Below are 144,179 nucleotides of genomic sequence, written 5' to 3'. Positions count from 1 at the left end.
AAAACATTTTCCTTTTTGTAGAACAGGATATGTTTGTAGATGGGGGGTGTATAGTGAACAAAGTCTATTGTATTCTAAAATGCAAGGAATATCAGCGTTTATTTTACTTGCATCAAAGTTGATTAGAAATAGACCGTCAAGTGTACGCAAGCGTGATAATGCTACGTAGCTCATGCCTTCTTTAAAGACTGTGTTACCAATGTCTATCATTGCTTTGTCTAAGGTAAGACCTTGTGATTTATGAATGGTGACTGCGTATGCAAGAGTTAGAGAAAATTGTTCTCTGCGTACATACTTGTCTTTGAAGGGAAGGAATCAAGCTGTTGAGCGTCCTATTCTTTTAACTTCTGAAAGTTTGTCAAAGAGAATATTGACAAACTGAATTTTGTTGTCACGAGGGTATGTTTGAAAGCCAACAACTGTACCCAGTGCTCCATTAACTAGTCCTTGGTCTACGTCAAGATTACGTTTCAGCATTACTCTGCAGTTTAAGGATAATTTTAATATCTTTTCCAAGCCTGCTGTGTTTGAGATTGATTTTTCTAAACTGTTTAGTCTTGCTGTGGCTTGGTCACACATGGGTACTGTCATTCCATGTACATCTAGTTTGTCTGTGGCGCTAATTTCCATTATTGGTTGCATTTCTTTATTTAACATGATTTCATTGAATTTGAAACAGCTTGCAAGAGTTGGCATTAAGGCCATACAATTGACATTGTTGTGGGCTAATTGTTCCATAACATCTGTAGCACATGTATTATCACCATAAAGTGCATGAATGTGCCGGGTTTTCAATATTGCTTCTGCTTCTCTAGAAAGTATACCAACTCTGATACTTTTTAAGATGTTGGCATACGTGAGATCTGCAGATTGGCGCATGTTTTGTGTTAATTCTCTGTATTGGAAATGTTGCCAAAGGTTGACATTTCCAATGCTGCCAACAGTTTTACGACAGAGTTTGTGTCCTAATGTTTTAGAAATAGGCTCACCTTTTACAGGTGTCAATTGAAGAAGATCTCTGAAAACAATAATGTGTTTTCCTGCAAAGAGCTCTTCATAGTTTGTTTTGAGTACTTCCTGTAATCTGAGGTGAATCAAAGCCAACATTAGGTTGGACACCATGCTCACTTCATCTATTAGTAGCCTTTTCATTTGTTTTAATACTCTGCGTAGTTCCATTGCAGATTCTGCAGAAAGTTTGTAATAATCTAATTTGTTTTGGTGTTCTACTGGCAGGAGTAGTAATCGGTGTAAAGTGACACCACCTATGTTGTAGGCAGCTAAACCTGTGGGGGCAGTGACAATAGCTGACAGTTTGTTGTTTGTGAATTGTTGAAGGAACTTCCTGATGATTTTGATTAGGAATGTTTTGCCAGAACCAGCTTCACCACTGACATACAATAGTATAGGTTTGTGATTTTGACAGGTGCATTCTTTGTTTTCATGTTGTACACCATGTGCAATTTATTTTGTTACTTCTTGAAAAATACTATGTTGCTCATTGTTTAGCTTTGATTCTAGTATAGTTAAGTCTTCTTTATCTTCATACTGACACATGGTGTTTTGTACTTCTATCATAGCTAATTCTGCCTCATTTGTTATTAGTGGGTCTCCCAGTGGTTCTTGGCTTCCTGTGACAGATGGTTGACTACTGTCAGGAGTGTCCTTATCTAGTTGGGCCTGGAGTTCTTCTTCGTGTTGCTGTTCATTGTGCATCATTGTTTTGTACTGTGCAAAGATTACATCAGTTATACTGCTTTCATTTGCTTTGAAAGCGTCTTCATGTGAGGCATAGTTATCTGGTATTTCTTGTTCTTTTCTACATGGTTTAAAGAGTTGTAGCAGGGACATGTAATATACTTCTTTATGTTGAGAAGTCTTTAATGACAATTTGATATGATTAATTCAATTTGGTTTGGTGAGTTTTACTAAGCTGCCTTCACAGTTTGTCACTTTGTATTTACGGTTTTGTTCATCAGGTTTTATATTATTTTTGTATGTGTAGTTTTGGGCTATGTGGTATAGACTCATGGTTTCCAAAGTGGTACTCCTGTTTGGGTAGTATGTGTCCAATAAATTGTTTTTTAAAATGTCTTGGCTGTTGGGATCATGTTTGGCTATTGTTTCTATATCTTCGTATGATTTTAGAACTATTTTTATAGATTTAGCTGGACCAAGACTTAGCCATACTATATTTGCAGATTTACCATACAATGCAGTACCAGTTAATCGATCAGCTGCTTCATTAGATCCACATTCTCTATGGGACAGCATTTTTATGCCCAAGCTGTATAATTTCTGAGACACTGTTTTATCTGATGACAGGTCATTCCAGAGTTCTTGGAGCTCTGTCTTTTCTGATTTGGTTAAGTATGCTGTGACATATTGTGCAACTGCAGAAGAATTGTCTGCAATGTACTGCACGTCTATGATTGCATTCCATAAGTAGGCAATGATTGCATTGTAATCATTGATATATTTTTCTTCTTCTTTTCTTTTTATGCAATATGTATTTTTAGGTGACTTAGCTTTAACACTATGTCTAACTGAAGACATGAGGTTGTTCACTTGACCTGTATTTGTGACTGGTCTAGGGGAAACCAAATCGGCATTTGGTGTAGTATTTCCCTTTGTTTTTGTATTTGCGACAACAATATTTGCCACATTTGTGTCTTTGGAATTGTAAAATTTTTGCATGAAGATCACTATTTGTGGATTCTGATGGAATTTCACAAGTGACATATTTTTCAATAAACTGTAAAACAGTGGCATCACTGTCTTGACCAAATTTAGGAGCATCTTTAATCCATAAAAGCATGTGGATATGTGGTGCTCCTCTGGCTTGGTATTCTTTTCTCCAAAAGACGTGTTGCACTTCTCCAAGGGGAGGAACAGTTTTGTTACAAATAAAATGTAGCATAGCAATGAAGCGATGGTGAAAATATCGTGAAACATTAACAGGATCCTGTGAACAAAGTTCTCCAGGTGTTAGTATATCTATGTTTGTTTTGTTTTCGTTTGATATGCGTAGGAAAGCATGTAAATCTTCCCATGCATATTCTGCGCAACTTAATGTAACAAACCAAGGGGGTGTGACAAGGTTTCTGATCATACAACGTACATCTCCATGACGTCGAAACCAGTACTCTTTAGTACCACGCATATTTGCTAATAGATTTGTAAGATTTGCTTGTAAAACCTCATCTTTTTGTTGAACTTTTTGTAATAATTGTGTAGCTGTCATATTTTGAAAGTGTAATCCTGATTTTAATATGTGTGCAACTCCCTAACATAAAGTTGCCAGTTCACTTTCAAAGAGTAGGTGGAATATGTATTCCACATAAAATCTGGGATCTTCAGAATACATTCGTAATGAGCGATATTCTGATGCTGATATTTGAATAGGTCTATCATCGTATCATCCTCCTTTGCCAGTAGGAAAGAGTAGAGGAAAAGCACGTGCTTCTATGCTTTTTTCCCATATGCTGATTGGTGATCCTTTTGTTTGATGCATTTGATACGTTTCCAGTGCATCTTCTATGGTGTCATTAGAGTGCAATGGATGAATTGTATATTGGTCTAAAGTGTTTGATATTGCAGCAGGATCTAGGAGCTCAAATTGACCAGCTTCTTGTGTCTGTTCAATTATTTCACTTGTATCTTGCAAGTTTTATTCAATATTAACTTCTTTGTAATGTTCATAGTTCTCTTTAAGATATTGTAGGGCTTCTCTAACTTTATGTAAATATACCAGTTGTTGCCAAATTATTTTGTCTTTTGTAGGTACTCCATTCACCAAGATAATTAAAGATTGCTGCATTGGGCGTTGCACTCCGAGAGTGTGCACATTTTCTTTTAGATCTAATGGTAAATGCACTACTTTTCCAAGAATACCTTTCACTAATTCAGAGGGAGGTAATTTTGCAGTTTTTGGTTGAAGGTGTATTATAGCTTGAAATGGGTGCACTGTTTGAATTATGATGCTCTCATGTAAATTAAGTTGTTGAAGGGGTTTTGGTAGTGGATACAATTCCAAGTTATTTGTGATAGCACGTGAAGGAGTTTGGTTGTTGTCAAGTTTTGTAGTGCAGTAACTGCAAAGTATTATGGGGTCAGTTATTTCGGATTTGTTTTCTGCTATAAGGGAGAGAGCTAATTCAAACCATTTAGAATCTTCATTGTCTTCTATTCTGTATGATAGGTCTATAGTTTTTGTGCTACTTTTATATAAAGTTCTGTGGCAACATACACACACGTGGTTTGGTACTTCAGCTGAAGTACTTTCAAATTTTTTTATTTCTTTTTTGTATGTCTGTAGTGAAAGGTTGCCATGTGCAGAATTGTTACGAAGTTGGTTGACAGCTAATTCATCTTGTAAGTGGGTTTCACTTCCAAAATATTTTGTCTGGATATAGTTGATTTCTTCTAGGAGGTCTTTTGCTGTACCATGTAGAAGAATGTTATTTAAATTGGCTAGTACTAAATCAGGACTTTTAGCATAGTACAGTTTATAAACTAGATTTCTTATACTTGTTATCATGGAAGGGTATCATGGAAGGGTGTTTTGCAAGTAGGTCCTGTAATGCAGGCCAAGGAATGTCCTTGTAATCCTGTGTACTTGCGTATTGGACAAGCATCCATATTTTGCAGTAGTTTAATTTTGATTTTGTCTTTGCTTTTCACATATTGATTGAGGAATTGGCATAAAGACTTGAAAATTTTTTTGAGAATGTTACACATTGACGTGCATGGCCATTTGTACACTAGATGTTGTGATTCAGTTGAATGGAGGGGTAAATCTACGTTTTCAGGGCATATTTTTGTAAGGAGTTCTTCTTGTTCCATATGGTATTATTAACTTTTTCATAACCTCGACCACTGCTATGTATGGCAATTGTATTTGTTTGCTTTTGTTTGTACGCTTCTTCATTAAAGTATGGTTCTGTGCTTGTAGTGTGACTCCATTCACCTCCACAGATATTTAAGAAGTTATTTCTGTTGACATTTCGTTTATTGAGAAGTCTTTTTTGTAATTTAGTTATTAGTTTTGTTAGTCGTTTCAATCTGTTTAACACTAAAATAAATAACTTTGTTTTGAGAAGAAGTGCACTGTCTATCAACGCTTCTAAGATTACTTTCCTACGATAGGTTTGAAGTCTTGAACCTGGTTTCTCTCCTGTTTTCATAAGATTTTGAAGGACTTTGTGACGGAACATTTTGGCTAAAATACTTTTCTTGGTATGCTTACTTTGTACAATATCAAGATTTATAGAAGAAGTTTTATTTGTAGTGATAGTTGATTTTCTGTTAATTGTTTTTTGGGTTGTTTTACTTTTTGATAGAGGAGGGAAAGTTTGTGTACTAGAAACTTCTTCTATTTCGCTACATGACTGTATTAGCTGTTGTGTTTCAACTTTTTTTACAAATTCTGCTATAGATGGATGTTTATGTTGGAAACTTTTCTTTTCATTTGCTCTACTTCTGCGTCCCTTTCTACAGAGTTGCTTTTTGGTAGGCATTCTTTAGGGTCTGTTGAAAAAAATACAGAAGGTATGTGTTGGGGTGTTCTGCAATGCATGTGTGGTGTTTGCATGAGTGTTTGAGTAAGGTGATAAAGATGTATGTAATGGTGTGTGATTGTGCATTGGGAAGTACAACTAGTAGGGATAGCTATTCTTGAATTAATGTGTTACTAAACTGGGGTTCAGATGACAGAAAAAAGTAAGCTAGTGGTGTGGAGAAGTATAAATAGTATATCTAAAGCTATACAATTAAAACAGTTGTTTTTTCTACAACATCTAAATTCTAGCGACTGAGTTGGGTAATTTGTGTGTCGAAAAATAGGAATTTGTGGGCCATTCTGCCAGTAAATCACTGTTTAAGACGGGGGGATGTTTGGTCAGAATGGTGCAGAATCTCTATTTTTAGGCACAGAAATAACATGAATTAATCTTACAGTGTGAGTAATAATTAAAATATTATGGTAACATTCTACTAACTTTTTTTCTAAAATGAGCAGTTTGCTTCTTAGTTGTTCTTTGTAGTTCCAATTCGGCTGCTTCTTTTCAGGAGAATGGTCTTCACTGCAATTGTAAAAGAAAGAAATTAGTAATTTGGTTTGTATATAGCACTCTTTTTAATTTAGACATAGATTTTTTTAAATTGAAATGCTCAGCGCCTTCCTTAAAACCATTAAAACTATTTTATGACTTACTGTAGGAAAGAAAATATCTTCACTATGGCTTGTTAAATTCATAATGTACCACTGTATACCACTATTCCTGCAACTAAGCTTTTCGACGTAATAGTGAGTCCATGTCATAGCCTGCTTCTCCAGGTAATAGTGAGTGAATGTCATAGCCTGCTTGTCCTATAAATGTAAGTAATTATATAAACTAAAAAAAGTAAAACCAAATATGTGTTGGTACAAATATTATCCTTTGAGATTTGATCATAGAGTGTGCATGTAATTTTGTTTGATTATATGTAGTCTATATATTTTATTTGAAAAAGATTAGTTTAATATTATTTGCGTGTGTGTATGAAGAAATTAAACGGTATAAAGGTTTGTAAGTCACAGTTCATTTTAGGATAATGAAAATATGATTGTAGATTCATTTTACAGATTATACAAGGTAAACGTCGGTTAGAAAATGTGTTCATGTACTGTATAGAAAATATGCATACCTGTAGTTTGTGTTCATGCATATGGATATGGACGAAGCTGCAAGTAGAAATCTTGGAGATTTGTCTAGTATTTCTCGTAGATCGTGCTTGCCTATGGTATGAGACTTGTAATCCGAGAGATTCACCGTACATTTGCAGTGCTGATCTATGATGATGCAGTTACATGTAGAGGTCGTAAATTTGATTGGTGGATGGTCATGTGATTTCTTAGCTACATCCAATGAGGGAATGGCACAGAGAGTGAAGTGGAAATGGTAGAAGGGCTGTCCATGTTACTATACGTTCGCGGACATTGCGGTAGTTCCAGGACACCACGTATTGCTTCCAGGGAATTTGGGGTGGGGAGGCATGCAAATGAGATTGAATGTAGCAAGGGAATGGTCAGTAAAGTTTAGTGAGTGTGTTGTGCTAGGAGAGGTTTTCTCTGATATTCTTTTTGGTGAGAGAAGAACAGATAGCTATGGCTGAGTGTTTCAAAAAACAGATTGTGTGGATTTTGGGAGACTCATGGATACATTGGTTGAAGTTGCATGCAGAAAGCTGTGGAGTATCTATAGATCTTGATTCCCACATGTGGAAGTGCACTGGCATGCAGTGCATGGAATGGAGTGGCTGGACTTGCTACCTCTCTGTGCAACTTTGAAGATAGAGGAACATCCAGACATAATTGTAATTCATTGTGGAGGGAACAGTTTAGGACATGTGTCTGGAATTTCTTTGCAATTTGCAATGAAAGAAGGACTTCAGAAGATCATGGATATGTTTCCAAACTCCAAAGTAATTTTTTCACGGATTGCACAGAGACCAATGTGGCTTCGTTCTTTCTAATGTGGTCCACAAATGGAGAAAGCAAGGCGTAATGTCATGTTCTCTTTTCACAATGAAAATATTATGTTTCGTAGTACATACATTTTTCGCAGAGATGGAGTCCATCTTACTTATGCTGGCAATCAGATTTTTCTGAGAAATGTACAAAATGCATTGCGATCTTTTTTAGAAATGCAGCATCTATTTTGAAGTAGGTGTTAAGTATTTATAATTTTTGACATACAAACACCTCCCAAAGGCTCTTTTCAGAGGCACCACTTCCTCCCAGAGAAAAAAGCAATGGTTACAATAGGGCAGCACCCCATTTTTTTTTTATTTTCGTGAACTGTCCACGGACTTTCAAGAAATAGAAAGGGCCCTGCATTCTTTATCGTTACTTCTATTTTTTAACTGTGAAAGGCGGCTCTGAACAGAGCCTTATTTATTTTATTTTTTTTTGTTATTTTGTGTTTTTTTGGTTTTTTAAACACGACACACTAGGAGAAGAGGGGAAAGGAGGGTAAAGGGGGGGACACCAACCACAGGGATAAGAAAGGGCGAGCTGAGAGTGGAAGATGTAGAGTGGGTTTTATTTGGGTAGTGAGCAGGTCTTCTCGTGCTCTGAGACGATAGTCTCAAAAGCACTTCGAAGTCACTCCCCCTACAGAGTACTGTGTCACAGTACACACATACAACTGTGACCCTCAAAAGGTAAGGGTCATCAGAATTCTGTATGGCTTGTGAGGCAGCTTGAGGAAGATGCTGTCCCACAGAGGTGTTCCTTGTGGTGACAGGATCAGAAACGGAGGATGAAGTAGAGGCAATCAACCTACTACGCTCTTCGCAAGGTACAACCTTGCGAATGGCCCCAGTGTGGAATGAGTTCAGGTGTCGCTTCATGGTCGTAGTCTCAAAGCTATACGAACCATGCCTCCCGAGACTGAGTACCATTTTGCACTCGTTGCAGGTGACACGGTTCGCACGAGCCTTAGGACCATTCCCATGAACGGTAAGCAACCGCCACACCCAAGGAAGAAATTACAGTAGTTCTATTGTTATTATTGCTGTTTTCACAGAATAAGAGCCCAGATAACAGACAGATCCTCTAGCTGAGAAGGCATTATGCTCCTGTGGAACACAGGTAAGCGTTACAACACTGTTGAGAGGGGAAAACATTGATAAAGAAGCTGGGAAAGCTGTAAGAGTTACGGGAGCACATAAAACCTCTACCGGCAGACATTCTGCCGAGGCCCTGATAAAGCAAGACTATCAAAGGGTCCGAGGGCTTTAAGGAACCTTAGAAAACCGAGAGACATTAACAATAGAAGCTGGGAAAGCTGCATGTGTTTTGGGAGCCGAGTAAACCTAAACAGGCAGATATTAAGCCGAGGATATGGTAACGCAAGACTATCAGAAGTCCGAAGGGCTTTGGGGAGCCCAAGGAAATCAAGAGCCTTTAACATTAAGGGAAGGAGAAGCCACGCAGGTTATGGGAGCCCCTAAAACACAAATGGGCAGACACCCCACTGAGGCCATGCTAAAGCAAGCCTGTTGAAGGGCCAGAGGACTTTGGGGAGTCATGGAAACATACGCAACTGTGAGGAAAGATGTCTTGGACAGTTCCAATGTTCAAGACAAGGACACTGCTGAGCCCCAAGAAGAAATGGTAGAGTTATATTAGGCAAATTGACAAGGGGCGTCCTGGGAGTCCCTCTGCCAGACATTAGTCCTAGTTACGAGGGACTTACCCAGAGTCTTTAGCTCACTATCTTTCACAGAGAAGAAATATCCCAAACATATCAGTCTTTGTCCTGCCCTAGGGCAGTCCAGCACTGAAATGCTAGGCAATTCTCCTCTGAACAAGAGTACCAACAGCATCCCCAAACACATGTTTCGGTCTGGTTGGTCCTCATCAGTAGGGAGGAGCTGTGCCTCTCTAAGAATAGTGAGCAAGGGATCCACGTCTCGATTCCCCTAGTAAGTTAGGGTGAGACCCAAAGTTACTTAATTATTCAAATTGACAAGGGGGGTCCTGCGAGTCCCTCTGCCAGACATTAGTCCTGGTTACGAGGGACTTACCCAGAGTATTTAGTTCACTATCTTTCACAGAGAAGACATATCCCAAACACATCAGTCTTTGTCCTGCCCTGGGGCAGTGCAGCACTGACATGCTAGGCATTTCTCCTCTGAACAAGAGTACCAACAGCATCCCCAGACACGTGTTTCGGTCTGGTTGGACCTCATCAGTAGGGACGAGCTGTGCCTCTCTAAGAATAGTGAGCAAGGGGTCCACGTCTAATTCCCCTAGTAACTTAGGGTGAGAACCAAGAAAGATATAAGTACACACAAGTTAGACAATGGAAATCCCACCCAACAGTGAAAACGGCAGGTACCAGGCCCCTGACAGGGCTGAAATTAACTATGCAGGAAGGCTAAAGCATGAGGGGAACAGCCAGGCTATATAAATTACTGAATAATGCGCGAACAGAAGACAACCTTGCATACAAGGTCAACTGGGACAAGGATATAGGGGAACCAATCACCAAAGAAGAATGGGGCCAGATTTGGCTGAGCACAAACAAATCATCTAAATGCACGGCAATCAAGAAATCAGCGTTCAAATTATGCTATACGTGGTATATGTCCTCTAATCACATACACAAAATCAACGCATGGTACCCTTCGGATTGTTGGAGACCATGTGGGGGAAGGAGGGACCTGTACCACATGTGGCGGTCATGCCCAAAAGCAGTAGCATACTGGAAAGAAATTGTGGGGCATATAAAGGAGATAATAGGAACAGAACTGCCGATGACACCCAAAATAGTTCTACTAGGAGCAGTCTCTGAAGGCATATATGCAGCATCGGGGCACAAAGCTACCTTAATTACAAATCTTTTGACAGCAGCGAAAATTACACTTGCCCAGAGATGAAAATCTAAAGAGGGGCCGACTAGGACAGCATGGTGGTGCATCAATGTTTGGGGGGTCATGGTGATGGAAAAAATATATGCCTTAAAGACTGCTAAATACCTGATATTCCTAGCGATATGGGACCCATTCCACAAATTTGTAAAGGACAGAGAAGCCTACTTCCACAAACCACAAATCCTTAAAAACATCCATGTGCACTGACAGACAGAAGGAGCACAAATGTCTGCACTCGCAGAGTGGAGAGTCACTAGGTAAACTTGGAAAATGTCTAGGGCCTCATTATGACTTTGGAGGTAGCCATGCCGCTTTTAGCGAAATGGCTAATCCCATACCGTGTACCCGGTATGGGTTCCTTGAATGGGGAAATACCGGGCCATTCCGACCTTGGAGGGCCTGGTATTTCCCCATTCAGGGAACCCGGAGCCGGTACATCCCCATTCCCATTTAAGTCCCCATAGGGCTCAATGGGAATGGGTAGGGTGCTAACAACGGGCCCGTTAATGACATCCTTAGCGAGACCCACAAGCAGACCTCGTATTGAGGCAGTAGGGGGTAACGGCACCGGCAGTTCTACCGTCGCCGGTAATCCCCTACCACAAGGGTCGTAATGAGGCCCTTGGTCTAGTTAAACTGGGGAACTGAGGAGGGGGAAGGGACATTATAGGAGTACTCATGTTAAAACCTCTGTGGCATCCGCACTACCACCGACAAGGGACAAGTCAAGGACACTGTAAAAATGCTATGTTATGGTGAACACAGCTCATGATGTGTCGCCATTTGAAAACTGCAGAGCAGTAGTTTGGCAAGCACTATGAATACAATACCCAGACACATCAGACATCGGAGTGATTATGTCCTGCAAAATGCGTGAGGACGAAGACCCTGTTCAATAGATTCAGGAGATTCAAGAGATTTGGCACCTTGAAACTAGAGAGTCTTGGGATCTTGGGACAAATCTATAGCTATCTTCTATCACATCTTAGTACAGCGCCTGCCAAAGCCAGTACAAAAGAGTTTAAAACAATTGGTGGGGGTGGAGGCGAAGGGATGGCCAGAAATTCAGCTTACAATAGTACATCACTGCAGGCTATGGCAGGAGAAGGTCAATCAAAAGCCAGAGTAAAGAAAGGCAGATAAGGCCAAGCTAATGCAAAAGAAACTATCGAAATATGTGATAGAGGGGGCGGTCATAACCAGCCCCACCCCAGAGGCACCAGCACCACAGCAGCAGTGTTAACCACTGCAACAGTACCCATGGCCCATGTGAGGTGAGTACATGGGGTGGGGCAGGTTTAAAACAGGGTTTTGAGGAAACGGAGGGTTGCAAAATGGGCATGACTTCAGACCACAAATGCACCACAATCAAGGGGGGGTTTGGGGATATGGCCAACAGATGCAGCAGGGACCAGGAGTTTTCCAAGGGGGTATCCCAGGGCAGTGGCGGGAACCTCCTCAGCTTTGGACCTGTGGGCAGTTAGGACACATTTCAAGAGCGTGTCAATTCAGTGGGGCACAGCAAGATTGGGGAGACCATGGGCAGCAGAACTATCAAGGGGGACAAGATGGTTATTATGCTCAGGGTCAGCAGCAACAAGGACAGATACAAGGCACCTACCAACAGATGCCATGAGCACAAACACAAGCACACGCACCATCACATGCACAGGCACAAGCATCACAAATGGTAACACCAGTGCCACAATATTTTCAAGCACCACAATCAGAGGGAACACACAACAGCTAGCACAACTACAGGACAACAGCACACCAGAGCCCATGGACACAATGGTGAAGGTACCAGTTAGGAGACTAGGAGGAGTTACCATGGTGGGGAACAACCCCTTTACAGGGAACAGGTTATCCATGTACCCCCAAAAGAACAACTCACAGACAAACTTGATGTGTCCCATCCTGTCAGTCACACCCAATCCTGCAGAGGAAACTTGCACATAGAGGTGGCGATAGGTGACAAAACGGTTTCCTTTCTTGTTGTCACTGGGGCGACTAGGTCATGCATCGGTGAAGGGACATTTGCGTTGTCAGGCGATGCCATGAAGACTCAAGGATTCTCTGGGGCTCGAGAAGTGGTTCCTTTTACTGATAACATCTCACTATCTATAGGAGATAATGACTTATCACTACCTTTACTTTACTCTAGACAGGCACCTTTAACATATCGGAACATGACATCCTGAGCAGACTAAAAATGACAATTTCATTCACAGGCATAATATACTCAACATCAGGCATACGCATGATGACTGTAAGGCAAATTCTTCAGGCCTATGGTGGGTACGCAGTACAGAGGGGGTGCCAGTGGGCCCATAGATGTTTCAATATGGAACAGACATTGCCATTGCATGGATGGCAGGCATCCCAGGAAAGGTGTGGTGAGTACCAAACAAGCACCTGTTCAGGCCAGAGACACCATTGGATGAGCCAGAGGGGATCATAGTGTCCATCGAGATTGAGGCAGTGTTGGCAAGGGAAGGTTGGATTGCAGTTCATGCAACAGATTACACAGGGAGGCCGTGGAGAGCAATCATTGCTGTTGAAGAAGGATGCAGGCTGACCACAGTGACAGATAAGGAGCTTTTTGGGGAAGATACATTGGAAGTGGAAATGATGTTTGAAATAAGTGTAACATACTAGTTACAGGTCCATTACAGAGAGGTGACACAGAGAATGGCAATGGCGTTTGAGGTGCCATCCTCATTTTGGGAGGAGGACATGGCCAAGGTACCAGACAGTTTATGGACCATGAGTCCTTATGACATGGGGTGCATCAAGAGCATAGGGGAGTGAAGATCAAGTTGAAACCAGGAGCAATCTTGGTGATAGTAAAACAGCATCCCCTAACTAAATTAGCAAATGAGGGTATTTATGAAACAATCAGCACCCTTATTTAGAGAGGCATCCTGGCACCGTCAAATCTCCATGCAACACATCAGTGTACGCTGTGTGCTTGGCCAACAGTGGGTTGTGGCATTTCATCCAGGACCTAAGACCCCTTAACCACTTTATAGAAGCAGAATATCCAGTATCTACAAATCTAGTCACCATTTTGTGTGGCATTCCAGCGGAAGCCACCTGCTTCACCGTCATGGATTTAAATAATGCATTCTTTTCATTCCTACTGTACCCAGACTCACATGATCTGACCAGTTTTATGTACCAAAACTAGAAGTGGATACACACTCGTTTGCCACAGGGGTACTGCGAGTCACCTTGTATCTTCAACAGAGTTATCCAGATGGATCTAGGCAACATAGACACCCAAAGCACAGTTATTCAGTATGTGGATGACATTCTGATTTGCAGTGAGACGGAAGACAAGTGCACATGCTGACAATGTTAGATGTCAAGAGATACAAGGTAGACAAGGGAAAGCTGCAGTACTGTCAGGATGTTCTTTACATTGGACAGATGATATCTAAGGACAGCAGGCAATTTGCCCCAAAGAAAGCAGAGGCTATACATAACACAGTGCAGCCTGAAAAAGTGAGGGAAATGCAACAGTTCTTGGGGATGTGCAATTATTGCAGGGCATGTTTTTTTTTTTACTACAGCACATACATCAGGCCACTCTTGACTTCATTGAAGGAATCAAAGAAAGGAACACATTCACTGGATGGACAACAGAAAAGACTGAGGCTTTTGAGGAGTTGAAACAAGCCATATGCACAGCACCAGATTACAAAACGGGAAATCTTCCTGTTCTCACACACTGACGGCGTGATGATGAAAGCAGTACTGACTCAGAAAACATAAGCCAATCGCTTACTACAGTGGACAGCTAGACCCAGTGATGAGAGCAAATTGTCTGTGTGATCAATCATTGGCTGCTGCAGCAGCCTTTGATGTGGAAAAATCATCTGCAGTGACAATGGGTTGCACCAACATTCTTTACGTGGACCATACCCTGTTTGCGATACTGCACAAGCCAAAGAGCACACTGACAACACAGCGAGCATCAGGCTTCTAGGACATACTATCAAATATAGGACTGAGGATAATAAGATGCAGGAGAGTGAACCCAGCATTATTCTTAGCAGCTATCTACCAACTAGGAGACTACACACATCACTGCAGAAGGAACATATAGCTGTTCAATGAGACATGTAAGGTGGAGGAGAATTTACTGGAGGGGGAGATACGCTGTACATTGACAGTCAGAAGGAATGGAACTGCTGCAGTAAGAATGAAAGAAGAATGGACAAGTGGGGTGGTTGTGAGTGCATGATTACCACCCCTTTACTCAACACAAGCAGAAGAACCAGTGGCTCTCATATTAGCACTAGAACAGAGTGTAGACAATAGGGTGACAATCTATTCTGAGAGTGCTTATGTCACATCAACAGTACATTCAGAATTGGTAAGCTGGTTAAGAATGGGGTTCAGGAGCGCAGGTGGGGCCCCAGTGCAGCATGCACACCTGCTAGGCAAATTGATCGATGTGACAGGCTCACACAAAGGGGGAGGATGATATCACAAGTGGAAATGAGGCAGCAGACTACGAGACAAAGTGTGCAGCATAATTTGGGTAGCTATGGGAACTGAAAGAGAGACCAAGGGTCCCGGGAGGAGTGAGGAACATGGTGTTGAGGGAGGGGGTACAACAGCATACCATAAATTCAGATTATGGAGTTACAGGGAGTGGCACCGCGGCAGGAGAGGGAACTATGGGTCACAAGGGGATGTTCTATGGTGACAGAACAACACAGGGAAAGTGGTTATGCCGCTAGCCTTGCTCAAAATAGCACTGGCACAATTGCATTATCCAGCACACACAGGGAAGGAGGTCATTTCTGCACACATTGGAGAATTGTGGTTCTGCCCAAATTTGAATGCACATGTAGCCAACTTCATTAGTAACTGCTTGACTTGTCAGCAGTTCACAGCAGGACACACTCTGAGAGTTCTGAGAGGAGCCATCCCACGACCTGAAGGCCCATTCCTGCATCTCCACGAGGATTATATGGACATGATCCAGGCCTGTAAAGGGTGTGGCTACATGATAGTGGTTGTCTGCCAATTATCAAGGTGGATAGAGGCTGGGACCTGTTCACATGCTGAAGCACTCAGGGCAGCAACATTCCTTGTCCGGTAAGTTTATGTGTGCGGTCCTGCGGTCTGACAATGACCCTCACTTTGCCAGTGAACTCTTTCAGCACATCACAACCCTGCTAGGGATCAAACACAAATGTGCTTGTGCCTACCACCTACAAGCAAACAGGGTGTGTTAACTCCCCACTGGACTCCTGGGACTCCTGAAGCAGTGCTTTGCAAAAACTCAGCAGGGCACCAAGAAAAATGGGCTTCACGGTTTGCCTTTGGCATCGTTTGAACTGTGCAACAAGCCAGGGTCTGACCACCATTTAACAGCCCATGAGGTGGTGACAAGATGGCGCATGCATTTTCCCTTGGCTCCTCCCACTAGGGTATTAAAGGATTGTGAGAACAATGCGGATGTGTTATGATATGATAGTTTATTAATAATGTGCTTAATATCCAGAGGGTTCTAAACGCAGATCCGGGGATCGAACCTGTGGCACTCCATGTCGTCTTGCTTCCAAGACGAGCACGTTGTGCCTGAGCTATCCTCCGAGACAAAGAAATGTTTGAATATATGCATTCCTTGGTTTCTATTACTTCTTTTATCTCTGGCCAGATACAGAGTACCCAGGGAAGGCCTGAAGACAACAAACAACCAGACTCTGATGACACAGAACCAAGTAAAGAGAGCAAACATTTATTGATATTGATATTTTATTTCTATCGCGCTCGTACACTAGTGTTTCAGAGCGCGACAAGGCAAGGGAGGGGCACAGGGGAGAACAAAACAGCCATCTTACTAGGTCCAGTGACATTGAGAAGGCGCAAGTGCATGGGATAGGGGGACAGGAAAAGTGCATGGAAGGGGGGAGAAGTGGAACGTGCGAAGCAGAGGAGAAAAAGATAAATAACAATAAATAATAAAGGCAAAAAACAGTGGTAGTGCAGCCAGCAATTTGCAAGTGCTAGGTTTAAGGCAGCAGACATGGTAGGTCTGATAAGTACAGGAAGAAAAGTGGGGGATGTATGGGTACAGATACAGACCCCGGTGCAAGGGGTGGCCCGGAGGCAGTGCAGGAGGGTGGCAGGGTAAGCATGTACCTGGGCCCGGAGGACAGAGGGTGGCCAGGTGCACCGCACCAAGAGAGAACAGATCAGCAGGGGATAGGGGGAGCAAAGGCAGAAGAAAAGAGGAAGTGCTTGAGGTGCTTCCGGAACCAGAGATGGTTCTCCTCAAGTTTTAGAGTGGCAGGGAGGCTCTTCCAGAGGGAAGTCCCAGCCGAAGACAGAGATCTACCCCCAGCTCGTTTCTTTGAAAAACGACTGACCCTGAGGGAGCTGGAGGTAGAGGAGGGAAGAGCTCGAGAGGGGAAATATTTGTGGAGGGATAGCTGAAGGTATTTTGGACCCAGGCCCCAGAACGCCTTTTGGACAATGCAGAGGGTTTTTAATTTAATCCTTGCATCCGCTGGGAGCCAATGGAGATATTTCCGGGCTGGAGAGATACGATCCCAGACTTTGAGGCCAAGGTCAAGTCTTGCAGTCCTGTTATGGATTAGTTGCAGAGGGCGGAGAGTAGAGGCAGGTAGATTTAGAAAGAGGCTGTTACAATAGTTCAATCTAGAGACAACCAGAGCTTGGGATACCATGAGCTCCTGGGGGAAGGAGAGGAAAGGCAGAGTACCTCTGAGGAGGTGCAGTAGGAAATTTGACTTTTTAGAGACCTCAGAGATGTGGGCGGAGAAGGAAATGGTGGAGTCAAAGATGACCCTGAGGTTCTTAGCCTCACAGGTGGGGGTAGGAGGAGGGCCAAGGGAGGCCGGCCAGAGAGTGAGGGGAAAGAATGGTGAAGGTGTGCCAATGAGGAGGATCTCCGTCTTGCTGGCATTCAGACTAAGATCATTGGTGGCCCAACAATCTTGAATGGCAGTTAGGCAATCAGAAATGAGAGAGGGAGAGGAGGTGGCAGAGGGCAGCCTGAAAATGAGCTGAGTGTCGTCAGCGTAGCACTGGAAATTTGAGCATAAAGTGGCAATGCAGTGGGAAAGAGTTGCCAGGTATTGGTTGAAAAGCCAGGGCGAGAGGTTATACCCCTGGGGAACACCACAGATAGAGAGGAAGATAGATGAAAGGAAGGACCCAAGTTGGACCTGGGAGGGTCAATCTGAGAGGAAAGAGGTCATCAAGGCCAGAGCCTGATCACTATACCCAGGTTTTCATGGAGACGGTTGAGCTTGATGGTGTGATTGACCGTGTTGAAGGCAGAAGAGAGATCAATTAGGATGAGGACAGAGGGAATGTTAGTGTCAAGGTTGGAGAACAGATCTTCGGGGATGTTCAGGAGAGCAGTTTCCATGCTTCTGGCAGCTCTGAAGCCAGACTGGTGGTCATGGAGACAGCCAACAGAATTGAAATGATGGTTAAGCTGAGAGATGGCCAACCTTTCCAGGAGTTTGCCCAGAAAGGGAGTAATGGAATTTGGGTGATAGTTAGCTGGACAAGAAGGATCAGCTGTGGGTTTCTTGAGAAGAGGATGCACAAAGGAGTGCTTCAGAGGGGAGAGGTATGATCCCGAGGCAACGGAGTGGTTGCACAAATCAGCTAGGGCCAGAGCGAGGATGTCAATGTGGTCCTTGATGGTTTTAGAGGAACAGGGATGACCCCGTTTTGACGAGGATTTCATAGATCAGACTTGTCTAGCGACCTCGTCAGGGGAGAACAGAGGAAAGGACGAGTAGGATGGTGGGGGGGTGGCTAAAGGATGGTCAGCAAGCACAGATTGACAGGGGAGAGGAGTGGTGTGGGTGGAGAGGATGTCCTGGGTTTTTGAAATAAAGTTAGAGGCAAGGGCATTGCAAAGAGCCTGGGAGGCAACAGGAGGGGTAGAGACTGCAGCAGGGTTGGCCAGCTCCTTCAGATTTTAAAGAGATTGTTAGATGCCACAGATACACAAATGTGGACTCTCTTCTTGGTGAGGACAGAGAGTCGGTATTGCCTTTGTAGCAGGCGACAGGCTAGTTTGTCAGAGGATGAACAGGAAGTCCTCCATTTCCTCTCAGCCGCCCTACACTTACGTTTAAGTGTAGCTAGGTCAGAGTCATACCAGGAATTGCACTTGGCTTTGGACTTCAAACGGATCCTCATGACGGGGGAAAAAGCATCAAACATATCAGAAATTGAAGAGTAGAGCAGAGACAGGGCTGTGCCAGGATGTGAGACAGCCAAAGGTGGAGGGGGGAGAGAAAGTAGCGTCAAAACCCTAAACTGCACACGCTTCATGGGCCGTAAGTCTGAGAAGGTAGGTGGCAGTGTTGGGGTAGGCTTGGCTTGGGGGGAAGAGAGGGAGAGATGAGAGGAGAGGAGGGAGTGATCACTCCAGGAAAGAAGAGTGGTCAGAGGGATGGAGAGGAGGAGGTCAGTGGAGATCAAGACATCAAGTGTGTGCCCTGCAGAGTCAATCGGGCGAGAGGGGAGGATGGACAGGGAGAGGGAGTTGCAGAGGTCACGGAAGAGTAAAGAGGAGGGGCAAGGAGAGTCTAAATGTATATTGAGGTCACAGAGGAGGAGGAGGTGAGTGGTAGAGGCCAGGAGGGAGTAGGAGAGATCCGCCCACTAAGAGAGAAATGAGGTGATTTGACCAGGAGGCCGGTAGATGGTAACCACAGTAAGAGAATGGGTAGATGACTGAGAAAGCCTACATACAAGACATTCAAAAGAGGAGCAGATCTGAGTGGGAATGATAGAGGCAGGAATCCACTCAGGAAAGATCAGGGCTACCCACCTACCGGACCTAGAGGATCTGGGTGCTGAGAGGATCTTGTACCCATCAGGGAGGAGAGTGTCAAAGCTTGTAACAGAGCTGGCTGTGAACCATGTCTCAGTAAGACCAAGGACATCAAGGTCTAGTTCTTGAAGGAGGTGGCAGATGTCAGAGGAGTGTTTGACAGCAGAGTGAGAGTTGAGAGTGGCAATATGAAGAATGTGGGAGACCTAGTTCTTCTAAAAACAATATTCAGTGCTGGAATACACCTATATTCATGGGACCACATGTTGTGGAGGCCATGACAGATAGGGCTGTGAGACTTGAAGGGAAAACAGTGTGGAACCATATCCAGGACGACAAGCCGTACAAAACATTAGCCTCTTCTGGCAACAGAGCAACGGTAATCGAGAGGGCCAATGTTGAGGATCTTGATGAACTTCAACTGTGTGCAGATCTCACAGAGTTACGAAGGCCTGGCTATCCTATGCTCAGATGCTGCCAAGCAGCTGAAGTAGCAACTGAAATACTTGTGCACATTGACAGCTGAAATATTGTTTGTTTATTTTCTCTTTTTCTTCCACACATGCAGGTTGATACGAATTGTGTTAGAATTGCATAGGGAATTCTGCTGATGTTGCCTCCCATTGATAACCCTGAAACATTCTCTAATCAATGTGTACACTATATAAGGAGACCCAGACAATTCAGATGCCGATCCCCGAAAGTATGCTTTATTGTATTCATAGAGTATCTGGTCCTGGCATATCCCCGACTTGAACAAACTGCTTACCCCGTTCTGCCCACACTAAGAGATCCCTCAGTAAGAAATGTTTGGGATGAGCTCATTGCCATTAGTGACTACCCAGTTAGCTGAGCTTGAGGGTACGGACAAATATTAACACAATAACAGCTTCCTTGCGATTTTCAGGCATGCAACGTTATCATCACATCAGCTTCAAGGGTCAAGCCGCATAAGTGGTCATGTTAGAAACAATAAAATGTGTTTTCACTCTGGTGTGTTTGCTGATTCCCACTGGAGTTCTGGGCATTATAGTCTGGCAGCTCTACTTTGCTATGAGTCCTACCATTATATCCACTACTAACATTCCCCAACCCAGGCAGGAGGAACTACCATGTCAGGTGGAAGAGAAGACACTGCTGATAAGGTAAGGAATAGAAAAACACAGTGTTGACACAGACATGAAGGGAGTTGATTTGTATCTCAGACACAGCATGAGTAACAAACATGTGGTATAAATACATATCCAAAGATGGTAGGGACACAACCAGGGAGAGCTGTTATGTCTGCTCTTTAATCCCCTATCTCATGAGTGCTTTTAAAACATTAATTGCAACTGAAATACCCACACCAAAAGCGCAATGCTTCATGTACTGTGCAATGGTCCAAACTCAAGGCTGATTCCAAGGCAAGACAGCAACCTTAAGATGTATGTCAAAGAGGACCATCCCATATGTAGATAGTTACATCAAGACACTGGACATGATGGACAATTATTGGCAGCTCCATGAGGGATTGAAAACCATTAATGATGGGCCTGAGAAGGGAGAGACAAAGACTATCACACTGAAGGATTTCCCATGCCCATGGACAAAAGTAAAGGAGATAGGAGAAGAGCCTGGAAGCTGGGAGAGACCACAGATATTGGTCTATGGATGTGAATACACTAACATTGGCTGGGAAGATGGAGTGGTGGGAAGCAAGACACTGACCCTAGCTAAATTGGCAGTGAATAAGGTGCAATAAGAGATTGACAAGTGCTGGAAGGAATGGGACAGAAGTGCAAAGTTGCTAACATGGGTAGAAAACGAAGCCGGGCCAATGCCAATAATTCCCCTGAAGACACGAGTGCTCTGCTACCAGCACAATGGCGATGTGGAGGTTGGTGAGAATGTGGGATGCAAGACAATTGAGATTATCCTGGTAATCGGAGCAGGAACAGCAGTGCTGATGAATCACTGTTGGGCATGCAGGTATAAAGCATACGAGAAGCTGCCACCTGACTGGGGAGGAGTATGCTCACTAGTACACATCAACATGCCTTTATAGGTGGTACCAAGAAAGATGTGAAACTTGATGACTTTCCAAAGATGGAGAACAACAAATAGAAGAAGAGGGCACTAGAGATAGCACACCTGTCCAGAAAGAGAAAAATTACAAGCAAAAAGGATTGAGCAGAGAAAAAATAGGGAGGGAATTACTTCTCAGGCAAGTCAGAAACAGCATTGGACGAAGTACTTGCAGAGCACAGACTATTCAGTAGAACACAAATGTTTGTAATATCACTGATACTAGGAATACAGACGTACACCAATGCCAAATGGTCATAGATCACTCAATGGAAGCTGATGGTAACAATCAACTCAACAGTGAATGGGTTCAACACCATAAAAGAAGAACTCAGAGCACTAAGGTTGGTGGTACTCCAGAATAGATATGTTTAGGATCTCTTCACAAGAATGGAAGGAGGAGTTTGCCCAAAAATAGGGAGTTCATGTTGCACATTCTTACCTGCGAACGATGAAGATAATGGAACTCCTTCAGATGCAGTTGCACAAAGATGGCGGATGAAGCATGAGGAACTGGGCAGGACAAGAGCTAGCTGGCATGTTTATGGTCATGGTCATCTTGGCTCCCTGATGGACTGAAGTTGATAGCTGGAGCACTCATGCTGGGAGCAGCATCAGCATGTGGGATCAAGATATGCATTTTAAGGTGTAAGAAGACAGCAGAAGAAGCAGTGGGAGTGCAGATCCTGATGTATGTGAATGTAGGAGGAGTGACGGACAACATTGTGAGGGAGAGAGACAGACTAAGGGAGAGAATCACAATGTGTGACTTCTTTCTGACCGGAACAATCTAGCTGGACAATCCCCGGGACCCAAGGAAGTACGAAGGGAAATGGGTCTGGTGCAACCCAGAAGGAGTATTTTGTAAGATGTACTGGTCTTATGATGATCACACAGACTACTATGGGCACCTTGGAGGAGTAACGAAAATATGGCCGACCAGAGAGAAGAATTGAACATTCTGAGTGTGGTCGACAAGTCGACCAGAGGGGGAACTGAAGAGGGGTCATCCATTTCCAACCCGCTCCCCCTCCCCAAGGCACATGAGTCAGAACAAAAAAACGAATATACCATGGTCGCCCATACCAATTCGGACTGATTCCTAGTGCTCCCATGATAGACAAGTATGTTAAAAGGTAACCACTCAGTGAACCCTATAGCCCAGGAGCATTGCAAACATTGCCCAAGGTGGATGAAAAGCCACAGGACGCGACTAAAGACACTTGCATTGACAGCCTCAACTAAAGTGCCAAGACGCCATGCATGATGTTGTTAGAGACACCACGACACGGCATGTTTATGCTCATGGATGCCATCTTGGCTCCCTGATGGACTGAAGTTGATAGCTGGAGCACTCATGCTGGGAGCAGCATCAGCATGTGGGATCAAGATATGCATTTTAAGGTGTAAGAAGACAGCAGAAGAAGCAGTGGGAGTGCAGATCCTGATGGATGTGAATGTAGGAGGAGTGATGGACGACATTGTGAGGGAGAGAGACAGACTAAGGGAGAGAATCACAATGGGTGACTTCTTTCTGACAGGAACGATCTAGCTGGACAATCCCCGGGACCCAAGGAAGTACGAAGGGAAATGGGTCTGGTGCAACCCAGAAGGAGTATTTTGTAAGATGTACTGGTCTTATGATGATCACACAGACTACTATGGGCACCTTGGAGGAGTAACGAAAATATGGCAGACCAGAGAGAAGAATTGAACATTCTGAGTGTGGTCGACAAGTCGACCAGAGGGGGAACTGAAGAGGGGTCATCCATTTCCAACCCGCTCCCCCTCCCCAAGGCACATGAGTCAGAACAAAAAAACGAATATACCATGGTCGCCCATACCAATTCGGACTGATTCCTTGTGCTCCCATGATAGACAAGTATGTTAAAAGGTAACCACTCAGTGAACCCTATAGCCCAGGAGCATTGCAAACATTGCCCAAGGTGGATGAAAAGCCACAGGACGCGACTAAAGACACTTCCATTGACAGCCTCAACTAAAGTGCCAAGACGCCATGCATGATGTTGTTAGAGACACCACGACATGGCAGAGTTAGACATGAACCACACATGCCATCCGCTCATGGGGACACAATAACACACCCGGATACACGAAGAACACATGCGTACAGTTCTATAAATTAGAGGACAGTTAGACATACACATTGCCTTTGCCTTTCTTATTTTGTCATTAGCTTAAACACAGCAAAGCAGAAACCGCAAGAAGCAAGAGATCCTGAACAAACTTGCAGAAGTGTTTACATGCAATTAAACTTATGGAATTGAATTGCAGGAGCACCTATGGGACCCGACAGAGCCATGCACAACTAACAAATGGAGAATAAAGAATTGCACAATGTAGAAGCCTTGTTATAGTCTAAGGAAAAATACAAAATGCCACAGAGCCTCGGCAGAAGCTGAGCTGAACAAATTCCGGCTGCTCAGAGGTACAAACATGTGAGACAGAGCCTGCCATCAAGGCCACCAAGATACGAGTGACATTTCATTCCCTGACCTGCAGTAACACGGCACAGTGAATGCAAATAAATCTGAGTAATTCAGAGCTCCAGGAGCCATAAACCATGGTCTCTGAGCATGTGACCCGGCCGAGCCGATGATGAACCAAAACTAGCAACTGGGAAAGAGGAGTAAACTCACGCCTCCAGAAGCTGCAACAAAGTTGTTAGCCAAACATTGCTTGATATGGACAGACACTCTCATAGTCTTTGGTGGTGCACACACCTCAAAATGCAAACACATAGTTTTTCATATTACCCTGAAAAGGAACATCTCGAGCTGGGAAGCATTTAGGATCCCAGGCCTGGGGACGCCAGCTCTAGCCAATCACAGTCCAGGACCCTAGGAGTGGGAATCAACGGGTAAGAACCAATGATCGGACCGTCACACTGAAACACTGTTTAGAAACATCTACATTGGGAAGGACTATGCCTGACATCTGACATGGGAGAGCCAGTTAACTAACACACATGGGGTCCACTATAAGGGAACTATCACTCAACACCAAATCGCGAAGGGCCCAGGTTGTGATGCTTTTGTGATGTAAGTGTCCATCGAAACTGGCCTGCGAGTATGAGCTTACAGAGATGTCCCTGGATTTCTTTGTTGATGTACTGATCCCTGTTGGTTTTGGATGTAATAAACCACAGTTTGAACTTGCTATCTGTCTGGGCCTGTATTCCTTTAGTGAAGGGAAGGAGTTGAGCATTCCATGAGTTCTGGGTCCTCAAACTCCTAACAGCCCTCAAATCTATCTCAGAGGCTTTATCTCAACAAGACCATTGGTCAAATCATGAGATCACAAATGGGCAACCATTGTAATGCTCACAGAAACCTTGGTTAGAATGATTTGACATTTCAGGGTTGACAAAAACAAAAGGACATTTTTCAAATTCAAAATGCACATGCTCCTTAGGGAATACCGAGTTTTGCTGCAAAGGAGATCCAAGTAGATGGGGTTAATGAAGTAGAAATCAAAATAGGGTAATGTTGACACAGCCACACAGTGATTGTTGTGGCTCTGCAGAGCACACCTGTTTTACTAGGAAAAACATTACTTTGAAGGTGTTCACCTTCAATAGATTGTGTGAATCAGGTCTCTTGTACCCAATCTCGCAGCCCAAGCAAATTAAAATAATGTACCAATTATTTTCCTTTAAATGGCCCCTCTAATTTGATTGAAAAACATCCAACCCAGTGGATATTCATTTTCAGAATAGTCAAGTCCCAGACATCATTATCATTTCGGTGAAGAACAAGGTGACAGTCAGGGACTCTCACAGGACCTTTTAGAAGAAATCGGCCTCCAAATAATGAGTGGTTTTTCACATTGGAATTCTGATGCTCTGCGCCTCCCTGCAACCGAACATCACCTGCAGTCACTTGTGCAGTTCACTCAATTCAAGAGATGTATTCCCATATAATGAATATCTAAATGTTTGTGCCTGAGTTTCAACCAGGATGTGTGCTATGATCTTCCACCCCAAATGCCATGTCACTCTCTTCCAACACAGTAACACCAGCTGGGCTAAGAGTTTCTCCGCTCCTCGCTGCAGCTGAGTGTTGCACAAGTGCACCTGTACAGTTCCCTCATTTCAAGAGATGTCATCTCATGTTGTGACTTCATAAATGTCTGCACACAAGTGTCACCAAGTGGCACCTGTGCAGTTCATTCATTTCAAGGGGTATATGCTCACTGATAGTTATTTCCTGACTCCCTATTTCTCTGTAACTTCTCAGGAGTCAATTATCACATCGCTGTCTCTTCACACAATAGCACAAGCTGTGCTAAGGGATTCTCTGCTCCTCCCTTCACCTGGTTATCGCCATAGGGCATTTGTGCCATGTGTTCATTCACTTACTTCTAGAGTCTTTTTCTCATGACTGCCTGAGGCTCTGTCACTTTATCCTGCCAAGTGTCAATGTTATTTTCTCCAATCCAAGTAAGTTTCCACAAAGGAAAAATTCTAGGTGATAACCTCTCTACCAGACCCCGAAGCTGATACCAAGGTCACAGATACGCTCCCCCAACAGTGATGCCAATTCGTATGTAGCTTGTGAAAACCTGAATGGGTGGCACTGCACAATCAAAAAAATATCAAACAATATGTTATACACTTTTAATCTTGCGTGCGAGACCCTCTTACCATTGCCACCTATCCCAAAACTGCCTGCCAATCACCTGCTCTGTAACATTATAGAATGTCCAAAAACGAACTCCACAAAAATGTCCTGCCTCTGTGAAGGTTGACCAAGACTGCATTAATTTCAACGAAGTGGCTACTTATATAGCTAGCAGGCTCATACTTTTGGTTCCACACATTCATATGATGGATCTTGATTTGACTTTTCAAAGTGCCTTAAATTTGGGAGGTTTGAAGTTCGAATTTATAAATTTGCCCTGGCTTAATTATCAATTATGCATACCCCCGCCAATCTAGCATCATAGTCAGATGTCTGGCTTTGTTCTCTGAGATGGACTGAACACACCTGAACCTCAGATTATCACTGATGGCTAATATACTCAACTTTTACACAATGCAATGGGCCCTAGTCTTGTGACTGCTCAATTGCTGTGCACCTCCTATATTCACAGAGTCTGTAAATGATTGTAAGTCACACAACTGCAGTCTATCCCAACATGTTGTAATGCGTTATCAGCTGACAACACTTTACCTTGGCAGCCAGTGAAATTTAATAGGATTGAAAGGGGGTGGGTGGGCCAGAGCAGTACCACTTGCACTACAGTGGTTAGGAGAGTCTCCCAGGTTACGGTGGACCATGCGGTGGAAGAGTGCTGCTGCTCATGGTAAGGAGGATTCCGAACCGACTGAGCAGCGCTGCCTGCCAGCAAAGAGCAGCAGGTTGCAGCTGAGCCTGACACTGCGGCAGATTATACACCCGCTTTTGCTACTAACATCCCATTTGCTGCTGTACATTGTAAAGAAAAGGAAGTCCATGCCAATATGTCACTCCATTCAAGTGGTGGGTACATTACTGTTGCCTGTAATTCTGGGGAAACCGCCCTATGAAGTCCAATGGGACTCCATGGAATCGGGATTTACCATTATACCCTCCACTTGTAATCTGCTGGTAATTCCAGCAGTTGAAGTGGCGGGAACGGGAATTCCGTGTGCTGGTATCCCACCGGATTTACCAGCAGGATACCACCAAACGTATAATGAGGCCCAATCTTTTGAAGCACTGAGAGAACCTGGGACTCAGAGTAGGTGACTCGTGAAGAACTTCACACATAGTGATACTGCCAATCAAAAGAATTACGAGTTCACTTTTGCTGTTTTTTCTTTGCAGAACAATGAAAAGTGCACTAGCGAAGAGCCAACAAGCTCAGGTATTTGCACCAAAGCACTATGCTATTTTTTTTTTTTTTTTGAAAGCTACAGTTTTAACATATAGAGAAAACTTTTGTTTCAAATGGTCACTTCGAAGATTGAGAAAAAGCAAAACAACATCCCAAAGGTTCATCACAATTAGTGCAAGGTTCAAGGTTCAGAAATTTCTTTGAGGTGATTAGTTTTTGAATTAGCTAGAACTAGAGCTAGCACTATTCTTCATTCCTGAGTAGACTAAGGACAACAGAAGAAAGATACAAGGATAAGAAGCAGAATTCAAATGCAACATAAACAAGCTTTGTCTCAAACTGCCAACAGATCGGGTTCTGATCTATTAAAAGTCTAAGCACAAATGCTCTCAACAGATTCAGGTCAGAAAGTGACAAAGTCACACCAGAGGCCCTCGTGGGGCATGCCTAACTTGCAAGCACAGTTAGCATGGAGACTGAAGCAATATATTTAAGTAATTTACAATGGCACATACGTGTTTAACGTTATTGCCACTGGAAATTAGTCGCCACCAAGCATCCATATCTCCATCTAAAGGCGCAAATTGGCTCAGGTGCTTTGAGCGTAAATCGCAGGTGGCTAGACAATCAAGAATTAGATGTTTTAAGGTTTCAGTGGACCCTCGACAAAAACGGCATAAATTGTCCTTCAGCGAGGCATCCTTTCTTTGCCATAGAATTTCCTTTGTTCTCAAAATATTTAAACGAAATCTTAGGAATTGCTCGCGATAATGTCTCGAGTAGCAACGCAAAAGATAGGAAGATTGTACGTTTAATTTTTTGTGGTCAGGACTCAGCCATTTTGAAGAGGCCAATTTCTCGTGTGCTTCCAGGTTGATGGTCCATGCCCAGATATCAAATTTTCGTTTCGCATGTTGTGGTCGTTTGAACAGATCGTAATTGCCAATTTCCGCAACATCAGCCCAATGTTGGACTCGTGAACGCCAATGGTCTAGTAAGCAGGCCCTGGTGGAGTCGTCCACACCTGAGAAGATACAGTAGGCCGCTGGTTTGCTGTTTTCTTTCATCTTTCGCATCAGTGCAATTGATTTCCAGATCATATGGCTATAAAGAGAGTTTAAAGACAGTTCATGTCTTAAAGTGATAACAGGGACACACTTCGGAAGGTTTAATGCACGTTTCCAGAAGCAACCTTCAAGCTGGTTCCAGGTGTTTTCATTTATGTGCCAGCTAGCTTCTGCACCAAAGGTCAGAATCGGTACACCCTTTTGTAGGTAGAACATTATGATCGGAGATAGCGAAAATTTGCCGAAGTTTTTGTTTATTTTGGCCGCTTGAAGAGCCAGTCCTAGACATTTTACTTTCAGGGCGTCCACCCATGACTTTTCGCAGAGCGAATTATTGAACTGCACTCCAAGGTACCGTATTGAGTTGACTGATGACAAACGCTGGCCACCGACCGCCCAATTAAAGGCTTTATCTTTCTTGCTTCTCACATGGCCAATTGTCACAATTTTTGTTTTTTCAGTGTTTATTTGAAGCTCATTAGACGATAAGTAATCGTACAAACAATGAAGTAGTCGCTGCAGTCCAACTTGTGTTCGATCCAGCAGCACCAGGTCATCAGCATAGGCGATGTATCGTAGAGAAGTCCTATGTAATTTCGGAGGGAAGCAGTGGGCTTGATCTAAGTGGGGCTGTAGATCTGCTAAAAATAATTTAAACAGATCAGCTGCCAATGGGCACCCTTGCTTTACACCTCTTGTTGTTGTGATTTTATCGGATAGTTCCCCGGCCTTATTTAAACGTACTCGAATTGAAGTATTTGAATCTAGGGCCATGATAGGATTGAGTATACCAGCTGGACATTTCCATCTTAATAATTTTAGCCACAGCAGATTACGATTTATACCATCAAAGGCTTGCTTCATGTCAATGAAGGCCAGATGTAGCTTGGTATTTGCTTTTAAGGCTTCTAATTTCAGGATGGTTGATATTGAGATGTTTAAATCGACGCCAAGGCCCTTTGAGAAACCAGTTTGACGGTCATCTAAAATGCCAACCTCACAAGCCCAGGTTGCCAATTTTGATCTTAGATTTGATCCGAAGATTTTACCGATCGAATCAAGTAGGGCGATCGGGCGATAGTTTTCAGGAGAATCCCAACGCCCCTTTTTGTGGATGGGAACAACAATTGCAGTTAACCAAGACTCAGGCAATGATTTATGTTTGGTGATATTCTTGAACAGACATTCAATGAAAAGCGCCCATTGCTGCATGTTTTTTTTTAGCATTACGTTACTGATCAAATCTGGGCCAGCTGCACGCGAGTTCTTTAGTAATTTAATAGCGTGGGTTATGTCATCAAGCGACATTTCTGTGTTCCATGGCTCACCTTTGGACCTAGACTGTAGTTCAGGTTCAAAAGTTTGGCTGTTAAAAACTTTAGAGAAATGTTCGCACCAGACGTCAGCTGAAATGATGTTCTGTGTCGAATTCATGCTGTTTGCCTGGCCTATGTTTAAAATTTGCCATATATCGCGTGTGTTTTTTGTCAGCATATATTTCATCATTAATTCGGCGTGGTCTTGTTCTATTATCATACGATTGGAAGTAACCCAATTTCTAAACAGCGTACGTCTGTTTCTCACTTCCACTGACAATTTTTGATTTGATATGTTTCTGTTTTTTTTTTTTTAGACACCTCAAGTCTCTTCTTAGCTCTTGTTTTTTCTCATGCAAGAGCTTGCAGAATAGATGTTTATGACTTTTTTGTTGTATTTTCGAACCATTAGGATCGATTGTATGTATCGATAGAAGGGGTGTGTAATCTATCCCAATAGGCAATCTCATAAGCTTCTCAGTTAAGCAGCCAATCTGATTAAGACTAATCCGCAGCCGATTTCCGCTCCTGTTTGTTTCGACGGGCAAGTTGTATAAATCTGTAGGAATGGCAGTTGACAAGAGACATTCAAGGTTTAATAGTCTATGGTCGCTATTGGACATGTGATGGACATGCAGTGAGTTGATCTTTGGCTCAAACACTCTTGAAATCCAAAAATAATCGATGATACTATGTAGGTGCTCTCTATGCCAAGTTGGTTGTGCAGGATTATCACCTTTGACTGCACCATTAACCATTATACAATCACGTATTTTCATTGCCTTTGACCATTGTTGAGCTCTGACTCCAATCTGATCTTTGGGAATCAGATGGTAAGTCTGGTCCTTTGGAGCATATTTAAACCAGGTGCAATTTAAGTCTCCGCAGCAAATAATTGTTAAATTGCTGTGTTTTAAAATTGCGTTATCCATTAGAGAGCATACAGCATCTATGAGTACCTTCGAGCTGATATTAGCCGCATTCCAGTAGCAGTTTATGATTAGAAGCGATGTCCTTCTTAAGTCAGCATTGTCGCACTTTGCGTGCATAAGTGTACCTTGAACAAAAGGATTGGGATTAAATGCTTCTGGTGTGGACCAGTTTTGTGACAGGCGAACCATAGTTATAAGTCCTGCGCTTGGGCGCCCATGGGCATTTTTGATGGCTGGATTGATTAAGGTAGTAAAGCCATCTCTCAGGGGGGCCTCAGACAACCAAGTCTCCTGTAAACAGATGGCAAACACCTTTTCGAGAGGAAATTCAAAGTCATTAAATAAGTGGCAAAACCCTCAAGTGTTCCAAGAGAGAATTGAATGAGGAGCCTCCGCTGTTGTCAATCATGGCTAAACTTGAGCATGTACTCTCGGACGGCTCACATAGATCTTCTTTTGGGGCTTTATGTGGCCGTGGGTACCTACTGTAGTTAGATGTTTTCTGAAGTTTGCAACGTCTTCAACTTGTTTAGCGAGCAGTTGCTTGTCGGACTTCTTATCGGAATTATTTACGATGTCAGTCTCAGGTTCACTTGAAATTTCGAAGCCAAACATCAAGAGGTCGTCTGCAGCTTTCAATAGAGTATTACGAACTCCCCATGAAGCGATGTGCAACAGAACGGAATCAGAGCATTGCTCTGTTACATATTCAACTATTTGGATGTCCTCAGTGACAATCAGCCGGAGAGGAGGAATGTGTTTGAACAACCTTAGCACATTAGACCGGTTCAAATTTAACTCGTTGTCATCACCCAGAATGTTTTGTAATCTCAATTTATGATTACTTTTTGATGTTTGCCGGGAACTTTTCTCAGCATCCTTGAAATTAGCAGTGAGCTGCAGTTTGCGCTGATTTAGCGTTAGTTTTGGGTTGAGGCTAAGACTCGTTGGGGCAGAGTCGGCAGGCCCTCCTTCCGTCGCACACCGCCTAGAAGAAAGCTCAACATTTCGCCGATTGGATATAACACTCTTAGCCGGAAAAGACTTATGGCGTGGAGGCTGAGGCGAAGGCAAGCTTGCCTCGCCGCACAATTTAGACCTTTCGTCATCACCTGAGATCGAATAAGTTGACAAGTCACATAGGTCAATCGAAGGAGAATTAACTGATGCGGCAGAAGAACGGTCCTCCGAAATTATACGCCGCCGCTTCACTCCAAGTTTCAAGGAAGAGGGATGGCCAATGCGGTGTGTCTGTACATTTTCAGTGCAAGATTTCATGTTACGCTTAAATAGGCCTACTCTAGTTGGAGTGGATAAGTTCCTGATGAAGCTTTTGGAGGTTGAATGTATGCCTTGCTTTGGATTAGGGCATGATGTCATGTTTTTTCCCTTTCTCAAAGGGACTGTGGATTTTGCATTCTGCGTGCCAACATTCCTTTTTGGCACCACACCCAGATCACCTGTTTTGGCTGAACCTGAGAAAATGCCGAATGATGAAAATGGATTATTAAGTGGAGCTAATTGAACCGCTGGAGGCTTTGAGGAGTCTATGTCCTTTAAAGGGCCTGCGTCGATAACTACAGTTGACTCACTTTCTAGTAAAGGTTGACTTGCATCAAATGAAGGTTGTGGGGTTACCTTTGCCAAGTCATTTGTGCTTGAATTTCCTGTACGTGCACTGGATATAGAAGTATTTGCTGCGTCTTTTGAGTCAGAGTTCTGTGAGCTTACAGCCAAAGAAGGAGGCATCAAATGAATATTCTTGGCCAATGAACAAGTGTGCTTACACACATTAGCTTTACCGATTGTGGTAGGTGGTGATAGGTTAATGGCTATATCTGCAGTTGAATCCTTAAGATCTGTTGACCGGGTTTCATTCCTCTTTTGATTAGTTGAGATGACCTCGCTGATATGCGATTGCCAACGAACTCTCAAGCCTTCTTCAGCTTGCATTTGATCTTTTGAAAATGTGATGAAGTTATCAATTCTTTCAAGTTTTGACATTAGGTTCAATAGCATCGCTCCTTGATCGCGAATGGTTTCATTTATAGACTCATACAGTTTTACAAAAGGAATCATTGCTTGCGAGGAAGCAGCAAGCACGTTATTGTGAATTTGAATTGCAGCGGCAACTGATAGACTGGATTTTGAGCTTGGGGTTTTGCAGGGTTCATTGGCAAGGCTTGAGTCATGTGATAAGTCCTTGCTTGGAGTGTGGAGTGCAGGTAAAGACACAGGAGTCGTATTAGCACTCACTCTTTTTTTACTCAATTTCCCATCTAAACAGGTGCCCGCTTGTTGCGGTATATGAGATTTCTTTTGCTGACCCCTCTGAGGCGAAAACTGCGTCGACTGACGTGCCGGAACTGAGAGTGCACTAATGTCAGGCTCTGAGGGCTGACCACTCAGGTTCAGTGCTGGGATCCGCACTGTTAAACTGGAGGTGTCCTTCATCAGGGGAGCTTGCAGAGATGCATCGGAACTGTTGGTAGGAAAGGTTTTTGGAGGCACTTTAGGAGTGTGGCTTATATGAGGAGCATTGGGCCTCTCCGGACACTCATATTGAGATGAGCGGGCAGAGCCAGAGCTGGAAGTGAATGAGTCTGCACAGTTAGAGTTTATCGAAATAATTGTGTCACGACGTGGATCTGGCTGTGGCATCCAGTAAATTTTGGAGGCAGAAGCTTGTGAGAGCATTCTTGACTCTTCAGTTGAGTCGTCTTTTGCACGTGGACCTTCAAGGTGAAGAGCAGAATTCTGTGGACAGAGCGTGATGGAAGGTGACGCTTCAATATCTTCTGCATGTTTTGTCGGAAGGATAACTTCGTTCGATTTCACAGCTCGAGACGGGGCAAGAGAAGGAGCAGTAGATGGTTGTTCCTGGACTAAAGTATCTGCACACATGATTTCCGCATCCGTTAAGTCGAAAGGAAAAAGGGGGATGTCGCAAGAAACAATTTGCATAGAGGGGAGTGCATCATCCGGGCCTTCCTCCACAGGCGGGGCTGGATTTAAATTTGCGAGAGAGAGTTGCGGTATTAAGCGTAATGCCTTTTCTTGGATTACATCACTGTGCGTATTACTCAGTGGGGTATCGGTAGTTGAGGGAATTGAATCACCGAGGACAGAGTCATGGTTTGCTGCAAGATGTACTTGAGCGGTTATATTATGAGAAACAACAGGTGCAATTAGGTCAACAACTTGCTTGCTTACCTTTGCACAAGTCTTGATTTTGCCTGGCATGGCAGTCCAGGGGTTCAACATTCGTCGCTGTTGTAATGTATTGAGTCTTGTCTGAGGGCCACGAGCCGGAGAGGGTGCCGCTACCTTTGGGATGTCGACCATGTTCCAGCGGCGTACCAGCGAACCAGCAAACAGCCAACAGCCGCTGTAAAAATGCACTCGCCCTTCACTCACGAGGGCTTATTTACTGAGGGACATATTGTGGAAAGGTCCATGAGTGTGTGTGTGTGTGCATGTGGCGCAGATGATTAAAATGTGTCACACAATATGCAATTGTCATTCTAAAATGAGAATATTAGCAGGCCACTAATCTGTTTCACATAACATGGGCAGGTGAAAAGCAGAGGGTTCAGGGCGTCCTGAGTTTATGTACACAAGATATTCAGAAACACACATGTAAACATGCATAGTGCAATGCAAGCTTAAAAACAAATAGACCCGAAACTCAGGTAAAGCTGCTTGATCTGCGTATTGTGTCTAGTGTGATTTTCAAGACTCACACAACAGCGGCTATAATAAAGATTCATTACATTAATGATATTTTGCATTGCACCCTGCAGCCTTTCTCTTTTACAACCCGCAAGTGTTTTCATATCAGTAGATGCGCATCATGTCAAAGCTAAAAGGGCCTGATTCTCACTGGTTTTTATCAGAGCAAATGCAATGATGAATGTGAGCATCTCTGACTTTCCCCTGCTACTTTGCAACTGTTTCACAAACCCTGAAATTGGAAAGAATATAAATATTCCTGGAGCATCTCTGAGATGCCATTGAGCATGTTTTGGTGAATAGCAGTTGCATGTTACCATCTCATAGATGCTCCGGGTTTCTCCGTGTTTGCTCCAGTTTTAGGAATTGTGAATCAGTTATAAGCGAGCTGGCGTAAATCAGAGATGTTGACAGGCAGCTTCCCTTTCACTCCAATGCAAATATTTGAGTATCAGGTCAAAAGAGTTTTGGCTACAAAGGCAGAAACCCTGAAACACTTATAATTATCAGGGATTAACAGCATGTGCTACCTATGTACGTAAAAGTTGGACTCTCTGTGTGTAGTCCACCGCAATGGTATGCACATGAATCTGGATACCCACCCTGCAGGGGGAGCATAGTGTAGGGCAGGAATTAGCAATCATTGGCTCTCTGCATGTTATTGAATACAACTGCAATTTGCCCTAGTCAGCTTCGTGAATACTGAGGGATTAAAGGTGATAGAATCCAAAACATCCAGGGACATCACGTTTCAGACCCCTGAGGTAGGTAGGTAAGGCAGTCCAGTGATGCACAGTAAACTCTGATGCATATGTGCACCAGATTGTGAGAAATTGCTCACATTAACTCCGACTACTGGAACACCTATGACTCTTCGACTCTGAGTCCAACTATCCAGGCTGGACTATGGGAATGCCCTCGTAATCGGCACCCAAACAGAAAAATATGCAGACAACGCAGCTGATACAAAATAATGCAGTCCACACTATCAAGGGAAAATCCAGAAGAGACCATATCTCGCATTGTCGACGGGACCTTCATTGGCTGCCCATCATTCCCTGACTACAATTGAAACCAGCAACTCTTGTCCATCAATCTTTATATGGTAACCTTCCACCCTACATTAAAAATCGTGTGTCCTCCTATGAGCCCCCAAGGAGTTTGCGTTCCTCTACACTCGCCTTGATCAGAAATCCCAATTTCAAGCATGCATATATCTTTGGAAGACCATTCCCTGTTCAGGCTGCCAAAATCTGGAACTCCCTTCCACTAGACCAACGGCTACTATAAGAAGTTAAAAGATTTGGTTGACAACTGAAAACCTTACTGTTCTATTGAGACCCCTCGCTCCCCTTTGTTAGACTATAGGATGTGCCCTTTTCTATGTCCCTTTCATTACTGTTGCACCTTGTGTTTTAGTTATGGTGCCTCAATGCCCGTAGCCTTTCGGAGCCCTATAAATGAATACATAAATGTATGTACATAATGTGATTTTATTGTTATGTGTGTCTTTAGTGTTACCTTCTGCGTGTTGTGTAAAATGACTGTGAAGATGTACATAATGTTGTATATATCAGAAATTATGATATTGTTTAAATGTTTATTGGAAAGTTAATGAATTCAACTAAATCAATAAAAAATAAAATGTTTATTGGAAAGTTGATGAATTCAACTAAATCAATAAAAAATAAAAAAAATACATGAACATAAAAAAAAAATCAGGCTCCAAGCGACTCATTATTGATTAGGCAGTAAGGGGACACATATATGTTGTGTTTGTGTTGTTACAAGGAAAAATGTGCCATTTTATCAGTCTGATATTGTGTTAATCTAGTAACTCCATGAAAACATAGCAAGCGCATGAACTCAGAGTATGAGATACTGAAATGTGGGGTGTGTCTGGCCAAAATACATCACGCTGTTGTGGCAAAATATCTATATGTTATCATAGGCCTGCACTAGGCCCATTCTGTGTACCCATGTTTATCTTAACATGTAGTACCAACATATGTGTCAACCCATGCCTGGCAGATTTCGACTGGAAGCCCAGCAACCCAACGTCACACCTCAGTGCTGCACTTTCCTTTTCTATATTTTTTCTTTTCTTTTTTATTATTGTGTTTTAGTTCATTGAACGTTTCACAAATGTATTTCAAACACAGTTACATTTCATGAAATTACAAAATTACATAGAATTACAATTAAAATCATCAAAATAGGCATACAGCCATATAATAAGATAAAACAAGAATAAAAACTAATTAAAAGTTAAAATTGGACACACATTAAAACATAAGGCATATCATGCAACTCCACAGCAGACTTACATGGCAGATAGCTGAGTATTCAATACACACAAAAGGAAGATATCAAGGCGAATGATGGTCTTATTAATTGATGGTATACATAATGGCAAAGACATGATAGCAAAAGACAGGGTTCCAATAGCTCAGAACATCGATATCAGGTCTCCCACACCTCTATCAACATCAGTGCAGGGCTACTTATCCAGGTCTATTACCAGTTTAACCTCCTCCTCAAACATTCGCAAACATTCATTAACCACCTTCCAGATGTGGGTAATGGCAATGATCAGACTTTTATTAAACCCAGAAAGGCATCTTAGCTAAAAGCTTTAACTTTCAATATATTCCTGCTCAAACTCAAATTTAATAAAGTGTTTATCATAAGACGATCTTATCATCGGACAGCAGGTTAGTACATGTCTAGCAGTTTGGAGCATTGTATCAGCTAGGCAAAGTCTACATGTCCTTTCTTTGGCTGGAATACCCGTCCAGGTTCCTCTGACCCCTAAGACATTGACGATAAAGTCTAATGACTATGAACATTCTATCAGTCGCCTTAGAAGGTATCAATTTCAGATAATTTTGTGGCTATTAATATGACAAAGGCATTTTAGCAAACATGATCAAAGAGCTCATAGTTGATACCTTGTCGTCACTGGTCAACCAGTCCTACTTTTCTATTGAGTCCTTCAGAGATTTTAGCACAGCACCTTCATCATATTCCCATTTTGGAAAGCATCCAATTTTATCAAAGAATTGATTGTTTGTTTCGCCTGGAATTTAATCAAGGTGTCCATTTTGCCTCCTTCCATCCCTTCCCAGAGGATAAACATCAGAGTTTTTGGGTGTGCAAATTACATTTTAACATAGAACTTAGCTCTATTATGTTCAATATGAGCAAACAGGGAAATGAGCCCCAGTTCAAGGCAAACCGCCTGTACCGGCAAGCCCTAATATTCTTCTCCATATCAATCCTTCAATCACATCCGCCCAATCTGACCAATCTGAATATGAAGTCTCCAGAGCATACAGAAATATTGCAGCAAGATTCTGTTTATATAGATTGATAATTCTCAGCAGGGAATGGTTATGCTCTTTCCTACCAGCTGTACTGACAGTAAATTAGATTATTTTACTATAATATCTTGGAATACCCGGTGAATAGTGCCTAAATCATCTATTTACAAGAGACCTTGCTCATGCAAACGATTGATTTTGATGGTTACACAGCTTATCATAATCTGGCCAAAAGGGGAGACAAGGGCATAATTTATGGAGGTCTTGCTATCTATGTTTCTAATGCCTTTAATTACCATGAATATGTACTGGCGTCTCCAAATTTGAATGTATTAATGGTGGAAGTGTGTGTGAATAAGGATAACAGAATTATTTTGGTTAATATCTATGATCCCCCTCGTAATGATGCTACTGCTACCATCCAAGAAGATATTTATCAGTGTATATCTGACAAGTGCATCTCCCAGAGGGAGATGAATATTATATTGGGAGGTGATCTTAACACCAATGCCCTATTACCGAATATGGTTGACAAAACAAAAGCTGAAAAGGGGAACACCTTTGTTATGGATAGCGAATTACTTGTGGTGCATGGCTGTGACTATGATAAGTCTAAAACTATTAGAACATGGAATAATGGCCTGTATAACTCAACACTTGATTACATATGTGTGAATGATAATATGTTTGATCACTTAACTGGCTTTGAGAAATTGGAAAATACATTTAGTGATCATTCCTTGTTGAGTTGTACGGTTAGCTTGGACTTAAAAGTAATGGATGTTGATGCCATAGGGGAAATACATATTTCCTGTAAAGGCAACAGACTTGGCTGGTCTGACGATAATCTGGCCAACACGAAAGAAAATGGTGTAGTGGCCTACCGCTAGAACTACTGGCAACTCAATCTGCATATAAGAAAGTGAGTTGGCTGTCTGAACAGTTATATGATCTGATGCCTATTAGTGGGAAGGTGGGACCCCATAAGAATGCCCAAGGAAATATGAGAATGTATGATAAAGTCATAAGAGATTTGAAATGTGTGATGCGAAGTAAGCTGCATATTTGTGATCGTAGTGCCCTTAGTCCTATGTTGGCTCACAGGGATAAGCGGTGGATAAGAACTAGATACAAAAATGAGATCAGACGATATTTGGCTTCTGATGATAATATCAATTGGCAACGTATGGTGCGGCTCCTTATTGAAGGGGACTCTAGGAAATTCTGGGCCAGTTTTAAGTCTATTAGTAATGTTGGTAACCATGAGCTCATAATTCCTATTGATAACTGTACCTGGGTCAGATTCCTCTCTGATAAATTTAAAGGAGATACCAGTAAGATGGATATAAAAATATGACTATATGCAGGGAGGATATCATACGGGTTATTAAGAACTTAAAATACTCAAGTGCGCCAGGACCCGATGGGTTCTGCAATATTATAATTAAAGATAACCCAGAGATGTGGGCCGACATATTGACTATCATATTCCAGAAGGTGATAGATACGGGCACTATGCCTAACTCCTGGAAGATGTCTAATATTATACATGTCTTTAAGAATGGCCCACAGAATTTCCCAGAGAGCTAGTAAGATCTTCTGCACACTAATACTCGATGAAATAATAAATGGATTAACAGTGAAAACATATTAGATAAGGCAGAAACTGGCTTTTGGAAAGGCTGCTCTACAGAGAATAATATTTTTATTGTCAATTCTTTAATTAAGCAGGCCAATGGTGTAGATAAGCTACCGCTTTATATGTTATTTGTCGACTTCTCCTCCGTGTTTGACTCAGTTGAGCGATGGAAATTATGGTCTAAACTTGCATCATTTGGTATGTCTCAACACCTTTTGTACTTTTGTATGATGATCTACGACAATAGTAAAGCCAGAATTCGACTAAACAACATGGGTGTGATGTCTGAACCGGTTTCTATCGAAAAGGGTGTCAGACAGGGATGTGCACTAGTACCCACATTGTATAATTTGTTTATGGCCAACTTTGGTTAAATCTTTAAGGATAAAGTGAATGCCTTTGACAAAATTGGATCCTGCAAGATAGGGTGGATCAGCTATGCTGATGCTATTATCATATTTGATAACACTTACATTGGAATTTGTAATAGTGCCAGAGCAATCTGTAATACCTGGACAGTGACCTAAAAATCAATCTGTCCAATCTGTCAATCTGTCCAAAACCCAATTCATGGCGGTGGGTCGCAAATGTTGCAAAAGATCTGGTATCCCATGTACATTGGGGGTTATAAGGAAAGTTAACCACTATAAATATCTCGGCCACGAGGTAGGTGGTGATAGGAACAAAATTAATCCTTTGGTACAACAAACTAAAAGAACTAAAGTAGTGTCAACCCTAACGGCAGTAATGTCCTTCTCGAAGAAAACGGCGAATCATAGATATTAACCAAAATAATTCTGTTATCCTTATTCACACACACTTCCACCATTAATACATTCGGATTTGGAGACGCCAGTACATATTCATGGTAATTAAAGGCATTAGAAACATAGATAGCAAGACCTCCATAAATTATGCCTTTGTCTCCCCTTTTGGCCAGATTATGATAAGCTGTGTAACCATTAAAATCAATCCTTTGCATGAGCAAGGTCTCTTGTAAATAGATGATTTAGGCACTATTCAGCAAGTAGGTGCCGGTGCCATCGGGTATTCCAAGATATTATAGTAAAATAATCTCATGTATTGTAATGTACAGCTGGTAGGAAAGAGCATAACCATTCCCAGTGTGCATTCATTACATCATTTCCTACCTTGGGGCTTTTTCCCTGGCCACTATTTCCAGCAAAATGTTGTGTTCCCTTAGTTTTAGGCCAATCATCCACCTCCTCATAATCATCATTGAAATCCAGCAAGTAGCCACTTGTTTTTAATTCCGACTCATGGTCTCTTGCAAGGCAAACCACTGCTTCAGAAAAGCAGTGTACCCGACTAATCATACCCGTACATTGCTTGACAAACTTAAAATCCCCACTTTTTAAATTTCTGAATGAAAGTTGAGAATTGAGGATTTCAAGTAGTTTGCTTCTGTTGATGGGCTTTTTCTTTTTCGTTACAGAAGCGGAAATAGTAAACTGTCTCTTTGGAAGACAGTCATTCCGATTATCCGCTATGGCATGCTTTGTCTTTGATTTATTTAACAATCTTATTTGTGGGTACGGGCATCTTTATAGGCACCTGGGTTTCCAGTTATAAAACGCTACTATTAACACTGTTGTCCCCAGAGGTATCAGTGGTATCCAGAGAACTATCACTGGGACCATCCGATATCTCTTCAGATTCAGGTAGACCAGGGGAGTTCAAAACCTTACCTTTATCCTTATCATAGCCAATTAGCCAAGTAGTCAAATTTCCCTTTCCTAGGGCACTTTTTCTGCTTTGCTTGCTGCTCATTTTCTACCTTTTTTGGAGATAGGTTTCTTCCCAATGGGGTCAGCTTTCTCCTCATTTACCACCAGATCTTTAACCATGGGTTGTATAGGCTTCGTTGTTAATTTTTGCATCCTTCTCCTCTCTCTTTTAGAGTGGCGACATCCTTCCACACTTTCACAATCACTCCCCGCCATCATTTCCACCAAGGTTGATTCTAGGTTTTCATTTCTAACCCCTGCAGCGGCCGCAGCTACTGGCACATCTACTTTCTTTATAGTAGAGACACCAGAGTCTACAATAGCATTTGTCTTAGACATATCTTAAGTATGTCCACATTATTTCTCACTTGCGAGACAATAGAGTAGCACAGTGTTAGCAAGATTTTCAATGCAGTTTTTTGATGTATTATGGGTGTCCAATTCTTTAAACCTACAATCACTACTACACTTCACACATTCTTGGCCAGAGTTTGCAAGTACATTATCCTGTATATCACCATCCACCAAGTTAGACCCATCTGCCATGCCTTTAAGTCGACGGGAACAGGAAAGTCTGTCCATCGTCGAGGTATTTGGGCTATTAGATGTTGTGTCCACTACACATGGATCAGTGACAGCCATATTATCTGCTTCCTGTTCCTTCCCTTGAGCATTCTGTCAATCATGGTTAGTGATTTGTCCTTCTAGCTGTAGCACAGGTTTAGCAATGAGTTATTATTATCAAATTCAGCATAAGTGCACGCCACTTCACTAAGAAATAGGTTAGCATCTACTGGTTCAGTGTGAATCACCACAACGGCGGTTGGTTCACCAAAAAAGTCTGTGATCTTCTTTTCTTTTGATGTAGCAGTCTGTATACTTATTTAGACCATGGCCACTTCATTCAGACAGCATTTCCCTAACTCAGCACACATAACTACCTGCACCCAGACAGCGTAGCCAGTGGCAGGCGTTCAGGGGACTAAGGGACTAGTCTCCAGAGGGCAGTGTTAGGCAGACCATGCAATCTCACCAGACCAGGGCGTTTATAGTTAGAGGATAGCACAGTTAATAACTAAGTGCTGTTTAACAGCAGATCCTATGTAGTATTTGGCACAGATATAATGTAATATCAGGCCATATGTCTCATCACTCAAGCTGGCTCAAAGATAGCACTTATCCACAGTCACCAGCAGAGTAGAGAATCAGCAGAATTTTACCGGTGTCAAAAGTGTAAATGCACCTAGAAATAGCCTTGGAGAGCAAAAGCAGTCACACAGTTTTAAAAAAATGAATCTGTGCATACACAGTGGATGCAAGTGGAAGTAGCAGCAGTGAATGTAAATGTAGCGACGGAGTCCTCTCACTGCTTTACGTTCCGCAGGATCAAAGATGGAACCCGCAGAGGCTAAATCACTCACCTTTCTTTAACCCAGTTGCTCCCCAGTCTGCCGCAGAACTGAAGCTCCACAATCTGCCACAGCCACAGCTCAGTCAGCCCAAGTCAAGCCTGGGTCTGATGCTGTCTCCGGGGGCTCGGGATACATCGCATATTGCACTCAATCAACGTTAGACTCGTCAGCTCGTCTGCTAGCTGCGACCAGAGCCTGCCTCCACCTGCAGTGGATAGAGCGGATAGAGGAAAGAACCTAGTCCCCACATAATGTGTGTCAAGCCCCACTGACGATTCGAAAGGAGGAGATAAGGCATTTCCAACACCATTGACACAATTGACCTTTCCTTTTCTATATCATTACTTTATTTGGGATACAATTTACTGTTATGTTATTTTCCGTAGAAGCGATATGCTAGCTGACCCTTTATTACAACAGAGTAAAAAGCAACCGCAAAGGAGGTCCACCCTGCACCATTTCCCCTCCCTAGTCCTGCACTCTCACACATTTGCTTTATGCAGGTGTGATCATTGAGTCACGGTGAACGTCAGTGGACATGTATGTATGTCCACATTCATGTGTGTGTATGTACCCTTGAACATCCATGTGTGTGCATTGTTTTTCAGATTGCACTTCCACAATTGACTGCCACATAATGGCAATGTGCAGCACTTACCACACCTGAGCCATTGGTAGTATTTGCCACATTCTGAAACTACATCCTCAGCATTCTGTGTGCATTTGGACTCTGTTTTTTGGTTGTCCTCCACTTGCCTCACTGACCATTATGATGTCTTCTTACTGCCACCCTTCTCCTCACCCTCCCCATGTATCCTACAAGGCCAACCAGGTGTGCTCCCTGTCCACACTACTCTTTGACCTGAGCCAGAGGCCACTCCACACCCTTATCCGCTCACATGACCTGCCCTGCTGCAATTCCACATTTTACACAAATGTGCATTGTCAGGTCTACGCAACCTTGGCTGCTCCCCTACATATCCTTGCCTCTGGTAACACAGATCTAGCCATATGTCCCAATTTTCTCCACAGGACAGGTGTGGCACACTTGATGCCTCTTGTGCTGTACTGATTTGCGCATGTGTACCCCTGGCAGACTTTACCTGTGTTCCCCAATGAAGTCACGTGTTCTTCTTTGCTGTTTTGGTATATTCTATTCACCTGGATGTATTGCATTTTTTTTTCATTACTTGTTCTAATCCGGCACTGTGAGAGACTGCACTGTGTGTGTGTACATTGTGGGCGCATGCATGTTATACATTGGCCATTCTCCTGTCTTCTGTTCATCTGTTGTCCCTGTATGTGTGCCAGTGCACCATATGGTACCCGGACACTTACTGGGACTGTCTTGTCCAAGGTGTGTGGTCTGTTGGAGGGTGAGTCAAGAGATGGGCATTGTTGTCAAGTCCATTTACTGTGTTGTCCAAAAGGTCAGATTGGTGGTTGGTGCAGGGTCTGGGGATGTGGTTAGAGGAAATTATTTGCATGGATGTTGTGGACATGTGTCTCTTTCTGGTTTCCATGCCATGGTGGGTTGAGAATAATGTTTTTGTGATGATAAGAGGTGCAGTTAGCTTTCACAGGTGGCCTTTCTTTCCTAGTCGGACCTTCTTTGTCACCCAATTTTGTCCTTCCTCACCCCCAACATGTGCTATTTTTCCATCCATGTGCCTTACAGGATCTTAGACCATGCTAAATTTAGTTGCAGTCTTTCTGTCTCTGACTCTGTCTGCCTCTCTTGCCCACCTATCTCTGCCATCACCCACCATAATAGCCACTATCTCTCTCCTCATCTCCCCAACAACCTCCTTCTTAAAGCATGATTCCTCTACCTGCCCCCTCTCTCTCTCCACTATGCAGCTACATATTGATCACTCTGCGTCCTGCCTCTGCCATCCTTCACATCAGCTACCACACTTGTACATCCACTCCCCAGACCTTCACCTGACAGTGGGTGTGCAGGACTTGTATGCCTTCAATCGACCTGTGCCCACATCCTGGGGGTGAATAACATCTGTTTCCAGACTGCATGTTGTGCTGTGCGTGTCGTCTGTTTGTTTCACTGACAGTGATTTCTCTGTTGGTGAGTTTGACTGGTGTGAAGTTGATGCTTACTCACGATCTGTTATTCATTGTTGGATTGTTCCATACAGAAGTCGTCATTGCTGACCAGTTTCTTAACTTTAATGCAATGCATGTCTTTTCAACCTTAGAATGTTGTTTCAGGTGGAATGCTGTGGAAGAAAGACAGGTGGGTACCTTGTGCAGGTAAGTTCAAGCTACTGAAGGGGCACATCTTGTGGTGTGGTTGGTGGCAGGGAGTCTGGCACTTTGTGGGGTGAATTTTATTTTCCTTGGACTGAGGTGAATGGGTCCAGCTTCGTGGGTGCAGGGACACATGGTGATGGTAGGGAGGCCAGTGTGTGCTTTCTATTTTTGCATGGACATTAGGGGGGCAGTTGTTGGGGGATTATTGTTGTGAGGGAGGCTGTCACTCGGGGTGTTTATTGTTGAGTTATCCTGGGGTGAGCAGGACCAGGACCATGGGTGCAAGGGCACATGGTGATGGGTGTCTGGTGAGTTATTGCTTGCAGTTTTTACATGTGTTTTGCCTGCCATGCAGCATCCTGTTCACTCAGCTTTTCACAGCATGTCTACCCATGCCGACAGTCTCCTCCTGGCACTTCAGCCACTTCTGGGGTGCTGGCCCAAGACAACTCCACATACAGCACATCATTGTAGGCCATTTGGGAGATGCAATGTTCACCCAAGACACCAGTCACAGGCCTTTGGCTGGGTGTTGTTTGACATGAGGACATGTGCCATGCACTGCACATTAGCAGATATGTTTCTCCCCATTCACAGCTGCTCGGTGCATGTCAATGCTCTCTACAGTTCCTGGCTCATTGGTCCCTGTTCAGTCTAGTGCCTCTGCCTTCCCTTCCTCATGCCTGTTGCATGCTCCCTTTAGTGTGCCGGTGTCCTTGACCACCATTTCTCATTTATTTCTGTTGACTGCTTGTATCTTTTCTCCCAGTTGCCTCTGTGCCCAGCCTTCCTTTATGACTGCTGCCTTGTTGCGAAGCTACCTTTTGCCGGATCCTGTCTTCACTGCCATTGTTGTGAAGTTTGCATTCCATCGTCTTGGACATTCCATCATCGGTCCACCTGCCAGTGTTTACTGCATTGTCCTGATGCCATGTTAATCAGGGGATGCCATATTGTGGCTTTGGGAGTGCTTCCAAGGGGATTCTGGGTTTCCAACCTCTAAGTGATATCTAATTGGGAACACTCTCAGTGTCATTCTGACTCCAACCAGAAAAGAGTTTTCACAATGACCCCTCACCAGTACAAGGGGTACATTTGACCTGTTCCTTCATTGCGTGGCCCTCTGGGGCAAGCATTGTGGGTGTTGTAGGTGGGGAAGGTGTCACTCTGTGGGCTGTTTTCATTACATTGTCCTTTGGTGGGTGAGTCTGGCTGCATGTGTGCAAGGGAACATGGTGATGGGTGGCTGGAGAGTACTTGCTTGCATTTGTTGCATGGCAACCGAGGGGATATGATGCAGTGTTATTGGGTGCATGGATGTGTTACCTGATCTGACTTTTTGTTATTTTTGTATATTGTGGCATTCTATGAGGGAAGATGTATGCTGGTATTGTGGAGCACAGTGCTGTGTGATGCCTGCAAGCAACACGTCAGCAGAGTAGGCTGGTTTGTAGGCCCAAGAAGGGGAGGATGGATCTGTTCTATTCTGAAACTGCAGCTGGCTCACAAGGGAAAAGGTGTGAGGTCAGATGTGTATCTTTCTTGCAATGAATTGTTTATATAGATGTGTTTTTCAGCCATAATTGTTTTGAGGGAATGTGGTGGCCTCTCATGCTGTGTATTGTGAGTCACGCATAGGGTGGCCAGGGCAATTAATGCAAGTGTTAGTTGTGGTTTTAATTTTTCTGCTGTACCTTCCCTCTTGTGTTCTCCTGTGTGTTGCTGTGGGTCTGCATGCACTATTGTTTGTGGTGGCCATGTGACAGTGGTCAGGGATTGTGTTGCTTGTCTTGTATACTTTGGTGTGTGCTAAGCGGACAGTGTTGTTTATAGTTGCTATGACTGTTCGGTGCACTTGATTTTATGTATGTGGCCATGCACAGTTTGCCACTCCCAGACACACATTCTCAGGGTGTTGTTATGGGCATGTAGGATTGGCCCCAAGTTGTCATTGAATGGCACCATGGATATAGCTTCACTGTGTGTGCTCCATGGGGCATATTTTCAAGCGAATTACATCTGCACAAGCTGATTGCATGCAGCATCTATGAATGGCGTTAGCACGAATCTGGATAATGGGTAGGCATTGTGCGTGGCACGTGTATGTGTCTATGCACACATGCACATGATGTCATGCAGGTCAACAGCTGGTAAAGACAGCAGGATTGTGTGGCCTGAGATATGCCACCAACTATCACAGTTTTGCACTGAAAGCACCCTGTGGTCATGAAATGGAGTACTGTCAGTGCCTTTTTCCAGGGAAGTGAGGGTATGGGAGCCGATGTGAGGGATGTAAGGCCTTCCTAACACTCCATAACAAGGTCTAGTATGACTTGAGGTGGGAACTGGTACCTTACATATACCTAGTTGTCTGGCATCCCAAACAGAGGGGTGCATAGTGTGAAAATCAGGGTTCTCTGCATCATCCTCCTTCTGTGTCCATGTACGATGGCTCCCAGTATTCTGGCATTCATTGTGGCTGGCCGACGTTGGAATGGTGTGCATTGCATGCTTTATACGCATTGTTTCCTTTGCACGTTGCATGCGCGTTGTACTCTGCATGTAGTTTCAGGTGGTGGTGAGGTCCCGGGTTTTGCGTGTGACTTTTCCCGATGTGACGTTTAATAGTAAAACCTATATGAATTAGGTTATATTTGCACTTGAATGGGCATGTGATTACACTGCATGTCCTGTCCCTCAACACGCCCACGTTCTCACTCATTTTGCCAGGTAAATGGAGAATATGCATTTCCCGCTCCTATTTGTTTCTCTGCGTAGGCACATCTCACACTTTGCATGGAGTGTCAATCAAGGCACTCGACTGCATGCAAAGCCGTGATGGACCTGGGCAGAGACCCCGCAAGGTCTCCGAAAGGCACGCAAAGTCAGTTCCATGAATTGTCAAAAGGGGTTTTGCATGCTGAACAGTGCGAAAAGTCACTATTCATCTATAAATCAGGCCCTTTGTATTTTCTGCTGAAGCACTTAACAGCACACGGGTTACTGGTGTTACCAAGCCTACTGATTGGACCTGTATGTAGATGCTTCTTTAATTGACTATGAATATATGCACATAGATGTGCTTTAGATTCTGTGTCATGCTAGTACCCAAATGTTGCAAGTGGATATGTTCTTTGACTGGATTGTGTGTTATTCCCAGTGAAATTCGTTATGCTCCTACACATCATTCCGAAAATTCTGAATCACACGAAGTTTACATGAGTATTACATTGTTGTGGATGTTAGCAAAAGGTTTCGTCGGTCGCTACGTATAATGACTCTTCTCATCGTAGCACCTTATTGACTGCATACAAGCCAGTGCTGTTGCAAAACAAAGTTTTAGTTTGTGCCACATCAGTACTCAATAGACTAGTATTTCTGTTTCAGTGCACGGTTGATTGCCTGTGACAGTAAAGTACGGACTATAGGCTTAGGGTATTGTGCACTTGTATTGTTAAAACAGTATCCGTTTCCGCTCCCTCCATAACACACACATGCTAGAAAAAAACGGAGTAATTAATTCACCAAACAGTGGCAATGATTTACTATGACCCATGAATATTAATAGTTACTCATCAACGTTAATCATGTTTCTTTGCTGAGAATCCATATTTGATCTTTCACCCCAAATGCAGATAACATTTCTGATTACTCATTAATATTTCAATTTGGAATTTGGCCTAGGTCACATTAGGGAACCCATATCAGTGTGTCAGCTGTTGATGAGTACATTAGAGCCGACATACGCAAGAGATTACACTGCCTGTTAATGAAAAGCCAGGGGATTTTATTTTTCTTTACTTCGATTAACCAAATCAAGAGACGCATTTGATCAGGAAGGGGCAGTGCTGTCTTGTTACAGCCTAAATGTGTTGTATTGTGTTTCAGATGTATGTGTCATGTAGCTTGTTCCCCTAATCAAAACGAGGAGATTAAAAATGTGGTTGACAATCCTTGATCTGCATAGGAGAATTTCAGGAAAACATGTTATTCCTCACGTTCCATGCTACATGTGTCATGTGTTGGGCATACTATATATGTTTCAATATTCTGACATATGCTATGCCACCTGAGAGACAAGACATACACTAATTTTTCACAGCACTGCATTGGCACATTGTTTACGCGTGTTCCCTGAAATGTGCAGTAAAAATTCAAAGCAGTGCAGCCATTGCAGGAAATGGCTGCTATAAAAAGGGAAATTTATTTATGCTGCATAAGTACCTCATGAGTACCCCCTGCAGCTATATTTTGGCAAACACAAGAAAATGCTTATTGTGATGATTACTTGAAAAGTCTATTAGTGGTAATTTGAAATTGTCTAATTTAGAGGTCAGCAAGCCATGAAAAGAGTTTAAAAGAAAATGCATGCATAATGAAACAATATGAGTAAGTGTGTATTTTGAAGAGAGCAATATCTGTAATAACTTTTTTTTTGCGATACTGTTTTATTTTGTCAGCACTTTCGGTGGTGATGGTGGCTACGCAACGTGCCATTCTGCACCCATAGCAACAGCAGTATTCATTGCCTGTGTAATCACGCAAACGCTTCCAAATCATAAAAGCACTTCACAGTTCTTAGATCCCCTGATTGCTGAATGCCTCCCGTTTTTTCTTGTTTTCTTTTCCTTTTTATGTGTATACAGAGATTTTATATTGTAATCAATTATACAAATAAAAAAAACAATTACGCTGCTTTATAAACGTACAAAGTCTAATAATACATCTGGTTTATGAGCGATATGAATGAAAAACACTAATGAGTGACACTGCCACAGGCCAGCAATACAATATTCCCAATAACGCCAAAATCAATATTTCATAAATACATCCATTTGTGCCAGTTGACGCATGTAGAACACAGTTGTTTTTCAAGGTTACGTGCACATTGCCACGTTTCAGTTCATGCAATCATTTAAGAGATACAAAAAAAGACTTTGGATGTAGCAGATGTCAAGATTAGTTTTATGAAATGTTAGTTGAGCATTTTAGTTTTATGAAAAACTGTGTTCTGTGAAATGTCGCTTTAATATTGGCATGTTTGCAAATGTAAACGCTGTCATTCATTTTGAAAGCTGGGCAATGGATGGAAATTGACGGAGCTGGACGGATGATTTTTGGGGTACTTCATTGCAGATCCATTGCTCGGTTGGAGGGCAGTGCAGGTCTTCCGTTCTTGTAGAGTTAGCGCAGCAAAGTGGAGCCCAGTAGATTCTCACCTTCGCACCATTGTATTTTCAAGATGGCCATGGCCATGGCATGTTATTTTCTTCACTCGCACCAGGCCTTTAATGGGGAACATTCCTGAATCTCAGCACGAAGAATCGATTCAGATCCATATGGAGATCGCGGGTGAACTGTGCCCTTGTGTGCAAGCAGGTAAGCACTGGCAGTAGGACACGCCAGTCGCTGAGGGTGATGGGCTGTGGGGTGCAGCCAGGTGTCTGGGAGCCCATGGATTGTCGTGTTTCCTTGCATAGGGAGACACTGCTGTGGTGCACTGGAGAAAGGGCTGCAATGGTGTGGACATCACACATGGGTACAATACCTTTCATCCCCCACCTGCAGGTTGGAATGGCTGGGAGTAGACATGATCCATCAAGAGTATCATTGCAAGCAGATGATTTAGTAAGGATATGCCCAATACCTCTTAACCAACAAAGAGACACATAGTGGTGTAGTAACCCTTGGGCTGAAGAATGCAATGCTCTTCAAGTAGCCCCAGAGAGTTAACCATTGTGGACCCAGTCTTAGCTTAGGCAGATCCAAGAACAAAAGGTCTGTGGCACCATCTCATAAATGAATGGCCATGAAGGTCAGGAACTGGCGCCTTCGAAACGTTCTGCAGTTGAATCCAGCTTGGGGTGACATATTGACAGAGTGGCAGTGATGGCGATCATGCTGTTTCATTTGGAATGGCGCCTATCAAGGGTCGAAGTGGTGCTGGTGAATTGGAGAAACTTTGAGAATCCACTAATACATTACAATGGTGTGCTTTGCACGTGTCTGCAGAACTTCTAATTGATCCTCTTGGGAACAGGGTACAAGGGAGAAATGTTATTCTTGCGGTTTCCATTGCGCGCTGGAAGAGAGGAATTATACGTTTTACGGGTCTTCCGTTGGATTGGTGTTCCTGAGTGAGCAGATGAATCCCCTATTGAGGGTACATAAGGTGTGGAAATTGTGACAGAGCGTTTCTCAGGAAGTGGTATGAAGCATGGACTGAAGAGGGGAAAACACAACACAGGCCATTTTCCACTTCAGATTTAATTGCCACCAGCCTGAGGAAAATGGAGGCTTATTATGAGAACCTTAAGTAAGCGCCAATTGCTATCCACCAACACCAAAATACTAACCCAGTGGATCACCCTGAAAGCCATCACTACAAAAACATTCTTACCGCGTTAGGAATGGCCATATCTCATAAGCCAATCAACTGCATGGTTTGACTCCTGCCTCAGAACACACTGTACGTGTCAGCAATTTTAATCATTCTGATGAACTCATCTTGCTCCTGGTGAAGTGTTATAAGAACATCTGCAAGATGCTGAGGCGTCAGGTGATAGTCTACGTTTCTGAGCGCACAGGGGATGTGAGCTTGCCTCTTAAAATGTACTGAACACAACCATGTACACGTCCAGCGGTTCATGCTTCGCTTTAAAAAAGAATGTACTCAGTTGTACTGTGGGTGCCTTGTCTAACTGGCTAAGCAGCAATGTATGTAATGGATCCGTAATCACGAGAGACGATGGCACTCATTCCAGAAATCATACGAAATGATGTTAAGTGGTCCGTGGAATTGGTGATCTCACTGACACATTTCTCTACTATTTTATGCCCAATGTTTCTCCAATATATGTCCGCCACAGCAGTCCCGGATGTTGTTAGATATTTCAGCTTCTAGTTAACTCCTTTTCATCAAATGAGCCATACGACCGACGCGCTCCAAAGAGAAGGGCATTGTGATGAGTGAGTCCTTAAAAATAGACATTCAAGTGTCTTTCATTCTCTGTAACAATGGTGGGTGAACCCATACACCTGATGTACCGTTATTAGATTGGGCACAAGGTATTATTGCACTGTTAATGGGACCAACTAAAGTAACTCATGTTCTGTAAATTCGGCAGAGAACATTCACTGAAATAAAAGGTCAGAAGGAAAGGGAGAATTGCCACTGAGGGCTCGGGATGAAACCCTTCAGTGAGGGAACCGTACTGGACAGAGCTTGCTGTGGTCATACATGTATGCACTGGGCCGTGCTGCAGAAGAGAATCTCACATATGCAATTCTTGTTTACCAAAAGAGATTCATGTTTATGTTTATGGTTATGTTTATGTTTACTTTTCCGCAATTTGACTGGGGCTATGACGTCCAAGGCCAAGGACATGGTGTTATTAAAGGTCTCAACTAGCACGTTAGTGTGCAACTGATTAGTGTTGACTGACGACCGGCCTGGTAAGAGGAGAGGAAGTCATTTTTCAACCGTAATTTCTTTTTTGCTTCTAGTTGGGAGTGGAGGTACTGTTTCGAGGTTAGTCATCTTTTGGAGCTCAATAGTGGATGGTGATCAGTCAAATCTTGAGGGGTTATTTTCGAGATAGTGATGGAGCAGTTTAGGTTAACAACCCAGTCTAGTGGGCGCCCTTTTTTTGTCCGTGGGAGCAAAGACTTTTTGGGTCAGGCCATGTTCAACTAGGCAAGACTACATATCCTAGAATGCATGGGTCACATTTCATGCAGTAGACACAGCACATGCATTCGTTGGTTTAAAAGCTGTTGGGAAAGCATCCAATACTATCGACAGAACCTATACACAGAAACAATGTGTACTTCATAAAAGCCTCCCTCCTGCACAGAACCTTTTTGAACTTTTTTTTCTCTGGTAAATTGAGGTGGCCCAGCCTTGCCATTGCTGCCTTTTGCTGTCCCACCCATCACACCAGACAGAATGCTGAGTGCTTCAGGCTTGCCAGGTGCTATCAAGGCAACTTAGAGCTGTGACACTATAATGCCTTCCCTGTTGTTTAGGAATATATGGTCTAATAGTGCGCATTGCTTATGTTGCATGGACGTACTTGAAAGTGACACATGTAAGTCATTTGCATGCCAGATATTGTGATGATGTGACAATGTCCCAAGCAGCTGGTAAAACAAGTGATCTGCTCCTTTATTGCTGGTTCAAGAAACTAGTATGGTTTGCAACACGCAGACCACTCAAAAGGTCTCCTGTACTACTAGGTGTGATGAATCTAAAGGTTTAAGACCTTCTTCCTTTGGTGTAGCTCCCCCCCCCCTTCCGTTGAAGCTAAGGAGGTGAGCTCACTAAATAAATCCCTTCCTAGATGGTTTTGAGAAAGTGGGGCCTCACTGGGTATGACTCCCGACAAGGGGATAGGGACTCCCATTCTGTTAATGAACTCCCTACAACTGACACATATATGGAAATTCCAGAAGTGAATCTGACTGCCAGTTGTGGAACTCCAAATACTGTACAAAATACATTGGCACAGTTGGCCCAAGGCAATGCTAGCCTCTCAATGGGTGTAACAGTTAAATACACCTCTTTTGTATCTACTAATAATAATAACTCAATAAAATCCAAATACAAATAAGAGGACCTTCCTCCTTGAATGGAGGAGGAGAAGCTATATGCAGAGTCTAGCCTCTGACAAACAGATGTCAATAGGAGTCAAAGCTGCCCTGCAGCGACATGTGTGCCGCAAAGAAGGACTGGGAGAATGAGAAATGTGGTCGACGAGGCACAGGGCCCAGCAGACAGAAGCGGAGCCGGCCCCAACGGAAGGCGTGAGCACATGGAGGACGTGGAGAGCCTGAAGCCCAGAAAAAAACACCAAATCCATTGAGCAAGAAAGGAACAAGCCCTACCCTTGCACAACATGGGATATGAGAGAGAGTAATATAGTGACAAACAAAGAAAACATCCTGTTTGCCTTTAGTAGAGCACACCCAGGTGCTGGGGAGAACACCAGCATCACTGAGTTGAAGCCCCCTCATTGGAGCAGGACCTGCTACAGAGAATGTAGTCCTCTTGCAGCAGAGAGGAGCACAGAGACCAAACTGTGAGAATAGGAGAAGGGACAAAGAATCTAAATCCCTACAAGGGACAACGAGGGCTAGACAGGGAAATGGACATAAACACTACACATGGCTATGGGAGCCCTATAAACCTGAGTCTTGTAATCAGATAAATGGCTCAAAGCTGAACACCAAAAGCAAGGAAAAAGATATATTAGGAAAGGATACACATACCTCTTTAAAAACATGTGAGAAATTGGGAACTAGAGCCCAAAGGGAGTAAGGAGGGCCCTGTTAAACAAGTAAGGAACCATTCCAAGGGTAAAATCTGAATCAAGCAAGACAGGAATCTTGTGGGTAGAGACCCACGTAGCTCATGGACGAAGATTAAAGAGATATCCCTTCACCTACGACCACTGATAGAATTTACTTTTTTGGAACTTGAGAATTGTATGTTTTATACATGACGAAAACCATTTCCTTTATTTGGAACTTTGACAAAATGGAAAGGAACTGATAAAGTTAGGAGACCAGCCTCCTATTAAACCTTTCTGGACAATAAAATCACAAGTGATACTTAAAAACACTTGGAGACGGAAGAGTAAAGAACATTGAAGGCAACCCATATTGCTTTTTTTACCTTCTGAGTTGGTTGCAGAAGTGCCAGGGTCAGTCAGTTTAGAGGTCAGGATTTGGACATATGACCAGCTTTATTATTTTGATGAATATTGACAAGCACCCTTATTGGACTTTAGCAGGTCGGGAGATTCCCTATTAGTAATAGGGTCAGTAAGTTTTTTTTTTTAACTAAATAAAAACACCTGTACTAAAGCATGTCTTCTGGCCCAAGACCTTCTTCAGGTACAACGCATATAGTGTAAGAAGTGGGATCAGTACCACCTGATACAAGGATGCGACCCATGCTAATTTGATGCTTACGGTCGAACGATAAAATGACTAAATTGGCTACCGCCCTGTCAATGGGATTTGATTTATTCAGCACTGATGAAGTACATATCCCCTCTTATGAAATATCCCTAATACACACATGTACTAGTGTTTCATCTCCCACAGGAACATATATTCACTTGACCATCAAATCCGGTCTCGCCAAGCGATATTCCCAGAATACTGTAGCATGGGTGACAGATCCTGATTATAGAGTGTAAATCAAAGTTATCTTACACAATTATGGCCCTGACCCTTATGAGGTTATCATGGAAGATCGATAATTATGGGTATTTTAGAACAAACCTTAACTCCTGACCCTCAAGCGGAGACACCCTCTGTTAGCTCAGGATCCCTAGGATTCCGAGAAGCTTACCTGCCATAAAAGCCCCCACCAAACCTGAGGGTCTCACTGCACTACCTGACTTAGCTTTCACCCAACAGAATGACCCGGTCCATACCAAAGTTTTTGGGAGGGTAATTTCAGAATATTGGTGTCGAAGCCAGCAGGGTCCTTCTTCTTTATTAACGAAGGCTTAATGTACAGAGGGGATATTAATAAGGATGTTCTGCCTAGAAATGATCTAGTAGTCCCCAGAAGCCACTGGACAATAGTGTTGGAGCTAGCCCATTCCCACCTAACAGCCACTCACCAAGGGATAGGGAAGACTCAGAGTCAAATGGTCCATCAATTTAATTGGCCTGGAGTATTCTTTGACTTAAAAAGGTATATGGCTGATTGTAACATATGTCAAAGAATGACAGCCTCCCCATACATCACCCCCCATTACAACCACTTCCCATTATTGAGGTCCCCGTCTCCCGAATCACAATGGATATTGTTGGGCCATTAGAACCATCTAAGCTGGGAAATAAGTAATTTCTAGTTATAGTGGACTACGATTCACGGTATCCTGAAGCGTTTCCAATAAGGAACAACACTAGCTAGCAGATCCTAAAATAACATTTACTCCTGTGCTTTACCGAGTACAATTCCCCAAAGAGATCCTCACTTATCAGGGAATCCCCTTTATGTCTAAAATCATGCAGGAGGTGAAGGAAATCCTACAGATAAAAACATTGAGAACCTTGCTTTATCAACCCCAGATCGATGGAACGAATCTTCCACAATTGTGGAAACTGAAGGTTGCAATTGAGATGTCATGATTCCCTGGGCCCTTTTTGCCATTAGAAAACCCCCTCAGGCCTCCTAAGGATACTCCTCCTTCGAGCTGTTATATGGAAGGGAACCACACAATGTTTTTGACATTCTCAAGGAAACCTAGGAAGTAAGAGAATATGCTATGTTACCTATATATCAGACAGCCCAGAAGCTTAAGACCCACATGGCTGCATGGCTGCTGTCTGTGAAATTGTAAAACAAACTTTTGGGTAGAGCTCAGGAACACCAAAATGCTCTACATGACAATTGAGCCATAACTCCAACCTTTGCCGTAGGGGTCCTCATACTGTTACTGACTTTGATAAAGAAAATGACACCTAAGGGGTATAACCCCTATAATGTATAAAAAAGGCCCCCCTCAATTAAGTAAATGCCCAACTTGATTGAAGACAAAAGACACAAATGTATCACGTTAATCTGCTCCAGTAGTTGAAAGTCGACCCTATGGAGAACTCCAGCATTACCATGGCCACTCTGCTAACTGACCAAGAGCAGGAATTTTAGTTAGTACCCAAAAACCTGACCCGGCAACTGCAGAAAGATATTTCTGCTCTTCTAGCTCAATTCCCAATGGTTTATTCCATGGAACCCGGTTGGGTACATATTTATTTCCACTATAAATGTACCTTACTGGAACAAATGGTAAATGCATTACCCTTCTGAATATCTAAAGCCTGAACAAAGACCATAGAAGAAGAGCTTACATCCACAATTAAGGGATATATAATTGAACCTCTGAGAGTCCCTAGTCTTCCCCCAAACTCCTGGTCGCGAAACACAACACAACTGGGAGATTTCCTATTAATTTTAGGAAAAGGATTGAAAGACCAAAGAAATATTGAGGCTTAGTACCACAAATGAAATACGCCAATCACCGGTTGAAAAGATACAAGTATCTTTTATTACTGTACAGTTACAAATCAAAACAGATAGCTATCTGGCTCCCAACACCTCTCAGTGTGTACCAGCAGATACAGTGAGGGGTGAGAGTGCTGGATATCTGAAACACAGACATATTTTACCATTTTTGCAATATTGTCCATACTCTCTCCAAGCTAATAATTCACTGGCTAGAGTTTGTGCCTAGTTCATATGACAGATGTTACAATATTATACAAAGGATTAAACAAGTTTAGTTGTCCATGAAATCACAATGATGCTGTTGGTTCTTCGATCCACGGTAAGCCTTATTGCACGAATCGCTACAATACAGTTCAACCAGAACATACGACCAAAGTTTGCTTTCCATTCTCTCTGTGTTTATACGAGGATGAGGCTTGTGAGAGCGACAATGCTTGAATGGCAGTTCATATGAAGCACAAGGTTTCTTTGCATTAGTCAAACAGTCTGCTCTTGGTCAGCCTAGACATTAACGGGAAAACTAAAAGGTAGTTCGGCTCGACTGCAAGTTGAAAACACAGTCCACCATTTTAGAACATGGAACACGAGTCGAAATCAAAACGGCGGATGTTTCCTAAAATGGCGGCAAAGTTAACCAAAATCGAAACATTACAGGCACGGTTTTCTGTGTAACGCGAATGGGCTTAGGCCAATATTCATAATAAGGAGATATTCTATGATTATGGTTTAACAAATCCTCCTTTTGGCCTAAGCCAAGAGCAATACTCAAACATTCGCTTTACTCTAAACCCCATGTCTCAATGTCCGTACACCCTGAATTACATTCTTCAGAAATATCAATCGCCATTAGATCCTTGATAGTGATATCCTTTATTACAAAAACATTAGTCATTTTCTCTGGTGCATGTATTTTTGGTCCTAATGTACCCACAGTTTGCGCATAACAGCCTCCTAACATCGAACATATGGCAGGAAGACATTGTATGCAACAAACACAGAACAATAGAACACCAAGTATTACCACTAAGACTGAAAGGAGCTTCCATCCCCATCAACATAGAAAGTCCCAGGATAAGCACTAAGATCCCAATTTTCCTCGGGAACATGTACTTCCGTACTTAGGACATGCAGATTTTGTATCGCCTTGAACACGGTAGGGGAGGGGTTAGGTACGAAAACACAACAAGCAGATCCCATCAATTTACATACTCCACCATGCTCAGCCAGGATGACGTCTAACGCCATCCTGTTCTGTAGAGCCACTAATCTAATTGCTTTCTGTTCCATTGTCATATTGTATAGTATATCAGTGGTTCTGTTGATGGTCCTCTCCAGTACTCTTTCTAGTCTCCTAATATCCTCGGAGTTCGTTATCTGTCCTCAAAATGGTACAAAGGATTTCACTACATCACCCATCACCTGTCAAGGAGTATCACCATTCTCATCCCACCTTGGACGAGCTCTAGAGACCTCAGAGGTGCTGGCTACATATACCCTTGGTAACAACATACCTAAATAACAAGTACCCTGCTGATCTCTAGGTAACAAAGGATAAACTTCATTGCCACAGACAAAATAAACAGGCTCACCTACATACAAAGGTCTGACCTCACTAGTCAGATTTGCAATGTTGGTACAACCCTCAAAAGTACCGATTGACTGAGAACCATCTCTTTGTATGCAGAAGGAAACAGAGTTGGGGCTATGATTGATAGTATAAGAAGGAGGCATGGCATCTCGGTTGCCTACGGGAGCCATCTTGAAAAAAACGAGTTATTGGAAAGGTCTAGAAAGTCTATCGGAAGGCCTAATAGAAGCAACATTGAGTTTGCTCCTAATTGCAAAAAGGGAACATCCCAAAGGTGTCAGAACTCGTCTTTCGAATTTGTTCAGATTAGTCCCATTGAAGTTCCCAGAAATACTATCATTCCAACGACCAAAGAATAGTGCCCTTAGTGAGGCATGGCATGCAGTAGTTAAAGGAAGAGGGTGAATATACTAGCCCAACACTTTTCCCCCGTGCTGTGGCAAACACAAACATATCCAGCAATTTGTTCTATTTAAAATCGCATGGTTTGCATTCATAATCAATAAAAGAGTGTTATTGTGATAACTCTGTCTGTGTTGGGAATCACTAGGAGGTAGAGTATGCATATCCTTGAAAGGTGAAGACATAGTGGGAACACTTTCAGTTGGCAACAAAGTCTCAAGTGGACGCACCCCCTCAATATAACAGAACCCAAGCGCAAATTCAACTGTTAGACCTGTTAACATTACTACAAGAAAACAGTAAATCCTCAAGGACCATGATTTTTGTTGTTCAATGTCTTTGTTAGCCACACAGAACAGACTGACAGCTTGAGTAGAGTTAGAGAAGGGCATTGTTTCTCGAAGTCCATTTAGAAAGTTTCTCCATCAGGCTCTTTCAGTTCATCCATTTGTCGTCTCCTGACCACGTGGATTATCTTGCTTGAAGGTAACTTTGCCTGTCCGGACCACTTACTTATGTTTCAGCGAGAGAGTGGCAAGGGACTAGCTCAATGGTGGTTTCTTGTGGCCACATCTGTGCTGTGCTGTAAGTGTAGCGCCGTGGACGCAGATCATACCTCAGGACTCCAGGTATGGCGTGATCTGCAAACAATGTGTTGTTGCTTCCTGATGTAAGTGGTGAAACAGAAGCAATACTGTTCAAGGGTGCAGAAAGATCCAAGGAAGAATTCAAAGGCAAAGCAGCAGTCTCCCCAGGCCCCGTGGGCTCAGGAAGAATCTCTGAGACACTCTAAGACACCTTTGGTGTCGTCCGAAACAGATTTGTCATGTTGAATAGAACAAATAGTCTCCTTCTCTTCTTTGTTGAATGGCAGAGGAAAAGGTATCTTCTTGACATGTGTCGCGTGGATGTAATGTCTCTTGTCTGCTACTCGTACAGTGGTCTGTGTGGCCAACAGTACCTGAAACGGTCCTCCCCAGCACGGTGCGAGACAGGATGCTCTTTTGAAAGTTTTTGTGAGCACCCAGTCACCTGGTCGAAGTCGATGACCTGGCCCCTCGAATTTTACTGGGAGGGCGTCTCGCACTTGTTGGTAAATCAAATACACGTTTTAAGTTAACAGGTCACGGTATTCAAAAAGGAGCAAATGCTCCACGTCTGTCAGTCTTTTGAGCTTGGTCAGATTCCAAATGTTTGCTGGTCGCCCAATTACGATCTCATAGGGGGAGAGTCCAGTTCTTGTTTGTAGGGTTGTCCGCATGGACAATAAAACTACTGAGGATTCCATTATGGCGTTCTACAAGTCCAGCTCTCTGAGCGCGTCTGGCCGAATGGAACCGTTTATTGATCTGTAATCCTGCGCATACTTGCAGGATAACAGCAGCGATAAAATGTAGACCATTGTCCGACCAGATTACACTAGCCAAACCACACCTAGGAAAATATTCCTTAAGCATGGTTTTTGCCATTGTCATTGCTCTGGCATCTTTCACAGGGAAGGCTTCAACCCACTTGCTAAAGGCTCAAATGACTACTAGGACATACTTATAATTGTGACAGCGCTCCATTTCGATGAAGTCGAAATGTACAAATTCAAAGGGCACAGATCGGGGGGACCAAAACTACCCCTGGGTGTCGATGTACCCTTTCCCACATTATGTAAGCATACATTACAGTTTTGGACCAAACACTCAGCAGTCTTAGAGATGTTTACATTTATCCAAACAGGTTCTAGCAATTTACACATTTTTCTAGCACATATATGGGTAGGACCATGATCCATCGTAACCATAGCGGTGATATAAGCATCGGGTAGCATCGATCTTTCCTTTACATTGTCTATCTAACAACCTTCTACATCTGAAATCAATTCCTTCATCTATTATACAGGTATTTGTGGCTTCTTTTGTTACATACATTTCTGAATACAAATCAGTGGCAGTCTGTTTAGCTATCCTGTCAGCGAAAGCGTTTCCTCTCCCTACATCATCTGTTACTTTCTGGTGTGTGGCGCACTTCGGCCCTCATTACGACCCTGGCAGAGGACCATGGTGCAATTTGCACCATGGTCCATGGCGCTAAGCTGCCAACTCCGCCATGGTGGTTGGCGGACTTACCGCCCCATTCCGACCTTGGCGGGGCGGTAAGTCCCCAATCCCCATTTAGCCTTCCCCATTCCCATTTTTGCCCCATAGGGTATAATGGGAGTGGGGAAGGCGTTAATTACGCCACCGTAAATTACGGTGGCGTAATTAACAACAAGTCCCGTAGCGCCATGGATTTTTCCGCCTGCAAAAAGCAGGCGTAAAAATCACTATGGCGCTATGGGAACTCGTAGTCAGGCGGAAAGGTACGCCATGCTTTACGCCGGCGTAAACCCCTTTCCGCCAGGGTCCTAATGAGGGCCTTCATAATTGTTAGTTGAGTAGGAAGTGCAAGTGCTGAGAGTAGCTGAACTATCAAGGTACCATGTTGGATTTTAGTTCCGTGTAAGGTCAAGAAACCTCATTCTGCCAATAGTCTACTGAAGTGGTGAACCACCCCAAAGGTATATTGGCTGTCTGTAAATATATTTACTCTAAGCCCTTTGGAAAGTTCACAAGCTTGAGTCAATGTGATAATCTCTGCCATCTGCGCAGGGTTATGAGAAATACTTTTGGTTTCCAGAATCGTGCTTAATGTAGTGATGGCATAAGCAGCAGTGGATGTACCATCCGGAAGTTTGAAGCAAGAGCCATCGCAAAACAGCTTTCAATGGTGTGTCATTTAAATCAATTCTGCGTTTAGTTTCTTGCTCTGTGGTATAAAGGCAGTCTTGTGACATGTTTTCACTGCAAGCAATGTTTTGCAGGACAGGCAATAGTTCGGCCGGATTTAATACGCAACAACTCTTAATTTGGATATGCGGTGCAAATAAAATCAGCTTGTATCTTGTTAATCGTGCTGAAGTGAGATGTTGCGTTTGCGTTCTGTTCAATAGAACTTCTATGGAGTGGGCTGCCATCACAGTTAAAGAGTGACCTAAAACCATACCCTCCCTTTGTTTTACGGACGTAGCAGCAGCAGTGACAGCTCTCAAGCATCTCAGCAAAGCGCATGCAACAGAATCAAGTGTGGAGGAAAAATAACCGCACAGTCTATTCCCCCCCCCGTGTTCCTGCGTTAATACAGCCAAAGCACATCCATCACATTCATGCACATACAACACAAAGGCCTTAACATACTTCGGTGTGCCCAAAACTGGTGCTGAGCACAGTGCAGCCTTGAGCAGATCAAAAGCTTTCTGGTGGTCCAATTTCCACAGTAATGGCAAGGAAATGCCCTTCTTTGTCAATACCAACATTGGTTTTATCACTAGTGAGAAGTTAGGGATCCACTTTCTACAGTATGAAGCCATACCTATCAAAGCTCTAACATCTTTCTGTGTATTTGGGACAGACATCCTAGAGATGCTTTTTATCCATTCAGGTATCAGTCTTCTTCCCTCCTTTGACAAGAGGTAGCCTAAATAGGTGACCTCCTGTTGACAATATTGAAACTTTTTCAATGAAGCCTTATGCCCATGATCTGCTAGATGAATAACCAGTAACATTGTGCCCTCCTTGCAAGCAACTTCTGAGTCTGCAGCTAAAAGAAGATCGTCAACATGTTGTAATAATGTGCAAGTGGGAGGCAACTCAATTGAATCGAGCTGCTCTTTCAAAGCTCTACTATAAATACTCTGACTCTCTGTGTACCCTTGCGGCACACGAGTGAATGTAAATGAGCGTCCCCCTAGGGTGAATGCAAACAAATGTCTACTATCAATGTGTACGGGAATACTAAAGAAGGCAATCTTAAGATCCACCACACTGAAATGAGTAGCAGAAGCTGGAATCATCGTTAATATTGTGGTCACATCAGGCACAATTGCAAATTGTGGAGCAACAATCTTATTGATAGCACGCAAATCAATAATAAAACAGAAAGGAATCGCATGATTCCCTTTCTTATACACCGGTAAAATCGGGCTATTGCACAAACTTCTTGCAATTTCCTCAATCACTCCACGATGAACAAAATCAGAAACTATACTTTTCAGAGCTTGCTCACCATCAACTGAAATCTTATATTGTTGAATACGTGGCAACTTAACTACTGGTTTCAAAACATTTTAACAGGTTCAATTTGCAAAATGCCAACATCATTTTCGTCAACCGCCCATAAACATGCCGGAACTTTACTAAATTCAGATGGTAAAGATCTAGTCAAAAATTGAGAAACAGAAGATTGCTGGGGTGAAATCGACAAATGTACTCCATCCAAAGAACAATGAATTACCACATTTAATTCCTTCAACAGATTCAACCCCACAATTTGTCATTAGAAGAAATGGGCAGTGATCCGTGAATGGCCCCAGTGAAATTGGTACCGGCTGAGAAACTGGACTAACCACTGACATGTCAGAAAACCCAACAGAAATGTTATTCTGCCCTGACAGTGGAATATTTGGAACCTGTGAATGATCAATGGAACACTTCTGTGCTCCCATATCTTTCAAAAATAGATGCTTTCTATTCCCAACCTTCATTTCTATGTAGGGCCCTTTCTGATTGACGGGAATAGGCACCAGTTCCAGACTCTGCTTCGGGCTGTTCTAACGGAACAAAATATCATCAAATGCGAGATCCTAAGAAAGATAGGCAGTTGAAGGATTATCAAAAATATGTCTACTATCTACACTAGGTTGCTGATTATCATGTGAGAAGGACTGTGGATTCTGAGTGAACTGACTCCTACCAGGACCCCCTACGCCACGGCGGTCTCTGGATCGTCTACCCATGACACCATATGTGTTATTCGATCTCTGCTGAAGGATCGGGTATTGTTCTCACCAATGACCTTCTTGTCTGAAATAAGCACATTGGTTCATGTGTACAGGACCCAACTGCGCATTACTTTGTGGAGCAAACTGGCCTCTAAACTATGTACTCCCACCTCTGGTTCCTCTAACTATCTGTTGCAACAATACTTTGTTTTTCAGGTCTCCCTTTTTCTTTTCAATCCTCTCTTTTTCATTATTGACTCTATTTTCATAATACTGAGCCATAAGCAATACTTCGGACTGTGATTTAGCTTGCCAAACGCTTTCGGAAGGCATAATTTGTGATTGGATATCAGGCAACAGTCCACACAGAAATGTATCCACAAACAACCTTTTCCCTGACTCAGTGCCTGAATCCTGTCTGCCATAATCTGAAAACACCTGTTTGAATCAATTAAAACATTCGGTAGCACCTTAGATTTCCCCTGCATACAAGCAGTGAGTTTGTCCCAAACTTTCCTTCTCTCGGGAACCAGAGTCTTTAATGTTGTTACTATTCTGTCTGGCACTGTCAGTATCACCTGTGGCAGTGTCTCACCAGTTTTCTTTTCTTCATCTAACTGTACCAAGTGAACCCACGTGTCACCCAATCCTGCCTGAATAACAAGTCTATATCACCCAGAGTGAAAACTGACGAATGCAAGACAGATTCTATTTCTTTATAAAACCCTGTTGGATTTTTCCTAATGTCTGGAATCGACGGTCTAATAGTGTTTACTTCCTATCTAGAGAATGGAACAAGAACACATTGCGAAACATAGTGAGCTTCAATAGTAGCAGCTGGTTTGTCTGCTCGGGCATCATCTGGAATTTCAACTTTAGAAACAAATGTTGGAGGAACCTCTTTCATTGTCATTTGAGAAGTAGGCAACTCCGAAAGTTTGTTAAGCAACAAAGCTAAATCAAGCGACAAGGTAGTCAAAGCAGTATCGGGCGCAAATGCTCTCTTATAAATAATCATCAAATCTGCGGCACAACAAATCTTTCTCTTCATACACTCATCCTGCAGGTACTCTACCATTACCTGTAACACTTTCTTTTGCATTTCTGGAGTATACTGACTAAAAGTATCATATACTTCTATGGGAGATATCGACACATCCGAAATCTATCTAAGCGCATCCCTTGTGCAAATTGGCGTCTCTTCACTGGTTGATTTACAAGCAGGAAGAAACTGTTTCTGCACATACAGAGTGTCCAATCTATTACCATCTATTTTATCATTCTGTAACTGATCCAACTTCCTCCTAAACTCAAAAACCCTCTCAACATGCTCATGTACTTTCTCTGCAGTATCCCTTGAATAATTTAAGGCATTCAAATCCCTTAACCCTTGTGGGTCATTCATGTCCGTCAAATAATTCCACATTACGGCCAAATGTATTCCCATCCCCTCAATCAAAACATTATGTTCGGGAATACTTTCTAGATCAAAACGTGTAGCTAAGGCAGCCGATGTTTCACCTTTCTCTATACATTTCTTAGCCCACGCATACAATTCTCTCTTCTTATCTTTAGAAACTGTACTATGAGTCACTACTTTTGATTCTGCACTCATCCCTTCATTTGCTATAAGCGGAGCAGAACCACTTGGGAAAGAGAGAGCAGATAAATCCTGTACAACATGTAGTGGAGACACTACCAATGACAAAAAAGCTGGAATCACAGGAGCAGTAATAGTCGGTAAAGGTGGAGATGCAGAAGGGGGAGCAACAATAGGAAGAGGAGCAACAGGTGGCAGCAGAAGAACAACGGGAAGAACAAGGACAGCTACAAAAGGAGGTGCAACAGCGGGAAGAGGTAAGACTGCAGGAAGAGGCACATAAGGAGGTGGTGCAGTGGCACCAGTCCTACATTCATTTAAAAGCTTATCAATTGGTTTGTCTGAGGCATGAACATTTTTAGACAGATATATTTTCTGTACAACAAGTTGGAAAGCCCTATCCATGTTTCTAACGGACTCTGACTGTTTCTGTTGATCATACAATCATGCTTTTTCTGAGCTAGACATGTGACAACGTGCATGTTTCTCTTTACTCTTAAGTTGCTGCATAGCTTCCTTTTTCCACTTCTGAATTACATCAAATGCTGCAAACCTAGCATTTTTCATTAACAATATAGACTCTAGATACTCTATACGGGCAATCTCAAGACTACCATGAACTGGCCACTGAAATTCGGAAGCATGTCTAGTTTTTCTGTGCCAAATATCATTGAATACTATACTATCAATGCTGTACTTACAGTACATAGTACATGCCGGCAACCCCTCCTGTGGCGTCGGTTGGCCAAATTCCAAAGATTGTCTGTCTCTGCAGAATAAACCCCTGAAACAGGCAGACAATTTCCCAGGCATATCAGATCACTTGTGTTACATGGAGTGGAGGACTGAGGAGGTTTGATCGGATTACAAAGGACGACCTCTTGGTTGGCACTTTTGGCAAAACAGCCCCCCTTCGATATGAGGACCCTCATCAAGATGCCCTCTCGAACCGCGTGCTCACTGTTCAGGAATCGGATTGTGCAGTACTGTTGAGGTGTCACGTCTCTTACAAAGGGGCCCCCTTTTTTCTCACTTTCCGATCCCGGTCCGATGGCTCGTCTTCTCTTAAGCGAGGTGGCATCAATCTTGAGGGTCCCTATTTGGGCGCCATCTGAAAGACCAAAGAAATATCAAGGCTTAGTACCACGAATGAAATGCGCCAATCACGGGTTGAAAAGATATAAGTATCTTTTATTATTGTACAGTTACAAAGTAAAACAGATAGCTATTTGGCTCCCAACACCTCACAGTGTGTACCAGCAGATACAGTGAGTGGTGAGAGTGCTGAATATCTAAAACACAGACAAATTTATACTATGTTTGCAATATTGTCCAGCCTCTCTCCAAGCTAATAATTAACTGGCTAGAGTTTGTGCCTAGTTCATATGACAGATGGTACAATATTATGCAAAGGCTTAAAAAAGTTTACATGTCCATGAAATCACAATGATGCTGTTGGTTCTTCGATCCACGGTAAGCCTTATTCCACGAATCGCTACAATACAGTTCAGCCAGAACATACGACCAGAGTTTGGTCTCCATTGTCTCTGTGTTTATATGAGGATGAGGCTTGTGAGCGCAGACAACACTTGAATGGTAGTTCATACGAAGCACAAGGTTTCTTTGCATTGGTCAAACAGTCTGCTCTTGGTTAGCCTAAATATTAAGGGAAACTCAAAGGTCGTTCAGCTCGACTGGAAGTTGAAAATACAGTCTACCATTTTAGAACATGGAACACAAGTCAAAATCAAAATGACGGATGTTTCCTAAAATGGCGGCGAAGTTAAGCAAAATCGAAACATTACAGATGCGGTTTCCTGTGTAACGTGAATGGGCTTATGCCAATATTCATAATAAGGAGGTATAAGGAGGTATTCTATGATTACGGTTTAACAGGATAATGAACATAAAAAGAAAATTTAGGTGGCAGAAAATCCAATCCAATCCCCAAGACGTCCAAGCAGACCTCAGAGATGACTGAAATTCCCAGCTCCCAGGACATTTACACTATGTTACTGAAAGTGGCTCAAGATGTTGGTGAGGACAAGACATCCATGGCAAATCTGAGAGTGTTTCACCTGGACAACTGGGTTACTGATCTGTAAACAGGCTCTATATCCAAGTGGGAAGAGATTGCAGGACGTTTTAGAGCCTAAAATATGAAAGGAACTCTAGAAAGAAAAGAAGAAATCTACAGAGCTGGACCTAAAACTACGTGGAAGTAATCTAAGGCTGGTAGGATTGGAGGAAAAGGAACAGGCTGACAATATACTATCCTTGTGTTGCAGATTTTTAAGGAGTGTTTTGGTCATGAGTCAGCTATAAGCAGTGATATTGACTTTGTCTACAGAGTTGGGAAAGCCTAGGGATCCAGAGCTAGATAAATCCATATAGCGTTTGTTAATGTAAAGACAACGGAAAGCCTGCTACAAGCTGCCAGAGCCAAGGGGAATACCAGCTTTGAGGGGAAACCAATATTCCTCTATCCAGATTAACCAAAGGAGACACCACTGAAAAGGAGATCTTGTAAAGGAGCCAAAGACCTGAGAATAGGAAAGAAATTGGTATCAAAGTGTATCTGATTAAAGCCAGTATTATGACTGTATGCCTCCCAGATGGAGAGAAGTCCACGTCAGAAGATAAAGAAGCACTGCAATGGCTGGACACTATTAGGAGGAAGCATACCTCTATGTCAAACACGGAATAGTGACTGCCTGGGCCCTTCCCCCTGCCTGACTGGTGTGTGTATAAGTGACAAAATAATCCTGATTTGAACATGGATTTTACTTTTGTTTATTTTATTTTTTTAAGGCTCAACTGCCTTTAACTACTTATAAAATGGTGCCTGACACCATTGGCAGTTTAACGGTAAATAATTCAATTGTACACAGCTCTTCTCTGGATTGTGCACACCTTTGAATTATGAACAATGTTAAAGAGAGAAGGTCTGAGGAAAGGAACTCTGTAGGTGTTGAACACACTGACAATCAGCTGACATGTAGTAGGTGATTGTGTGGAGTTAATGGAATGGGTCGTTCCATACGGCCGTAAACTGTTCATTGATGCATGCGCGGCCTTGTGATACATCGGATTAAGAGTCAGAAGGTGGGTTGGATGTTTAACAGGTAGTGAGACGTTGAAAACTGGATTAACGCATCTCGCTGGATGTTGACACAAATACACCAGTAAGCGCCTAACTGAGTTTTAACTCTGGTGTCATCGATGAAAACATGGAAATAAAAGGAAAACCAATCGCAGCTAGCTGCCCATATGGCTGTAACGCTCACCTGACTCCCACGGGGGCGCTGGCCTGGTTCGCGCTGCTGTGACCTTGTCTAAGGTGATGCGCAGGGTTCGGAAGACGGACTGGACCGGGCCCCAGATCTGGCTTGTCTGACTCGCAGAAGTATTCTTCTGTAGGTGAGAATAGGGGGTTAACTGTCTGCGGGGTAATGCAATCAGCCTCCCACTTACCCCTCTCACCCTCCTCAAAACCCTTCTGTGCTTCCCCGTAGCGTCTCACCTTAGGGTCTGGAAGGACGAGCTCTCCATCCTGCTTCTGATGCAGGGGCGCGTTGGTATCCAGTTACGTCACTGGATTTTCGGATGGGTGAGAACCAAACTTGCTTGGCTTCCAGGTAAGTTTTTCTATAAATGGTTCCCCTTGTGTCCATGCATTAATGTTCTAATGCTAGTGTCTTTTTCCCCATAGGGGCCGGGGTACGGAATGCCGGGGAACAGGCACCGACCCGAGGTGAGCGGTGAAATCCTTGTGGAAATCAGGTAAGTCTTTAATGAGTGTTTTGGTAATGTCTTTTCATTCACTCATTAACGCTGATGTCTTTTTCCCCTTAGGGGCCGGGGTCTGAAAATGCCTGGATGCGGCGCGGACCCGAAATGAAAAGGGAATGACCCAACAGGTAAGTCTTGACATGGAGTTTTAGCTTCCCTTTTCCCTTCTTTCTCTCACCTTTGGTCTTGTCTTTTTCTCCCTAGGCGCGGGGGCGCGACTGCGAATCCGGATGGTCGCTGCTGAACATGGAGGCGCCCTGTAAAGGTGAGTAGAATGCGGCGCTGCAGCGATCGATGCGATGTGCTTTTAAAAATAAATGTCTTCCTTTTCAGGATTGTCGGCGGAATGTCTCTGGGATGCAGATTTAGCAGGTGAGGCCTTTTCCTTCTTCTGTTCTCTTGTTCCCTTCCTTTGCAGGTGATTCAGGATGCTGGCAGGTGTGGCAGAAGTCAAGATGCAGGAGCAGACACGGTGAGCGTCCAGCTGCTAGATGCAGAACAACGCGAAGCATGTGTGGCTGATCGGGTGTGGTTTAAATAGCCTTGGAAGAAGTTCCTAGAATGTGTCCTTCCTCCAATCAGGTATGTATCCTTCCCCGACCACGCCCGGGTGGTAAGTGAGTCCCACAGGTAAAGTAGTTCTTTTCAGGCCTCAAGGAGGCCGGGGTTCTGCAGCATGGTCTGCATCAGGTAAGTGCACCCAAACACTTTCATAATGAGCCTGGCGCCATAGGCGCCAGGACGCTGTCCAAAGGGCCCCTATAAGGGGTTGCTGGGACCTTGCCCGGGGACTTGATGTCCGCTTTCGGGGATGCAGGGCCTGAGCCGGCTCCCCGGGAGCGGGCATCGTGACAGCGGCCACTTTACAACGAAAGGAAGCAAACTCTTGGGAACAATATGGTTCCATAATAAAATGGCCACAGGTTTTAACTTTGTTGGCGGTTGATAAGAGTTTGTAAAGCTAACATCATTGTCAAATATAAATAAAAGATCATTTCCAAGAATGGTAATTGATATAAGCAAATGGCAGCTAGCATCAAAGCACCTCCTCACTCTTAATTGCGGTGGCAGCTCCCTGAAGGTTTTATGGAACACACACATATATATATATATATATATATATATATATATATATATATATATATATATATATATATATATATATATATATATATTCAATGAAAACACTTAGTTAAGGGGACGTTATGGTTATGTTGCACTAATAAAAACCTTTAAAATTCACTGAAAAAAACTTGTTAACGGGGCGTTATGGTTTCAAGTAAAATCGAAAAACCCCAGAAATTCGCCAGTTATGGTAAGCTAAACAACCATAACTCGTGCCACCACAGTGCACTGCCAAGACTAACACCCAGGACATCAAAGATGACATCACTCATGACATCACATGTGAAATACATTTTGTTAAAAAGTCCCTACAAGGAGATGTGTTTATATTGTTGGTAACAAGATGTCAGGGATGATCGGGATGCCTATTACAAACTACTTAGTTTATTAAAGAATGTACTCGTCTAATATCATTGTATTGGATAGTTGTCGTTAATACAGAAACCTAATCATATATAAACATAGGTAATGACTGCAGCATGCTCCATAGAAGTACACTATTTAGGATCTTGTAATTTTGGATAGTACAATAATTAATGCTACCGTATCAGAGTTTTGAGTAATGTTAAACATGTAATAACTAGCTGACAATTCAAGACTTACAGCACTTGAGCTGGTACAAACAATACATATGAAGAACCACAATGCATACAGGTCAAAGGCACATACAGGGAAACTAAATTAAAGAAGAAAGAAACTGCATCATCAGATAATGTTAATGACATTAAAGTTTATCTTCATGTATACAAATGAATTGTGTGTTTGAGGCCTGCTCATTTCCCCATGTATAAGCATCATGAGCTGAGACCAAACCCTAAGGAAAGTACTCAAAGAACATATGACAAGGTTAACGTCTAGATATATAGCACCTTTTTCAATTTTATTATTCTGACTGCCAGTGAACAAAACCACCTGGCCTGTATATGTCAATAAACAAAAACAAGTGGCCCAGATATGTGATGTCACCAATGATGTCATCAATGACATTTGTGATGTCATCCTTGATGTCCTGGGTGTTAGTCTTAGCAGTGCACAGTGGTGCGTGAGTTATGGTTGTTTAAATTTCTGGGGTTTTTCGATTTTACTTGAAACCATAACGTCCCTTTATCAAAGTTTTTCTTTGAATTTCATAGGTTTTTATTAGTCCAACATAACCATAACATCCCTTTAACAAAGTATTTTCAGTGAATTTCAAAGGTTTTCATTAGTGCAACTTAACCATAACGTCCCCTTAAGAAAGTTTTTTCATTGAATTTCATAGGTTTTTATTAGTGCAACTTAAACATAACGTCCCTTTAACAAAGTTTTTTAATTGAATTTCATAGGTTTTTATTGGTGCAACTTAACCATAACGTCCCTTTAACAAAGATTTTTTTGTTTTTTTGTTGAATTTCATAGGTTTTTATTAGTGAAACTTAACCATAATGCCCCTTTAACAAAGTGTTTTCAGTGAATTGCATAGGTTTTTACCAGTTGGTGCTATTTTCCTACAATTTACTAATATCATACTAACCCAATATAGCAATGTTTGTGTCCAATTTACAAAGTGTCACCTTAAAACTCTGCCATTACCCACCTTCTGGAATCATTTTTAACACTTCCGTACACTTTTTGCAACTATTTCAACTAGTTTTGTATCCGTAGATGTCTACGAACATCTGACTTCTTAGCGGACTTTCCGGACAGTGCCACATGACCATACTCTGGTGCGTGGCATGATGACGTGTCCGAGAACCCGTCCGCACTTCACGATAAGATCTCTGCTTCGTGGATATTTCAGAACTGCATTTTGTACTGATCTAGGATCTTTCAACTTCAAAATTTCCCTTGCAAAGCCCCAACACCTATTCCTACTCATTATCCATTAACAATCTAGTAAACAGTACATACTTGTAGCAAAACTGCTATTTATCTTAAAAAGGCATCAGCTAATGCCATCCCTCCTCCCTAAGAGCCACCACCACTGCTGTAATCAAGGAGCATGAGAAACACTGCTCCCTACCTTAGAAATAACACACGCGCAAAATTTTCCCTTGTCCACCTACCCCTCCATATTAGTGTTTGGTTCCCCTTCCCTCATTTCCCTCCCCACCTTTCGTTCTCAGCTCTCCTGCCAAAAAAAAATACATCCAAAACCAACAAAAGACATAGGGCCTCATTACACATTAGGCGTTAAGGGTTTACCGGTACCGGTAAGGGCTCCGGTACCGGTAAACCCTTACTGCTTTACTACGAGTTCCCTTTGTGGGACCCGACCTTAACGGCTGGTTTTACCAGCCATTAAAGTAGGGTGCAGCAAAGGGACCTTGGAGCTAATTACGGTACCTCAATTTGCGGTACCGTGATTAGCACCTTCCCCATTCCCATTATGCCCTATGGGGGCAAAAATGGGAATGGGGAAGTGCCTTGGTGAATGGGGAATTACCGCCCCTGCTCACCTTGGAGTAGGGCAGTTATTCCGCCATCCACCAAGGCGGACACGGTAAAATACCGGCGGCAACCATGGCGCTAATAGCGCCATGGTTACTGCCTACCGTGTAATGAGGCACATATTCCTTTAGGAAGCACCTTTCACAGTGAAAAAATAGAACTAAAAAAACATGTATAGACTCCATCTACTTTATATTTCTCAGTAAAGTACATAGGGGGTCATTACGACCCAGACGTTAAGGGGTTAACGGCACCGTAAAAGGTTGCAGCGCCGTTAACCCCTTAACGCCTTACTACGAGGTCCCTTTGCGGCTCCCGACCTTAACGGCTGGTCTGGACCAGCCGTTAAGGTAGAGACCCGCAAAGGGACCTTGAAGCTAATTACGGTACCGCAATTTGCGGTACCGTAATTACCGCCTTCCCCATTCCCATTGAGCCCTATGGGGAAAAATGGGAATGGGGAAGGGACAATGGTAAATGGGAAATTACTGCCCCGCCAACCTTGGAATGGGGTGGTAATTCCCCACTTCACCATGGCGGATTCGGTACGTTACCGGCGTTAACCATGCCGTTAATAGCGCCATTGGTTAACGCCGGGGTCGTAATGAGGGCCATAGACTCAATATGATTTTCCAACATTTCCATTTGCATTTAGTGTTATGCTAGTGGAATATTGTGGTGTTCATCCTACGTTCCAGGGACTGGAATGGTGGATACTGGCCCAGCAGCCCAAGTTATCAGCCCAAGCGAAGCAAGTGTGGATAACAAGGTGCCTGGACCATTATCCCCCCATTCCAGCCCCTGAAATGGGGGATCAAGGCTATTATCACCCTAGGTTTCCAAAGCGGGAACCCGGGGTGCTACAAAAGATGATTTTTCTTCCTACACCGAAAATCCTTTTCCAAGATGGCCACCATGGAAAGGGAAGGCGAGGGTTCCATACAGGGCCCTTCTTTGCTTTCCATGGCAGCCTGCAGGAGGCAAAAAGAGAACCCTATGACCATATTACCACAAGCATATTTTTCTTCCCTTTCAGCTCTATCCTAATTTTGAGTAACTTTACCACAAAGCCAGTCCCAGGTGGACATGGCCACTTTAATCCTATGTTTTGTCCACGGGCTACTCCTCAGTCACTAAAGGTATACCGCTATTTTTTGTAGCTACATTATGACACTTGTCAAATAATAAAACACTGGCAGATTTGCAAAATCATGCTTGTAAGTCCTTGCCAATGCTCCTTACGCAAGTTTGCTGGAAATCAACCCATGTTTTATTTTTTCAAAAGTGTCAAATGTATGCACATACAATCATCATATAACCTAGCCCTCACTTGACAAAATACATTCAGACTTGATGAAAACATCTATGGCTCTCATTATGACTCTGGCGGTGTCGTAATGAACGGTGCCGGTATGGGACTGGCACCGTTCATTACGGGAAGCCTGATTACAAGGTCCCCTAGCGGGAGACGGGAACAGACATCTGGTGAAACCAGACATCCTTTCCGGGTCCCGCGAGGAGACCAAGGAGCTAATAACGGGCCCGTTATTAACGGGCCCGTTATTAGCTCCATCCCCATTACATTGAGCCCTGTAGGGGCTCAAATAGGAATGGGGAATGGTTCTGTGCATGAGGAATTACTGGGTCCTCCAAGACCCGGTAATTCCTCATTCAAAGACCCCAGTATTAGAGCCCGGTATTGAGGCAGCGCTAATAGCACCATGGCTACCTCCATACTAGTAATGAGGCCCTATATCTAGATCTATAATCTTTTTGCAAACCTTTATGTAGATTTGTGAAATGGCACCACATTTATAAGCCTTTACAATATTTTGGGGCCGCCCCCTCTAATTTTGATACCTCTTGACAGAATCCCACCCAACTTCGCAAAAACATGTATATCTAGATCTATTATCAGTTTGCCAAATGAAGTGTAGATTCATCAAATGGCACCTCATTTATAAACCTTTACATTATTTTGGGAGCCTCCCCTCTAAGTTTGCCCCCTCTTCACAAAATCCCACCAAACTTCACGAAATCATTCATATATAAATGTATTATCGGTTTCCCAAATTAAATGTAGATTCATCAAATGGCCTGCGGTAGCGGGCTTGTAGTTATGGTTAAGTTGCTAATCCCATAGGAAGAGCACTTTTGGGTTGCTTATAACTTTGTTCCCCCTGAACGAATCCTCACCAAACTTTGCAAAAAAAAGTATATGGCCCACTCTGAATTTTTATGCAATGTTTGGTGAGGTTTGGTCCAGGGGAGCAAAGTTATAGGGGGTCCCAAATTTCTTTTTTCCCTTAGACATAATGGGAAAAAACATTGCTCATGTCTACAGCTGAAACCGCTGGACGGATTTCCACCAAATTTGTGGCAGGAGTGGTGGCTTAGTCTCAAAACCGTGCTTTTGTTAATTTGGTGTAAATTCGTCCAGTAGTTTTTTTTTTTTAAATGACCAAAACGTAAGGCAAAAAATGAGTGATCTATATGTCTGCTCCGCGGACACATTTCCCTGTTCGCTCCACGGACAGAACACCATTTGGTTAATCGGCTTGCCTCATGCACGCGGACACGCAACGTGTTCACTGATCGGCTGAAGTGAGGCGTGAGGTGTGTCACATTGATTCGCCCGACATCTTGGATCTGCGGACATTCGCAGACATTCGTGGACAGCGCAGCGACGAACAGAGGCAAAATGCAATTTTGGGGAGTGTGTTGGTTTGCAGGAGTGCTTGCGGAGGGTTGAGGAGTAAGAGATGGGTCAAATACTGTATTTGTTTAGGTGGCAGGTGCCCCTGATGTGTTCACCATATCCGCGGTCATCGCGGCTGTCCAAGGACATAATAATTGCACTACTAGCTATTTTACTTTAGTATGATGTTGGTTTTGGGTTGTTAGTAGAGCATTGATTGTAATTAATATCCCCTACAAGCAGCCCACATACCACATTCAAAATGTTTGGTAGCATAAGTGTATTATACTGCGGTGGTTGGGGCCAGGGCCTAGCGTCTTGGGTGCATGGCCGAAGGCCGTCACACCCATAGAATCAAACACCCATCAAATATCCACAACCCAAAGGTTTGTATGTGAAGTTTTGGCTAGCCTATGCATTTAAGATTGTAGAGTTTGTAACAAGGACTGCAGCATAAGATACCCATGGAAGTAAGCATTTTGGATTGTGGTGTGTGTTATATGTTTGCTTGAATGGGTATTTTATGTAGCAATGTTTGTGAGTCTATTTATGTTATACTTACTGGTTGAGATTTTTTTGGTTGTATGCAGTTTTTTCATGACATGGGTAACTGGACCAGACATACTTTTTCGATCTCTGTGATAAAAGAAAAGATCATATGTTAGAGCAGGTAGTTCATAATGAGTTACTGCATTGCATAATAGACATTCTTTATTTTTTTCCCCTTATGTTTAGTACTTTACAAGTACTTCAGTTCAACCCAGTGTACTGTGCAATTTGCTCAGTTTCTGTGTTTGTTTTCTAAATCATTGGGTCTGTGGAAAAAAAAATCCATGCTGGATTAAAAATATACAGGCCGATTCATGGAATAATTAGCGCGGCGCAAGTGGGCAAAAACGTGCGAATCGCAGTGGAATAGCGAAAATCGCAGTGCAAGTGCGAAAATCGCACGAAAAGCAGCGCACATCGATTCATGGAAGTCCGTGCACGAGAAAACCAGCGGATGTGCGATAAAAAAGTGCGCTGCGCACGTTGGCGCACAGGCCATCTAACAGCGTGCGCCAGGTCACAGCGAAAATCGCACAGGCCACAGCGAAATTTGCACATAGCGCGGCGCACGCAACAAAAGTAGGCGGAACACGGGCGTAACACTCGGAATGGGGAACAACTTGCCAAAACGTGGGCGTCACGGGGGAAGTACAGGGCACAAGTGCACGGAACGCCCACACGCTCGCCTACAACACGTATTCATGGAATAGAATAGGGCAAAAAAGCGCACGCTCAAACCAGCGCACAGGCACAAACACGACCGCCACAAGAAAGCAGGCGTTAGCGTCTCTGCGGCTGTAAATAATGTGCGCCAAAAGGTGCGCCAACGAATAGCACCTATATACTGCCATGATGAATGTCCTATACTGTGGCCCTCCAGGACAAATGACGTGCAAAGGGGTACCCACAAACACGGACACCCGCTGACAAAAAATACGTGTGCGTGTATACCGGGGTGCGCGGGAAGTCTCACACGCGATTTGGCCGGGTACGTGGATTTCAGGGGTGCGCGGGAAGTTCCACACGCGATTTCAGCAGGGTACATGTATTTCAGGGGTGCGCGGGAAGTTCCACACGCGATTGGCCCAGTGCGAGCAGGGTACGTGTATTTCAGGGGTGCGCGGGAAGTTCCACACGCGATTGGCCCAGTGCGAGCAGGGTACGTGTATTTCAGGGGTGCGCAGGAATTTCCACACGTGATTTCAGCAGGGTACGTGTATTTCAGGGGTGCGCGGGAAGTTCCACATACGATTTCAGCAGGGTACGTGTATTTCAGGGGTGCGCGGGAAGTTCCACACGCGATTTCATCAGGGTATGTGTATTTCAGGGGTGCACGGGAAGTTCCACACGCGATTGGCCCAGTGCGAGCAGGGTACGTGTATTTCAGGGGTGCGGGGGAAGTTCCACACGCGATTGGCCCAGTGCAAGCAGGGTACGTGTATTTCAGGGGTGCGCGGGAAGTTCCACACGCGATTTCAGCAGGGTACGTGTATTTCAGGGGTGCGCGGGAAGTTCCACACGCGATTTCAGCAGGGTACGTGTATTTCAGGGGTGCGCGGGAAGTTCCACACGCGATTTCATCAGGGTACGTGTATTTCAGGGGTGTGCGGGAAGTTCCACACGCGATTGGCCCAGTGCGAGCAGGGTACGTGTATTTCACGGGTGCGCGGGAATTTCCACACGCGATTGGCCCAGTGCGAGCAGGGTACGTGTATTTCAGGGGTGCGCGGGAATTTCCACACGCGATTTCAGCAGGGTACGTGTATTTCAGGGGTGCGCGGGAAGTTCCACACGCGATTTCAGCAGGGTACGTGTATTTCAGGGGTGCGCGGGAAGTTCCACACGCGATTTCATCAGGGTACGTGTATTTCAGAGGTGCGCGGGAAGTTCCACACGCGATTGGCCCAGTGCGAGCAGGGTATGTGTATTTCAGGGGTGCGCGGGAAGTTCCACACGCGATTTCAGCAGGGTACGTGTATTTCAGGGGTGCGCGGGAAGTTCCACACGCGATTTCAGCAGGGTACGTGTATTTCAGGGGTGCGCGGGAAGTTCCACACGCGATTTCAGCAAGGCATGTGTATTTCAGGGGTGCGCGGGAAGTTCCACACGCGATTTCAGCAGGGTACGTGTATTTCAGGGGTTCTGGGGAGTACCACACGTGAATTGGCCGTGTGGGCCCTCCCAGGTGTAGGCTCCACAACCTCCATGGACCCTGCAGGCAGCCCACACCACGGGGGACTACCCTGCACCCATGCTCATGTCCCGCAGGCAGCCCATCCACCATGGGCATGCCCCCCAACCAACCCACATGTCACCTTGCACTACTGATCAACAATGCATGTCTCCCACCACCCCCACCCCCCTGCCACCATGGGCAGTCTCCACCAGGCCCCCACTCATGTCTCCCACCACCCCCACCCCCCAGCAGTGCAGGGGCAGCCTCCACCAGGCCCCCACTCATGTCTACCACCACCCCCACCCCCCAGCATCCAGGGTCACCCTCCACCAGGCCCCCACTCATGTCTCCCACCACCCCCACCCCCCAGCAGTGCAGGGGCAGCCTCCACCAGGCCCCCACTCATGTCTACCACCACCCCCACCCCCCAGCATCCAGGGTCACCCTCCACCAGGCCCCCACTCATATCTCCCACCACCCCCACCCCCCAGCAGTGCAGGGGCAGCCTCCACCAGGCCCCCACTCATGTCTACCACCACCCCCACCTTCCAGCATCCAGGGTCACCCTCCACCAGGCCCCCACTCATGTCTCCCACCACCCCCACCCCCCAGCAGTGCAGGGGCAGCCTCCACCAGGCCCCCACTCATGTCTACCACCACCCCCACCCCACTGCCACCATGGGCAGCCTCCACCAGGCCCCCACTCATGTCTCCCACCACCCCCACCCCCCAGCAGTGCAGGGGCAGCCTCCACCAGGCCCCCACTCATGTCTCCCACCACCCCCACCCCTCTGCCACCATGGGCAGCCTCCACCAGGCCCCCACTCATGTCTCCCACCACCCCCACCCCCCAGCCACCAGGGGCAGCCTCCACCAGGCCCCCACTCATGTCTCCCACCACCCCCCAGCAGTGCAGGGGCAGCCTCCACCAGGCCCCCACTCATGTCTCCCACCACCCCCACCCCCCAGCCACCAGGGGCAGCCTCCACCAGGCCCCCACTCATGTCTCCCACCACCCCCACCCCCCAGCAGTGCAGGGGCAGCCTCCCCCAGGCCCCCACTCATGTCTCCCACCACCCCCACCCCCCAGCAGTGCAGGGGCAGCCTCCACCAGGCCCCCACTCATGTCTCCCACCACCCCCACCCCCCAGCCACCAGGGGCAGCCTCCACCTGGCCCCCACTCATGTCTACCACCACCCCCACCCCCTAGCATCCAGGGTCACCCTCCACCAGGCCCCCACTCATGTCTATCACCACCCCCACCCTCCAGCATCCAGGGTCACCCTCCACCAGGCCCCCACTCATGTCTCCCACCACCCCCACCCCCCAGCAGTGCAGGGGCAGCCTCCACCAGGCCCCCACTCATGTCTACCACCACCCCCACCCCCCAGCATCCAGGGTCACCCTCCACCAGGCCCCCACTCATGTCTCCCACCACCCCCCAGCATCCAGGGTCACCCTCCACCAGGCCCCCACTCATGTCTACCACCACCCCCAGCCCCCAGCATCCAGGGTCACCCTCCACCAGGTCCTCACAATCCCCAATCATGTGCGTAATGGACAGCCTCCACAGCCAAAAAGCCCTACCAAGTAACCCATTCACCCACATGGAAATGGAAATCACATGTTACACCCCCAATGTTCATTAAGCTAATGAACCCATGTCCGTCACACACAATGGTTGCAATTGAATGGGAAAACACACAACATGACATGCATGAAACCAATGAGATGATACCACACAGTGAAGTATGGAAACAAAATTGTATTGAAAAAAATAAAGAATGCTAAAGAAAGAAAACAAACTACAATGTGAATGAGAAAAAAAAAGCTGCATGTCCGTATAAAAACACAAAACTGCAAATCAGAATCCAAAAAATATTTGCCCAAAGTCAAAAGTAAAAAAATATCCATGCAATAAAGAACTATGTAAAAAACTACCAATGGTCCATGAGCCCAACTGAACAAAGGAAACCTACTAAAAAACCTTCCTAAAAATAAACTATATACAAAAAGTGGAGCAGTGTCCGTCGACTCCAAATCATAATAAGAAAGAAAGGAAACCTAAAACTAAAGAACTATATACAAAGGCGGCGGGCAAGTCCAGCGGCTCACTCCGTGGTGTCCCGGGCCAGGGCATCATCGAACTCCTGTTCGATGTCCCGGAGGCGGTCCAGTTCCATGGCCCCAAGGGTCCGCAGGGAAGACGCCGTGTCCTCCTCCAACCCCCTGCGGATTGCCTCGAGGCATTCGGCCCGCCTCAGGGCCCTCCGCATGGAGTTCTCCGCCCTGACCATTGTGAGCCGCGCCTCTTCCACCCGCCGCCGCTCCGCACCTATGGCGTGGCCCAACCGCTGCCACACGGAAGACACTCTCTGTCCTGGGTCCCCCTGCCTTCCGGCCGATGCCTGCCCCTCCGATGTGGAAAGCCCCGAGCCTTCATGTCTCCCACCATGTTGCTGCTGCTGCTGCTCTGCCTCTGCCCGTGCACTGCCTCCTGCTGCCTGCACATCCTCCGCCGGCTGGGGTGCACTTGTTGATGTGGCCACCCCTGCTGGACCTCCGACTCCCGACTGTGGCAGGGATGCCTCCTCCACCAGCCTGGCCGCACCGTCAGAGGCAGCTCCACAGGGCACCCAGGTGACTGATGGGTGGGAAGATGGCACAGAGGACGACTGGCGCGTAGGGGGTCCAGTTGAGGAGGGGGTCGGAGCAAGCTCCATCAGACGGAGGAATCCGGCCTGGGTGACCTGTCCCAGCAGGCTGACGTGGTCAACGAGCCATTCGAGATGAAGTGCAGTCTCTCCATGAAAAGACTGCAGGTCACCTCGCATGGCCCGTTGACGCAACGCCACACCAGCCAGGACAGGCTCAACCCGGACCTGGATGGCCACGTCCGCAGGCAGAGGAAGGCCAGTGGACGTCAGCTCATCCCCTGCCTGAAAACGGGTCTGGACGTAGGCATCCCTGCTGGTGCAAGATGATGCAGGGACAGGATTGCACACATGCACCTCCGCGGCCGCCTGTGCTGCCTACTGTCCCTGGTCCTGCACTGCACCACTAGCACCAGTGGGATCCCCACCTCCAGACCCCATCTCTGGTGCTTGCACGGCCCCCTCCTCCACCAAACCCCCCACCAACCTGGATGACTCTGTGCCATCTTCCCCTGTTGGGCCCTGTGGGGTCCCAGCTGCCCCTTCTGCTGCCGAGGAGTCCAACTGCAACCTCCGCCTCTTGGACCTCCTCCCGGCAGCTGCGGCCTGGGACGCGGCACCGGACTCCTCACTCCCCGACGAGATGACAACACGGGAGGGGAGCCGGGCCTTGCGTCTCCGGCTCGCGGTCGGATCCCCGCCGCTGTGCTCCACAGCACCTTCTCCGCCCTCTTCATCAGTTGACGCTGCAGACAGGGAGAAACAAAACACAGGCATCAGGGCACTGTACAATGGACACATACACGCATGACAGTTGCACATGAGTGGCATTGGCAAACCTCAGACATGTCATCACAATCCCCAACACACATGTCATTGCAACTCGCACACATGAGCCATACCACAGCCATATCGCAACTGCCACCACCATCCCTACACATACAACAGCTTCAGCAGCCAAAGGGGAGCCAGACATCACATGCAACACAGGAAGTGCACCACACATGTACACACACCACCACACTTGCATGCATGTCTACACCTCTGCCAAGTGTTGCACTGTTCAGACGGGCATCCATGTCACATCTGCCAATCAGGCTTCCACATACCGCTGTCACATGCATCCATGTTGCATCACTGTTGCACCCTTGACAAATACACACACATGCACATGTACACAGTGCTCATACATGCAGCCGAAAACAACATACATGCCTGACATCACGGACATGTCTACTTACATACACATTCATCCAAACATGTGTGCACGCACAACTGCATTTGCCATGCAAGCCCACACACACAAGCACCATCCATGTCTCACACATCACAGCCCTCGCATGTGTCAGACCCACGGCCCTGTACACCCCCACCCATACTCGACCCCATACAAACAGATGTGCAACCGGCACAATGCCGAATAATCATCACACGCACTGCTCACAATCAGGATGCATGTACACTCACCGCTCGACTCCAGACGGGTCTGCTTCTCTAGGACCTGGACGTGGAGCGCTGGGGAAATGCGTTCCAGGACCCCCATCTGTTCTTCCGACAAGTGGCCCCGGTGCCCCTTGGCATCCGCTGCCTTCAAGAGGCGCCGAGCCTTGTTCAGGGTCCTGGACCTGATGTCCTCCCAGCGCTTCCTGACATGTTGTAAGTCCCGGACTGCCACCCCCTCCGCGTTGATGGCAGTCACGATGTCAGTCCAGATCCGAGTCCGTCCTTCCTTGTCGGCGCGGGAACTTCCGAAGAGGGCATCATACTGCCCCAGGACTTGCTCCACCAGGACACCAACTTCGGTGGCACTGAAGCTGGTGCCCCTCTGCCTCTCTGGCCGGGGGTTGTCAGTGGTCACAGATGGTGTTTGCCCCGACATGACAACCCCAGAGGCAGGAGTGGGTGGGCAACTGGGTCCTGGGGCTGGGCTGTGGATCGATGGAATTCCAGTCGGGAGTCTTCGGTTCCAGCAGGGGTGGTCACAGCAACAGCACCCCTGGCTGATGTGCAGGCAGCAAATGGCAGTGCACGTGGGCAGCAGGCAGTCAGGCAGCAGCAGATGGCAGGTGGGAGCGTGCTCGGGGCTCTGGGGGGCAGTAGTTCGGCCTTCTAGGCAGGAGCGTGGTCTTCCGTGTGCTTACGCGTGGCCAGCTTGGTACGGAGTGATTTGGCACGTGAAAATCCTGCACGTCAGCGTGAAAACCGAGGAAAGGCCCTTAGCGCGTAAGCGCGTCAGCACGCATACGCGAATCTATTGGACCAAAGGCCCTCAGCGCGTAAGCGCGTCTGTGACGTGACCCGCACGGGTGTTTCCCACACAGCACGTGATGACAGAGCACACGTGGAAAGACTGCACGTCAGAGTGTCATCACGTGTAATTAGACAGCACGTCAGAGTCTCATTGCGTGTAATTGGACAGCACGGCAGAGTCTCATCGCGTGTAATTGGACAGCACGTCAGGGTGTCATCGCGTGTAATTGGACAAAAGTGCGCATACACGCGATTGGCCTATGTACGTGTATATCAGGTGTGCGCGGACACTTACACACGCAAGTACGTCAGCGCACCTGTATCCCGGTGTGCGTGGGAATTTCCACACGCTATTGGACTGGGTACTGGATTTCAGGGGTGCGCGGGTCACACGCTCGCCTACAACACGCGCAACGCATTAATTTGCGCGCTAAAAAAATTACAAGCTCAGACCCAGGATGAACAAACCGTTCCTAGCAGCAGTGGGCGTGGCCTACCAAAGGAGGAGGAGGAGGATAGTCAGGGCCAGAATATTCACACCCAGAACCAGCCTTTTCGGGATGCCTGATGACCAGGTGCATGGGAGGTACAGGTTTCCACCACACATCATACTGGACCTGGTGAGTGAGTGGGAGGATGACCTCACATCACCCACCCTGTGCTCCCAAGCACTCAGCCCCCTGGAGAAGGTCCTCAATGTACTGCACTTCTTAGCCACTGGATCATTTCAGCGGACAAGTGCCATTGTGGGTGGTGTATCACAGGCCACCCAGTCACGCTGCCTACACCAGGTCTTGAACATCATCACTGCACGCCCATCAGTCCGCAGGCACATATACCTGCCCAGAACCCCTGCAGAAAGGCATGCTGCCGCCCTGGATTTCTACGCTGTGGCACGATTCCCCAAAGTGCTAGGTGCCATCGACTGCACCCATGTGGCTCTACGTCCCCCCAGGGCATCTGAGCACATCTATAGGAACCGCAAGCACTGGCATTCCATCAACGTGCAGGTAGTATGTAATGCCAAGGGAATCATCACCACAGTATATGCCAACTATCCCGGGTCAACCCACGACAGCTTCATTTACCGAATGTCCACCCTAAGCCGGGACCTAGAAGCTGGGCGGCATGGCGATACATGGCTGCTTGGTGAGTATGAATGCCACTGCACATGCATGCATGTCAGATACTGAGCAAGGTCACAACCCCACCAATGATACCAATCACCACCTCCACAGGGGACAGTGCCTACCCTCTCAGCCCCCACATGATGACGCCAATTCGGAACCCCACCACGCCACCCCAGGTAAGATATAACGCAGCCCACATTACAACCCGGGGCATAGTGGAGCACACATTCGGAGTGCTGAAGTCACGCTTTCGCTCCCTTGACCGTTCTGGCGGGCAGCTGTTGTACGCTCCCCCAGTAGTGTGCAGGATCATAGTGGCAGCATGTGTCCTGCACAACATTGCAACACGCCGGGGCCTGGCCGTGGACATGGTGGTGCCCCCCCATCCCCAACCACATGCACAGCCGCTGCGCATGGGAGGGGAAAGGGCACGGGGGAGGCAGCCCGTACACAGCTAGTGGCTAATTACTTCACATAGAAATCACACCCCTGTGGAGTGCACACTGCCCTGGCACATTCCATCTGACAATCAATGATGACTCAACCTGACACTGATCCTGAATGTCTGGAGAAAGAACCGTGAAGACCATATCAGCCTGAGATTGTTCACCTGGAAGTGTCACAATGTGTGCATCCCTACCCACACAGACACCACCAATGCAGTTTTGTGAAGTTACACATGCAAGCAGCTAAAATGAATACCCACTTGCAAAATGCAACAAGAGGACAGTGCCATGTCAGCCAACCCAACCCCAGCACCGCCACACCACACACCGTGCCATGTCATGCTATTTGCAGGTAAACAAAGTAATCCCCACAACATGACACTAGTGTCACAATGTACAGTGTCCCTATTAGAAACTTGCAACACCTGAAATGCTCACAGTAATGCCGGACCAACAACAAACTTGAGCAGGTACTACCATTAACATGACATCACTAATGTTAAATATTAGTAGTCTCACCACCTGGAAATGCCTGCACTCCCACCACTATCAACTGTGCAGTGTTGGCGCCATGTAGAGTTGTAGGTGCACTGCTGCCAACATGGACCACATCTCCAGACTAGAGGTCCTTGTGTAGACATGAGGAAGGGACCTGCAAATTGGGAGGTAGACACAGAAGATGAGTTACACATCAATGCAACATGCAGTGTACAACACAACAGCAATATGCACTAGGAATGTATACACAGTATTGACTACAGACTGCCCACACAGCTCATGGGAGTCCAACGTCACTGTGTAATTCACTGTCACTTGGGCACACCCTTTGCAAGCCCATGGAAACGGGAAGCAGGAGGGGTGTGTGTGACTCAAACCCAAGCATCTGAACCAAATACAATGTGCCCAGCCACAATGCAGCGTATGCCCACAGGAACCACGGAAGCCAACAAATCGTCCCAATAAAATTGGGAATAAAAAAAATAAAAATAAAAATAAAAAAAAATAAAAAATGGCCATTGAATGGCCCGGGGGGGTTGGGGAGGCCACCCAGGAGGTCCGAGGACAGGATGCACACCAGAACCCACCTGCGTGGATCCTGGGAAAAAAAAAAAACCTCCATGGGCTCATGGCCCACACGGCTACCCTATTGTGGGAGTATCACTGCTGTCGCTATTATCACCCTGTGCAGCTGCATCCGGAGGTGGTTGCACTATGGGAGGCAGCCCACGCAAGGCCCTAGTCTGCTCCTCCATGGCTGCAAGCATGCGGGTGTGGTAGGTCTGGTTCTGGAGGATGAGTGTGCGGAGGTCCCCATGCAACAACTCACGGGATGCCCGGACCTCCGCCCTCGTTGCCTGCATCTCAGCTGAGAGCGTACGGGTGAGACGCTCCAGCTGCTGTTCTGTCCTTTGGTGTGTTGAAGTCTCAAGCTCAACAAGAGTCGTCCTGAGGTGAAGGAGCTCCTGCCTCAGGGCTTCCCTGGGGCCCTGGGACTCAATGGAGATGGCCTCCTGCAGAGTCGCCAGTGCCGCCCGCCTGTCCCTGTTGGACCCCAACATGTCCTCCCTGTGTGACTGGCAGATGGAGTCGGTTGCCTGCTCTAGTCGCTCCATCAGCCTTTCAGGGGGGACAATGGAAGTGGCCACCCTATCCATGGCCTGAGCCATCATCTCAGATGATGCTGCCTGTTGGGTTGCCATACCGTAAATGGATTGCTCCCATGCGGTATTGCCAGGTGGCGTACGGCCACCACGTCGGCGGGCACCACACCTGTCTGGGGCAAGGCGAACTGCGCCTTGCTGTGCCGGCACTGCCTGAGGCTGCAGGACTGCATTCCCCCTCTGATCTGCTGGCCCAGGAACAGGATCAGATGTCGCGGAGTGTGACCCTGCATCTGTAACCACCAAAGGCGTAGCTGCCAACACTGACATCCCCATTGAGGGTTCTGACCCTGGTGCAGGTGGGTGAGACAGAACAGAATCCCTCCCTGGAACACTCACCTGCGACGGCACGTACGTCTCATCCGAATCAACACCTGAGTACAGCTCGGGGGAGGTGCAGCCAGAGACACCCCTTGAGAGCAGGACCTGCAGCACTTGTGGGTTCTCACCCACCACCACACCACGTCCCTCACTGGTGGTTGGTCGGCCCTCGGACCCCTCCTGGGTCTGCACCATCTCCACAACCCCAGCAGTATCAGGTGCGTCTTCCCCTGCAACGACATAAAAACAATGAAATGGAAACAGGCATTAGCACCATGGCACACAATGAGGGCTGAGAAGCAAGAGAACCAGTACTTGTTTGACACATGTCCCACATGACTAAAACCCTCCCATGCATGCAGGGCAGGCAAATGGCACACACTGATGACACCAAGATGGAAGATGAACACATTTTCTGCATGCTGCCTGGCAGTGGCATCACACATTGGCCTGTGATTGGCAGGTGAAACACACATGCCATCACACAGATGGCATGTACCATTGCTATTGAGTGAAGATGGAGAGGAGGGCAGCACCTATTCATTCAGTCCAGTTCCCGCATGTAATAGCTTTTCTAATTCAAACAGGTCAGATTCTTCACCTGGAGCTGCCAGTCCGAAATGGTGCACAGGGACATGTTTGAACAAATGATATCCAGGTAACAAAGTCACTCCACTTTACCATAGCCATGTCAGACATGTGACTAGAGGACTGCGACATGCCTAGTAAAAGTGGTGGAATGCAAACAATCTGACTAAATGAACAGTGAAAAATCAAGCAACAATGTTGTGGCAAGGTGACAGTGCAGTTGGGCTAGATGTCTACTGTTGGCAGAAGGGATACTGCTATGGCCAAATGCAGCTGCGCAGGACGTATTGCATGAAGCACATGGCTGACCCATACGACTCAGGCGCACACACTCTCACCTGTCACACAAACAGAAGCCCTCACACACACCATGCACATGGATGACACACACATGCATGTGCACTCACCGGACAATGCCTCGTAATCAGCCAAATCTCCCACGCCTTGGATCTGTTCCTCCGTGACGTAGGTCCCAGCGACTGACTCATGTGGAGTGAGTTCCATGTCTACTACTGGAGACCCACCTCCAGTCACTAGAGTTGCGGCATGACTTGAGGCCAGCTTACTCTTTGCCCTGCGCTTTAGGTCATTCCAGCGCTTATAGTAATCATTGGCTGTGCGCCTCACGATTCCAAGGGCACTTACGATGTCCGCAACGGTCTGTCAGTGTGCCTGGCGTTGTGTAGGTGTGGTCTTGGATCCTGCAACAATGACCATCTCGTTGTCATGTGCGGACACATACTCGACAAGTGCATTCAGTTCGTCATCCGTGAAGCTGGGCTTCCTGGATGGGCCGGACTGTGTAGCCGTGTCTGGGGCATCAGCCTGTGCCGGACGAGCACTCTTCCTCTTCCGCCGCTCTGGACACTAGAGGCAGGAGCCCTGGTGGACTCTGTATCAGGAGTGTGGGATTGCACACTCAGCATGGGAGTTGGTGCAGGCATTGGCTCTAGTGTGATGGTGTCAGGGGGAATGTCAGCAGCATGGACTAGGACCGACACTGTCCGGGCTGGGTGTGTGAGGGCTGGGGTGGATGGAGCCGCAGCTGCCCCTGCAGCCTCTCCGCCCTGCCTACTTGGTGCAGCAGATGACCTTGCTGCCCCAGATGCACGTGGCATGGTGACATCAACGTGCACCAGCGCACGTGTCATAGGCCTGCTGACCTGGAAGTCAGCCATGGAGTCAGCCAGGTCTGGTGCCACAATGGGCTGGTCCAACAAGGGCTGAGCATGGATGGTGTCAGCCACATCAGCCTCAACGGGAGGGGTGGGGGGGGGATTATGGGTGCCCTTGACTGGTCCTCCACACATGGGGGGACAGGCGCACCCTGCAAGTAACGACCACGTCCCCTACCGGGTCCACCACGGCCACCACTTGTGGCTCTTCCACCTTTGCCACCCTTACGGAATCCTCGCCTCCCAGCCATGGCACTGATGTTAATGTGCGTATGGGAGTGGCTGTAAACTATTGTCCTGGGCAATTGGGGGTTAATGGGGTTGGGTACCAGATGGTAATTGTACCCTAGTGCTCTTGCAAGGCTGATTGTAACCCCTGGGGAAAGATGACGGGTCACGCTACGCACAGGAGCCCCAAAAATGGGAGATGACGTGCACGCAACCCCTCCTAGACCACGTGTGCAGAAAGAAAAACCTGCACTACGCTGTGGCACCCAGTAACACAAGAATGAACGTATGCGTGTCACACGCAGCCTAGAATGACCTCTGAAGGGGTAGGCTACACACGGGGCAAGCACAGATGTTAGATACGTGCGTGACTCACCGTCTGCCAGGTAAAAGAGCGTGAAAAAGGAGCGCGTTTGGTTGGCAACACCCCCGCCAAAAGAAGATTTGTACGCTGTCTGAGGAGACAGGACAACAGTAGAAGGGAACACTGTTTGAGGGAACAGGCCCAGGTAAACCAGTAAAAGAGAAAAAAGAGAAAAAGCTGTCAGAGGTAACAGGGAATACGAACTTGAAACGCCGTGAAGTAAATCGCGTGTGAAACGACAAGAAGTACAGAATTCACCCACTCCACGAAAAGCACGTACAAGGAAATGTTCTACGCGTACCTTTTATACAGGCCCACACGTCCAGCGTCACTTACGCGGCGTGTACGCGCTAGGGCCATTTCCACCAATTACACGCTTTGTCACTTCTGCGTGTAGGGCCATTTCCACCAATCACACGCGATGACACTCTGACGTGCAGTCTTTCCATGTGTGCTCTGTCATCACGTGCTGTGTGGGAAACACCCGTGCGGGTCACGTCACAGACACGCTTACGCGCTGAGGGCCTTTGGTCCAATAGAATCGCATATGCGTGCTGACGCGCTTACGCGCTAAGGGCCTTTCCTCGGTTTTCACGCTGACGTGCAGGATTTTCACGTGCCAAATCACTCCGTACCAAGCTGGCCACGCGTAAGCACACGGAAGACCACGCTCCTGCCCAGAAGGCCGAACAACTGCCCCCCAGAGCCCCGAGCACGCTCCCACCTGCCATCTGCTGCTGCCTGACTGCCTGCTGCCCCTGCACTGCTGGGGGGTGGGGGTGGTGGGAGACATGAGTGGGGGCCTGGTGGAGGCTGCCCCTGCACTGCTGGGGGGTGGGGGTGGTGGGAGACATGGGTGGGGGCCTGGTGGAGGCTGCCCCTGCACTGCTGGGGGGTGGGGGTGGTGGGAGACATGCATTGTTGATCAGTAGTGCAAGGTGACATGTGGGTTGGCTGGGGGGCATGCCCATGGTGGATGTGCTTCCTGCGGGACATGAGCAGGGGTGCAGGGTAGTCCCCCGTGGTGTGGGCTGCCTGCAGGGGCCGTGGAGGTTGTGGAGCGTACACCTGGGAGGACCCACACGGCCAATTCACGTGTAGTACTCCCCAGAACCCCTGAAATACACATTCCCTGCTGGTATCGCGTGTGGAACTTCCCGCGCACCCCTGAAATACACGTACCCTGCTGAAATCGCGTGTAAAACTTCCCGCGCACCCCTGAAATACACGCGCCCAGGCTATGCGTGTGGAACTTCCCGCGCACCCCTGAAATACACGCGCCCAGGCTATTCACGTGTGGAACTTCCCGCGCACCCCTGAAATACACGTACCCTGCTGAAATCACGTGTAAAACTTCCCGCGCACCCCTGAAATACACGCGCCCAGGCTATGCGTGTGGAACTTCCCGCGCACCCCTGAAATACACTCGCCCAGGCTATTCGCATGTGGAACTTCCCGCGCACCCCTGAAATACACGTACCCTGCTGAAATCGCGTGTAAAACTTCCCGCGCACCCCTGAAATACACGCGCCCAGGCTATTCGCGTGTGGAACTTCCCGCGCACCCCTGAAATACACGTACCCTGCTGAAATCGCGTGTAAAACTTCCCGCGCACCCCTGAAATACATGCGCCCAGGCTATTCGCGTGTGGAACTTCCCGCGCACCCCTGAAATACACGTACCCTGCTGAAATCGCGTGTAAAACTTCCCGCGCACCCCTGAAATACACGCGCCCACGCTATTCGCGTGTGGAACTTCCCGCGCACCCCTGAAATACACGTACCCTGCGGAAATCGCGTGTAAAACTTCCCGCGCACCCCTGAAATACACGCGCCCAGGCGATTCGCGTGTGGAACTTCCCGCGCACCCCTGAAATACACGTACCCTGCTGAAATCGCGTGTAAAACTTCCCACGCACCCCTGAAATACACGCGCCCAGGCTATTCGCGTGTGGAACTTCCCGCGCACCCCTGAAATACACGTACCCTGCTGAAATAGCGTGTAAAACTTCCCGCGCACCCCTGAAATACACGTACCCTGCTGAAATCGCGTGTAAAACTTCCCGCGCACCCCTGAAATACACGCGCCCAGGCTATTCGCGTGTGGAACTTCCCGCGCACCCCTGAAATACACGTACCCTGCTGAAATCGCGTGTAAAACTTCCCGCGCACCCCTGAAATACACGCGCCCAGGCTATTCACGTGTGGAACTTCCCGCGCACCCCTGAAATACACGTACCCTGCTGAAATCGCGTGTAAAACTTCCCGCGCACCCCTGAAATACACGCGCCCAGGCTATTCGCGTGTGGAACTTCCCGCGCACCCCTGAAATACACGTACCCTGCTGAAATCGCGTGTAAAACTTCCCGCGCACCCCTGAAATACACGCGCCCAGGCTATTCGCGTGTGGAACTTCCCGCGCACCCCTGAAATACACATACCCTGCTGAAATCGCGTGTAAAACTTCCCGCGCACCCCTGTAATACACGTACCTGGCCAATTCGCATGTGAGAATTCCCGCGCACCCCTGTAATACACGTACCCAGCCGAATCGCGTGTAAAACTTCCCGTGTACCCCTGTAATACACGTACCCAGCCAAATCGCGTGTGATAATTCCCGCGTACCACTGTGATACACGTGCCCTGGCTAATCGCGTGTTAAACTTCACGCGTACCCCTGTAATACACGTACCCTGGCCAATCGCGTGTTCAACTTCCCGCGTACCCCTGTAATACACGTACCCTGGCTAATCGCGTGTATAACTTCACCCGTACCCCTGATATGCACGTTACCCGCTTTGCGTTCCTTGTTTGGCAGCCCTGTAAACTGGTCCAGGGTTAGCGCAGCCCTTTGCGATGATTTTGCGATTTTGATGGCTTTTCCTTGCGCGAGGGCGTTCTTGGGGCGTTACTGGCACTGCTGCAGGGTCGCTGCGATACTCTGCGCCACGGCTGGTTTGGGAGCCTAAAATCCATGAATACGCTGTGCGCGGAAATCGGTTTTAGCGCATGTGCCTGGCGCAGACAATCGCACGCGGACACTCTGCGCCAGCCGCTTTCGACACTTTTCTGCGAAATTCTATGAATTACCCTGAAAACCTTCTATGTTGTGGTAGAATATATTTCTTTCATTGTTTTACTGTTTATTTCCTGTTTCTTGCTTATCTTCTATCTGTTGGCTTGTTGCAGATTTTTTAGGCAATTAGATACCTGTTGGCGTATTCTAATTGTTTATTTCTACTTTTATGGTATTCATCTATCTCTTGGGTTGTTAGAGATTTTCTGGCCAGTTAGATACCTGTTGGCATATTCTAACTGTATATTTCTTGTTTGATTTTAGTGGTATGTATTTATCTGTTTGCGTGTTGCAGATTTTTTGGGGCAGTTAGATACCTGTTGGTTTATTCTAACTGTATATTTCTTGATTGATTTTAGTGGTATTTATTTATCTCTCTGCTTGTTGCAGAATCTAGGGGCAGATAGATACCTGTTGGCGTATTCTAACTGTGTATGTCTTGTTACATTTTAGTGGTATTTATTTATCTGATTGCTTGTTGAAGAATCTTGGTGCAGTTAGATACATGTTGGCATACTCTGTGCACAGTGTTGAAGTTGAAGTTTTGCTTATGTTCATACACAGATTCTGTATAAAATTTTGGTTTTACGAATATTAAGTAAGCGTTTACAAGATTTTCAGGCAATCTCTGCTTTAGAGTAATGGTACCATCATTACATTCAAACTATCCACAATTCTTTTTTATATATGCAATGTAGTGACCTGCATTGGTTGTGGCTCCTGTGTGGTAGATTATACCTATTCTTGTGAAGGTTTTCTTACCAAGTGATACTTGACAATTTGTGAATCCAGTCAGCTTAAAGTTGTTTTTGGTACCATCTGCATTGTAACGTAAAAGCATTACTATTACATATTTACTATGGGCCTCATTACGACCCAGGTGGTAAGGGGTTAACAGTGCCGTAAAAGGTGGCGGTGCCGTTAACCCCTTACTGCCTAATTACGAGGTCCTTTTGTGGGTCCCTACCTTAACGGCTGGTTTTACCAGCCGTTAAGGATTGGACCCGCAAAGGGACCTCGGAGGTAATTACGGTACCGCAATTTGCGGTACCGTAACTACCGCCTTCACCATTTCCATTGAGCCCTATGGGGGCAAAAATGGGAATGGGGAAGGGCCAATGGTGAATGGGGAATTACCGCCCCACCAATCTTGGAATTGGGCGGTAATTCCGCCATTCACCATGGCGGAATCGGTAAATTACCTAATAGTGCCATGGTTAACGCCTGGGTCGTAATGAGGCCCTATATGTCTGTATTTGTAAGGTGTGCGATTATCTGAATTGCAGGTAGTACATAATCTGCCATGGTTTGCATTTTGTACAAGTTGCTGAAATGGAATGGATTCACAGTTAAGTATGGATACATACACAATGCATTCATTAGGGACTTGTTCCTGTGCCACATGGTTGCAGAGAGTGCAGATATCTTTCCACATGTATGAAATCTGGAAGATTTCATTTATAGGTATGTTTTTGTTTTTCAGTACTTGTAGTACGTACATTAGAAATTCTTGTGGATCTCCTTGTGAGTTTATAGTGAATTTGACAATTGCAGCACAGTAGTCCAATTCTTGTCTTATTCCATTAACACTGTACGTGTTGTCACGATTGTTGGTTTCATTTCTATGAAGGACTAACATTTGCAAACAAAATTGGTCTGAACTGTGTGAGTAAATGTTCTCAATAATTGGTGTCAATTTGAATAGAATATTTATTGCTACATTTGTGTAGCAATTTACAGCAGTTATATTTGAAAATTTGAATGGACCTGACAGTTCTGTGTCAAAGTCATTTGTTCGGAGTGTATGTTGCTTCTTTGAAGAAGTAGTTTAGCTACTTTGACCAGTAGATTCTTCTTTGGTTGTGGTACTTGATGAAATATTAGTTTCTTTTTTTTCTTTGGAGGAATTGCAGTGATATCCTGTATCATTTCATATTGAAGTAGTTTTCTTTTACAACGTTTTGCTTTTTGTGGAACAGGATAGGTTTTTAGATGGGGGGGGTGGAGTGAACACAGTCTATTGTATTCTAGAATGAAGGAATATCTGCATTTTACTTTACTTGCATCAAAATTGATTAGAAATAGCCTGTCAAGTGTACGTAAGCGTGATAGTGCTACATTGCTCATGCCTTCTTTAAAGACTGTGCTGCCAATATCTATTAATGTTTTATCTAGGGTAAGACCTTGTGATTTGTGAATGGCAACTGCGTATTCTAGAGTTAGTAAAAATTGATGTCTGCGTACATACATGTCTTTGAATAGAAGGAAGCGGGCTGTTGAGTGTCCTCTCCTTTTAACTTCTGATAGTTTGTCGAAGAGAATATTGACAAAATCAATGTTGTTGTCGCGTGGGTATGTTTGAAAGCCAACAACTGTACCAAGTGCTCCATTAACTAGTCCTTGCATTACTCTCCAGTTTAAAGATAATTGTAATATTTTCTCCAAACCAGCTGTGTTGTAGATAGAGATTTCTAGGGTATTTAGTCTTGTTGTGGATTGTTGACACATGGGTAGTGTTATACCATGTACGTCCAGTTTACCTGTGGAGCAAATTTCAATTATTAGTTGCATTTCTTTTTTCAACATTGTTTCATTGAATTTTGAACAGCTTGCAAGAGTTGGCATCAAGGACATGCAATTAACATTTTTGTGTGCTGCTTGTTCCATGACATCAGTAGCACATGAGTTATGGCCATAGAGTGCATGGATGTGCTTAATTTTTAATATTGATTGTGCTTCTTGAGATAGTACACCAACTCTAATACTTTTGAAAATGCTGGCGTATGTGAGGTCTGTAGACTGGGAAATGTTTTCTGTTAATTCTCTGTATTGGAAATGTTGCCAAAGGTTGACATTTCCTATGCTGCCAAGAGTTTTACGGCACAGTTTGTGCCATAAGGTTTTAAAAATAGGTTCAGCTTTCACTGGTGTCAATTGAAGAAGATCTCAGAAAACAATAATGTGTTTTCATCCAAAGAGCTCTTCGTACTCTGTTTTGAGGACCTCTTGTAATCTGAGGTGAATCAATGCCAACATTAGGTTGGAGACCATTTTCACCTCATCTATTAGCAGCAATTTCATTTGTTTGAAAACTCTGCGTCATTCCATTGCAGCTTATGTGGAAAGTTTGTAATAGTCTAATTTGTGTTGGTGTTCTACTGGAAAGAATAGTAATTGGTGTAAAGTGGCAGCACCTATGTTGTAGTGAGATAAACCTGTGGGGGCAGTTACAACAGCTGACAGTTTGTTGTTTGTCAATTGTTGAAGGAACTTGCTTATGATTTTGTTTAAGAATGTTTTGCCTGAACCAGCTTCACCACTCAGGGATAGCAGTATAGGTTTGCAGTCTTGGCAGGTACAGTTTTTATTTTCATATTCCACACCATGTTCAATTTGTTTTGTTATTTCTTGGAAAACGCTACGCTGCTCATTGTTCAATTGTGATTTCAGTACAGTGAAGTCTTCTGTAGATTGTTCATACTGACACATGGTGTTTTCTACTTCTATCATGGCTAATTCTGCCTCATTTGCTATTAGTGGCTGTCCAAGTGGTCAGGAGTGTCCACTTGTAGTTGGGCCTGGAGTTATTCTCCTTGTTGCTGTTCATTGTGCAACATTGGTTGGTACTGTGTAAAGGTTACGTCTGTTATAGTGCTTTCATTTGCTTTACAAATGTCGTCATAGGAGTCATATGTATCCAGTAACTCTTGTTCTTTTCTCCATGGTTTAAAACGTTGTAGCAGGGACATGTAATACAGTTCTTTATGTTGAGGAGTTTTCAATGACAATTTGATGTGATTAATTAAGCTGTGCTCGCTAAGTTTCACTAAGCTGCCTTGACAATTTACAACTCTGTATCTACCTTTCTTTTCATCTTTTTAACATTATTTTTGTATGTGAAGTTTTGTGCTACGTGGTAGAGACACATGGTTTCCAAAGTGGTACTCCTCTTTGGGTATTATGTATCTAGTAAATTGTTTTTCAAAATGTCTTGGCTGTTGGGATCATTCATGGCTTTTGTTTCTATGTCCTCATATGATTTGAGAACTCTTTTTCTAAATTTAGCAGGACCATGACTTAGATTTTCCATAAAAGGCAGTGCCGGTTAAATGGTCTGCAGCTTCATAGCAGCCACATTCTCTATGAGAGATTTTTTTTATGCCTAAACTGTACAATTTCTGTGATAGTGTTTTGTCAGATAATATGTCATCCCAGAGGTCCTGAAGCTCAGTTTTCTCTGCTTTGGTTCAGTAGGCTGTGACATATCATGCAACTGCAGTGGAATTGTCTGCAATGTACTGCACATCTATGATTGCATTGTAATCATTGATGCATTTTGATTCTTCTGTTCTTTTTATGTAATATGTGTACTTAGGTGATTTACCTTTGACACTATGTCTGACTGAAGACATAAAGTTGTTTACTTGACCTGTTGCTGAAACTGTTCTAGGGAAACCATAGCGACAGTGGGTGTAGTTCCCTTTTTTATATATATTTGCAACAACAATATTTGTCACAATTGTGTCTTTGAAATTGTAAACTTTGTGCATGAATATCACTATGTATTGTTTGTGAAGGGATTTCATAAGTTAAATGTTAAATGTTAAATGTTAAAGGTATTTGTACCGCGCACCGTCACCAACAGAATTGGTCCCCAGGCGCTCAGGCGGATCTGTAAACGATAAAGGTAGGATGGGTTAGTAAGGTGAAGAAGGGAGTAGGAAAGTGAGAGGAGTGGTGTTCCGTTGGCAGCTTAAACTCGGTACACACCGGGTGCTGAGCTTTGGTGCGGGTCTCAGATCGGAGTCAGTCCGCGTGTGCTGTTGTTCCGGATTATGTGTTGTTGCAGTGTTGTGAAGTGTGTGCGGCTTGTTGTGCGAGAGATGGTTGTGTGAGTTTTTTGAGTGAGATAAGTATGCAGAGTTTGAGCTTATATTGGTTAATGGGTTACCTGACCTTTACCATGCGAACATTCACAGTTCTGTCTGAGTGTGGCACTTGCCGGCCCACACATTCCCATCCAGACGCAGCACAGGCCAATGCTCAGGACTCCATCCAGGTGTGGTGATGCCAACACTCATATTCCCACCCAGATGCGTTGCAGGCTAGTGTCTGGAGACCAGTCCAGGTGTGGGCATGCTAACATTCACAACTCCATCTGAGCACCACGCAGGCTGGTGTTCACAACTCTAGGTATGGCCCATGTTAGCATTCACGTTTTTCTAGGTGCGGGCATCCTTCAATCGATCCTATCTAGATGCGACGCAGGCCAGCGTCTATCTAGATGCGTCTGCTGGTCTGGATATGTTCGTCCGGTACGTGCCAGTCGGAGAGTCAATTGGGCTTTCGTGTGGGTCTAGGTATGTGGTCAGTCTCTGCAGCCTTCCTTTGTGGTTATTTTCTATGATGTCTTATGCTCTGTCGAGTGGTTGGTTCTTTGGTTTGAGTGTTTGTCCAATTTGAGAGTGGTCGAGGTTGGAGTTATTTTCGTCATTGTTTTAATGTCTGGGCATTCTATTGCATCTCTGTTGTGGTTATGCTTTGAAGAGCCATGATTTGAGGAGTTTTCTGAATGATAGGTGGTTTGTTGTATTCTGTATATTCTTAAGTAGGTCATTCCAGGTTTTAGGTGCATGGTGAGAGAAAGACGATCCTCCGAGTTTTTTCTGTTGTAGGGTTTTCGTTCCAGGCGTATGTCGGTGCTTGATCTTAGTGTTCTTGTCGGTTGGTGTAGGCATAGTTTGTCGCTTAGGAATTCTGCGCCTTGTTTGTGTATTGCTCTGTGCGTGATGCACATGGCCTTGAACTTTATTCGATGTTTCAGTGGTAGCCAGTGTAGTATTTTTAGCGCAGGTGCGATGTGTTCTCTTCTGGGTAGCTTGAGGAGGAGTCTGGCTGATGCATTTTGTATCCATTGCAGTTTTTTTAGAAGTCGTTCGGACATGCCCAGGTATAGGCTATTGGCATAGTCCACTCTGGACATGATCAGAGCGATGATGGTAAGTGTTTTGTTGGCGAATGACAGGAACGGTAGGATCCTTTTTGCTGCTCGCAGGAGGAAGAAACATTTCTTGATTACCGAGTTTACTTGTGGCTACAGAGTGAGGTTGTTATCCATCAAGACCACTAGGTTTTTTTTACAGTTGATGATGGTTCTGGTGTGGTGCCGAGCTCTCTTGGCCAGGGAATGTAGTTGATGTCTCCTCCCTTTTTTGAAACAATCATTATCTCTGTTTTGCCTGGGTTGATTTTGAGATGGTTGAGGTTCATCCAGTTGAATATGTCACGAAGGCAGTTCTCTAGTGTGGTGTTTTCTTCTCGGGTGTCTTGTATGTTGAAGATTATTTGAATATCGTCGGCGTAGTTGTAGCATGTGAGGCCGTGTTTGAGTTTGATTAATAGGTACATGCAGATGTTGAATAGAAGCAGGGAGAACGATGATCCTTGTGGTACTCCGCCTGTGGAGACTATGGGTTTGGATTTACAAGGTTTCATCCATATTGTTTCTGTTCTGTTTATTAGGAAGGATTTGATCCATAGTAGGGCAGTGTCTGTTATCCCTAGTCCTTCTAATCTCTTTATGAGGATGGCGTGGTTGACAGTGTCGAAGGCTGCAGGAGAATCAGGGCGGTGCTGTTGTCTGAGTCTGCGCTTGTTTTCAGGTCATCCCATATTGAGAGGCGAGCCGATTCTGTTCCTCTCATAGGTCTGAAGCCAACTTGTGCCTGGTCTAGTAGGCAATGCTCAAGTGACATAATTTTTGATGAACTGCAAAACAGTGGCATCACTGTCCTGACCAAATTTAGGAGCATCTTTAATCCATAATAGCATGTGGATGTGTGGTGCTCCTCTGGGTTGGTATTCTTTTCTCCAAAAGAAGTGTTGAGCTTCTCCGAGGGGAGGAACAGTCTTATTACAAATAAAGTGTTGCATAGCAATGAAGCGATGATGGAAATATCTTGATACATTTACATATCTATGTTTCTTTTGTTTTTGTTTGCTATGCGTAAAAAATCATGTAAATCCTCCCATGCATATTCTGCACAATGTAATGTAACAAACCAAGTGGGTGGGCCAAGGTTTCTTATCATACAGCGTACATCTCTGTGATGTCGGAACCAGTATTCTTTTTTACCATGCATGTTTGCTAAAAGATTTGTAATACTTGACCGTAAAATGTCATCTTTTTCTTGCACTTTTTGTAATAATTGCATATGTGACATATTTTGAAAATGGGTACCTGATTTGAATGTGTGTGCAACTCTGTAGCATAGAGTTGCTAGTTCACTTTCAAAGAGAAGGTGGAATATGTATTCCATATTTTGTCTGAATCTGGGGTCATCAGAATACATTGGTAGAGAGCGATATTCTGATGCTGTTATTTGTTTGGGTCTATCATCGTACCTTCCTCCTTTTCCACTAGGAAAGAGTAGGGGAAAGGCCTGTGCTTCTATACTTTTTTTCCATATGCTGATTGGAGATCCTTTGGCTTGTCGCATTTGGTACGTTTCCAGTGCATCATCTATAGTGTCTTTAGAGTGTAAAGGATGAATTGTATAATGGTCTAAAATATTGGATTCTGTAGCAGGATTTAGAAGTTCAAATTGACCAGTCTCTGGTGACTCTTGAATTATTTCAAGGGTTTCTGTCAGGTTTTCTTATATATTAATTTCTTTGTAGTATTCATTGTTGTTTTTTAGATATTGCAGGGCTTTTCTAACTTTATGTAAGTCTACGAGTTGTTGCCAAAAATGTTTTGTCTTTTGTAGGTATGTCATTTACTAAGACAATTAACGATTGATCTACTGGCCGTTGCACTCCTAGAGTGTGTACATTTTCTTTGAGATCCAATGGTAAATAAACTACTTTGGCACACATGCCTTTCACTAATTCAGAGGAAGGTAATTTTGCTGTTTTTGGTTGGAGGTGTATTATTGCTTTAATGGGTGCACTGTTTGAATTATGATGCTCTCATATAAATTTAGTTGTTGCAGTTGTTTTGGTAGTGGGAATAATTCCAAGTTATTTGTGATAGCACATGAAGGTGTTTGGTCGTTGTCAAGTTTTGTAAGTGCAGTAAATGTAAAGTATTAAGGGGTCAGTAACGTTGTATTTGTTTTATGCTCTAAGATAGAGAGCTAATTGGAACCATTTGGAATCTTTATTGTCTTCGATTTTGTACGTTACGTCTAGTTTTTGTGGTACTTTTATAAGAAGTCCTGCGGCAACACACACACATGGTTTGATTCTTCAGCAGAGGTACTTTTAAACTTTAGTATTTGTTTTTTGTATGTGTTTAATAGAAGGTTGCTAGTTGTACAGTAGTTGCTAGTTTGTTTTTTAGCCCTGCCTCTTCCTTCCTACTCTTAACTCTTAGATCAAGGGTGCCTCTCGCCCGGGCATCCAAAGTGAAGGGCAGTCAAAGAAAAGGGCAATTCCTGTTTGGACCTGTTTGGACTGTTCGGACCAGGAGGATCCAGGGTCCCACCACCTGCTAAAACAGCAAGTACGCATACGCCAACGTGTGTTTACACCCTCTGTCCCCACAGGCCATCCCCACCCTTTGAATCTTGTACTCATGGTAGCCCTGAATCATGATGTTCCCATCTTCATCTTGTATCCTGGCTTGCAACATTTTGTGTTACTACTGACTTCTGCAATTGTATTTGCTCTTCCCTCTTGCTTCTCCACTGTTTTTGACTGCTTACTCTTTGTTCTTTCCTCCTCTCCCTTCTCCCTTTTCCTATCTCCTCCCTTCCTCTCTTATCTTCTTCTATGCACTTACTCTATCAGAATTGTCCCTTGACCTAGTATGAGAGCAACCTCGTCTGTCGCTCCCCCATACCCTTACTGTCCCCCCTCCAGCACTATCTGAAATGTTGTCAGGCCTAGTACGATAGTCACTTGTTTTGTTCCTCCCCTCCCTTTCTGCACCCCTCTCCCTCACCTTTTGGTTCCCTCCGGCTCTACCAGAAATGTCATCAGGCCTAGTACGGTGGTGGCCTGTCTGTTTCATTTCTTTCTCACTCCCCCTCCCTTCCTTATCTATGTCTTAGCACTCGGAAATGTCGTCAGGCCGAGTACGATAGTTAATTTCACATCCTTACTGTTCATGGCCTGTAAGAATGTTGTTGTATTTTCCCTTGTTCCTCCCTTGCCTTGAAGCACTTTGAAACACATTGTGTATAGGCGCTATATAAATAAACTATCATATCATATCATCTATTGCATTTTGGAAGTAGCTTTCAATTCAAAAATATTTTCCCTGGATATGCTCTATTTCTTCGAGTAGTTGTTTGGCTGTACCATGTAGAAGATTGTTATTTAAATTGGCTAGTGCTAAAGCAGAACATTTAGCACAGTAGAGTTTTTTTGGACCAGATTTCTTATAGTTGAATTATTTGTTGATATCATTTTGATGTGATGGAAGGTGCTTTTGCAAATAGGTCCTGAAATGCAGGCTAATGAATGTCCTTGTAGTCCTGTGTATTTGCGCACTGGACAGGCATCCATATTTTGTAGTAGTTTTATTTTGAATTTATCTTTGCTTTTTGCATACTGATTGAGGAAATGGCATAAAGATTTGAAAGATTTTTTGGCAATGTTACACATTGATGTGGACAGCCATTTGTAGACTGGATGTTTTGGTTCAGTAAAATGGAGAGGTGATACTGAGTTTTCTGGGGATACTTTTGTGAGCAGAGTTGCTTGTTCCATAATGGTGTTATTTAGTTTTTCATACCCTCGCTCACTGCTATGTATGTCAATTGGGTTTGTTTGCTTTTGTTTATATGCTTCTTCATTAAAATATGGTTCTGTGCTTGTGGTGTGATTCCATCACCTCCACAGATGTTTAAGAAGCTATTTTTGTTGATATTCCATTTATTGAGAAGTCTTTTTTGTAGTTTAGTAGTTAGTTTTGTTAGTGGTTTCATTCTGTTTAAAACTAAAATAAATAACTACCTTTTGAGAAGGATTGCACTGTCTATGAGACCTTCTAGGATTCATTTTCTATGGTAGGTTTTAAGGGTTGTGCATGATTTCACTCCTGTTTTTATAAGGTTCTGAAGGACTCTGTGAAAATATTTTTTTTTTGGTATGCTTACTTGCCACTACATCAAGATTTATAGGTGCAGCATTAGCAGTGGTGCCCCCAGAAATGTTTTATAGGGGTGGCCTGATAAGGCCAAAGGAAATCGTGGGGTGGCACACCAAAACAAACACATACCTGAACTTCAGGAAATCTATTATGCCGATGCAGTATACAGTCCAGTTGAAAACTATGTATATTTGAGAGTTAAGAAATTGCACATTGATATAGTTCCATTTATTATTTAACTGTTAACTAATTAATGTACCCGATGCACATGCACAAATACCAGTACGGTTAACATTTTGAGTTCCACAATCCTGCTTGTGCTATGTAAGGAATATGTGATGTGTATATGCATGTTGGGCAAGTTTTTGTTCTTCAAACAGGATAGTTGTTCAACTTTGACTTGAAAAGTCAAATATACAGTTTTAATTTAAAGGAGCACATTCATTGTAAGGAACAAAACATTTACCGAGAACCTGCCTACCGGCTGCACTTGCCCCTTGCTGGATGCACTACCTTTTGTATTGTTGTACGCCTTGCTCAGCACTTTCCACTTTTTCCCATCTCGCTTGCACTTTCCCCCTTACGCTCCACCCTGCACTTGCACATACTCAATGTCACTGGGCTTAGGAAGATCGTTGTTTTGTCTTCCCTTGTTCCCCCCTCCATTTCCTTGTTGCGCTCTGAAACACTTGTGTATGAGCGTGATACAGCTAAATTATCATATCATATTATAACCAGAGAATCCTCTAAATCCTCACTCACAAGTTTTTAATTGCCAACATGCCTATCAAATATGGTGCACTCAGCAGGGTTGTGGCCTTTGTAGAAATAGAATACTAGATGTATCTTGCCTTTTGACTACATTTACGATGGGAATACACCCAGTGGTACATTTTACGCATTGGTCTCCACAAAAGAATCATAGGGAAGTCAGGTTGATGGTAAAATGAGGGTCTACCAAAAGGCTTATTTTAGGTTTCTGAAATGGCAGCTCTTCTGCCATCCCCAATTTAGTTTTCAGAATGTTACTTGTAAGTTTGAGCAACACATCTTTCCTTCATTATTTTCTGTTTCACTGAGAACACAACCTAGGTAAAGTCACCACCTGCTAGTGTACATAAATAAACCCAGGCAATTTAAAAGTTAGACTTTCTTAGGAATACTCTTACTCTTCAGACTGTATCTCCAGACACACTCTGCTTACCTCTCAGCTCTGAAGTGCTTGCTTCTTGCCTGCCTGGTGGAATCTCTCAATACCGCAGCCCAGGTCTCCTTTGCATGCAGTACCACTGACAGCCTTGGGCACACCGCATGGGTTTCTCTTTACCTCCCTGACCCGCACTTGTGATGACCTGCTTCTCTGCCGTGTGGGCACAATACACCAGCACCGGAGGAGCCTCGGCTATTAAGACTACTGTGGCAGTAAGGGGTCCAGTATAAATACATAATACATTATAATTTCCATAATGAAGTGGATCCCTTCCACAGCTCTCTAATGTTAAGTTCCTGTTTCACTTTGGACTTGAGGAGATGCGATTGCCTTTCCACTGGGGCTTTGACTCCATGCATTGCCAGTGAATGGTGGCGTTACATTTAAGATGGCTTGCTTTCATTTTAATGGCTCTGGAATATCTGCAGTGAAATGCAGCTGTATAACTGGCCTGGCCCTGGGTAGCAAGGTCATGGGAATACACCTCTGCTGGCTTGCCATCAACGTGGCTTATGGGTTCCCCTTAAAGCGATGAGATCCGTAGTGTGGAGGTGAGGCTGGCTGTGGGCTACCTGTATTGGTTCCTGCATGGCCCTGCTGCTGCTGTCCGCCTTGCTGTCTTTCTTAGGTGCGTGCAAAGAAACGTACCACTCTCCGGATAGGGGAACGCACACTTCTGGCTCACTCCTCTGTCCTGGGCTCACATTTGGGGACCTGCCCAGGCAAGCCCCCGGCACCTGGAGGTGGCTAATCAGAGGACGCGTCCCACCTCCCCTACATCCGTACACAGGAGTGCTGTCTCTCCCCTACTTAGCCGCTTGCAGGACCGCCTGTAATTTGAGCTCGGAAGCCTTGAAGTAATTCAATTTATGCTTCGGTTTAAAGCAAGGAAGGGAAATAAAGGGCATCATTTCTCACCAGAGCGAAAAGGCAAAACAGAAGGAGTTGATTGAGCCACTCACAGGATGGGCTCTGTTGTAACCGAGGAAGGAGAAGTGAGGGTGGGGGTGCTGACTGTGTGTTCCCCCACAGACATAGATCGGCGCAGGGTAACTGCTCTGCCACTGAAAGCAGGTCAAAACATCTATTGTGTGGTCTGCTGCTTGGGACATGGTGTCTGAACGCTGCTACATGGGTGTGACATCTGCCAGCCCCCGAGAAATAGGCGGCAGCAAGCTGGAGCCAATCAGCACTGCCCAACACATGGGCCACACACACGCATTGAATACAGTGGGACACACGTTGCAATGACTCCCGCTCTGCAGGCTATATGTCGTTGGCATACATTTTTTTATGTCATAATTCATTCTCTTGCCCCAGACAATCACAGGCTTTTTTTTTTTTCTCGCACTCAACTCGGCATGTTAATGTCCTTGCACAGTTCAGTGCGGAAAAAAAAATGTTTTTGCTGCTTTTTTGTGGGGGTGGCCAATGGGGGGGCCAGCCTTTCTATAAGGGTGGCCGTGGCTCCCCTTGGCCACTCCTTGGAGGCACCCCTGAGCATTAGCAGTAGTGGTAGCTGAAGTCTTGTTAATTACTTTCTGTTTCGTTTTAGATTTTGAAAGAGGAGGGAAAGTTGTATGTACTGGAAGCTTGTTTTGTTTTGCTTAATGACTGTATTAGCTGTTTTGTTTGAACTTTTTGTACAACATCTGCTAGAGATGAATGCTTATTTTGGACACTTTTATTTTGATTTACTCTACTTCTGTGTTCTTTTTTACAGAGTTGCTTTTTGGTAGGCATTCTTTTGGGTCTGTTGGAGAAAATAATAAAGTGTGGGTTGGGTTGTTGTGCTGTGTATGCATGCTTTGTGCATGAGTGTCTTGAGTATGATGGCAAGGATGATTGTGGAGGTGTGTGATTGTGTAATGGGAAGCTACATCAAGTTGGGAAGGCTGTTCTTGTATTTGGGCCTCATTACGACCCAGGCGGTAAGTTACCGCCTGGGCCGTGACTTTACCACCATGGCGTAAACTACGTTTACGCCATGGTGGTTGGCGGACTTACCGCCCCATTCCGACCTTGGCGGGGCGGTAAGTCCCCAATCCCCATTTACCCTTCCCCATTCCCATTTTTGCCCCATAGGGCATAATGGGAGTGGGGAAGGCGTTAATTACGCCACCGTAAATTACGGTGGCGTAATTAACTCCATGGTCCCTTAGCGCCATGGATTTTAACACCTGCTAAAAGCAGGTGTTAAATCCGCCATGGCGCTAAGGGACCTCGTACTCAGGCGGTAAGGGTCGGCGCTGTTTACGCTGCCGTAAACCCCTTACCGCCTGGGTCGTAATCTATACTGGGCTTCAGATGACAGTATGGAACTGGTAAGGGGAAGCACTAATACTACATCTATTGGTAACGAGATAATACACTTGTTTGTTCCACAATACTAAATTGCTAGTGTGTTTGAGTAACAATTAGAACATTATGTTAGTATTGTACTTATTTTTTGTATGGAAAGAGTAGGTTTCTTCTAAGTCCTTGTTTGTATTTCAGATGCTGCTGCTCTTCAGGAGAGTGGTCTTCACTGCAATTGTAAAAGAAAGAAGTTAGTGAATACGGGTGTTTATAGCACTTTTGTTAATGTCGACATTGTTATTTTTTGTTTTCATAATTATACTGTTATTTCTCCCATCTTATAATATGAAATAATGTTTTTAGATAGTTGGGAGAAATGACAGTAAGTTCATTTTACAGTTTTTACAGTGGCAGTTACTCTGTTTATATTTTTATTTATTTTATTTTACATTTTTAAAGCACTCACACAGCCCATGGGCATCGAGGCACTGTTACAGGAATGATTTGTTTTTTAGTTGCGTAATTATTTCATCTTAGTTGCGTATTTATAACGCGCTTGAAAACCCAGAGGTTTCTATGCGAAGATCCGGGGATCATACCTATGGTGCTTCGTGTCATCTTGCTTCCAAGGCACGCACGTTGCCGCTGAGCTATGCTCCCGGGATGTATTGTATTCCTAGAAGAGCTGTACATGTACTGTGTAGAAAATATTCATATCTGTAGCCTGTGTTCATGCGTGTGGATGTGCATGAATCTGCAAGTAGAAGTATTGGGGAGTATTATAGTAGTTGTTGCTGTAGGTCCTTTTCAGTCAGAGCCGAATAGTACTGAGAGTGATCAATTGTACATCTAAAGTGCTGGTCTGTGATGATTGAGTTAGATGTAGAGTTCTTGGATGTGATTGGTGGATGATTGTGTGGCTGCTTAAAAGTAGACAATGAGGGAATGGTGCAGAGGTTGAAGTGGAAAGGGTAGAAGGGCTGCCCCAGTGTTACGTGCTCCGCGGTCACTGCGGTTGACCACAGACCACGCGTGTCACATCCGGGTTTCTTAATAAATCCAGCATGGAAAAGGGACAGTAGGGATCAGCCAATCAGATGTTGAGGTTGTGTTTGTGTTGAATGAGGCTGTGTGTAGCGAAGATGGCAGAGGTGGAGAAAGTCAGGGTGTTGGTGCTCAGAGATATGTTTGTTGATAGTTTGGAGCAGTATGCTAAATGTAGGAATGTGGCAAAGAATTTTGATGTAAAAGCAGTGGAGGTGGTGTGCAGTACTGTGCCTGGTTTTAATTTGCAGGCAAATTTGAAAGTTTGTCAGGATATGGCTAGGTTCAATAGCCCAAATGTAGTTGCCCTGCACTGTGGTGCTGTGCATTTGGGCTATTCCAGTGCCCCTACTTTGTTACAAGGTCTGCAAAACCTGGTTCAGGCAATCATGAAAGTCCTCCCAAATGCCAAGATTATTTTTTCTGTTTTGTTTCCTAGGGCAGTATGGGAAAATAGTTTTGTTTTTTGTCCTCAGCAAAATATTGCTAAGCGTGTAATCAACCGAGGCATGTTTGCTTTCAAGCTTAGTGCTGGTATGGTCTTTTGTAATAATGAGAACATTGATTCTGATAATGTTGTTTATTTTAAAGAAGATGGCATTTCTTTATCTTTCATGGGAAATGCCATGCTGTTTTGGAAAATAAGGGTTGCTTTGTTAAAGCTAATGTGAAGATGTCTGGAGGAAAATAATTTTAAAAAAATACAAAATAAAAGGTGTTTTTGAAGCATCTGCAAAAAAACAAAAAAAAGGGTTCTTTTCAGAGCCAACCTCAAAGGGGAAATGGGGCACACTATTTCAATGTTCATTCTGCACGTTCAGATTTTCGATCTGTCCCTGGACACCATGGTTGTCTGCGGACAGCGGGTATTACATACAGGGATTTTGGGGTTGAGAGGCATGCAAATGAAAATGGGCAGAGCAAGGGATTGGTTAAGAAGGTTTACTGGGTGTGTTCTGAAAGGAGAGAGTTTGTCAGTAGGTATGTGTCCTGAGAGAAGCGCAGATAGCTATGGCTGTGTGTTTCAGAAAGCAGATTGTCTTTTCTTTGGGAGATTCTTGGATAAATTGGTTGGAGGTGCATGCAGATTGCTGTGGAGTGGCTGCATATCTTGGATTCTCTCATGTGGAAGTGCACTGGCATGGAGTGCGTGGAATGAAGTGGCTGGATTTGTTACCTCTCTGTGCTTCTTTGGTGATACAGCGTCATACAGACATTATTATTATTCATTGTGGAGGGAACAGTTTAGGACATGTGTCTGGAATCTCTATGTGATTTGCAATGAAAGAAGGACTTGGGAAAGTCATGGACATGTATCCCAACTCCAGAGTAATTTTTTCAAGTATTGCGCAGAGACGAATATGGTTGCATTCTTTTTCATTTGGTTCACAAATGGAGAAAGCAAGGCGCAATGTTAACAAGGCTGTTTGTGCCCTTTTGAGAGATGTTGGTATGTCCTTTTTTCAGAATGAAAACATTATGCTTTGTAGCAGACACATTTTTCGCAGAGATGGAGTACATCTTACTTATGCTGGCAATCAGATTTTTCTGCGAAATATACAGAATGCATTGCAATCTTTTTGGGAATTACAGCAATCCATTTTGCAGTAGGTGTTGACAATTTGAATTTTTTGAAACACGAAAAAACACCACAAAAAGGCTCTTTCCAGAGCCAGCACTTCCCCCAATAGAAAAGTGCAATCGTTCTGATAGGGCAGTACTCCCAAAAAATGCATGTCCGTGGACTGTCCGCAGACTTCTAAGAAATGCACAGGGCCCTGCGGTATTTATTTGTCACTTCTATTTTTAAACTGTGAAAGGCGGCTCTGGAAAGAGCCTTTGTTTTTTGTGTTGTTTTTTTTTTGGTTTTTTAAACACGACACACAAGGAAAGGAGGGGAAAGGAGGGTAAGGAAGGGACACCGACCAAGGGGATCAGGAAGGACAGGTAGAGAGAGGATGATGTAGGGTGGGTCTTATTGAGGTAGGTAGCAGACCTTCTGATGTTCCTTGACCGCAGTCTCGAAAGCACTCCAAAGGTTCTCCACCTGCAGAGTACAGCGTCGCAGTACATGCACAATATTGTGACCTTTGAAAGGTAAGGGTCAACAGCATCATGGATAGCATGTGAGGCAGCTGGAGGGATGCACTGTACTACAGGAGTGTCTTTTGTTGTGACAGGAGTGGAAACAGATGATGCTGCAGAGGAACTCAACCTACTACGTTTATCACAAGGTACAACCTTATGAATAGCCCCATCATGAAACGACTTTAGGTGTCGCTTCATTGATGTAGTACCATAGCTATACGAACCAGGCTTGCCATGACTGAGCACCATGCGCCACTGAGTGCAGATCACCTTGCTCGCATCAGCTTTCGACTTTCCATCAATGGTGATAAATAACCGCCACACCCAAGACTCACGATGAGTGCTAGTAGTAGGGACTTCCACTACCTCAGCCTCTTCATCCTCTTCATCCCTCTCCTCTGCATCCTCATGGCTGTTCCCCTCTGCAGGCCCTTGGGGACGTGGTGGTGGTGGACGGGGTGGGGGTGCTGATGCTGAGGCAGTAGCAGCAGAAGCAATTTGGGATGCTATCTGGAAGGTTAATAACCAGGAACCAGGGACCAGGAACCAGGAACCAAGAACAGCAACCTGCACAATTGTCCTGTTGTAAATCTTGGAAATCCAAAAGCAGAATGAGGATCGGCCCTGGGGTGTGGCCTTTTATAGGGGTGCTGGGGTGCATTTTGTTGACACCCGCGCTGTTCCCAAAGACTTCGAACACCAAGAAAGGGCTCAAAAAGTTCCAACAAGTATGTAAATTGGCAGGGACATTGTCTGGGACATGTGCAATGGTGACCTTTTACTGTAAAATACTTTGGAGTGCTCAAAAAAGCATGTTTTAAATGTTTGGGGGCCCGGTCAGTGTCTGCAAATCAGGACACACACTCAGCGTGGGTGTAGTCACATGATGACGTTGCAGACATGTTCACGAATGGGACGGCTGTCCACAGAACACCAAATGCACAGGGACGGTTGTGTGCATGGGCATGGGTGTTCTATGGACAGTGTCCGGGTTCCCAAACTAATTAAAAGTGTGACACAAGTGCAGCAGACAGTTACAGACAGGCACGATGTTCGTAGGACCCAAGGGTATGCTGCGCATGTGCGCGGGTGTTCTACGAACATTGTAGAAGTCCCTGAACAAAATAAATGTGTGTCAAAACTTTGCGGACAGGCGGACGAGATATTTTTTCTATGAATATATTAATTCTGCTTGCGGACATTACGAACAGCGTGGGTGTTCTTAGAACACCCCCGTTTTGGGTGATTGCGAACAGGCGGACATCTTGTGTGTTCTAATGACACCTCCATTTTAATTACGAACAGTACGAACATGTATATTGTCCTTAGGACACCCCCATTTGGGTTAATTGCACACAAGCGGACATTGTGTGTGTTCTAAGGACACCGCAATTTTAATTACGCACAGTGCAAACAGGTATATTGTCCATAGGACACCCCCATTTGGTTAATTGTGTACAGGTGGACATCATGTGTGTTCTAAGTACAGCGCCATTTTAATTACGAACAGTACAAACAGGTAGAGTGTCCTTAGGACACCCCCATTTTGATTAGTTGCGGACATAACGGACACCCGTGCTGTCCGCAGACACCCTAACTGCCTTCAAAAAAAATAAATAAGACACAGGCATCTACTAAGAACACACTTAAAATGTTATTATTGTTTAACAGTATAACAATTACGAAAGAGAGGGGGAAGCAGAAACTGAAACAAATACAGGGGAAATAGGGGTTTGGACAGGATGTATGAATGGGAAGGAAGGGATGGAAGTCTCATTGTAACATTTTTTTTGCTGGAGAAGGTTTGGGTATAGTTGGCTGGGACATGGAGAGGGGAACAGGTAATGTGTGACAGTAATATTTAATCTTTTCTTTAATGTGCTCCTCAACAAGCCGTTTTCGAAGATTTAAACTTTTCATTAACACATCCATTTTTATTTCCATTCATTTCAGAGGATCTTCTAATGTCTCTCTTGGTATATTACACTTATTTTCTGTATGGTCTGTTAAAAAGAAAAATGTTAACTACACATAAATTAATGGTTATTAATTGGCCTATATAGAGAAAGGTTGTGTCTACCATTAGTATGACTATCTTCACTCATTTCATCTCGTGTGAAATGTTATTACAGCCATTCCAAAGTACTGGACATTTCTGTGTTAAAAAATTACATGGACGCAATAGCTTAATAATAATGTTGCGAAAAAAGTGTCAAGGATCATTGCAATAAATATCATACCGTAATTAGTGCTTTGAACGATGCATTGATATAAATAGCATTGTATTATGGGGTTCTATCTAGTATACTGAGCTACTAATGGAGAAACATAGCATTGTGTGCAGCGTACAAGATGAAAGTATAATATTTGTAATGTTAATATGTTGAATAATGAAATGATAATTGTCCTGAAATGTTCGAAAATAAAGAAAATGGGGGTGTTCTGAGGACGTTCTTCATATTGTGTGACTGCTTAGCTGTATGCAATGAGGGAATGGCACAGAGAGTAAAGTGGAAATGGTAGAAGGGGTGTCGAAGAACATCAAGGTTTTACTTGGAACCATAAGGTCCCTTTGACAAAGTTTTTTCACTGAATTTGAAAGGTTTTTAGCAGCGCAACTTAACCATAACGTCCCTTTAACAAAGTTTTTTTCACTGAATTTCAGAGGTTTTTAGTAGCACAACTTAACCATAACGTCCCTTTAACAAAGTGTTTTCACTGTATATATATATATATATATATATATATATATATATAAAGCTTTTGGTGTTACTGCTGTGTAGGTATGCTCTTGCTTTTTGTTGCACAGTTTCTGTGAGGTAATTCTGTTGGAGGCATATTTATTTTGTTTTGGTATATTCCATTATATTGGAAACACTATTTCAGTGGCTGGTTGGTGTCTTACATATACAGTTTCTACTTCTTATTTATTGTTAAATGTAATGTATTTATTTGGTGCTTTTTGTACACGTTTGGTGTTTTTATTGTATGATACAATAATGTAAGATACCCTCTGAGTTTTTGGATAGTGTTGATGGAGAACGTGTACGTCCGCGGACATGCGCACGGTCCGCAGACTTCAAAATGACTAGCGGGGCAGGGGGTTCAGTATTTTCTATGTTATATGTATGCAATCTAACGGAGTCTTAGGAAACATGTATAACATTTACATTATCTACATCTAAATTCAGTCAAAAAAACATTGTTAAAGGGATGTTATGGTTAAGTTGCGCTACTACAAACCTATGAAATTCAGTGAAAAAAATGTTGTTAAAGGGACCTTATGGTTAAGTTGTGCCACTAAAAACCTATGAAATTCAGTGAAAAAAAACATTGTTAAAGGGATGTTCTGGTTCCACATAAAACCCTTGAAATTCGCCAGTTACGGTACGCTAAGCAACCAAAACTCGCGCCACTACTGTGCACTGCTAAGACTAACACCAAAGACATCAACGATGACATCACAACTGTCATTGATGACATCACTGATGACATCACATGTGCATTTACTTTTCATAAAAACTCTGTACAAGGGATTCTTATAGTAATGTTGATAAAAAAGCGTGAAGGAATATTGGAATAAAAATCATGAGGTACGTAGTGCATTAAGTAATGCATTGATACAAATACCATTCTATTATCAGGTGTTTTCCAGTATACTAAGCTACTCATGTAGAAACATAGGCATTGAGTGGATATGCAATATGTTTAATCTTACCATGTTGAATAGTGAAATGATAAATGATTGTTATTACAGTTTTATCTACTGTCCAACATTTAGGGGGTAATTCATAGAATTCAGCGCACAAGTGCCGCACGTGGCTGGCGCACGGTGTGCGCGTGCGCTAGTCTGCGCCAGCCGCGTGCGCTAAAATCCATTTCCGCGCACAGCATATTCATGGATTTCAACATCCATCACCAGCCATGGCGCAGAGTGGCGCAGCGACCCTGCAGCAGCGCCAGTTACGCCCCCAAGAACGCCCCTAGCGCAAGGAAAAGCCATCAAAATCCTCAATCCAGTGCAAAGGGCTGCAGCAAACGCCGAGCGGGGAGCGTGTATTACTGGGGTTCGCGGAAAGTCCTACACGTGATTGACCTGGGTACGTGTATTTCAGGGGTGCGCGGGAAGTCCTACACGCGATTGGCCTGGTTACGTGTATTTCGGGGTTGCGCAGGAAGTTTCACATGCGATTCCAGCAGGGTACATGTATTTCGGGGTGCGCAGGAACTTCCACATGCAATTTCAGCAGGGTACGTGTATTTTGGGGTGCGCAGGAACTTCCACACGCGATTTCAGCAGGGTACGTGTATTTTGGGGTGCGCAGGAACTTCCACACGCGATTTCAGCAGGGTACGTGTATTTTGGGGTGCGCGGGAACATCCACACGCGATTTCAGCAGGGTACGTGTATTTCGGGGTGCGTGGGAACTTCCTCACGCGATTCCAGCAGGGTACGTGTATTTCGGGGTATGCGGGAACTTCCACACGCGATTTCAGCAGGGTACGTGTATTTCGGGGTGTGCGGGAACGTCCACACGCGATTTGAGCAGGGTACGTGCATTTCGGGGTGAGCGGGAACTTCCACAAGCGATTTCAGCAGGGTACGTGTATTTCGGGGGTGCCGGGGAGTCCTACAAGTGAATTGGCAGTGTGGGTCCTCCCAGGTGTCCCCTCTACACCCTCCACGGCCCCTGCATGCAGCCCATACCACAGGGGACTACCCCGCACCCCAGGTCATGTCCCGCAGGCAGCCCATCCACCATGGGCATGCCCCCCAGCCAAGCCACATGTCAGCTTGCACTACTGATCACCAACGCATGACCCCCTGCACCCCCACCCCCCAGCACTGCAGGGCACCTGCCAGCAGGCCCCCACTCATGTCCCACTCATGTCCCCCTGCACCCTCACCCCCAGCAGTCAGGGGCACCTGCCAGCAGGCCCTCACTCATGTCCCCCTGGACCCCCACCCCCAGCAGTCAGGGGCACCTGCCAGCAGGCCCCCACACATGTCCCCTAAACACCACGCAATGACTATACAGACCCATGGCCCTAATGCCAACCCAAATCCCACCCCTCCACCCCCCAGTGCAAACACCCAACGAACCACTGCACCCACTCTCTAGTAAATCACCCATTCCATGATAGTCTGAAAAGAACCAGCATGCCCATCAGCAAATGTCCTACAGAGCCACACAGTTGCAACACATGACTGTGCCAATGCTCATGGAGACATGCACCAAAATCATCACTGTACACCACACCAATAATGTTGAATAAAGAAATGTATTAAAAAGTATAACAAATGTCAAAATGAAAAGCACATATGCAAATGAAGATATAATTTTTGAAATAAGAAAAAGAAAGTCAAATCCAAGCAAGAAAAGAAATCCAAAACATGAAAAAATATATGTGGTGCATCCCAAAAGTCCATAGAATGAAATCCAAAGATGGAAAGCATAAAAAAACATTACTCCATGTGAATATGACTAAAAGAAAATATATACATGTCCTGAAAATTGAAAACGAAAGTCTGAAGGGTCCATTATCCCAAAAGCAAATGAAACCTACCAAGAACCCTATCTAAAATACAACTATATACAAAAAGTGGAGCAAAGTCCGTGGACTCCAAATCATAATAATAAAGAAATGAAACCTAAACCTAAATAACTATATACAAAGGGGGCGGGCTAGTCCGACGGCTCACTGGTTGATGTCATGGGCCAGGGCATCATCGAACTCCTGTTCAATGGCTTGGAGGCGGGCATGTTCCCTGGCCCCGAGGTCTCGCAGGGATAATGCGGTGTCCAGCTCCAACTCCCTGCGAATACCCTCGAGGCACTCAGCCCGCCTCAGCGCACTCCACATGGAGTTCTCCGCCCTGACCATTGTGAACCGTTCCTCCTCCGCCCGCCGCCGCTCCACACCTATCTGCTGGCCCAACCGCTCCCACACGGAAGACACTCCCATTCCAGGGTTCTCCTGCCCTCCAGCTGATGTCTGCCCCACTGATGTTGATGGCCCCGAGCCATGATGCCTCCAACGTCGAGTATGCCGCTGCCTCCGACGCAACTCCCTCTGCCAGCACGACGGCATCCAGGCTGATGGAATCCACCAACGCCGTCGTGCACGTGCCCTGCCCGATGATGCCGTCACATCCTCCATCTGCTGGGGTCCAGTTGCTGGTGTGTCCACCCCTGCTGGACCTCCAACTCCCGACTGTGGCAGGGATGGGATCCCCACCGAGTTGGCTGCGTTGGTCGGGGCAGGTCCACAGGGGGCCCTGGTGGCATCTGGGCCGGAAGACGGCATGGAGAACGACTGGCGCATAGCCTCCACAGAGGAGGAGAGGGTCGCCAGAGTGGCCAACACATGTACGAAACCCGCGACCATGGCCGCTGCCAACTGGGCCACGTTGGCACGGTGCTCTTCGTGATGACGTGTGTGCTCCCCCACGGGAAGCACGCACGTCATCACGAATGACACCCGTGCGCAACGCGACACCAATCAGGACCTTCTCCATATGGGCAGGGGTCCCCTCGTCCGCAGGTGGAGGGGAGTCAGATGACATGACCATCCCCCCTACCTGCGGATGGGCCTGGGATGGGGCATCACTGCTGGTGCATGGTGTTGAAGTCACAGGGACAGTGACATGCACAGGCCCCTCCACGGTGACCTGTGCTGCCTCCTGCCCCTGCCCCTGGACTGCACCACTTGCACCAGCAGGGATGCCCCCACCAGGCCCCATGTGCTGCTCAGTAGCGGCCTCCTCCTCCTCTGTGGAAACCACCATCCTAGATGGCTCCACACCGTCTTCCGCCGTTGCAAGCCCCTGTGGGGGCTCACCCACCCCATCCGCTGCAGCCGTGGGGGCATCCACGCCACTTTGCTCCACAGCGCCGTCTCCGCCCTCTTCTTCACTTGGCGCTGTGTAGAGGGAGACATAGAACACAATCATCAGGGTACTGTACAATGGTCCCCTAGACAGGAAGCAATAGCAGATGAGTGGCACTGTCAAAGATCACTTCCATCATGTCCCTCCACAACACATGGGTCAGTGCAGGCAAAACACATGCAGTAACAGTCATGGCGCATGCTATGGACATTAGCATACATGTCCAAGGGACTCTTGAAACATACAATGTTTTTTTGGAACTCACATGCATCATGGGTCATGCCTATCACATGGACACACTTCACCGTAGTTTCATCCATCTGGCCTCGTACACCCCAGACACAGTGGATGCAAGGATAACTAGGCTGCATCAGTGAATCTGAACACTGTCACAGACATGTGTCGTGCATCCATGGCATTCACAAGTCACAGACACGCAGGTCAGACACACAGACATGGACACCATACATGTACATGGCATCAGCACCCATCCCTCCCCCCCACCCATGTCCAGGAACAGAGACTGGCATGCTCTCATGGGTCCATTCCGCATAGGGCTCCCCATGTTGCATTTAAACACATGCACCAACCGTGTGGTTCACACATTACTGGTCTCACATGCATGACCATGATGTCCCTGCACACACACATGCGTACATGGCCTATGCCACACATACAGCAGTATCAGACAACCAGCACACTACAACATGCCCTGTCTCACACAGCAATGCTTGGCCACTTACCGCTCGACTCCAGACGGGTCTGCCTCTCAAGGATCTGGGCATGGAGTGCTGGGCGTACGCGTTCCAGGACCCTCATCTGGATGTTACTCATGCTGCCCTGGCCCCCCTCCATGAGGCGCCAGGCCTTTATGAGGGTCCTGGACCTCAAGCCCTCCCAGCGCTTCTTGACTTGCTTGATGTTGCGGGTTGCCACCCCCTCCGTGTTGATGGCAACCACTACGTCGTCTCAGATCCTGTCCCGTCCTTCCTTGTCGGCGCGTGATGATCCGAAGAGGGCATCATAATGCCCTAGGACAAGCTCCACCAGGACACCAACTTCCTTCTGACTGAATCTGGTGGCCCTCTGCCCCTCTGGCTGGGGGTCACCAGTGGTCTCAGATGGTGTTTGCCCCGACATGGCGACCCCCGAGGCAGGCGTGGGTGGGCAACTGGGTCCTGGGGCTGGGCTGTGGAGCAATGGTATCCTAGTTGGGAGTCTTCTGTTCCAGCAGGGGTGGGCAGAAGATGGCAGGTGGGAGCGTGCTCGGGGCTCTGGGGGGCAGTGATTCGGCCTTTTGGGCAGGAGCGTGGTCTTCCGTGTGTTTTTGTGTGGCCAGCTTGATACGGAGTGATTTGGCATGTGAAAAAATTGCACGTCAGCGTGTAATTCGAGGAAAGGCCCTTAGCACGTAAGCGCGTCTGCACGCATACGAGATTTCATTGGACCAAAGGCCCTTAGCGCGTAAGCGCGTCAGCACGCATACGTGATTTCATTGGACCAAAGGCCCTTAGCGCGTAAGCGCGTCTGTGACCTATCGCGCACGGCGTTGCCCTGGCAGGGCTTGAAGATCCCATTTGGATTTCCATTGCTCTGTACATGCTTTTCGTGGGGTGCGGTGCGTGTGTTTTCCAGGCGTTGGGGTTCACACGCTATTACTTCACAGCAGGTGGGTGTTGGCTACGCGTTCTTCTACACGCAGACGGTGAGTGGTACCCCGCTCTCCCAAGGCCTATCGCGTGTGAAACTTCCTGCGCACCCCCGAAATACACGTTCCCCGCTCAATCGCGTGTGAAACTTCCCGTGCACCCCCGAAATACACGTACCCTGCTCAATTGCGTGTAAAACTTCCCGCGCACCCCCGAAATACACGTACCCCGCTCAATCACGTGTAAAACTTCCCACGCACCCCCGAAATACACGTATCCCGCTCAATCGCGTGTGAAACTTCCCGCGCACCCCTGAAATACACGTACCCCGCTCAATCGCGTGTGAAACTTCCCGCGCACCCCCGAAATACACGTACCCCGCTCAATCACATGTAAAACTTCCCGCGCTCCCCCGAAATACACATACCCCACTCAATTGTGTGTGAAACTTCCCGCGCACCCCCGAAATACACGTGCCCCGCTCGCACAGGCCCAATCGCTGTATGGGACATTCATCATTGCTGTATATTGCCACTTTTATAATGCGCAGGGACGCTACCGCCTGCCTTCGTGTGGCAGACGTTTTCGGCTTGTGCGTGTCTTTGGCTGTGCGCGGCTTTGCCCTATTCGATTCCATGAATACGTGTGGTCCGCGAGCGTGTGGGCGTTCCGTCTGCTTCCCTGCAGTACATCCCCAGTTACACCCTTATTTTCGTGCGTTGTTCCCCATTCCGCGAATTACGCCCCGTGTTCTGCCCACTTTCTGGTGTATGCGCCCAGGTTGTGCGCATTCACTGTGCGCGCCGCGCACGACGTTCGGGATGTTGCAGTGACGTGTGTGCCATGCACGGGTTTGGCGCACATCCCGAGGAAAACACGCGCAGGGACTTCCATGAATCTCACGCGTGCGCCTGTTTTTTCGCGCTTGCGCCTGCTTGCGCCAAGATTTTCGGCGCACATTTTTTCCATGAATCGGCCCCTTAATAACTATCCAATGAAACCCACTTACTACATAATTACATTATTCAAACAAAACATAAATAACAAGAACACATACAATTATGAGCATATACAGGAAGAATTAAGTAAACAACAGTATTACCAGCCAGTTTATACACAGAAATGATTGCTCTGCTTCAAAACTAGTAATTTGTTATATAAGTATCATATAATGAGACTGGACCCTATGGAAAGTAGTGTGCATAGAATGTATACACATATGAGCATATCCAGGAAAGTAATGCAATAAAAAAGGCAGAACTATAAGAACGTGTTGATAACCTTACTGATTATCTTTATACACACAAAGCATTGCTGTTTTCCAAATCTGTGAGTCCCCTATGTATAGGTTTCATATGCTGTGAGTGAACCCCAAGTGAATTACTATAAGAACATATTTGAAGTATAACTCTACAAATATAGTACTTGAATGTGAATTATGAGTATATGAATGTTTAGTTCAGACTGTTATAACCTAGATATGTCAGTAAAGGAAAAAAGGGGGAGCTTCATCTTTGATGTTGTGAGTGTTAGTCTTAGCAGTGCACGGTGGTGGCGCGAGTTATGGTTGCTTAGCTTACCATAACTGGCGAATTTCAGGGGTTTTTCGGTTTTACTTGGAACCATAAGGTCCCTTTAACAAAGTTTTTTTTACTGAATTTCATAGATTTTTAGTAGCGCAACTTAACCATAACGTCTCTTTAACAACGTTTTTTTACTGAATAAAGATATATACATATATATATATATATATATATATATATATATATAAAACAACATTTTTCTACTGAATATTACATGGCCACGGTAGTAGTAGTAGTTATGGTTAAGTTGCTGTTTCCATAGGAAGAGCACTTTTTGGGCGGCTTATATCTTCGCTCTCCCTGGACGGATCCTCACCAAACTTTGCAAAAAAAGTATATGGGTCACTCTGAACTTCTTTGCAAAGTTTGGTGAGGATTCGACCAGGGGGGGGCAAAGTTATAGGGGGGGTCCCAAAACTTTTTTTTTCCCATAGACTGAATGGGAAAAAACTTTGGGCACGGCCACAGGCCAAACCACTGGACGGATTTACACCAAATTTGCGGCAGGAGTGGGGGCTTGGTCCCGAAAGCGTGCTTTTGCAAATTTGGTGTAAATCCGTCCAGTAGTTTTTTATAAAATGACCAAAACGTAAGGCAAACAAATTTGTGATATCTGTGTTCGCTTTGCGGATGGACTTCCCTGTTCGCTCCGCGGACAGCACCCCGATTGGCCCATGGCCTTGCGTCATGTCTGCGGACATGCGACGTGTTCACTGATTGGACGGCGAGGGGCGTGGAGCGCGTCAGATTTTCTGTGGCGCCCACCATCTTGTATTCGCCGTCGACCGCGTCCAGCGCGGTGAAACGTGGATAAAAAATTGTATTTAGTGCCGTGTGTTGGTGTGTAAGAGTGTTTGGGGAGGGTGGGGGAGTATGAGATAGGTTCAATGTTTTGTTTTTTTATGTGCTAGACGTTTTTGTTGCGTTCGATTTGTCCGCGGAGAACACGGCTGTTCTGACATTTTGTAAATAAACTAAATGGTGGGGTGTTTAGAGGACGGAGTATGTGTCATTTTTGTTCGCAAGGAAGGTAAAAATGAGCTATGAACACTCGCGGTGTACTTAATTGTTCGTAAATACACAAACTGGGGGTGTCCTCAGGACGATGTCCGTATTGTAATCTGTCTAGTTGAATGTGTTCTAAGTACACTTGCGGTGTCCCGAAATGGTTGCAATTACACAAAATGGGGGTGTTCTGAGAACGTTGTTTGTATTGTTTGTTGTCAGGGTGAAAGTGTTTTAAGACCACTCCTTTTGTCCGCTAATAGTACAATTTCCTATGGGCGTCAACCGACTTTTTGTCCACTAAAGGAACGATAAATCCGGCTGGTGTGTGCCGACATTATGTGATAATCCTATCACTGGCGCTTTTGACCTGGCTGACTTGCTTTTGCAACACTAAATCATATCTCCCGCCCCTAAGCCTGATATTATCAAAGCATTCATATTCTCTGCCTCGCTCCGTGACGTTACAGGGTGCGTCATCAAACGCGCCCAGTCGTCTCCAGTCCTAAGTGACTTTACACAGAACCCGGAAGACAACACATATTATGTCACAACACAGCACGCCACAATTCGGAATATGAAACAGTGATTTAAAAGCAAACAGCAAGATTGTAAATTTTGTAAAGTACATTTATTTGACATCAAATGTTTAGAGAATATTCAGCAATTTGCATTTGTCTTTGTTGTCTATCCGCAAAAGTTCATGTTGAGGCACACGATGTTCCTTTGCGGTACAGAGGGTGTTAGATCAGCTTACAACTCAGTGCGCCACAATTCGGAATATGAAACTGTGGTTTAAAAGTAAACAGCATGATTGTACATTTGGTAAAGTACATTTATCTCACATGAAATGTTTAGTGAATATTCAGCGATTTGCAATTGTCTCTGCTGTCGATCAGCAAAAGTTTATTTTGAGCCACGCGTTGTTCCTTTGCGGTAGATAGGCTGTTGGTTTATGATAAAAGCAGTAAATGGTCGCTCTGATAATCGGAAGGCTGCTCCAACAATGAGCCATTAGACCACTCTATTGGTTGGTATGTTGTTTGTAGCTGCTAGTACTGCGTAAGGGCATATTGGTCCTTGGCGATTGTCCCATAAAATGGTGAGGGTCATGAAGTTGCATATTTGGACCTGCACCTGGCAGTTGAAGACCCCATCCGCTGGAGTCTGTAAATCGTGACATAGGCAAAATGGGGCCACATACCTGTTTTAAAAAATATAAATTAGTCTCACCAGCCGATCTTCATTGAAAATCATCATTTTATTTATTAGGGCGTGAAACTATTTGCTATCGAAGATAGTGCAACAGAGTATGTTAATAATAAAATAATAATATTTTCCCATTCATATAGCGCTAAGAACCGTGAGGTATCTAAGCGGTGCTTATTATTAACCACGGTGTGTGGTGCTCATTTATCGACCACGGAAGGATGAAAGGCTGAGTTTGGCCTTGCCGGGATTCGAACTTGCATTAGCAAGCTGTGCAGGGATGTCAAAGCGAGCATTGTACTCGCTGTGCCACTTGACAGGCTACAGTGAAGTGGCACAGCGAGTAGAGCGCTTGACCGCCTATAGACCGGTTCAATTATTTCTATTAACCCACCCTGTGTCGTCTGCCTTTTTCAGAGCCCTCTAAACGACAGGGGATCAATTTGGTGGTGATAGTGCGCGGTAGAAAACATTATGCCACTTTCAACGAACAAGTTCAACTTGAGCGGTCTTTAATGCTACGCTATTTTAATTATATTTGGTATAAAATAATCTAAAGGGTTACTTACAGTACAATTGCAATTTCCATTGTCTATGAGTAGTGCAGTCCCAAAATACGACTCTGCGTGTGCGAACGATCTTTCGCATAGTGATATAACATATAAAAGTGGTTTCGTTTCAGAAATTTCATCCTTATCTTCTCTTACGTTTTAGCAACACTCCTTCAAGAGAAGTCTTTCATCACAATCTCTGTCTGTCAAGGTCAAAACACAATACAACCTTATAGTCCACTTCGTGAGCCTCTCCGGGGCCAGAGAAAAAAATGGAAGCAGCTGACCTTCACTGTGAACGAGCATAAATTCTTACTTTGCAACATTCTGTGTAAAGCCATCTGTGAGAAGTTGGTTTTTGCATGCCATGTTTGTATATTGTTTGCGTGATATTAAAAAAAGTTTGTTTAAGGGACGTTATGGTTCTAAGTACAGCCGAAAGACTCCTGAAAATCGCAAGTTATGGTAAGCTATGAAAAATAACTTGCGCCACCACCGTGCACTGCTAAGACTAACACCCAGGACATCAAAGATGACATTGCAAATGTCATTGATGAAATCACTGATGACATCACATGTGTATGTACTTTTCATGGAATTTGTGTACTAGGGATTTTTATTATAATGTTGCGAAAAAAGTGTCAAGGATATTGCAATAAATATCATACCGTTATTAGTGCTTTGAATGATGCATTGATATCAATAGCATTGTATTATGGGATTCTATCTAGTATACTGAGGTACTAATGGAGAAACATAGCATTGTGTGCAGAGTACAAGATGAAAGTATAATATTTGTAATGTTAATATGTTGAATAATGAAATGATAATTGTCCTGAAATGTTCGAAAATTCACAAAATGGGGGTGTTCTGAGGACGTTATTTGTATTGTGTGATTGCTTAGCTGTATGCAATGAGGGAATGGCACAGAGAGTAAAGTGGACGCCGTCCGCGGACACCGCGGCTGTTCGTGAACAGGGCGTGCTACATCCGGGTTTTTCAGGAAATCCAACATGGAAAGAAGACTGTACGGATCAGCCAATCAGATGTCGAGGTTGTGGATTTGTGTTGAAAGAGACTGTGTGTAGTGAAGATGGCAGAAGTGGAGAAAGTCAGGGTGTTGGTGCTCGGAGATATGTTTGTGCATGGTTTACAACAGTACGCTGAATGCAGGCAAGTTGCAAAGAACTTTGATGTGAAAGGAGTGGAGGTGATGTGGAGCACTGTGCCTGATTGCAATCTACAGGGAATTGTACAAGTTTGTGAGGATATGGCCACGATGAACAGTCCGCATGTGGTAGTTTTGCAATATGGTGCTTCCATTTGGGCAACGTCAGTGCCCCTACTTTGTTGGCTGATTTGGAATGCTTGGTTCAAGCCGTAATGAAGATCCTTCCAAATGCGAAAGTCATTTTTTCTGGATTACTACCTAGGGCAATATGGGACAATAGTTCAGTTTTTTGTCCTCAGCAAAACATTGCTAGGTGTGTCATCAACCGAGGCATGTGTGCCTTCATGCTTAGAGTTGGTATGTTCTTCTGTAATAATGAGAATATTGATGCCAGTAATGCAGTGATGTCATCTTTGATGTCCTGGGTGTTAGTGTTAGTGTGCACGGTGGCGAGAGTTATGGTTGCTTATGTTACCATAACTGCCGAATTTCAAGGGTTTTTCGGTTTTACTTTGAACCATAACGTCCCTTTAACAAAGTTTTTTCACTGAATTTCATAGGTTTTTAGTAGCGCAACTTAACCATAACGTCCCTTTAACAAAGTTTTTTTACTGAATATATATATATATATTCATTGAAAAAAAATGTTGTTAAATGTCTGTGCATTTTTTGGAAGTCTGCGGACAGTCCTAGGACATATAACATTTTAGGGTGCTGCCCTAGCAAAACCAATGCACTTTTCTCGGGTAGGAAGTGGTGGCTCTGAAAAGAGTCGTTTGGTGGTGTTTTTGTGTGTTTGAAAACTTGAATTCGTCAACATCTACTGCAAAATAGATTACTATAATTCCAAAAAAGGTCACAATGCATTTTGCACATTTCTCAGAAAAATCTGATTGCCTGCAGAAGTAAGATGGACTCTATCTCTGCGAAAAATGTATGTGCAACAAAACATAATAGTTTCATTTTGAAAAGAGGACATGCCAACAACTCTTAGAAAGGCACAAAAAGCCTTATTGACATTGCGCCTCACTTTCTCCATTTGTGGACCAAATAAAGAAGAACGCAGCTACATTTGTCTTTGTGCAACACGAGAGAAAATTACTTGGGAATTTGGAAACATGTAAATGACCTTCTCAAGTCCTTCTTTCATTACAAATTGCAAAGAAATTCCAGACACATGTCCTAAATCCTAAACTGTTCCCTCCGCAATGAATTATAATTATGTCTGGATGATGCTCTGTCTCTAAAGTAGCACAGAGAGGGACCAAGTCCAGCCACTTCATTCCACGCACTCCATGCCAGTGCAATTCCACATGAGGAAATCCAAGATCTGCAGCTACTCCACAGCTTTCTGCATGCACCTCCAACCAATGTATCCATGAGTCTCCCAAAATCCAGATAATCTGTTTTCGGAAACACACAGCCATAGCTATCTGTTCCTCACTCAGGAAAAAGACGTTCTGACAAAATCTCTCCTTACACAACACACCCAGTAAACTTTACTGACCAATTTGTACCTCCGCTCATTCTCATTTGCATGCTTCTCCACCCCAAAATCCCTGTATGTAATACGCGCTGTCCGCAGACTACCGCCATGTCCACGGACATATCGAAAATCTGAGCGTGCTGAATGTACATTTAAATAGTGTGGCCCATTTCCCCTTTGAGGTGGGCTCTGAAAAGAGACATTTTTTTTTGTTTTTTTGCAGATGCCTGACAGACACCTGTTACTTTGTCTTTTTTTTTCTTCTTACTTTACAACTAAAATCTTCACATAACCTTCTCCAAAGCAACCCTTACATTACAAAACAGCATGGCTTTTCCCAAAAAAGATAAAGAAATGCCATCTTCTTCAAAATAAACAGCATTACGCAAATCAATATTCTCATTATTACAGAAAAACAAACCAGCTATAAGCATGAAACCACACATGCCTCTATTGATTGCACTCCTAGCAATGTTTTGCTGAGGACAAAAAACAGAACTATTGTCCCATAATGCCCTAGGTAGTAATCCAGAAAAAATTATTGTCGAATTTGGAAGGATGTTCATTACTGCTTGAACCAACTGTTCCAAATCTGCCAACAAAGTAGGGGCACTGACGTAGCCGAAATGGAAAGCACCATAGTGCAAAACTACCAGATGGGGACTGTTCATCCTGTACATATCTTCACAATCTTGCAGAATTCCCTCTACATTGTAATCAGGCACAGCGCTCCAAACCACCTCCACTCCTATAGCATCAAAATTGTTTGCCACATGCCTGCATTAAGCATAGTGCTGTAAACCATGGTCAAACATATCTCTGAGCACCAACACCCTGACTTTCTCCACTTCTGCCACCTTCACTACACACACTCTATTCCTACACAAATCCACAACGTCATAATCCCGTCACCCAACTTAATCAAGTGATCAGGTACTCGATGAATTGTGATACTATGTTTGTTGTTTATGTTGTCTCATGTCCCTGCATGAAGTGGTACGCCGGGAGTACAACATGTAAATTCAAATTAAGAATTTTGCAGCATCTCAGGGCCATTAAAAATTCTGATCCTGCGTAGCCTATGGCCAAGCATTTCAGGCAGGAACATGAGAATAATGTTTATTTGCTGACATTTTTTGTGGTGGCACATATTCCTATTTGATCTACATAGTCCGCAATATGAGAAACAGACAAAACAAGGCTGTGTCTCCTATTTTTTCCTAGGTTTGTGGACATCATTTAAAAATAGCCGGAAGACAGTAGAAGGACGGTAAACTATACGGATTTGTGTCACAAGGGAGATAATTAAAGCGAGGACGTGTGCAATTGCACAGCCATGGTAAGAACATGAGACAGAGCAGGAGATTCAGCTGTGGTGGGTCTTTTGTTAAACAACAAACATGATAAAGTCTTCATATATACTCCTTCTGACCTAGGGGCAGTAACCGTGGATGAACAGTCATTGTGAAGAAAAAGTACACAGGATATCCTAGACAAAGCTGTAGCTTGACTATTGCAAGACTATACTAAGAAGACAAGCTTAAGTGATAAGCTCAAGGTAATGTGGGACTAGTCTCTTGCTAAAGAAGAGCTAACATTACCGTTCCCTAAGATATCTTGGGGGTATACAAAATGAATGTTATAAATGGTGATTAGACTAAATGATAGCCGATAATAGAGCTAAGTGTGACCAGTACTGTGTCCTAAGAGAAATGAGTTGAAAACAAATGATAAGAAGGAGTGACTAAGTTAATGATGCCCTTCGGCTGTGACATGAAGCACAGCGTGTTGTATTTAATAACAATTACAACTAGGATTGGTCGAAATCTAATTTGAGTATCCTCTGCTTGCTTCCGACAGATTTCCATTCAGTGTTCTTGCCCGAAGAGAAGATTAAAGGGAGGACATTAGAAGTTTAACCCCTAATTAATCCAAGAAGAAAAGATCAAATTGTACATTTCTTATAATTGTGGTTTAAACCCTTGAAGAATTTTCGAAGAAAAAGTGTAAGATGTTAAAGGAAAGAAACATGTTGGGTGCTTGTATGATTGTTGTATGAAAGATGGACTGAGTGATGGAAGCACGGGTAGCATTAAATTGAATGGACTGGGGGATGCCCCCTGATTGGGAAGGGGTAGCTAACAACAGATCCCTATTCTGAAATCTGATCCTATTGATAAAAAGAATTTGTTGATGAACATAGGTACCACATTACCGTACTAATGTACAATTGAATAGTGTGAAATTTGTGTATGTATGTTTTAGACTTATGTATAAACAATTTATTCAAATTGTGGATGTTGATACTTTTCATTGAAATACTTTATCCAAAAAAAATGATATTTTTGATACTAATTTGAAGTGTATGTGATGATTTATTCCAACTCAATGCATACCAAAGGGATAGAAACAAATGTTTTTTGGGGAAGCAATTGACCCTGTGAACACATTCTATTGTACATATTCCTATCCACCAGAGAGGTGGAGACCTTGTCTTGTCATTGAGATAATTGGAAACAAGGTTTATCCTGGATTTCGACACAAAGCTTCCCAATGGCCAACATGTGAATGAGGAGTTACATACGTTTCTAGGTACTTATCTCGTTGTGTCTCCCTCCTCTCCTATTATTTCAGTCTCCATTCTCCTCCATGTTATCTATTCAGTACCTGCCGATAGGAGGAGTGTCCTTTGTCTGGCTTCTGTAATATCATGCCTTAATTTTATATTTCTTTAGGCTTATTTGTTAATTTGTCAAGGCTGTTTTTGTCCACGATTATATGGGGAACTGTCACCTTTTAACATAGTTTGGTGTAATTTGTGTAGTCTTTTGCTTTCCATCTTTGGTCAATCTCATTTTTATTGTTCTAGATCTGTGGTTGGGGTTGGGGTTGGGGTGGGCACATTTTATTGAGTGCATTAAGGTTCAGTTGTTGCATTACATATTATGGCTTTATCTTGACTAAAATTTGGAGGCCACCCTATTCCATGCATCTTCTTATGGGCCCAACTAATATTGATCCATCATCAAGCTGGTCATTATGCCTGTATGTTATAACTGTTTTTCTTAATATGTCTGACTGTATGTGTAATTTGTTTCCTTGCTGGGCTGATATGACGGTATCCATGCTCTTGTGTTTATATTCTATTTCTGAGTTCTGATCAAATTCATTGTATTTATCCTTGTGCTATTTTGGGAGCTACCATTATAGGCCCTGCTAATATTCTGCCATATTTGCCACTGAGTTCGCACATTATTCTTGGAGCTGCTAACCCTGATTGCATTTGCACTTTATTCCATTATCATGGATTTAGGAGTATTGTACTCTAATTTGGCACTGAAGTTGTTACGATCATATGCCCTGGTAATATGCTGTCATATTTGCTACTGTGCTCGCACTTTATTCTTGGAGCTGCTAACTTTGACTACATTTTCACTTTACTCAATGCACCATGTGTCGATGTATATTTTACTCTAATTTGGTACTGAAGTTGTTACGGCTTTAAGTTCCGTTAACCTGCTGCTATTTCTGTCACTGTGGTCGCACTTTATTGCTGGAGTTGTCAACTTTGACTATGTTTACATTTTATACAAATGGACACATGAATATTCCAGTACCATTATGAGTACCATTGGTGTTACATATGTCCCTGCAGTTGCATTTAATTACTAACTCAGATTGCCTTTGCACTTTCACCTAGGTGTCATGGATTTGTACATATTGTCATTCGGTTCTAGTATCACATACTATTGAACTATGGTTGTTCAGCTGCATTCAGTTGACCAATTTTCTCAAAAGCCTGTATGCCCGAAAAAAGTTGTCTACTCCATATGATCTGCCTGATTAGCTGCAGTACCATTATGGGCATATTTATGTCATTATTTCATTAGTGTATTTATATGCTGTGTGATCAGTGCAGTATTTGTGAGCAGCAGCTTTACATTTCCTCTCGGACATTGGGGCTTTTTTATTGGCAATTTTTTTGCAATGTTTCACTAATTTACATTATTGCCCGATGATTACTGACATATAATTCTTGTCATTCGTGTGCACTTTGCATGCTTTTTCTTTGCTTCAAATGGGTTTATTTATATGTCGTTAAGATAGACATACTGCTGTTTCCAGTCTGTTCTGAGATGGCTGTCACACATTCCACACTGTGATACAGCTCTTTGTGAGAATGGACGCAATAGCAGAAGGACTACACATTTTGGTTTATATGGTGTGCTAGTTCAGTTCCCCCTTACATGATCAAGCGCTCAGTGTAGCGCAAAATGCGTTGTGTTGTAGGATGTGCCCTATGGCGTCCTGCCTCTGTTTTGTTTGTTGCTATCCTTAGCTGTGTTTTTTTTATATATTAAATAAATCCTACTCATATATATTTCGATGTGAGTTTTCATTTTTTGAGATGTCTGTTGGCTCGCGGTGAGTGCGTTTATTTTTCCTCTTTTTTGGGAGGAAGTGGTGGCTCTGAAAAGAGCCTTTTGGTGGTGTTTTTTTTGTGTTTCAAAAACTTAAAATAGTCAACACCTACTGCAAAATGGATGGCTTTAATTCCACAAAAGGTTGCAATGCATTTTGTACTTTCTCAAAAATATCTGATTACCAGCATAAGTAAGATGAACTCCATCTCTGCGAAAAATGTATGTGCTACGAAACATAATATTTTCATTGTGGAAAGAGGACATGCCAAAATGTCTTAGAAAGGCACAAACAGCCTTATTAACATTCCGACTTGCTTTCTCCATTTGTGGACCAAATGAAGAAGAACGCAGCCACATTTGTCTCTGCGCAATACGAGAAAATATTACTTGGGAATTTGGAAACCTGTCCATGACCTTCCCAAGTCCTTCTTTCATCGCAAATTGCAAAGAAATTCCTGACACATGTCCTAAACTGTTCCCTCCACAATGAATTATAATTATGTGTGGATGAAGCTCTGTCTCCAAACACAGAGAGGTACCATGTCCAGCCACTTCTTTCCACGCCCTCCATGCCAGTGCACTTCCACATGAAGGAATCCAAGATCTACAGCTACTCCACAGCGTTCTGCATGCACGTCCAACCATTGTATCCATGACTCTCCCAATATCCAGACAATCTGTTTTCTGAAACACACAGCCATAGCTAACAGTTCTTCTCTCAAGAAAAATACTTTATGACACACTCTCTCCTTACACAACACACCCAGTGAACTTTACTGACTAATCAGTTGCTCTGCACATTCTCATTTGCATGTCTCCCCAAAATCCCTGTATGTAATAAGCAATGTCCACGGACTACCGCCATGTCCGTGGACATATCGAAAATCTGAACATGCTGAATGTAAATTTAAATAGTGTGCCCCATTTCCCCTTTGAGGTTGACTCTGAAAAGAGCGTTTTTTGGGGGAGTTTTTGCGGATGCTTGACAAACACCTGTTATTTTGTATTTTTTTCCCTTACTTTACTCCTAAAATATTGACATAACCTTCTCCAAGGCAACCCTTACATTCAAAAACAGAATTGCATTTCCCAAAAAGGATAAGAAAATATCGTTGTCTTCAAAATTAACAGCATTACTGGAATCAATGTTCTCATTTTTACAGAAGAACATAACAGCTCTAAGCATGAAAGCACACATGCCTTGGTTGATTGCACAACTAGCAATGTTTTGCTGAGGACAAAAAAACAGAGCGATTGTCCAATATTGCCCTAGGTACTAATCCAGCACAAATTACTTTGCAATTTGGAAGGATGTTCGTTACTGCTTGAACCAAGTGTTCCAAATCTTCCAGCAAAGTAGGGGCACTGACATAGCCCAAATGGAAAACTCCATAATGCAACTACCACATGGGGACTGTTCATCCTACTCATATCTTTACAAACTTGTACAACTCCCTGTACATTGCAATCAGGCACAGTGCTCCACACCACCTCCACTCCTTTAACATCAAACTTATTTGCCACATGCCTGCCTGCATTGAGCATACTGCTGTAAACCATGCACAAATATATCTCCAAGCACCAACACCCGGATTTTCTCCACCTCTGCCATCTTCACTACACTCAGTCTCTTTCAACACAAATCCACAACCTCACCATCTGATTGGCTGATCCCTACAGTGCCCTTTCCATGCTGCATTTGCTGGAAAACCCTGGATCTGGCATGCCCTGTCCGCGGACAGCCGCAGTGTTTGTGGACCGCGTAACTCTTAGGCAGCCTTTCTACCCTTTCCACATCACTTTCTGTGCCATTCCCTCACTGGATACAGCTAAGCAGTCACACAACCATTCACCAATCACATCCAAGACCTCTACATATAACTCCATCATTAGAGTTCAGCACTTCAAATGTCCTGTTGATCACTCTGAGTACAAGTCTCATATTATTGGAAAGCACCTACTACAAAAACTACTCTACAAGTCTCCAAGCTTTCTACTTACAGCTGCATGCATATCCATATGCATGAATACAAACTACAGGTATGCATATTATCTGCACAGTACATGTACAACTCTTAAAAATGCATATAAACAGAGTAACTGCCACTTAACCTGAATAACCTATAAAATGAACTTATTGCAATTTTTTCCATCTGCTATATTCAACTGTCACTTCCAAACCTGTCTGCTATTTCTTTTTACACACACACCTATCTAAAAAATTATAATATTAGAAGTTAGAAGAAATAACAATACAATTGTGGAAAAACACTTAGGGGCCGATTCATGGAACAAACGTGCACCGAAAATCCCAGCGCAAGCAGGCGCAAGCGGGAGAAAGCAAGCGCACGCGCGCGAATAAAGGAAGGCGCTGCGCTACTTTCAACTGGTTGTGCGCCAAATCTGTGCATGGCACACGCGGGCACACACGTCATCAAACGCTGTGTGCTTCGCGCACAGCAAAAGCGCACATAGCGCAGCACACAACAAAAGTGGGCGGAACAGTGGGTGTAACACGCGGAATGGGGGAACAACGCGTGAAAAACATGGCGTAAATTGGGAAGTAATGCAGGGAACTACACGGAACGCCCACACGCACGCGAACAACCCATATTCATGGATTCAAATACTTGTCCGCCACACGAAGGCAGGCGGAAGCGTCCCCGCGCACAGCATAAAAGTGTGCGCAAACAACAAACACGTATATACAGCTACGATGAATGCCCCATCTGTCGCAGCACTGATTGTGGGACACCGCAGGAGCAGGAGAATAGCCAGGGCACACATTTTTTCACCACGGACAAGCCTTTTTGGGATGCCTGATGACCAGGTCTATGGCAGGTATAGGTTTCCACCCCATATCATCCTAGACCTGGTCAGGGAGTGGGAAGATGACCTAACATCCCCCACCCTCTGCTCCCAAGCATTGAGCCCCTTGGAGAAGGAGCTCAATGTCCTGCATTTTTTGGCCACTGGGTCTTTTTAGCAGACTACTGCCATAGTTGGTGGGGTCTCACAGGCCACACAGTCACGCTGCCTACACCAGGTATTGGCAATCATGACAGCGCGCCCCTCAGTACGCAGGCACATATACATGCCCACAACACCCGCAGAAAGGCAGGCCGTTGTCCAGGACTTTTACAGGGTGGCACACTTCCCCAAAGTGCTCGGTGCCATAGATTGCACCCATGTGGCCCTACGTCCACCGATGTCCACTGAGCACATCTACAGAAACCGCAAGCACTGGCATTCCATCAACGTACAGGTGGTACGTGATGCAAAGGGAATCATCACCTCTGTCTATGCAAACTACCCTGGCTCCACCCATTACAGTTTCATATACAGAATGTCCGCCCTGAGCCGGGCCCTGGAAGCTGGGCAGCATGGTGAAACATGGCTCCTAGGTGAGTACAAATGCCCGTGCACATGCATGCATGTCACACACAGACACAAACACACAAACCCCAATAATCACAACCATTATCACCTCTCCAGGGGACAGTGCCTACTCTCTGAGCAACCACATGATGACGCCAATCCGGAACCCCACCACACCTCCCCAGGTAAGATACAACGCGGCCCATATTGCAACCAGGGCCATAGTGGAGCGCACATTCGGTGTGCTCAAGTCACGCTTCCGCTCCCTTGACCGCTCTGGCGGGCAGCTACTCTATGCACGCTCAGTAGTGTGCAGGATCATTGTGGCAGCATGTGTCCTGCACAATGTTGCAACACGGCAGGGCGTACCGGTGGACATGGTGGTGCCCCCACATTTGTATTTGTATTTATTTTATTTATAAAGCGCAGCCAGGCCCAGGGGCATACGGGCGCATAGGTTAGATCTGGTTACAGTTGCAGTTGAAAGCAGTCAATAAGGGTTACGTTACATTGCAGTTACATGTGGGTACAAACTTAGTCATGCAAATGCATATATACATAGTCTAGTATAAGTACATTAATTACAAAAGTGTGCCAGTGACAGTCGATCATGCTGGGATCAGGCGGTTAGGGTGTCATAGAGTCCATGTTGTGAAGCCAACACTTTGTGTTATGTTTAAATAGGTTAAATGAAGGTTCTGCACGCAAAAGCGCAGGTATTGTGTTCCATAATTTAGAGGCTTGTACAGGGAAGCTAGCACCACCCGAGTTATGAAGTTTAAATCTCGGTATGGACATAGTGTTAGCTTGTGCTGCTCTAAGTGGTCTTGAAGAAGTGTGAGGTGTAAGTTGGTTGGTGAGGTAGGCTGGTGCAAGGTTGGCCCTGGCTTTATGTGTAAGGGCCAGAGTTTTAAGGGATATTCTGTGCTTGACTGGAAGCCAACGTAGTTTACGTCTGGTCTCCGAGATGTGCATCTTTTTGGGGATGTTGAGGGCAGCTCTGATGGCATTATTTTGAATTACTTGCAGTTTGTTGATATTTTTGTGGCTAGTGCCTAAGTAAAGGGCATTACAATAGTCTATCTTGGATAGGACTAATGCTCTAGCAAGAGTAATGCAATTGGGTGAGGAGATGAACGGCCTACATGCAGTGATCAGCCTGCAGGTGTAAGCGGCTGATGATGCTACTGCATTAGTTTGTTTGGAGAAGGATAAGGTGGCATCGATGTAAACCCCAAGGGTTTTGGTGTTATTTGACACAGGGATGAGCTTGCCATCTATGGTGAAGGATTTAAATGCGGGATTGAGATTTTTGAGTTTGGCGTGAGTGCCAAGGATGATCAACTCGTTTTTTTCGTCATTGAGACAAAGTCCATGATGTGCCATCCATGCTTGAATTACTGAGTAGATTTCATTAAGGGTTTTGCTGTCTGTTTCATAGTTCCCCGAGATAGGAATGAGTATCTGGGTGTCGTCCGCGTAATTGGTATATGTGACACCCAGATAGTAAAGGATATCAAAGAGGGGCTTTGTGAATATATTATAGAGTGTCGGGGACACGCAGTAGCCTTGCGGGACTCCACATGGTACTGGTGAAGGTTCAGCAGAATCAGTGGGAGAGAAGACCCTCATGGTTCTGTTCGCCAAGAAGGAACTGATCCAGGCTGTGGCTGCGTCTGAGAAGTGTGCTGCAGTTTTCAAGTGGTGACAGAGTGTTTGATGGTTGACCAGGTCAAAAGCTGCTGACAGATCAAGCAATAAGAGGAGTGCAAGTTTACCATTGTCTTTCAGGATTTGGATCTGGGTAGTGAGATCTATTAATGCAGTTTCCGTACCGTGTCTCGGTCGGAAACCTGACTGCCTAAGTCCTAGGAGATTGTTTGATTCTAAGTAGGCCTGTATTTGTAAATAGGCTGCTCTGTCCAGTATTTTTAATAAGAAAGGTACAGTTGTTATCGGTCTATAGTTAGACGGGTTGGCTGGATCAAGAGTAGGTTTTTTAAGGAGTGGGATGACCCACGCATCTTTTAGGTTATCAGGCACTACTCCAGTTTTGAAGGACGCATTGATGAGGTTGGTTATGAATGGTGCCAGGTCGTGCGCAGCAGCTTTGATGATCGGGGCAGGGCAGGCATCACCTTGGCAATTTGAAGGTTTAAGTTTCCTGATGATGTTTTCTACTTCCCAGATTGAGAGGGGTGAGAAGCTGAAAGGTTTACAAGTTGACATAAAGGTAGGTGATTTGTTAGGTAATTGTTTGTAGTCCGGGTCAGCAAGTAGCAGGGATTTTTTTGCGTTGATTTTAGTTTGTAGGCAAGCTATTTTATCTAATAAGGCCTTCTGAATATTACTACACCATAGTGCATCTGTAACATATTTGTCTATGGGGGCAATGGGGGATTCTAGTTCTTTCAAAATCTTAAAGAGTTCCTTTGTGTTGGATTCCGCTTGTGTAATCCTTTTGTTATATGTGTCCTTTTTAGCAATAAAGATGGCTTCTTTGTAACTAGAGGAGGCTAGGGTTAGCTCAGTCTTATTGGATGCTGTGGGATGTTTTTTCCAATGTGACTCTGCGGTTCTCTTAGCTTTGCGTAATTCGCTTAGCTGCGGCGTGAACCAAGTGTTAAGGTGACGCTGTGGTTTGGGTTTCCGCAATTTTAGGGGGGCAATGGTGTTCAGTGCTTTAAGTATAGCCTGGTTGTAGATATCCACTGAGACTGTGGGGTCAGCCTCTGAGTCGATATTGTTCAGGATGGGGAGTAGTATGGGTAAGAGTTTGTCAGGTGTAATATCTTTCTTATTTCTCGTGCTGGTAGCTGGGGCGATGATGGGCGCCAGGTGAGGTGTATTGGCTTTGATAGAGAAGGTTATTATGTGATGATCCGACCAAATGCATGGGTCATTGGATAGAAGGTCAATAGAGCAATTGAGGTGAGTGATCCAGTCCAGTGTTCTGCCTTTGATATGAGTGGGCTCGTGAATAATGTGCGTGTGACCCAAATCCGATAAGGTGTTAGCTAGGTCATGGGCGTTAGTGTTCTTAGGGTCGTTAAAACCAAGATTAAAGTCCCCAAGTAAGATCGTTTGAGAGCTGGGTTTGGTATCTGTGGTTATGAGTGATGCAATGTCCTCTATAAAGGAGGAAATGGGACCTGGTGGTCGGTAAATAAGGTGCAAAGATGCTGTGTGGTTAGGTGATTGAGGTAGCTTAATAGACAAGGATTCAGCAGAGGGGATTTGAGAGTCCTGGATGACTTTGATGTCGAATGTATTTCTGAATATGATGGCGAGTCCACCTCCCTTCGTTTGAGTGGTGTTTCTGTCGCATCTAATAATAGCATAATCATTAGGTATAGCAAGGGCCAGAGATGGACCGGAGGCAGCATTAAGCCAAGTTTCCGTGACTGCGAGGAGATATAAGGTCAGCGATGTCGAGAGCATGGGCAGGAAGAGACCTAGCATTCACCAGAGCTGCTTTAATGAGTTTGTCTTTTTGGGAAGATTTTTCAAGTGGTACAGGTAGGTCGTGCAAATGGGTATGGGCTAACTTGACTGAGTCAGTGGTCGAATTGGCAGGGTTGTGTTCAGTATGCAAATGTTTCATGCTGCGGGCTCTTAATCTAAAGTTTCTGGTTAAAATGCTAGGGTGGTGGGAGCATGGAAAGGTAGGTGGGCAAGTTCTAGAATTCAATCTAGTGTTTCTAATGGCCGTAGTACAAGGTTGGTTAGGTGTTGCTCTGGTAGCAAAGTGGCGTATCCAGAGAGCTGGATCATCCAAATACGGGTTAGCAGGTGTCATGGTGATAGGCCACGAGGTGAGGGTGGTGGTTAACATGAGTGTGCAGGTGTAAGTGTCTTGACTAGGAAATGGATTAGGTTGACTAGTCCAACGTCTAGTGTAGATATACAGTAGGTGGATGAGAGTAGATAGGCACCAATACATGATGTGGGCAGTGTTGCTAGTAAGCAGGGGTTGCAAATGTGGTCTATTGGCGACCATAGGCACAACACAAATCAATCAAATGTGGTCTTGTAGGCGACCATAAGGCACAACACAAATCAATCAAATGTGGTCTTGTAGGCGACCATAAGGCACAACACAAATCAATCAAATGTGGTCTTGTAGGCGACCATAAGGCACAACACAAATCAATCAAATGTGGTCTTGTAGGCGACCATAAGGCACAACACAAATCAATCAAATGTGGTCTTGTAGGCAACCATAAGGCACAACACAAATCAATCAAATGTGGTCTTGTAGGCGACCATAAGGCACAACACAAATCAATCAAATGTGGTCTTGTAGGCGACCATAAGGCACAACACAAATCAATCAAATGTGGTCTTGTAGGCGACCATAAGGCACAACACTAATCAATGAAATGTGGTCTTGTAGGCGACCATAAGGCACAACACAAATCAATCAAATGTGGTCTTGTAGGCGACCATAAGGCACAACACAAATCAATCAAATGTGGTCTTGTAGGCGACCATAAGGCACAACACAAATCAATCAAATGTGGTCTTATAGGCGACCATAAGGCACAACACTAATCAATCAAATGTGGTCTTGTAGGCGACCATAAGGCACAACACAAATCAATCAACTGGCACAGGCGGTGCCCATGGAAGGGGATAGGGCACATGGCGGAGTCGCCCGGTCCCAGCTTGTGGCCAGATTTTTCACCTAAACTCCCAACCCTGCGGAGTGCACACAAGCCTGGCACATACCAGGTGACAATCGATGATGACAAAGAGACAGTCAACTGTCACAACCTTACCACCCTGAGATTGTTGCCATGGAATTTCCACATTGTGTGCATCCCTAGCTACTTAAACACAAGCAATCCTGTGTGACCAAAAGGCACACATGCAAGGTGTGAATCACACAGACCTGCAAAACAGGCCATGACTATCACTGGTATGTCACTCAAACCCTCCCAAACCACAACATTACATGGCAAGCAATAGCCATACACCAACACAGTACCAATAAGGTAAACATTGCCATGTCAAAAATGTACAGTGGCATCAGACAATGATGCCTGACATGGAATCAGATGAAATGACTGACCAACAACCTCCCACCCAAATTAAGTCATTCCCAAATGCATTACAAAAGTTGTAGACGTAACATAACAATGAATGCCTGTCCACATGCACATTGTGCATTGCAAAATCAACACTGCAGCTTCTGTGTGCTGTGTCCAACTCCTGCAACACACTGCTCAGCGCACAGCACAGTGAACAGCTATTGTGTGTGATGCACACCCTGAGCATCACATCTAAGCGACAAACCACATCAAAAAGCAAATTAGGCATGTACAGGATCCATAATTGATCACAGAACATGTGCTGCAGGGACACAGTGGGCACCAGAAGGCAAACAGAGTGTACACGTGGATATCCAAGGGTGGTTGTACATGTAGTGCATTATAGTGCAAGTGTGTGGGTCAGTAGGGACATGCGCTCAACATATGCATGTGAAATCAAGTGACCATCACTGTCCTCTACACATCACATGTGAACATTCACCATGTGTATACCCCTCATGTCAAACCACAACTATCCCCTCACACCTGAAAGTTAAACACAACACATGAACAGGCATTGATGAGCAAAATACATCATGTACATAGTAAAGCACAATTACAATTTCAGGGTGCCCATCACACTGCAGGGCAAGGCAACTATCAACAACAAAACGCCCCCCCCTTCCTCACAAATCACCACGACCCACTGAACAACTGCATCTGGGTTATTCATCCGACATCCTTGAATTCCACCTGGCCACAGGATCACCCTTCCCCTTTGTCACCATCTCCCACCTTGTGTGTAAAAAGTTGCCAGCACCCTCACAGTCCACCTAGATTTGCAAAAGCACAAAATCCAAAAGAACTCAAAGCAGGACAACACAGAAGCCAAGCGAATACCCGGCAGGCAGTAAAACAGAAAAGAACAGCCTCCAGTAGATGACTTCAAGAAGCAGTACGCCACAAAGGCCAAGTACTACCACAATGATGTTAACAACCAAGGTAGCACAGTAAAACAATGTCACAACAGGATCTGAACCATGTGTGGTACATAACATAGAATGATGCAACACGAACGGATGTCTACTGTCACAGCTCCCGTGTACAGGCCCAGGAGTGGCACAAAACAACCACCCCCACCGTGGTCTGGGTGCCTGCAAGGTCTAACTCACACAGGCCTCTGAGACCCTGGTGGGGAAGGAGGGTCAGGGATATGCAGTCGGCACAGGTATTGGCATACTGGATAACCGGAATGAGGGGCAGGAGAGGGGAGTAGGATTGACATGGGAAAGTAGGGAATGCACCAAAATGTAGTACACAAATTAACACATACACAAATAGACCAAACTTGTTCACATGCACATAGCAGCAAATTACTCAAATGGAAGTCAAAGAGAAACTTATCTCTGGGGTGAGTGCCGGCCTCCTGCCTGCGCACTCTCCGGTCCGGTAACAGGAGCAGTTCAATGCTGCAAAGAGAGCCACAGTTAATATTCTGTGCGTGCCCAAAACACACAAACACACCACCAAATATGCCCCAAAGTAACAAAATACTCTACAAACAGTCAATCTTGTGTGGATGCTTCATACCCATACGTAACATTACCCCTGTGATGGTTCATACACAGTCAATGCATTAAGTCAGGCACCGGTGGGTGCGTGGCAAATGGAACACCAATGTGTCACGATTCACACAACATGCAATGTTCCCTGTGTAAGCAGACAGATGCATATAGCAAGGTCCGACTTCAGAACAAGTCCTGTACCACCATGACCAAAATAAAGTAGCCAGTGCATGTATCAAATTCTACTTGGAAATGAAATGCACTGCACCCGAGCCTGTCCCTTGCTGTCTGTCCCTGTAAGCTGCTTCATTCCATGTCTTGCAACGCTACATGGCTAATACAAGTGCCTAAATGGACCATGGTGGAACGGAGCGTATGTGCCACTGCCCATGCAGTTGCCCAAGACAACTTTCCCATCAACTAGCCATCAGTCCACCAACACATCTGAGCTGTATTATGCGCTTCAACACCAACATTTGTCCAAGCTCACCGTCAGTGCTGCTACTAAGCATGCATGTTCAACTGGCCAGGTGGAAGGTTTGCTGTGTTGTGACCCCCCCTGTGCTGCTCACCTTGCCTGGAGTCCCTTGAAACACGTCATCATTTATTTAAAGTATGATCGCAATCCCTGTGCCCCTGCTTGCGCACACATGTGCATGTCGGCACCACCAAACGTGTCCAGATTCCAGACGTCCAATGGCCCATGTCTGCTGGCAAAGGTGGTCTTGAGGCTCATCCCCCTGCAGAAAGTCCATGAAACACATGATTAATGCTTAATATTCATCTGTGTGTGTCCCTTCAGGCATTACATGAGTGGACCATGTCAGAGACGTACATCAGAAATCACACCATCAGTCCGTCTTTCACAGCAACAGTGTGGAACACACTATCTACGGCATGATTTTCAACAAGCACATGTTCATTATAGATAAGAAACATACTACATAATGCATAGCAATGAATGCACACATGAATCATTAAACACCCCATCTAGCAAAAGAAGAACAGTGGTCAATTACACCCCAATCATCCCCAGTAGGTTCCACAGCAGCAGACATGTCACAGATATGACAGTCCATTACCCTTGTGTAATAGGCTGTTACACCGAACCATCCTTGCAAGCCCATGGATAAGGGAAGCAGGAGTGGCATATGTGAGTCAAGGACCCCAAGCAGCAAACACATGCACAAGACAAGCTTGAAGGGCCCAGCTGGAACAGACAGTGGATGCTTTCAAAAGCCACAAAGCACCACACCGTCACATGAAAGCACAATAGACTAGCAATTTTAAACTATATTAACTAATTACACTAACTATGAAAAACCTACTTTACCTATTTAAACTAACTATCAAACAGAAACTTAACTAACTAAACTAAAAGAAAAATCAAAAATGGCCACATACGACCCGGGGGGGAGGCACCCAGGAGGGGGGAGGTACAGGGTGCTGCTCAACATCCACATGCGATGATGCTGAGGAACAAAAAAAAAAAAGAATGGGCTCAACGCCTGCACAGCCCGACCTATGTGGGAGATAGATTGTCGTCCGAGTCTGGCTCTTCCTTGAAAGGAGGACGTGGCACAGGAGCATGACCATGTTCACATGCACATAGCAGCAAATTATTCAAATGGAAGTCAAAGAGAAACTTATCTCTGGGGTGAGTGCAGGTCTGCCGGACAGGTGAGCCTGGTTCTGGGTGGCAATGACATGTAGGTCTGCATGCGGAACCTCCCGTGATACACATGCTTCCTCTTGCAAGGTAGCATGTGTAACACGGAGTTCCTCCTGCAAGGCCTGGCTGGACAACCGCTGCACCTCCTGAAAAGCATGTAGCTCAGCCGAGATGGTACGCTCAAGCTGTGCAAACCTCTCCTCTGCCCGCTCCCTCTGGGACATCAGAAGGACACCCAGAGTGATCTGAGGGAAGCATGCTCCTCCCTCAGGGCCTTCTTGTGTGCCTCTGCAAGAGCAGCAATTGCTTGACGCAGAGACGACATTTCAGCCTGGCGTGCCCTGTCTGAGGCCGCCATGCCCAGCCTGAGCGAGGGGGCCGTGGACTGTGCTGCCTGCTGCTGGAGAAGCACCTGCCCAGCAGGGGGGAGCACAGATTTGGCCACACACTCCATGCTCTCAGCGATGTTCTCCATTGCTGCCCCCTGGCATTCAGAATTGGCAGTCATGTCTTGCTCCCATTCAGTATACTATGGTTGCGCGCGGCGACCACGTTGCTGGGCTTGACCCCTGTGGGACCCAAGGACCGTGTGTCCTTGTTGTGTTGGCACCGCCCAAGGCTGCATGACTACATGCCCCCGTCGACGTGATGTCCCAGGCACATCAGTGACTGATGTGGAGGGTGACCCTGCGTCCCAATCCACCACGGGCGGAGGTTCAAAGACTGTCTGACCCCTCAGTGCAGGTGTCGCGGACAGAGGAGTGTCCACATCAGAATCACTGACCCCTGACATATGGACCTGATGCTCATCCAACTCGACAGGGTTGTCAGAGTGTTCTTCAGGGCTGGACTCATAGGCAGCCAGAGACAAGATGGACTGTAGCACTTGGGGGTTTTCGTGGCCTACAACCCCACTACCCCCACTTGTGTTGGGTTGATGTAGTGATAACAACCCTGTGCCTGGCATGACAACACCATCCTCCGGCTCCATTGCATCATCATCTGAAAAATAGAGAGAAAAAAGGTCACTACACATGTTAGAAGCACACAACACACACACACACCGACAACAAACACATCAGGCAGACATGCGACACACAAAATAGAACCTTGCATACATGCTGGGTCAACTTGGAATTCCTTCTGTGATCAGACCTGTTGAAAGGTGCCAGTTTGCATTGAAGTGGGTCTATGCAGTGCAGCAAATATGTATGTTGCTCACTACCTACATGTACAAGGACTCCATGGTGTGTGTCACAAAATGTGAAGGCACTGCAAGCTCAACTTCAGGCATCACGTGCAATGTGCATTCAATGTGTAGCATATCTACAAGCAAAGCACCCCTCCACCCAAGTGCAAAAGCAGGGATGCCTAGCAAGGTATCAAAAGGCTGACCATAGACCTGTGTATTGACAGACAGTGTTGACTAGCATCAACAGTTTCATGTGAGTCAAGTGACAACACTGCAAATGATGATGGGGCAGTAAGCAGGACACATGATGAAACCTCTGGAGTCCACCCACGTGTGAAGAAGACACTACACCAGTTGGACAGAGTCATTGTCCATTAAACAGGCTTGGGCCTGTGACCCTCACAGATTGTCAGACCCTAAACATGTGTGCAACGCAGTACTGGGCCAGAGTTGACATGGGAAGGCAGATGAAATGCCATGCAATTTGGGTCATCATGGACTTGTGTAACAGTGATCACCCAGTCATGGACACATATGGCCATGCGTGGAAAGCACATGGAGCATGAATGGGCACTCATGTCCCTGCGGGGCATCTGACCTCTGCAAAGTCCAAGTGAGACACCCTGCATCAAGTACTAAGGATGTACCACAATGGATATGTCTGGCATATTGGCCGCTGGTTGTTAGAATGTACACAGGAGGCATGACTAGGGAAGTAACCAACGGCAATATTGTAGCAGACCAGTGCTAAGGTGGAATTGGGCTGCAGAGCAAGGGGTTGAGGGGCAAGGGAGCATACCTACATTGGCTACCCCCATGCAGGCAGAGGGCACATGCACGTCAGTCATGCTATGCATAGTTCCTGGGCTGAGTGGAAGCTCACCCCACGCTACATGCAGAAGTGCCAGTGAGCTGGAACATGGACCGGAGGGGCATACTGGTAACCAGCATGTCACTATGGTGCAAAAGTGGTGATGTGGACAGTCCCCGTCTGCTCCACATGTCCACCATCCAGCAGAGTAGACATGCATCAGGGAAGCATTGCATTACTCACACATCATAACCATGTACACATGACATGTAGTGGCAGGCATGCACATCACATCACACAAGTAAAACACACACGTCCTCGAAAAACACGCATCAACACTCACCGGACTGGGCATCAAAGTGCAGCATCTCTCCCACTCCTTTGACCGATTCAGATGGTATGAACTCTGCAACGAGTGACTCATGCGGATTGAGGCCTGCCTCCTCCGCTGAAGGCCCACTGCCAGTCACCAGAGTCAAGAAGTAATTTGAGGCACGCTTAGCCTTAGCGCTGCGTTTGAGGTCATTCCAACGCTTTTTCCACTTGTGCGCCGTGCGCACCTCATGGCCGAATGCACTCACATGTTCCGCAACTTGCTTCCAGTGGGTATCACGGTGGGCAGCCGTAGTCTGACAATTAGCACCCACTAGCATATCACAGCTGTGTTTCTGCACGTAGCCCATGAGGAAGTCCTGTTCCTGGTTGCAGAAAGGCTTCTTCCTCGACGTGCAGGAGGTCGTGGCTGTGTGTGGGGTCCCAGCCAGTGCTGCAGGTGCAACCTTCCTCCTCTTGGATTGTGGCGCAGACCCTGGCTGGCTGATGCTGCCCTGATCAGTATGGCATTGGGACTGGTGGATTGAGCCAAGGGAGTGGCAGGTGGAGGGACGACAAAAGGGCTGACTTGTGTCAGTGGCAGCTGGGTGCCCTCTAATGGACCCTGCACATCAACATACACTGTGGCAGGGTCATTGACCACAACTGTCCTAGTTGGCAGACTCATAACCGGGGTGTTGTTGGCTGCATCTGCCCTGCACTTGCCAACACCCGGCTGTTCGGGACAGCAGATGACATTACTGCCCCAGGGACACATGTCTTGTTCAGGGCAGCCCTGCGTGCCCCTACGGTTTCCCTCCGGTCCTGTTGGAAATCTTCCAAGGGTTCTTCAATCGCCAACGCAGCCTGCGCTGGCAGACACTGAGCCTGGGTGGTGGTGTCCACAGCTGCACCTGCAGCTACCACTACCCTTGGGCCCGTGGCAGTCGATGAAACGGACTGCCGGGTCACACGGGTGCCAGTGCCAGATGCCGAAGCTGCATCTCCCGGAACCACAGGGGGTGGTGGCATGACTGCACCGACACATGGCACAACATCGTGCTCAAGTGGTGCACCCCTGCCTCTTCCCCCTCTGTGGCCACCCTGGACACCCTGGAGTCCCCCCGACTCCCTGGTCACCCCGGCCAAGTCCCTGACCACGCCCACCACGAGGAGTACACCCAGCTGAGGCTCCCCTCACCTTTGGTGGCCTCCCAACCATGGCACAGATGGATTAGTGCCGGCACAGATGGAGTAGTGCCAATGGGAGGTGTACACCACAATTGACCTGGGCAATTGGGGTGAAGGGGGTGGGATGCAAGATGTTAACAGCCCCTCTGTACCTGCAAGGCTGTATGTTACCCCGGTGATGTAGTGACTGCAGTAAAACCGTGCACAAAACCCTGCAGCCTACGTGCGTGGAATCAACCTCCCGCAGTACGCGGTGGCACCCAGTAACATGAAAAACACATACGTGTGGGACACCCAGGCTACTATGACCTCGAAAATGGGTGCGATACACAGGGGCACCCGCAGTGGGAAAAATAGCGTGCGCGACTCACCGTCTGACTAGCGCGATGCAGAAAAACACACGTAGCCAATACCCCCGCCAAAAGAAGAGATACGTCCTTGATAGCTGTGAAGTTGTGATGGCACGCAAAACAACACGAAGCAGCAACACACGCCGGTTCCGACGAAAGGCACGTACAGCGAACTGCTGGCCCCGCTCACCTTTAACCCATGCTGAGGGAAACGCCTGCGCGTGTCATGTCACTTACGCGCATAGGCCCTTTCCTCGGATTACACA

The sequence above is a fragment of the Ambystoma mexicanum genome, chromosome 1p (assembly GCF_040938575.1).
Source record: "Ambystoma mexicanum isolate Mex_15411 chromosome 1p, UKY_AmexF1_1, whole genome shotgun sequence".
Taxonomy (NCBI): domain Eukaryota; kingdom Metazoa; phylum Chordata; class Amphibia; order Caudata; family Ambystomatidae; genus Ambystoma; species Ambystoma mexicanum.
The sequence above is the reverse complement of the archived record's forward strand: the minus strand, read 5'-3'. Positions refer to the sequence as shown.